Source organism: Saccostrea cucullata, unplaced genomic scaffold, assembly GCF_032062105.1.
Source record: "Saccostrea cucullata isolate Sc308-1 unplaced genomic scaffold, CSIRO_AGI_Scuc_v1 ctg317, whole genome shotgun sequence".
Lineage (NCBI taxonomy): Eukaryota > Metazoa > Mollusca > Bivalvia > Ostreida > Ostreidae > Saccostrea > Saccostrea cuccullata.
Window position 1 is genome coordinate 133848 of NW_026933753.1, and position 144179 is coordinate 278026.

The 144179-nt window shown below is 34.4% G+C and overlaps 5 protein-coding genes and 1 long non-coding RNA gene across 10 annotated transcripts in view; 3 read left to right on the forward strand and 3 right to left on the reverse strand.

The window, feature by feature from the left end:
• Positions 1–2618: 2618 nt before the first annotated feature.
• On the forward strand, positions 2619–7990 carry LOC134239281 (protein O-mannose kinase-like). Its single transcript, XM_062721460.1, has 3 exons — positions 2619–2643; positions 3487–3647; positions 7154–7990. Exons 1-3 carry the CDS (start codon positions 2619–2621, stop codon positions 7922–7924), a joined length of 957 nt encoding a protein of 318 aa, XP_062577444.1. The 3' UTR covers positions 7925–7990.
• A 4117-nt stretch (positions 7991–12107) lies between these two features.
• Positions 12108–13364, forward strand: LOC134239282 (protein O-mannose kinase-like). Its single transcript, XM_062721462.1, has 2 exons — positions 12108–12467; positions 12576–13364. Exons 1-2 carry the CDS (start codon positions 12108–12110, stop codon positions 13362–13364), a joined length of 1149 nt encoding a protein of 382 aa, XP_062577446.1.
• Positions 13365–13944: 580 nt separating this feature from the next.
• On the reverse strand, positions 13945–53313 carry LOC134239283 (histone deacetylase 4-like). Its single transcript, XM_062721463.1, has 23 exons — positions 53225–53313; positions 40245–40419; positions 34760–34877; positions 33818–33923; positions 32961–33052; positions 31598–31723; positions 30725–30816; positions 26949–27062; positions 24534–24633; positions 24019–24193; positions 23363–23624; positions 22735–22960; positions 21664–21797; positions 21068–21173; positions 20631–20725; positions 20432–20485; positions 20172–20227; positions 19576–19881; positions 17729–17847; positions 17430–17563; positions 16908–16992; positions 16011–16146; positions 13945–15408 (listed from the first exon to the last, which is right to left on the reverse strand). The coding sequence occupies exons 1-23, from the start codon at positions 53311–53313 to the stop codon at positions 15360–15362; spliced, it is 2949 nt and encodes a 982-aa protein (XP_062577447.1). The 3' UTR covers positions 13945–15359.
• Positions 53314–56238: 2925 nt separating this feature from the next.
• On the reverse strand, positions 56239–88845 carry LOC134239251 (uncharacterized). Its single transcript, XR_009986190.1, has 4 exons — positions 88728–88845; positions 77254–77311; positions 75064–75126; positions 56239–56309 (listed from the first exon to the last, which is right to left on the reverse strand). It is a non-coding gene; the product is annotated as an uncharacterized LOC134239251 (long non-coding RNA).
• A 9469-nt stretch (positions 88846–98314) lies between these two features.
• Positions 98315–138012, forward strand: LOC134239252 (coiled-coil domain-containing protein AGAP005037-like). Of its 5 annotated transcripts, none has more exons than XM_062721417.1 (18): positions 98315–98511; positions 107424–107593; positions 117570–117677; positions 121537–121729; positions 125053–125251; positions 125594–125735; positions 126011–126178; positions 126585–126876; positions 127037–127199; positions 127640–127782; positions 128626–128658; positions 131535–131716; positions 132210–132328; positions 133172–133302; positions 133747–133822; positions 134790–134873; positions 135433–135580; positions 136197–138012. In XM_062721417.1, the coding sequence occupies exons 1-18, from the start codon at positions 98364–98366 to the stop codon at positions 137520–137522; spliced, it is 3825 nt and encodes a 1274-aa protein (XP_062577401.1). In that variant the 5' UTR covers positions 98315–98363; the 3' UTR covers positions 137523–138012. The 5 variants fall into 5 exon arrangements, with proteins under 5 accessions (XP_062577401.1, XP_062577400.1, XP_062577397.1 ...); XM_062721416.1 differs by lacking the exon at positions 98315–98511 and adding an exon at positions 103870–104690; XM_062721413.1 differs by lacking the exons at positions 98315–98511; positions 107424–107593 and adding an exon at positions 113916–115328.
• Positions 138013–138734: 722 nt separating this feature from the next.
• Positions 138735–144179, reverse strand: part of LOC134239255 (actin-related protein 2/3 complex subunit 2-like) — a 7932-nt gene continuing 2487 nt past the window's right edge. Inside the window, exons 6-11 of the mRNA XM_062721423.1 lie at positions 142382–142568; positions 141176–141269; positions 140635–140725; positions 140203–140303; positions 139665–139765; positions 138735–139431 (exon numbers count right to left, since the gene is read on the reverse strand). Coding sequence (XP_062577407.1) covers positions 139407–139431; positions 139665–139765; positions 140203–140303; positions 140635–140725; positions 141176–141269; positions 142382–142568 — 599 coding nt within the window. The 3' untranslated portion in view covers positions 138735–139406. The remainder of the gene's footprint in view (positions 139432–139664; positions 139766–140202; positions 140304–140634; positions 140726–141175; positions 141270–142381; positions 142569–144179) is intronic.

The window sequence follows — 144179 nt, forward strand, 5'->3', positions numbered from 1 at the left end:
CCTCTTTGGTCACTAAAAATACAGGGGCTCTCCAAGGACTATCGCTGGACTCTTCATTTTCAAGCATTTGTCGAACCCATGATCCTTATCCAACTGTCTCCCGCGTGGTTAGAGCGTCTGCTCTATAGTCGCAGAGTAAGGAGTCGATCCTTACGTTGCCGGTTCGAATCCCACTGTGGGACGTGGAGACCGGTCCTTCGGATGAGACCGTATACACTGCGGACCCATGTCACAGTATGTGCTGGCACGAAAAAGATCCCTTACTGCTCAATGGCCCTAAGTGCCGAGTATAGGACAAAATTTGCAGCTCTCCACCGGCAAGTGGTGGCGTCTCCATATGAGTGAAAAATTCTCTCGAAAGGGACGTTAAACAACATAAAATCAATCAATCATTATCAACTACATGTATTTCTCTTTGCTGTAGTGCCATTCGGCGCTGGGCTAGGCGGATTGAAGCATTTTCACCCGTGTCTATTTTAATGTGCGTTACTAGGTCAGTCTGACAAAAATATCTTGGAACTCCAGACACGAATAAGTTCAACAGGCCTTTTCTCTCTCTTTGTACTTTAAACTATCTGACATGTTTTCTATAAGCAAAAACAAATGTTCCGGTTATTTACCAGATTCAACTTCTTGCAATTGCAACGAATGATCATGAACAATTTCTGCAACGGGTCCGACTGTGGCTAGGACATCATCGCGCTTTAATTTTACTGGATTTTCAAAATTTATAATTGGAATACATGTAATTGATATTTGTTTTAATTTCTGTTTTAACAAATTAAATTGATTTGGCGACTAAGAGAACTTTAATTCTGACGCCTCGACTATGCCCTGTTGATCAGGACTATAACCCGCGATGTAACCCCCGACTGCCTTCTCAGAATTCCCAGGAATTGTAACATTTTAAACAGCCTGCTTATAATGGGGCACAATTAGTACCCATAGTAATTGTATTTAACGTTTTCGAATTGTAGTAAGGGTGAGTCTGGAAAAACAAGAATTCTTCTGATAACGTATATATAATATTGAAAAAAAAAACCCAGTATTTTCTTGATGAATATAAACATTACTTTAGTAAAGTTTCTGGCCGGTCAATCTCTTATAGATCAACGAATTAGCGTTTTAAATTACTATAGGCAAAATCGTTCTATACATGTATAATTCATATTGACTTAACACACCGTTTTGTTGTGTATCACGATATCTATGATTTAATTGACGATGTTTTTTGATATGGTGAAGTTCACTGTGTCTGTAATTGATAAACCCCAGCTGTCAGTGGTCTCCCCTTGTCTTCATCCTATTGGCCCTTCCGGTCAGTTACTCTGCCAATAAACATAAAGGAACATTGATACTAACGATACGAATTCATTAACATATGTCCACTGTAGAAATATTGCGTTCTTTTGGAACCCCCGGGTCTTTATGTTTTAGCAAGAAGAGAGAAGCCGTTTTGCATACCTGCGAGGTAACAAATTCCGCGACGTTATGTAGACCACTCAGATTTACATAAATATTATAATTTATATATTCAATATGCGCATATTGCATTTCTAGTCAAGTCAGTTTCTATATTTCCTTACATCTCTATTTATTTCCACCAAAATACACATTATTAATGTTATAAATGGATCCTGATTAAAAAATGGAACGTGCAAAAAATTTCAAAATTGCATAGGTCCAAATGGTGGAGAGGGGGAGGAGGGTCAAAAACCTTATGTGTAGAATCTTTACTCCTGTACATTTTCAGCTGGAATCAACTCGTCTATCAGATTATTAAAGATTGTTCCCTGTAAATATTAAGGACAGATGATATAAACAATAAAATGGATGCCTGGATTGGTATATTTATTTCTTGGCCTTTTTTTTTTTTTATCGCAAATGATACAACTAATAAATATTAGTTCTATGATGTTCAAAATTCTATCGTTCTGCAGTCATCCTTATAAATTTATAATATATATTTCACTTCAAATTTCATTTTGTGTAAATTTGATTGAAATTTTTTAAAAACTACGTGGTAAAACTTGTCCATTTTACTCAATGAAACATGACTAAGGTTGTTATTTCCATTTTTTTTTTTTGGACAAATTTAAAGTTTTATCATCTGTTCTTAAAAGAGGATTTCAGTATTTTTTTTAATTTTCAGCCTTGGCCATTCGGATGGAGGATTCGTGCAAGAACGATTTTTTTTGGCAAATCCAAAAGCTTTCCTCGCATTCTATGCAGTAGCCAAATCATATTTTGGAATATAATTGGGGAAGAACAGAGGAATTTACAAAAAAAAATGTTTTTTTTTAATTCAGGAGACCAATTGATGGGTTGAAAATTATAACTTAATACGACATTTCCTCATGCTTTTAAGCAAAAATTAAAAGTTTTAGTCTGATAATTTGATTATTAAGATAAAAGATCCATGGGCTATATAAGGTTCTCATAAGGTCTACAGCACCCACCAGGAGAGAGAATGGTACATGTAAATGTAGAGCATGCAAACCGACATATTTCTATATCTGTAATTATCAGGGTAAAGCAAAAAATCGGGCTTACATGTCACGAAATGAAAAATACCGGTGTATATATACGTTCACTGACAGTTTCATCCTTCATAGAATATGGGGAACTTCATATTACAACATAGTAAGTAAACTTTTTAATTTAAGGGATTCCCGTCCTCAGCTAGGAAGGATAACTTAAATATATAATTTAATTCAAAAAGTCAAAAAAAAAAATGAGGCTTGCTCGAAAATATATCTTTTCATGCAACCTCTCAAAGTGCTTTTCAATTAGTCAATACCTAGGATTGGACTACCTTAGATAGTTAATTAAAAAGAAACATCCATCATAATTTGCTTTCCCTTTGTTGTATATATTTGAAACGATGCATTTGAAATTTTACAAAACAAGCACTTTTAGATTTATATTCGTATGTCATCTTTGTGTGATTGTGTTAGCTATATATGAATTCTTTCTCTGCTTCATTGTAAACGTACGTGTTGTTGGTATGTTTTTCAATCTTTTCGCTGACACGATTTTTTGCAAATTGGCCACTGGATATTTTGATAAGATTAAAATTGGTTATTTTGATAAAATTAAAATTAGTGAGACGTTCTTATTTTAAAGTTAGTTTCATTTAATATGAGTAAATAATATGCAATTTTTGCCTGAAAGTCTGATACATGTATATGCTTTTCGTTATTATAATAATACATTCTGGGAATGACATTTTTTCTGTTCTTACACGTTATAGAGCTCGTAAATTTTCCGACGCTCGCTGCGCTCGCTATAATCATACAGACATTCTTTCCTTTACAGGCCCTGTAAATTTTTCAGCGTTGGTTTGGTTTCGTCGAACTTTTTGTACCTGCATTGCTATTGGTGCGTTCACTCTGTATCTTTTTACCGGTTCATACCAATCCCTACACCCCCTGCTGTATCACGTGACAAAGACTAATCCTGATTTTAAGTGTATTTGGAGTGTAGTGGACAATCGGACTAAGTGTAAACCAGTTTGTGGATACGGTTATTTTGGACTTTACGGAATGGAGGACTGCCATCTTTGGTTGGATTGCGAGGACATGAGAGATGTAGGCCTAGAGGGCGCTGAGAGAATACCGTCCGGCACTGCTGGCCTCGTAAAGGAAGTAAGATAGCAATCAAATTAAGGTAATTCCACCCTTCTATGATGTCATAGGTTTTTGCAGAAACTGTAATTAGTTTAAATTCATACCTTATAGAAAAATATCTCTTGGAAGAATGCTTTACAATAGGTGTAATGATAAATATTGTTTAGTGAAAGAATTTAAAAAATGCATATTTTCTATATTTAATCAATTATTCAATCTTTAAAAAATGTTGACAAGGGCAATAACTCCTTCTAAGGTCTCTTCATTCAGGCATTTGCTTTACTGTAAAATAGTTTACCTGATATTCACAATTCAAAAGTATCTTTTAAGTAGGAAGTATTTAGGAACACTCAGCATCAGAATTATGCATTTCAGCCAGTTTTTACATATTTTTCTCAATACTGTTTACAAAAAATGTACAATTTTTTTATGTTGACATACACTTCTGTTTATTTATGTTTCGCATCTTAAATAATATGGTGACCTATACATTTTTTGCAATAAATGGAAAGTTTAAAGTATATTGAAAGAAAATAAATGCAGTTTTTGTACTTTGAACCTATAAAATTGTGAGGGTGGAAATTCCTTAATGAATGATTTATAAAATGGAGTTTTCTTGTTATAAATTGCCCGCGTGGCGCAGTGGTTAGAGCGTCTGCTCTAGACTCGCCAAGTATGGAGTTGATCCCTACGTCACGGTTTCGAATCCCACTGTGGGACATGGAGACCGGTCCTTCGGATGAGACCGTAAAAAAGCGAGGTATCGTGTCGCAGTAGGTACTGGCACGAAAACGATCCCTCACTGCTCAATGGCCGTAAGTGCCAAGTATAGGAAAAAATTTGCAGCTCTCCACCGGCAAGTGGTTGTCTCCCCATATGCATGAGTGAAAAATTCTCGAAAGGGACGTTTAACAACAAACAATCAACAATCTTGTTATAAATTTGAACAAAGATTCCGTTTCTTTGGTTTAAATAGTCTTACTCATTGACCTTTGAAATTGATAATCCGAGAACTGCAGGAGATTTAATGAATACTTAAAATCATGTATTTTAAATTTGTAAACACCAAATAGGGAGAGAGAAAAATCCAATTTCGAAATTATTCCAAAAGTCTTCGATCCCCGAATTATCTTCAGGTTTGTCCTACAATTTTGCTCGTTTTACACTTCACATTTTTGCCTGACGTCACGGCGTCAGGCTGTATAAGGCTTGATATTTGCAAAATCCGAAACTAATAGATCATACCTAGAGAGCTAGATTTTGTGCAAGCTGATTTACATTGGAATTCTTTACCTGTATTTCAAAAGAAAGTTTTCAGAAAAAAAAAATAATATTACTGATGCAAAATACTGTAGTGTTTACTTCCTTTAATTTTTTTGCATGCAACGATTATTATCGGCAGCGGCCGATCTATTTGTGGTTGTGTTAGAAAGTACACATGGGGAAATGAGACGTTATTTTCTTTATTAGTTCAATAAAATAATTCTTTAAATGATAACAAGTAAAAAATAATGAGTAAAATGTTTAAGAAATTTGCTTTAAACTTAGTATTAATTGTTGTTATTATATTTCAATTTCATTATAATTTCTCATCAGATAATTGATAATTAAATGTTATATAAAAAGAGTTTACAAAAGATACTCCCTACCCTGGGAGTGTGTAAGATAGTATGAAAGGAAATCGTCAGAATTTTCCGGATAATAATGACGTGGTAAAAGTACATGGTGAATAAAAATTGAAAATTTTTTCAACTAATAAAAGTTGTTTTAAATATGCTCAAAGTTGTTTTAAATATGCTTAAATATGCTCTACAGCTGCAACTGACACAAATATATTTTTTCTACATTTTGCACTGCGCCTTGCAGCATAGCCTGTTCTGCATGCAGAAACCATAGGCATTATCACCAAATGACCAAGATCTAGGGTATCAGCACGTGTTTATCTTGGGAGACTTACATCTTCATTTTGATAACAATAAATTCTTATCATTCAACCATCAATGATGATTGGCTTTTTTCATCGATGAATCTATTTATGAGCAAATGCAGTAAAAGTCTACTTATTAAATTCTTAAAATTCAAATATTTATTTTGGTTTGAAGGCAGTCTAAAATAAAGATGGTTCAACTATTTCACCGTTGAATATCTTGACGTGCTTTCCTTGCATGAATGCTTTTAAAATTGTGAAAGAATTTTTTTGAATGCTAAATTTTTTTTGCGGCCGATTTGATGCTTTGCATCAATTTGATTTGTTCCATGTGATTCACCGTTTCAACATGTCCGTGCATCCTTTTTTCTGCATTTCTATACTACTGGACCAGTCCATTTATATTCTACGAAAGGGGTGAGTCGCTCTTTTCGCGCCAAATGTCACTGCTTTCTTCGCGCCTTTTCCTTGGATTGTTCTATTGTATGAATGGGTGTTCCAACTTCCATGGAATTAGAGTTTATCCTTTTAACCTCCTTCTAATGTTTCAGAAATTCTGTCTACAAATAGTTGTTTTATCTCATTCTTTGAAACAGCATATCGTATAATATATCAGTATACGGACATGGAACACTAAAAAAGAAGTGATTTTTTTTTTCTAATTTGTTTCCCGATCCCGCGGTTGTTTTATTCCATAAATGGATTAGTCCAATAATAATAAACAACGTATTTCAACAAAGTCTCCAGATGCATGAAAAATCATATGTCTCTGTTCAGATGCACACAATAAATAAGAAAGCAGTGAAAAACCTTGGATTTTTCTTTCCAAACAGGTCTTTAGAAGTGAATTTACTTATTTCATTCTCAATATAATACGACAGTGGGAACCCCTCTCCCTTTTTAAGAAAAAGAAATAATTAACACACATAACTAGTTTACTTCAGTGGAGAAAATACATCCAAAAAAATGAGTATTTAACTATATCCATGATATCCTTGATTTAGTGCATGATTTGGTAACAGATTTTATAATGAAGTTCGAAATCAATTTAGATCCAAGGGCAGATCACTCCACTTGCAGAAAACCCCCACAGAATACCATCTCTTTAGTATGCAATGTAGAGATGATTCTTCTAAAAGTTAAATAAATCAAAATTTCATTTACGCAAGGTTCTCAAAACAAAAGTATTGCTCAAAAGGTTTATCATCATTCCTCATGCAGATATTGATTGATTTAGTCAGGCAAGCTTTTTAAAAAGCTGTTACTTGTAGTTTCATTAAATCTTAATTATTGAATACCCATTTAAATAAAATGGTTGGATAAGTTTAAATACCGGTATTAAAATAGTTGAAATCATATATGAGTGAAAAAAATTGGTAAAGAATGTGTAATATTACTATCTCCTCTTCATAGAAAAAAAAATTAAATTTCCGGTTGCGAAGTGGTAGCAATGACACTGGTTATTTCATGCCTTTGTAGAGTGGTTATGGTTAAAAATAATGGCCTAATTCTAAATTATTTTTTAGCTTTGACCTATATTATAAACAATGATATATATAAAGAAAACGCAGGAGAGTATATGTGTAATGCTTTACAGGTTGGCATCGGTAAATGGAATGGTTATGATGTCGTAATCAAGAAAATGAGGCGCTACCACTACGGTCGGCTGTCACATAAAGAGTTCGAACACGGCGTACAAATCCTAAAAGACTTCTCCAGCCAATCAGAGATTCTACAGCTTGTTGGGAAATGCAATCAAACTATTGTAACAGAATACCATGCCTTGGCGGACGCTACGAACTTAGAAAAACACATGGAGCAGTATAAACTCTACGATAATATTTCGACGAGATTTCAGTTGTGCATTGACTTTGTACACATTATGACCATCTTTCATTCTGGTCAGGGTGGAAAGGTTTACGCTCACTGCGACGGGAACGAAGTACTTATTCTTCTTTGGCAGTTTCTCCTGACAGACGATTTTCGACTCGTGATCAGTGATGTGGACGCACTAGTGGACTTTGAAATACTGAATGGTGTTGCTAAGAAGAAGGTTTGTCCAGTAGAGAGTCGGAATTACTCGGTGCCATTCAACGCCCCAGAACAACATTGGCCGTACAAAGAGGAGCCCTTTAACATATCAAGGATGCCCCCTTATGACGAGAAAATTGACATCTGGAAAATCCCGCATGTTTGCAAGATATTTCTTCATCACGAGTATATTAAAGCAATAGTGTTGCCACATCTTTTGACTATTCACAATAAGTGCAAAAACAAAAACCCCAAAGACAGGCCAAAGGCAACGGAAATCCTGCAAGTTTACAACAACGTGTATCAACATTTGTTTAAAAACAAATCTATTGTTTGACAAATGTACAACATTTTATGTTCAATGTGCCATACTAAAGTATTGCAAAAGAAGAAAGTTACACACGGCGGGTTAACTTCTTCAGTATGTTTACATTGATCACATTGTTCAGTGCAACAGGCCCATAGGAACGACTTAAACAGTCAATACCCGCGAGCTTAAAAAGATTCATTTCAACATTATTTTACAATGATGCAGTTGGTTGAATAATAGTGTAAAAATGTCTTCAATGTACAATAATAGTTCCGAAAACAGAGAATGTATATCAAGAAATCAACCTAAATATTGCAATGCCCAGAATACCAAAGCCATGTCCATGAAGCAGAATTAGTTCAAAAGCGTCTTGATGAGAATAAAACATATGGAGATAACGAACTGTATTCAAGATCAAAAGTCCATAAAACAATACAAAATAGGAGCAAAGCAAACACGGACCTCCAAAATATCAGAGGTGGGATCAGGTGCCATGGAGGAGTGAGCATCCCCTGCAGAAGTCCCTGACTGGGCTTTCAATTCGACAATTGCCCAGGTTGATTTGATATATTCTGTGGATGTGACCGCAGTAGACAGGGATGCTTACTTCCCATGGCCCCTGATCCCACCACGTCAGAGGTTTGTGTTGACTGAACACGTGTCTATCCTCATCGTCGCAAACCACGGCCAAAATGTACGATCCTCTCCCCGTAGGAGAGAGCAATAAGCGGACTCCGAACCGTGGCTTGAGACGATGGTCTACCTATTGTTGCAAAATAGATAAACAAGTTAGAAACTGTAGTAGAAAATTTAAGGATTATGTATTTTTTCAAATACATGTATTGTAAATGCATGCATGAGGAGATATAACTCCTATATCTTGGTGTGGGGAAGAGTTTTTATATACTAGTACTAGTTTTCAGCCTTGGTGCCCTCTTGATGAATTACAGTCTTAAGGAACATTTGTTCACAAATTGATACAGCCACGTAGCATCGATTTTGAAAGTTGGGGGGGGAGGCAGCCAGAGAAATATTTTTTTTTTACTTACCTGAAAAAGTTGACAAGCCAAAAAAAAAAAGGAAAATAAGTTGCCCATAGTCGAAAATCCTATTGGGGGGGGAGGGGGGGGTAGAGGCCAACTTTTTTCCATACCAACTTCTTTCAGTACCAATTTTTTATACTACATTTTCCTTATATCACAAAAAGTGGGGGGGGGGGCAACCAGCCTTTCTATGAACATTTCCTATAGTACATGTATAAGTAAGGAAGGGAAAAAAAGTGGGAGGGGGGGGGGGCCCCCCCCCCCCTCCCTGTTGCTACGTGCCTGTGATAATACATGTGTCACTTATACATGTATCTTTTTATATAATTTCCTTTTAGCAATATGGTTTTAGCTATAGAAATGTTTTTGCTCACTTGAACCTTTTTCTAGTCCTTCTGTATGTCTTTTCCTATTTCTGTCTTTAATTTTGTCTCCTGTTAATTTTTCACATGTTTGACTTTTTAGCTCACCTGAGCCGAAGGCTCAAGTGAGCTTTTCTGTTAAAATCACATTTTGAAACTCTTTAAAAAATTTTTTTTCCAAGAACAACATGCAGGACCGAAAGAGTGAAACCGTCTGTCCGTCTGTCTGTCTGTAAACTTTTCACATTTTCGACTTCTTCTCAAGAACCCATGGCTAAAATAAATGAATTTCAACCAAACTTGCCACAAAGTATCCTTGGGTGAAGGGGATATCAAGTTTGTTCAAATGAAGGGCCACGCCCTCATTCAAGTGGAGATAATTGGGAATTAATGAAAATTTGGTGGCATATTTTAAAAATCTTCTTCTCAAGAACCACTGTGCCTGGAAAGATGAAACTTATGGGGAAACATCCTCAGGTAGTGTAGATTCAAGTTTGTTCAAATCATGATTCCCCCCGGGGGTAGGATTCAAAGCGGGGCCAAAATGGAAAAATCAACCTTGCATTTAGAATTAATATTTTTTTACCAAACTTTTACATAGAAATATATAGGAAAATTCTTTAAAAATCTTCTTCTCAAGAATGACAAAGCCATAATTCATCATATATATATATATATATGGAAGCATGCTCAGGTAGTGTAGTTAGTATAAAAAACCACATTCAAGTTTGATTGGCATTTTATGCATGCATGATCCCCCCCCCATAATTATAGTGCATGGGTAGGGCGGGGCCAAAATGTCTCTCCGACCAAACTTTTACATAGAAATATATAGAAAAATTCTTTAAAAATCTTCTTCTCAAGAATGACAAAGCCATAATTCATCATATTTATAAGGAAGCATGCTCAGGTAGTGTAGATTCAAGTTTGTTAAACACAAATTTAATTACCCCCGGGGGTAGGGCGGGGCCAAAATGGCTGACCAAAGTTTCACATAGAAATATAGAGGAAATATCTTTAAACATCTGCTTCTCAAGAATGACAAAGCCATAATTCATCATATTTATATGGAAGCATGCTCAAGTAGTGTAGATTCAAATTTGTTCAAATCATGACCCCCAGGGGTAGGGCAGGTCCAAAATGGCCGACCAAAGTTTTTAAAAATATATATAGGAAAATTCTTTAAAAATCATTTTCTAAAAATAGTAAATCCATGATTGGTCATGGGACTACTTTTGGATTTAAACTTTACAATAGAAAGCCATTTTCTACTTTTTCCTACCCTTAGTGCTCAGGTGAGCGATGTGGCCCATGGGCCTCTTGTTTAGCTAGCCATATGTAAAACAATTTTCAACCAAACATACTATTCTTGGATGAAAGGAATGGATTCAGATTTGCTAAAATGATCACCCTTTCTTGAAAGGAGTGATATCATGAAAAGGAAACTCTTAAAAAATTTTTTTTCCAAGAACAACAGGACCGAAAGAGTGAAACATATGTGCAAGATTTCTTATGTAATGAATATTCAATTCGTGGTCCCCCCGAGGGGAGGTGAGGCTAACATGAGAAACCAAATTTTACGTAGAAATGTATAGGTCAAATCTTCTTCTTAAGAATAGCATGGCTAATATAAATGATATTGATTTCATACAAACATCCACAGGCTATTTAGATTCCTAAAAGTCAGTCCAAATTTGGCATCTGGGTATTTGGTGGGAAACAAAGGAGGTTCAACGTTTAAATAGAAATATATGGGCAAAGGGATCTTTCAAATATTTATAATAAAAAGATATGCAGATATTGAGGATATATTGCTACATAAGTAAAGAAGGTTGACTATAGAATGAAAAGGGGAGAAATAAAGAACAATTAATCTGTAAACAATACAAACATGTGATAAGCGCATACTATACACGGGCCGCTGGAAATCCCAGAGATGGGATCAGGGGCCTGGGACAAGTTTTACCTGTTCATTTTTTTTCTGATCCCAAATCAATAAAAAAAAAACCCTGAAAGAATGCTGTATTTATATTTATCATGGTACTTTCGAGATGCACTGATCCATTGATGGGTGCAAAGCAGTAACATTCCTTTCTCAACATATACCCTTTTTTTTATTTTCTCTGGAATCAATGACGTTTCTAAAGGTGATAAATATTCTTGCATCACGGATAAGTTTATTCCCTTTCTATAGAAAGCAAGGCGATCTATTTTGGCGAAGATGTTTAGGATTTTTAGATCTGTCAGGTATACACTATAGTTGGATGTAAAGGTTGGAGAAAAATAAGGGTACATGCTTATGTAGATAAAATGATAATGTATGTAGATGAATCATCGTCCATTAGTCTGTTTCACAGTATATGTATATACTTTGTACATGTATATACTTTCGTATGTACATATTCATAAGGTGTGACATGAAAGTGCAATAAGAATACGTAGAAATGTAGAAGTACATGTAATGTAAACTATATAACCCACTGGACAGAATGAAGAGCTTTACATTCAGAAAGAGTGAGTACAAGAAAATTCAAATTGTTTTTGCTGGCACTGTTCCTATGAATGAGCTTTGCCTGATTATTATATACTATTGTATACCAATGTTCCTGTTTCCAATTAGAGGAACAGGTTTCCTTTACCCTAAAGGGATACGAAGTACAATAATGCTTTCCACATTCTAAATTATATAATAATGATAGATACTTTGATTCTTATACAGTTCCATGCCCAATTCCGTCAAAATAATTATAATTTTCTCTTTTTCTAATATTTTTGGAGAAGGGGGTTAGCTAGATTAATACAGAAATGTTACTTTCTTCAGACCATAATAATTTTGCAGATCCTCCAAACTTCCTGTACTGGTTTTGGTTCTTTGGATATTTGTGCGCATGCGTTATTTTGGCGGTTTTCAAGCTTTACCTCCTTCCCAGTAGTTATAAATCACGAAATTTTACTCACAATTCAACTGCAAGTACGCACGCGCCAAATTTTAAATGTATTTGGAGCGTGGTGGACAATCGAACAAAGTGTAAACCAGTATGTGGACACGGTTATTTCGGACTTTACGGAATGGAAGCTTGTCATCCATGGCTGGACTGTGATGAACTTAAGAGCATTAACGGCTCTGAGAAAATACCGTTAAGTACTCCCGGTTCTGTAAAACAGGTATTATATTTTAGTAGCAGTTTTATCAACTTTCATTATTCTGTCTTCTGTAAAAGAGGTACGATATTTTAGTAGCAGTTCTAACAATATCTGCACTCTCTTCTTTAGGTTCGAATATCTAAATGGGAAGGATACGATGTAGTCGTCAAAAAATTGAGAGATTACCACATTGGTAGAAGGGCCCATACAGAGTATAAACATGGTTTACAAATACTGAAAGACTTCTCAAACCATTCCGAAGTCCTACAGCTGGTGGGATTTTGCGACAGTGTTATGGTGACAGAATTCCACGCACTGGCTGACGCCAATAACCTCGAAAAACACTTGATGGTGTACAAAGACTTTGATAATGTTTCCACGAGATTTCAGTTGTGCCTCGACTTTTTATACATTATGACACTTCTCCATTCTGGTCAAGGCGGGAAAGTTTACGCTCACTGTGATGGTAACGCAGTAAGCATTCTTCTTTGGCAGTTTCTTCTGACAGACGACTTTCGACTCGTGATCAGTGATGTTGACGCACTAGTGGACCTTGAAATACTCAATGGTGTTACTCAGAAGAAGGTTTGTCCCGTAGAAAGTCGGAATTACTCGGTGCCATTCAACGCGCCAGAACAACATTGGCCGTACAAAGAGGAGCCCTTCAACATATCAAGGATGCCCCCTTATGACGAAAAAATTGACATTTGGAAGATCCCGGATGTTTGTAAAAGTTTTCTCCATTATATGCCTCTAAAAATTAAAATTTTGCCCCACCTAAGAGACATAAACAATCGGTGTAAAAGCAAAGACCCACAAACCCGCCCCAAAGCATCAGAAGTTTTGGCGGTATACCGTGACGTTCACAGACATTTGATTGGAAATGGTTCAACTATTTTAAGTTTACATCATACTTAATCATCAAATACATGTAAATATGCAATGAAATATATGTATATATATTTATAGAGAGAGAGAATGAGAACCTCATAGCTATGATTGCAAAACAGGAAAGATCTCCACTTTTACAACATGGAGCTCTTGAAAATCTTTTGGTTCAGTTTCAAAGAGAAAAGGTTATACAGTCAGACCTCATTATCTCAAACTCAATGGGACCAAGGAAACTTCAAGATATCCAAGGAATCATGATATCCAGGGTAAAATACTTAGAGAATAATGACTGAGACCTCCAAACCACTTTGAATATCCGAGGTATTTGATATACAGTGGACCTTCAGATATCCCTTTTTTTACAACATGGAGCTCTTGAAAATCCTTTTCATCTGAACAGAGAATTTTTAATGTTACATTGTCTTGTTTAATTGTTAATTCAGATAAGGGACGATAAAAAACCGGACAAATTGACAAGGAACCAAAAATACTAAAAGAAAATGAGGCTCCACTGTATCAGTGTTGGAGATACTGAAGTTTGACTGTATATGGTTATATGACTTTTGCTCCAATGAGAGCTATAATAGAGAGGAGAAAGATGTATCCATTGATTTGCTCATTTATTGTTGATAACAAGTACAGTAAAGCGTCATGACTACCATCTGACAGAACCAATAATATTGCTGCTCACAATAACAATAGTATGGAGTATCACAAGGCTTAACAACAAATACAAACATAAAACCAATTCTGATTGGTCAAAAAAAAAAATACTCCCAGCACTTGCTACACCAGATCTGATTGGTCAAATGATTACAAATGTCAAATACTTTTCTCAAAAATGGATGTGTTAGGTTGAAGTACATGAATCAGACTTCATAACAACAAAAATAGAGTTTTTTCATGACAACTACTATGAATCGATACATCGACGTTGTAAGAAATGTACAACTGTTTCTTTTTATATAGCCAATCAAACTCTAGTAGCACTGGGGATAAATTTTTACATTCCTTTCCAGTGTGATCAATTGAATGAACAGGACTGGACAAAGACCGTTTAAAAAAAAAATGTTGAAAATATCAAAATTTGATTGCTTTCAATGCCTCTGGCATTGGACAATTAAAAAGGTCAAAGTTCAACCTCCATGTTCCTCCAGATTTACTCTGTTGAAAAATATTTTGGACTTTAAGGGTCCAATTCCAAAAAAAAAGCCCCTGCTCTTTAAAAAAACATGCACAGGATAACAGTTTATAAAAAGATATGTCATGCTACATACAGATAAATTCTAAAATGAAGTAAAAATCAAGAAAAATTTGATACCATTGCAAAATATTTATCTTTATTCAAATACTTGACAGAAATAATTGACAACAAGTAAAAATATACATTCTGCTGCAAAAGACAAGACAAAAATAGTCAATGACTGACTATAGTATTTTTTTTACACCTGTATGATAACAAATATTTACCAACAATAAATACACCTGCTTTAAATCCCCACATGTTTCCATCATCAGTATATCACATAGCTTAACTTATTGACAGTAAGTCTATCTGCAAACATCTAGATCACAAAAAAAAGTTCTGAAACAATTTCTTAAATCCTATACACAGATATTTATAATATATAATCGTATATAAATATATTCATAAATAGTTCTCAACACTACAGAATTGTCAAAGGTAATTTTTCTTTTGTACAATCTCTCTATTTCTTTCTGAATTAAATAAAACCCAGGTATTCCTGACCGACTTCGGTCACCTGTACATCTATCTGATACATGTACATAATTAAGGCTCTGTACATCTTCTGGGTTCCAAACGTCCACTATCCTCGCGGCCTACGTGCCCTCTCATCTGGACCCAGGGCATCGGGAAACATCAAAACAGACAACCGACGCTGACTGGTCTGTTTACAGCGACAAGGAGAAGTTATGAATGAATTCACAACATAGCGGCAACAGTCTCTATCAGCCAAAAGCTTGACATGTGCTGGTTTCCATGGTGACTGTTTCTAAGGGTTAGGACTTATCCTCTTCCATTGGTTCGGATGACTCTTCAGACATATTGCTATAAATAAAACAAAAGTCTTATTCTGAATATCTTCTCTAAAGTAATATAATTTTTTTTTAAATTCAAAACATGCACATCCCCAGCATAAAGGACAAGATAGGCTACTGCTCCTTTTTGGCCCCTGGTTTGGAGAGTCTTTCGGGATGATACAACAGTTTATAAATTGAAAACCACTTGTCACCCCCTGCCACAAAATGAGTATTGGGATACACTAAGGTCACAGGAAGATCAGAAAATATGCCAATTTCTGAATTTTTCCATTTTTATTCAAATTTTCTTTGAGTCTATGGTACATTTTGCTTTGGAAAACATACAGCACAGGCTTACCTATCTACCAAATTTATATATTTCATACACTAGTATCAGATGCATTTCATGTATGAAAATCTCAGATAGGCAAGCTTGTGCTCTATGTTTTCCGAAGAGAAAAGTATCTCAAATATGACTAAATTCCACCAGAATTGAGGCACAATCACAACTTTAACAATTTTAACCGTTTGATTTTTACCTCAAATAGGGGACCAGAATCGGCAGTTACCATACCTTGTCCTTTACTCTATATACAGGTAACTTTATCCCCTCTTGTAGAGTTTACTTACCTTTGTTTGGCAGCCACCATAGATAAGGAGGCCAGGGCCGATACTGTGTCAGCTTCTTCCATTTCCCTCTTTTGTGCCTCCATCAGTGAATAATGAATGGTCCCTAGATACCTCTCAACACAGCGCCAGTGTTTAGCTGTTGTCCAAAAAAAAAAAAAAATTATCACTTCTGTTTCATATAATTACCAAAAAAACCCAAACAAATTGATTGTAGTCAATGTAGATAACTTTCACCATTGCTAAGTGTCAATGTGTGTTTACAAACTGTGAAAAAAAGGTCCATTCTCAAACTTAAAGGCACCCTGCTATATTAAATATAAACATGTAAAACTCGGTTATAACGAAGTCGCAGGGACCTATGAAATTACTATATCCGTAATTCGTCATATCCGTATAAGAAATTTGTTTAATCTATATAGCTGGGATTGAACACAACTTCGCTACCGTATACAGTGAACCTTCAGATATATAAGAAATTCATTTCGGAACAAAATTTTTAAATGTTATAACTGGTGATTCAGATAGACTTCACATATCCGGACAAAGTGAATGGGAACCAAAGCGTCCGGATAAATGAGGGTCCACTGTAATTGGAAATTTTAGCGAGATGCAAATTTAGCGATTTGTCAATAAAAACTGGTAATTTATTTTTAGCGAGATGTTATTTTAGCGATTTTAAAATGCACATTAAAGAAGCTATTACAAATTAAATGCAATTAATTTTTAGTGATATTCAATTTTAGCGATCTCGGCACCCTCACTAATAATGCCAAAATTAAATCCTCGCTAAAAATTCTACTTATACGGTATTATCCCTGAATTCGCAATATCCGTGTTCTTACTAAACAAGTGTTACTGTATAGTGATCAGGTAAAATTTGTGTGTTTCCTAGCTCACCCTGTATTTTAATAGTTTCTTCTAGCGTTTCCAGCCCAGGTTTACAGGGGGCGCGACACAGCTCTTCTTCTTTCACCGGTGGGAGCTGTAAACAAAAACAGAACAGAACTGGTCAGTTGATCAATCACTTTCTCTTTTAGAGAACATTTTGTTTTAACACAAAATACTGGACAGGTTCTCCCATAAAACTTAACCATGCATGTACAACAGCACAGTAATGAATTCTTTAAATTACTGTAAATCAACTTTTATTTGCGTACGAGAAATATCCATGAATTTCGAAACCTATTCAAACTCGCAAATATTGATTGCTGTGAAATAGTTTTGCTATGTATTTTTAGAGGACGTTTCCTATGTAGGGAAAATTAATCGTTCTGGATCGATTCTTATCTGACAAATCACAAATAAAGGATGACACTCATAATAGTTGGTTTACAGTATAAGTAAAAGAAATTTTTCTATAGTGCCCCCTTAGTCCAACTTTCAACCAACAGAAATATGTTTTAATGTTGGAATCTGTACCTCATCTCCTAGAAGAGCTTTGATACAAAGTTCTGTAGCATCACAAATAGCTGGCAGATGATAGCCGCCCTCTAGCGCTAGGACTAGCTTGCCGTCCGCCAATGACATCAGTTCACGAGTCATGTGACCAAAACCTGGGAAAAAAATCATCAATTGATTGACATTTTTATGAATGAATTTGGGCAACTTCTTGAAATCATAGTCTGAACCAACATACGATCAATCAATCTAGGTAACTTACAATAAATCTTGAATGGGACATAAAGCAACATATGATTAGTCAATCTATAAACACTTACAGGCTGCGGAGACATTGTAGCCTCCCAAGGGTGGGGGATGTCCTACAGCGGCATCAAATCCCGCAGATATTAACACAATGTCTGGACTAAATTCCTTGGCAATGGGCATTAGAATAGTTCTGTAAAAGATAGAAATTAATTTAGGAAAATCCACATCATTTTCCAATAACATTAAAAGATCCATACCAGCCATACTAAAAAGAAACAAGAGGCCCAGGGGCCACAGCGCTCACCTGAGCACATCAGGCTTGAATTTACTCCCACCCCCACACCCCCTCCAGGCGTTCATCATTTGAACAAACTAGAATCTACACTACCTGAGGATGATTCCGTATAAATATCACTAATCATAGCTTTGAAGTACTTGTAAAGAAGATTTTAAAAGGTTTCCCTATATATCCCTATGTAAAACTTGGGTCGGCCATTTTGGCCCCACCCTAGCCCCGGGGGTCATGATTTGAAGAAACTTAAATCTGCTCTACCTGAGGATGATTTCACATGAGTTTTATCTTTCCTGGCCCAGTGGTTCTGGAGAAGAAGATTTTTAAAGATTTTTCCTATATATTCCTATGTAAAACTTGGGTCGGCCATTTTGGCCCCACCCTTGCCCCGGGGGTCATGATTTGAACAAACTTGAATCTTCACTACCTGAGGTTGCTTCCACATGAGTTTCATCTTTCCTGGCCCAGCGGTTCTGGAGAAGAAGATTTTTAAAGATTTTTCCTATATATTCCTATGTAAAACTAGGGTCGGCCATTTTGGTCCCACCCTTGCCCCGGGGGTCATGATTTGAACAAACTTGAATCTTCACTACCTGAGGATGATTCCACCTGAGTTTCATTTTTCCTGGCCCAGTGGTTCTTGAGAAGAAGATTTTTAAAGATTTTTCCTATATATTCCTATGTAAAACTTGGGTCGGCCATTTTGGCCCCACCTTTGCCCCGGGGGTCATGATTTGAACAAACTTAAATCTCCTCTACCTGAGGATGATTCCACATGAGTTTCATCTTTCCTGGCCCAGTGGTTCTGGAGAAGAAGATATTTAAAGATTTATCCTATATATTCCTATGTAAAACTTGGGTCGGCCATTTTGGCCCCACCCTAGCCCCGGGGGTCATGATTTGAACAAACTTAAATCTCCTCTACTTGAGGATGATTCCACATGAGTTTCATCTTTCCTGGCCCAGTTGTTGTGGAGAAGAAGATTTTTAAAGATTTTTCCTATATATTCCTATGTAAAACTTGGGTCGGCCATTTTGGCCCCACCCTTGCCCCGGGGGTCATGATTTGAACAAACTTGAATCTTCACTACCTGAGGTTGCTTCCACATGAGTTTCATCTTTCCTGGCCCAGCGGTTCTGGAGAAGAAGATTTTTTAAAAATGCCATTAATTTTTAACAAATTCATGATTATCTCCCCTTGGAAAAGGGCGTGGCCCTTCATTTGAACAAACTTGAATCCCCTTCACCCAAGGATACTTTGTGCCAAGTTTGGTTGAAATTGGCCCAGTGGTTCTTGAGAAGAAGATGAAAATGTGAAAAGTTTACGACGACAACAACGACAACAACGACAACGACAACGACGACAGACAACGGACAAATTTTGATCAGAAAAGCTCACTTGAGCCTTCGGCTCAGGTGAGCTAAAAACAGAATTTCCAAAACCAAAAGTCTCATTCATTGCTTAAATACTGAAGAAAAATGAAAATTATTGTTTTATCAAAAGTGTGAAGAATTCACTTCAGGTTTTCATATCTTATATTACTTTGTATTTGTAATTTTTATTCCCTAATTGCTTATGTTCTTAATTCCTCTTTATATATTATCATCTCAAAAAACAAAACTTACCTAAAGGCTGCCAGGTATTCGGCATCTCCCATGGGCGGTGACAGGGAACCACTAAACCCAATGTTGACATTGAACCCCAGCCCCTCATTGGCGCCACAATCCGTGGGGGACCCAGTCCCTGGGAAAAAGTTCCCATTGTCATGACGATGTATAGATATGTACAACACATTAGGGTCATTGTAAAAGTTTTGCTGGGTGGAGTTTCCGTGGTGAACGTCCCAATCCACAATGAGAATTTTGTTCACTTTTGATTTCTCCCTCAACTGTTTTGCTGCTATGGCAACAGAGTTGAAATAACAAAATCCCCTGCAAAAAAAAGAACAACCTCTTAATAACAAGTACAAGTTCCTCTCATATGCTTATTAACCTTTACAACTTGTATGCAAGACATAAGAAGAAAAAAATCCATTTCAGGTTTGAATGGACCCAATTTAAGCCCAGCATTTGCAATGGACAATACAGAAATACAAACATTCCTTGGTGTACACCACATTTGGCTATAAAAAAGAAGGCGAAAAGAGCACCTAACCTCCTTAAAGAACTAAATGAAGAGTTATTTCTCTTTGCTCATATAAATAATCCAAACTCAAACTTACATAGGTTGGTTATGTTCCGCATGGTGACCTGGAGGCCTCACGATCGCAAAACCATTCTGTAACAACAAAATATATCATTGTTAGTACAAAACTGTTCTGTAAAACCCAGATATATCACTGTTAGTACAATCCAACAACATTAAAGGCAAAGGAGAGAATTGAGTGACCAAAAATTAGATCTAATGCATGCAGAAAAATAAACTTTAGATCTATAAACACTGATAACAATCGGATGAGCTGTATTACGCAATCTGTATTACCTTCAATTCCTTGTTGGCAACTCTTGTTGCTAATTCTGTAACACACCCTGCAGCCTAAAAAATCAAGATGATAACACCACGTTAGCAGGGAATCCCTGGCAGATATCAATACTCGTCTGAACCAAATAAATTTGATGCAACCTTTATCTACTCAGTGAACATGATCTTAAGTGTGTATGTGATCGCTGTAAGAGTTTACCATTCTTGATGCCGTGTACGTGTGCATTTCATTCCAGACTGTGTCCGAGTCGACGCCTATACCTCCACACGGTAGCATACAGAACTGAATGTGGTCTGTAAAGAAATCAGCCAGAAAGACATCACAATATTGTATAGATACTTTATGTGTACTTTAAAAACATGGGCTTCATATTTTAGTGGCTTTGGTGCTGACAACAATACACTAATTTATGTATACCGTTAAAAAGTATTTTTGAAAATAAAATAATATGCAGATGTGATCACACTTATTTATAGTTACGTCAAACACTCAATATAAAAGTTGTTGCACAAAATTTGAATCTGTCAATTTATGTAAATGCACTGTATACAGTTGACTGCAACTGAATACCCTTCATAACTGAAAATTGAGAAAACAAAAAGAAGTTTTAATTGTGAAATATTTGTATAGCCTACCAAGTAATCGGTGTCGATGCATGGGGTTTGTGCCGTATAGTAATGTGTGAAGTTCTGAGTGACAACTTTGAAGTTCTTCAATCGTCGCACGGCGACTTTTGATTTTCTGAAAGAAAAAAGTTCTTTTTTTAAATACTAAATCCTAAAAAAAAAATTTAATGAGGCAATGGATCTTTTTTTTTTCGATTAGTGAAATAGGTTTCAACTGAATGATTTCAATGTAGGATAAATTTCTTAGAATACAGACACTTGTTCAGGGGATATCTATTTTACAGTACAGTAAAACTTGTCTCATCTAGATGTTGTTTAATCCAAAATCTTGACTAATACAGTGTAAACTTCAGTTCTAGATTTATTCACTTCAACAAACATACGGTGATTTTGCAGGCGACGATTTGATTGGTTGATAGAATTTGACCTCTGATGTGACCCTCTTTGGGATGTTGTTAGATGTTAGTGTAGTGAGTATGCAAGCAGATCTAACATCTAATTTTAATTAGATTGATGTTGTTTAATTTAGAATGTTGTTCATTCCAGCCAATTTCTTAAGAACAAGCAGTGTGGGGATAGGACAATTTTTAAGTAATGATACACACCTCACACCGGTTGATGAGCCCTGTTTCTTGCACGCGTGACCAGATACTCTGTAATCGACCAGCATTTTCTGGATGGTTAGCGTTATTTCCACACATACACTGATGTTTCTGCATGATTGAATCATATGCAATACCTACAAAATAAGCACAATTGTAAGTTTTAGATATCACCACAACACTAAGTCTTGCTATACACAGATAAACGTGCAATGCGCTTTCATTAAGATATAGATTATTGATACTTTAAAACCTTCAAAAATATTCTTCAATTGAATGTCTAAAAAATCTTCATTTAAATCACACAAAAAAGAAGCAGTATTCCAAATCTCTGATGAAAGTTACAGTGCAGGTAACTCCTTGTGTTCTACCTGTGTCCCTGTTACTTTGGGTGTACAACCTTAAGGTGCTCTTCCTGTGTCCCTATTACTCCACATACATGTCCTTAAGGTACCCTACCTTTGTCCCAGTTATAATGAGTTGGAAATCTTTAGGTGCCCTATCTGTGTCCCTGTAACTCTGTGTACATGACCTTAAGGTGCCCTTCCTGTGTCCCTGTTACTCAGGGTAGACAACCTTAAGGTGCCCTTCCTGTATCCCTGATACTCTGGGTAGAACAACCTTAAGGTGCCCTTCCTGTGTCCCTGTTACTCAGGGTAGACAACCTTAAGGTGCCCTGTGTTCCTGTTACTCTGGGTAGACAACCTTAAGGTGCCCTTTCCTGTGTTTCTGATATTATGAGTAGGAGATCATTATGTACCCTACTTGTGTCTCTGATAATATGAGTAGGTGATCTTTAGATGCCCTACCTGTGTCTCTGATCTCTTGGTAGACAACATTAAGGTGCCCTTTCCTGTGTTTCTGATATTATGAGTAGGAGATCATTATGTACCCTACTTATGTCTCTGATAATATAAGTAGGTGATATTCAGGTGCCCTACCTGTGTCTCTGATACTCTTGCTAGATAACCTTAAGGTGTCCTTCCTGTGTTCCTGTTACTCAGGGTAGACAACCTTAAGGTGCCCTATCTGTGTCCCTGTGTCTTTAGGTAGGAAACGTTAAGGTGCCCCTACCTGTGGTATATCTGTATGAGATGGGTTGTGCTTCCTGTGGTTCTGGGGGTGGGATGGACAATACTAATGGACTAGACTGTGTGCGGGCCAGCGGCCGGTGGTGGGAGGGGCCTTTGTGACGGGGTTTCATGGACAGCTGCATATCTTTCTCCTCCATATACGATTCGTCCATTTTTTCTCGTTCTCGCATTTCCTCATTCATCTGCTCTCGAGACTCACGCATCTCCTGCAAAAGATAAATAAAAGATGGGTTTGTTTTTAGCATGAGCAGAATAATCTGGGCACACAAAATGCATACTAGTAGGTATGTCTCGCACTTTCTGTAGAACTATATATATTTTCACCAAATGCTTTTGTCCGTCAAGAAATCCTTTCAGTTACAACTAAATCCAAAAAGAATCATCAACGTTTATAATTGTTCTCTTATTTAATTCTCATTCCCCCTGTGACCTCAATCACATAATTAAAATCCTTCAATTTTCCTTTACCTGTTTTAATTCTACCCATATCGTACATATTCTAACTTTCCATTTACCTGTGCTAGCCTGGCCTCCATATTCTATTTATATCCCTTTATAACATTCTGTATACCTGTGCTAGCCTTTACATCTCTATATGTTTTGTTTACCTGAGCTAGTCTGGCCTCCGTTTCCTCGTCCACGTTCTCCATGTGAGACTTACTCCCGACCCTCTGTAACACTGCCTGTCTAATGTGCTGCTTAACAAACATTTTATCCTTCATCAGTTGCTCTGAAGACAGGTTGCCGTGGTCCCCTGTTGCTGCCGCTGCTGCTGCGGCCTGCTGGTGCATCTGTAGATAGGTTTGTTGTAGGAAGGGGTGACCGATGGGCAGGGGGGCTGAGTGGGTTCTGTTCAGGGGCTTGTGACGCCTAGAATAAAGCAGGTGGGGGGTCAGTTTTTCCTCCATAAAGCCTGACAGGCCAAGTTTTGATCATTATATACAGTCTAAATATTGATATGGGGAGATACATCCAAACAGCATTGAATTCCTTTACTATAATTCACTTTTTTTTGTTGTTAGAATACTATTTTCTCCTAATTACCGGTGCTGCTCACAAAAAATTTTCTTTCTTGTATATATATTTTTGCACTAAAATTGAATACTACAATAAACATTGCAGAACTTATAAAAAAAAATTTGCTGTGACATATAAATTCGAAATATCTTGAAAAAAATAAGATGCCCAGAAAACTTCAGGGATCTTACATTATTTGTTTATTACTTCTGAATTCTTTTACCAAGGGCATTGATTAAAATCTTACCCTGAGTGAATCCTGGCATGCCTTGCCTCTGAGGCCGCGCTGCCTGGCATGGCCTGTAGGGAGGAGTAGGGGAGGGACTGACCCAGTTTGGCTTGGTTACGGGCCTCCTCTAGGGCCTTTATCTGGGCCGAGAGGAGGGCCGGATTGGAGGGGTGGTTGAGATCAGCTTCATGCCCTGTAAAGGCAAATGTTTTGTGCATTGTGGCTATTTTCTTCACAGGAAGAGTAATATAGAAAGATAATAGAATAGGGAAATCACAGCAAAACACATATGTAAGTAAACCTACACATGTTCAACTTAACTTACAAACTATAGCATTAATTTGTGTAACAATTTTTAAACAACAAAATTTTAATACTTGTTGACGAAGCATGAATTCATTGCATTTCATAATAATGTTTATCATAAGTTACTGTACTAGTATTTTCTGTGAAGAAAGCAATTTTTTCTGCTGACTGTAACTGAATTTTAATGTGGAACAATCTAGAAGCTCAATATATAAAAACGTAGATACCTGTCATTGGGTAAAGTGGGTAGCCAGCCAGGTGAGCTGGCAGCCCGTGCCCGGAGTGACTAAGACTTCGCAGGTCTGCCTCGGGGGAACTAGAATTACCCTGCGCAAAAAGGAAAGAAATTACGTAGTAATATACACTTTAATAGTACAAAAAAGGATACATATCAAACATAGGTAATCAGAGATTACAGAGCTCACCTCAACGAATGTTGTCTTTAAGTAAGGCAAAGTCACACAATTCACCAACAAACAGTGTACATTCCAAAAATGAAAATATTTAAGCAATTTTGATCTGATACTTTGAAATAGACCTACATAAAAAATTTAAACTAGTTCTTCTTCATGAAAATCTAATCAAAATCCAGCATCTGAAGCAAATTTGAGAGTTTTCATCTCTTGATGCAACATTTGTGCAAGTTTGGTTTATACAATGTTATATAAGCCTTTATAGTTATAGTTTTTTGGAAATAGACCTGCAACCATAACTTTTACCTGGTCTATTATCTGAAAAATGTATGTCGAATTCAGCATCCAAAGCATCCATTAGTGTGTATCCTAAGATGTATCATCCATGCAAGTTTGCTCATTATAGGGCTCATAGTTAATTGGAAATGAAACATGCATCAAAAACTAACATTTTCACTCATCCACAAAAAGGACGTCAGATTCAGCATCCGAAGCAAGCCTGGTAGTATGCATCCTTAGATGTATCATCCATGCAAGTTTGGTCATTAAAGAACTCATAGTTACTTGAAAATGAAACCTGCACCAAAATCTTTTACCTGTTCACTCAACCAGAAAATGTAGGTCAGATTCAGCATCCGAAGCAAGCCCGGTAGTGTGCATTCTTAGATGTATCATCCATGCAAGTTTGGTCAACATAGGGCTTAAACTTACTTGCAAATGAAACCTGCACAAAAAAATTTAACCTGTTCACTCAACCGGAAAATGTAGGTCAGATTCAGCATCCGAAGCAAGCCCGGTAGTATGCATCCTTAGATGTATCATCCATGCAAGTTTGGTCAACATAGGGCTTATAGTTACTTGGAAATAAAACCTGCACCAAAAACTTTAACCTGTTCACTCAACCAGAAAATGTAGGTCAGATTCAGCATCCGAAGCAAACCTGGTAGTATGTATCCTTAGATGTATCATCCATGCAAGTTTGGTCAACATAGGGCTTATAGTTACTTGGAAATGAAACCTGCACCAAAATCTTTTACCTGTTCACTCAACCGGAAAATGTAGGTCAGATTCAGCATCCGAAGCAAGCCTGGTAGTATCAATCCTTAGATGTATCAATCATGCAAGTTTGGTCAACATAGGACTTATAGTTACTTGGAAATGAAACCTGCACCAAAATCTTTGCCTGTTCACTCAACCGGAAAATGTAGGTCAGATTCAGCATCCGAAGCAAGCCTGGTAGTATGCATCCTTAGATGTATCATCCATGCAAGTTTGGTCAACATAAGACTTTTAGTTAATTGGAAATGAAACCTGCACCAAAAACTTTAACCTGTTCACTCAACCGGAAAATGTAGGTCAGATTCAGCATCCGAAGCAAGCCCGGTAGTATGCATCCTTAGATGTATCATCCATGCAAGTTTGGTCAACATAGGGCTTATAGTTACTTGGAAATGAAACCTACACCAAAAACTGCACCAAAAATGTTAACCTGCTCCAAAAAACATTAATCTGGTCATTTCTTTGTTTAAACCGCAGCATCTGAATCTTGGACTGGTACAATGAAAGACACTAGAAGCATCTTCCATGCATGTCTAATCAATATAGGACATAGAAGTACTTAAAAAGAAAACTGCCCCAAAAAACTTAACCTTAACCTGGGACGCCGACGCCGACGCCGACGCTGAGGGTATCACATAAGCTCCCCCCAACTTCGTTGAGGTGAGCTAAAAAGTAGCGGTTAGATTTTTTTCTGTTTGCTAGGGTTTCTCACACTGAGCAAACTGATTTTTCAACAAGAAATAACTTATTATACATACTATCAACAATGTCATTGAAATACATAATAAATAACAGAAACTGACCCCAAATGCAAATGTCTTGTGGCATGATTTTTATAGGATATATTCTAAATTCAAAAAATCACTTGAACATCAGGGATAGTTCATAGAAAAGTATTTTTTACATTACCCCCAAAACAATCTGGAACCCTGTAAAACAGGGGGCGGGGGAGTTACTTGGCCCTAAACAAACTGAACTCCCTGTAAAACATGAGGGGGAGGGGTTGTTATTGGACCCTAAACAAACTGGACTCCCTGTAAAACCTGAAAGGGGGGGGGGGGTACTGGACCCTAAACAAACTGGATACCTCTAAAACATGGGGGAGGGGGGGGGGTAAGTGGACCCCAAACACACTGGACTCGATCCCATAAAACAGAAGAGAAGACTTACAGATGAAGAGGCTGGTCGTCCTAGGGAGATGTTAGGCATGGAGGGTGATGGGTAGAGATCGTTGGCATGGTAACCCATGGAGCGGTACAGTAAGAAGGGGTAGGAGCCTCCATCCTGAAATCAAACAAAGCATGTGTTAATACTTCACTAAATCAAGATCAATTTTAATTCTCTTGATTAAAATATACATCACCAAATCAAGATATACCTTATGAAATAAAGTAAAAAAAAATTCAAAAAATCAGATAAAAACATCAATGTGATAATTAAAATTTCATGAAATCAGATAAAACTTTTATTAATTAAAATTTCATCAAATCAGGCAAAATTTGTGTAAATTAAAATTTTATGGAATTAGACACTTGTTTTCACATAAAATTTTCAAATCATCAGAAATTGTATAGTTTACATGTTTCTTATGTAATCTAGACATATGTACTCCAAGAGTAGACAAAAAAAATCAAATCCATTTCACCTATTTGGAGTTCGCTTATATCTAAATCATACTCAGAGATTACATTTCCCATTTCTCATGTTTCTAGTGTTAGGCATTTAGGAGGTTTGGCAAACATCCTTTCTCTCGGTATAGGCCACTTTTTTGGGGGGAGGGGACACTTTCGCCATAATTACACATGAAAGTACAAAATATCAACAATCTGGTGTTTTGAACTATTGAATAGTTCTTGGCAAATAGTGATTCACATAACTACATCAAGTAATTTCTCTATTTAATGTGTTGTTTATTAAAACCACACTGCCCTGTTTTATTCTGGCCGACAAACTTTTCATAAGATCTGATCTTTTGAAAGTTTATTCAACAGCCAAATTCCAGTTTACAAGATAACTTGTATCCTTTTTTTTCTTCTTGCTGCCAAAATTGTTAGCAATCAATAACATTAGAAACCATTTTTTTTTTTTATCAAGCTTAAAAAACTATTTTTCCTGCCTCTACGGCCTTGTTATCTTGGTGAATGTACATTTCTAAAATAGACAGCCATAGAACAAGAAAGAATCTATCAAACGCACAGCGGTTCTATGGCCCCATCTAATAATAAAATTCTTTTTTGAGATTTACACCCCTCCTGATAGTTATCTGAAGGGAAAACATTTCTGTAATTATATCAGCGAATTCTGAGAAACCTCTCTTGCCAAACAGAGAATCTATTTAGGGCCGCATTCAGCAGTAAGCACCACCGACATTTGCAAAACAGACTTTATCCTAGCACAGTAATTAAAAAATTCCGCTCAACAAATGCCAAAAAAATACTCCGTCTTGCCATGGAATGCCTGATATTTGGTATAAACACCCTGTAAATTGCATCTTCATTTCCAGCAATAGTAATGACAAAACATTAATAGAAAGGCATCAACAGGCAAGGGCAGAGAAGCGCACTTTTACTCCTTCCTAAAGTCAAACCTCGTTAGCTAGACACAAGTACCTTAACCTGTACTAATGGTACAATGTTAACTCTCTCTCAAAACTTAAAGAAAAGGCAAGCTATAATACATTCACAGTCATAGGCTTTTAATTACACTGAAAACAAACTTGAGATGTACAGCTCTTAATTAAGTGTTCTCTTTGGGTAAACTTCTATATCTATCAATTTCAATATAGTATAATCACCCTCACAGTGTGTTGGGGGGATTTTGAGAAATTCTTAGACAAGAATTCTAAAAACCTGCAAAACAAAATATCACTTAGTGTAAAATTCTTCATGTCTCACTTGAATAATGACCATTTTCTGGAATTTTTAGGGTATCAATTTGATCAAAAACTTATTATTCTCAGTACAGTACAACAAGGGCACATAGCTCTGGAATTTGAAGTTCTACGTAACTGCACAATAACAAGATTTCAATAAGACGTCAAATTGTCAGTATTTTGAGTTATCACATAAAAACTATTTTTGATAAACCCAAGATTTTACAAGTGTTAATGGGACTGTTTCATGTTACATTCTGCTAGTGTCACATGAAATTGCCTTATTTCCATTAATCTTTTCATTTTTGGGGGGAGTAAAAACAAATGCAGAGAGCTACATGGCATGCCAACACTACTATTTATACAGATCCTACTTATTTATATAAACACCGGGTTTGTATTGGGAGGGTACCAACAGGACGTACTTTTAGTGTAATTCGTGAACTCTTGTGTACTAATAAATTATAGATTCAGCGAAATAGTATCCTATAGAGTGTTGACCAACAAAGACTTCAAGGTCACCACTTCAAGGTCCTGATCTGAGACAGGAATTCCAGAGCCCTCAACCACAAAATCCGTGATCAGCGGCCATCACAATGTCAGGTCAGGAAACTCACGAGGAGGATAAACTTCCTGTGTAACGTATTTTTCTAACTCTATCATATCTCGTGATTCAATCCATTTGATCAATCAGAAAAAGGTTTTTTTTTGGGGGGGGGGGATGGGGGCCTCTTCAAAGTTGGATTTTTTTTTTCAAAATCTGTTTTGAAGGAAAACTCTTGAAACAAAATGCAAGGAATGTGATGATATCTTTCTCTGTATCCAGTAATGTAGCAAGTGTTTATCACTTGATAATGCTTGCGAAATTCCTTTCCATTACTTGTTATAAACACAGATTAATTGTTCTGCAGACTTGTTTTTCTTCCTTGTTCAAGAAACCAAATTTTTTTTTCTTATCCATCTTAAACACCAGTCACCTGTACATTGTAAAGATGTTGACAATCAAAGTCATGGATTTTAAAATCAAAACTGTCAGCATGCATATTTTTTTTTGGGGGGGGGGGGGGGGGGGGGGCATTCCTTTTAAGAAAATTTTTTAAAAATGGTTTCATCTCTTTAATATGCATATAGCATGCAAACTCATTGCTATTTGTTTCTTATTTGCCTTTAAAGCTCTTTTACATCTGTAATCCATGTAATTCTTTCCCTCAATGGCAAGAATCTGATTATAAAACATTCCCTAACTAATGTAAAAGTATGAGCTCATCGATCATAAGGATTTAAACCGTTAACCTATATATAAATGTGACTCTACTGCTTAACTGACTGCCACAAGAAAACCTTCTTAAGTAACAAATTTAGTACACAGCTCAAAACAGACATCTTTAAGTGAGTTTGACGTCCATATTATACTTTATGCATTTTAACCTTAATATCTTGAATCCTTGGCTATCTCGGTGTATTTCTTGGACCAATCAAATTTGCGGTAACAAGCTTTGTCTATATCTATGTAAATACAGTAAGTTTGCCCGATTCAGACACCACGGGATCCCAATACTGTAAACCAACTTTTATTTGTGTGTGAGAAACTTTCATGAGGTTCAAGAGAGCCTCTTCATCCAAATACTTCTCACTGTGAACTGGCCCTTAAAGTCTCTGTGTCTCTTTAGTCATCCAACAAAAGGCTTGATCGCGAAATTTAATCTTCACAAAGTAGTTGACCCCTGATGAATCGTGAAATAAAGTTGTCGCCAAAAACAGTTGGTTTACAGTAAATTGCCCTGATTAAAAACAATTTTACACAATTGAATTGAAGTGACATAAAGTTTAGGTCGTATTTGGGAAGATTTCGAATTTCACAACATCCAAGTTTCACTGTACAGTAAAACTTGGTAAAACAAAGTCAACAGCACCTGTGAAATTACTTTGCTATATCCATAATTCGTTATATCCCATGTAAGAAATTCGTTAAATTTAAATAGCTGGGGATTCAAGATAGCTTTGCTATATCTGTAAATTCGCAATATCCATATTTGTATTAAATGAGTTTTACTGTATATAAATGTATCTATACCTCTTTGGAGGTCATGCTGCCATTGACCATTGAAGCGTGGAGACCAGCGGGCGGGGAGTTTGGTCCGGAGTCTGAGTTACTGCTACAGTCCACTAAACAAAACAAATAGACATTATAAATACGCATATAAACAACAGGGAGGAGGGTATAAAGACAGAAAAAAGGCAGGAATTCCAACATAAAAAGCATAGACAGAGAAATATTCACCAACATCATTTTCCCCCCACAAATAAGAGTGTAAAAAATGAAAATCTCTTAAACGTTAAAGGAATATGTCAAACAGTCTGACACTTAAAGAAATAAATAAGACCATTAGTACTGGAAAATTATGTGAAATTGATTGTTACAAACTAAATTTATCATTTACAAAATTCACAAAAACATTCCAAAACAAACAGTTGGCATGCAGCCACAGACAATGTGGGATAGTGGTTGTAATGAGTTTCTGCCTGCTTTCAAATTGAAGCTGATAAAAAGTCACTTCTGAATTTTCAACAGATATTTTATTCTTTGCCATGTAAAAAAAAAAAGTGTTGAAAAATCTAACATACAAGTAACATAGAAATAACATATAACTTGGTATGCACAGTATATCAATAAATATGTGAAATAATTAAGAAATAAAGAAAACCAAGAAAAGAGAAATGAAAGAGTCCTAATTAAATACTAAAATTCTTTTTTTTTAAAGTTAATTTTAGAAATGAAAAAAAATATCCAGAAAAACCAAATCACTACAAAAAAAAATTATAGTTTTAACCCCTGTTCTTTTCACTACTCAAACAAAAGTTGGTGTTTATTTTACAATTCATGAAGAGTTTCAAACACATGCCACAATGCGTAAACAGAGACATGCGATGACCTGGAGATACCTACGTGAGAGCTGTGGCTTTCGTTTGACAAACTTGTTCTTTCGGGGTAAGATCGGACTATGGTTTATCCTCCGCTGACTTTCTAGTTTTTGTTTTAGCGCAGATCTCACCTTCAAGTTGGGCTCCGAGGCTGAAAATCAAAACAACAATTCAGTTCACACGCACACGCAATCAAAAAAAGCTGTAGAGCTACATCAAGAGCAGTGCATATATAACATATCATTGTCCCTAGTCCTTTTTTTGTCACGTATACGTACAGTAAACCAATAATAACTTTTACACAATTTTTTTTATCTGGAAAAAAATTACTGTTTGCTATGTATTAATATATCTTTTTTTCTTAATAATCACAGTTCTGGCATCAAACATAAATAGACAGGTCAATGGACTGGCTACATAAAATTTTTGCAATTACAAAAGGACAACAAACTGACAACTGGTTTGCAGTATCAGATAGGCAATTTCTCCTTAGCTACATGTACCCGGTACTTGAAAATGCTTTGATTGAATCTAATACATGTACTTAAAATGATCTGAGTTATGCATGTACTTGAATCTAATACTTTGTTGTAATACTTTATTTGGGTTTATGTGATCTCACAAGACTTAACATTTCATTACTTAGTAGCTGTTTTATATATATATTATTATATACGAGCATATATAGATATTGTTTAGGCGGATTTAGCTACAAAGGATCAAGATAACAGATATACATATATATTTCTATCTTAGTGTCTTTTCAATCATAATATACAACTTATGATGCTTGTAGCTACAGAAAAGTGACCAAAATCAAATTAATTTGACCTTTTGACCTTGACCTTTGACCAAACAACTAATTCTATTGGTCAAGACTTTCATCAACTTCTGCTTATATGCAAGTCTGTGAGATCGTTAAATTGAAAATCACTCCTGTTACCGAGCAGGAAGCATACTGTTCCTAATGGAAAGTCAGTAGATTTTCTCATACATCTTATAAAAGCAAGATTCTGAAGCAGTTGTATTGAGACTGGGGGTAGATAGAGACTTGAGACAAGTTTTATGGGGGTTAGTAAAACATTTCGACTGCTATACATGCAGCATCATCACATTATATCCCAAGTCTACACAGAAAACAAGAACTGCAACTTTTACTTGTCACTCAAACTGAAAGCTTGCAATTATCTGCTAGTTAAAAACACCATAAATCGCTTTTTTAACATATTTTCTCTGCTACCATTTTCAAACACCTCCTTTTTAACCCCCTCCCCCCCCCCCCAATCTTAATTTCAGTAGTAACTTTCACCCTTTGGTACATGAATTACACAGTTTGAGTCACATTACAAGATGCACAAGAAACAGACAGTTTACAAGAAGCGGGGTACCTGTTTTCCTCAGGGGGAAGTCTTCGTATTTGCCCAGGAGGTGTGAGGCATAGGGCGGTGAAATCCCCTGGGGTGGGGAACTCTGATCCACACTACAACCGAAAATACACAGGTCAATAAATACAGGAAAAATTAGCTGCTGTCAATTACTTTTTATTTGAGAAAACTTCATTTTTTTTGCATAATTAAGCAAAACGGCATACTTTTAAATTTTAATCTCGTGTATATATAATCAACAACTATAAACAATTACAAAGCAATATTGTCTAAAATTCATGAAAATTTCAATTTCACTTATCTACTATCAACAATTATAAAGCAATGAATAAAATTCATGGAAATTTTGTTTTGCTTATGAATATCAAACAACAACCTTATGAATATAACTAGTTCTCACAAAAATTTATTCATCTATAGTATCCATGCATTTTCTCAAAATACTATAAAATATTCCTTTCCCCCATAATTTGAATGATTTTGTGTAGCATGCACCCAACAGTGCTAGTGTACATGGATCTTTACTCAATCTAATTAAAATTAGATGATAGATTCGCTCGCATACTCGCTACACTAACATCTAACAACATCCCATTGAGGGTCACGTCAGAGGTCAAATTCTATCAACCAATCAAATCGTCGCCTGCAAAAACATCGTATATTAAGTGAATAAGTCTAGAGCTGTTCAGAATTTGACCTCTGACATGACCCTTTATGGGATATTGTTAGATGTTAGTGTAGCGAGTATGAGAGTGAATTTATCATCTAATTTTAATTAGATTGATCTTTACTATTCTTTATACAGAGTAATAAACTGAGGAGGTTGCTGCCTGGGGCTGTACCCGTTATTTTATACCTACCCCCATCGTAAGGCCGGAGGTGAATTCCTGGCCGCAGCCTCTCGCTGTTTCTTAGTAAGAACAAATTCCTGTAGCCGGGCCTTTACTTCTGACGATGCTATAGCACCTACAAACAAAGATTTTCTCATCTGAATTACAATAATATATAATCCACACAGCTTAATGCTCTGTAGTTATATACCACGGCAGGTAAAACATGCTTATAACACAGATCTAAGAACGAACATTCTTGTTTGTTAAAACGCAATTTTTTATCTCCATCAAGTTTCCAATATATTTTAAAGCCATGGGGAATGAAAATCATTTTGCTATGAGTAATACTTCATTAAAACAGTGTATGCAATAAGCATGTTCTGCTCTAAATGTTTGCAGTTTGAACTTTTACGATGAATTTGCGTATTTTCTCCACATAGTGTAACAGATATAAATGTAACTGCCTGTCTGGACACACTCAGTCAGGGAGGTCCCTCTTGTCAGATTCCACACTGGGGGGTCTAACAACAGGTTCTACATTAAAGCACAACCAAGTGTAATTAATTCTTTTAATTGCTGTGTAAGAAATGGGTTTTCCTAACTTTTCTTTTTAACTTTTCAATTTAAAATCTTTCTAAGAATCCCATTCTTCAAAAAAAAGGTATGTTTGATCTTTTTACTCTAGTAACCTTTGCCATATGAGTAGTTAGTGATGATGCAATAGAAAATGTTTGAACAGCACATGCTCTTTGTAATGTGGACCTTTGACCTTTGTAATGCTGACCTTTGAGCTTTGTAATATGGACCTTTGACTTTTGTAATGCAGACCTTTGTATCATGGACCTTTGACCTGTATAATGTGTACCATTGACCTTTGTAATGTGGACCTTTGACCTGTATAATTTATACCTTTGACCTTTGTAATGCAGACCTTTGTGACCTTTGTAAAATGGACCTTTGGTGACTTACTTTGTTCGCCGTCCTTTTTGTTTTTTATCTGTTCTAGTCGTTCGTTCTCCATTAGCTCCTTCTCCATGCGATGTTGCTCCTGTAGCTTCTTCTGCTGTTCCAGCATTTCTTGCTGCTTCTGCATAAAGACTAATTGCTGTGGAAGAAAAAGAAAACACAATTCTTATCTAGATCTCAAAGACTCATTTCCCTTTTTAATTTATTTGTCTTATAGTTAATTGAACCATTTTGTCTTCATTAGGGAAGCTTTCATTTATCTAGATCTTAGGAAAAATAGAACAGGATCTTAAACAAACGTGTTAAATAAACATCAATTATATTCTCATTAGCATTAGAATGTATTTTTCAAAAATTTGTTTTAAAAAATTAACAACAGGAAAAACTCCTTTCAAAATCGTGAAACAATTATTCATACTTTTAAAACCACATTAATCTTGCTAATAATATATATTTTACTATGGAATGAGTTTTATTGTTATTCCAAATTCCCCCAGCAATAATGCAATGGTCTGTTTCAATGCTAGATTAAAATATCTACCTCGAAATGCTCATATAACATGTATACACATTGTCCAGATTTAAATAGTAAAACAGTTTACATCCTGCAAAGCTATAAGAGTCTGTAGAATCTACATTCAATTCCTGTGCCAATTTAATTTACAGGGTTCTTCAATTTTCAAAGTCTGAATACAAATTGACTTCACATTAACTGGAAATCTAATTGATAAGTTTGATAATTAAGTTGGCCTCCAAAGACTCACAAAGAAAATCAAAATTAAAGGAAGTTTGAGTGACACATGCCTTTGTGATTTTTTGCTCTTCATGGCCATCAGAGTAAAAATGTTGTCCTAAAACTAGATCGATATAACTCGATTTTACTTGCCCTAAATAGCTTGAAAAGGAATAACCCCTTTTTTGTCTAGTAAGCAAAGTTGATTTTTTAACCAATCTAATAAAGTTGATTTTTCACCACTCTGATAATAAGTGACAACAAATCATTTTTTTTTATAACAAGAGGCCAATGGCCCACAAAGCTCACCTGAGTTACAATGACCCTGATGTTCTTCAACAAATGTTATTTCCTGTCGTATGCATTGTGGTCCCACTCTACCCCTGGGGTCATGATTTGAACAATATAGAATTGACCCTTCCCCAAGATGATTCGACAAAAGTTTTGGCAGTTCTTGAGAAAATTTTTTAAAGACCCACCCTATTTTTGTCTTCTCTTGATTATCTCCCCTTGTAAAGGAACTTGGCCCTTCATTTTTAAAAATTAAACTCCTCTTTACATATTTATGCTTTGCACCAAGTTTGGTTGAATTTGGCCCAGTGGTTCTTGAGAAGAAGTTGAAAATGTGAAATGTTTACAGACAGACGACGGACAACAGATGATCAGAAAATCTCACTTGAGTTTTCAGCTCAAATTTGAGCTAAAAAAGTAAAATATTTTTTCTTTGCTCTCCCACCCTTCCCACACATACCCCTGCTATTTTCTCTTTCCTTGGGTACATTATCAGAAAAAATTTGCACTTAGTGCCTCAGACCCATAGCATGACAAAGAATTCCAAATGTGCTAAAGGTCGGTTTTTCTTTAGTGTATCTATAAACAAGTCCATTAGAGGACTGATACACCTTTCCTGACTACATCTGCCAGTTGCCTTTTTTGTTTTTCACCCTAAAGGATTCCCTTTCCTTAGTTCCTTCACTTTGATATTGGAATGAGATAAGGCTCAGCAGGTGGTCGGGACCATTCTTACCTCTCTGCAGGAGAGCTCTGTTTCCTGTTCTGCATCTTTGTTTGCTCTTTCAGTGTAACAATTACCAAGTTACAGATCAATGATTTGTAATTACTCTTCAGCTTTGGGGGAAAAAAATCAAAGATCCTGACATTCTATGTAATAGGGATCAATACTGCTAGCGATTCCATAAATAGCTTGGATAGTTAAGGATGATGATATTTTTAGTTTCGTTTCTCAGCCGTCAATCATTGCTTCTGCCCATTAGGGCTTTTAAGAGATCAGTGAAGAAACTATAGCAACGCTTCAAAGGAAGCTAATTTTGTCAGGCTCGGTCCTGAAATAGCAAGGATGATGTTTTATTGGAGTTTACAAGGAAATCAATTTGCCACAATGCAAAACAAAAACAGGCTCTGTTTTTCAAGATCCTGAGGGGTATTTTGGGAAAAACAATTTGTATTTTTGGTCTGAGTGTGCTAAGTTTGGTTCTCTTGATTAAGAATACATGGTAGGAAGTAAAAGGCAAATATATGTCTAGGTTGACACCAGATTTTTTTCTACAAATAGTGCTCATATAAATACCACCAAAATCTCGTGCTGCGATTGGTGCACCAAAGCATATATAATCTTCATATACCCATATAAAGCCCAGGTTGACAAGGTGGAATTATTATGGAACAATGAAGGCATGAATATATAATAGAGGCGACCCAGGCTTTTGGCACACTACTTGAGCTACTCTTACAATTTGATGTCCCAGAATAGATAAATCAATATCGCTGTGTTGATCTATAGCTTTTTGGAGGGTCTATGTCATTGTTTAGAGTAAATATAACACCTACGGCTATATTAAGACGGGGTAGTGTACACTTATTTTAAACTTTTTGCCCTTTAATTAAATGTTGCATACTCTTTTGTTTAAAAATTTTCAATAAGTATAAATTATACCAATATAGTGTGTATTGACCTTGACCTTGTTGCAGGTAGGGGGCTTAGAAAGTATTTACCTGCTGTCAAATTTCAAATTTCACTTTTTGTGAAAAAAAATTTGTAAAAATTATTAAAAAAAATTAAATAGATTTTTTCTTTCCGAATTTTTGTTGACAACACATTTTGTTGACAATTCTTAAGGGAAAACGTCTTCAAATGTCTTATCATCTGTAAATGGAAATCGGAACTAGTTTTCATCATTAAATGATGCACCATATATGAACAAAAATCTGCATACCTGACAACTGCTCTCTGCTAAATGTTAAAAGTCCCTAAACATTCCAACATTCATTGATCAACGTGACCCTTTCACTAAAGTTACAAGTAGCACAAAAGTGAAAACAAGACCATGTTTTCAATGACATGCCGACATATCACGAAATAGGACAATATGTTTAAGGGAATCATTTACTAAATGGGAAATCCGACAAAAAACACATATCTGATTATTTAAATGTCACTAAAATCAGGGCCATATAGCTGATCTAAAAATATTTATACAATGCCGGCAATATATATTCCTCCCTTTGATATGTGATATATGGGTTGAATTTAATGATTTCATGGAAAACTATTCTACATGATAGTGTATAGTACATGATTGTACTAAAACAACTATGTATCTAAAGGTGTAACAGTGTATGACCATAACTTTTATATCAGTCAGTAGAGCACTCAACATTCAGGTCAGTATAACCTTGACCCCTTCCAATGTAACCTTGACCATGAGCATCAGATAATATACTGTTTGTAAACAGCAAGCATGCTCATCATTACATATCCCAAGATTATAAAATCACGGGTATGTTAAGTCTACACATACATATTTTAATTATCTATTCAAGATGACGTCATAGTACTAGGCTATATGATGTGAACTTTAAGAGATAACAATTTATGAAAATCTATACTTAAAGATTGATTTGAGGTCATAGACATTAATTGAAACATGCTAATCTTAATATAAACAAAATCTTGTTGTTTCTTTGTGGTATAAATAGCTATGTATTTATCACGGAGCTAATACAAATCAAACCCATGACATCATAACTATTGATCAATACTTGCAGAGTGAAAATAAAACGTAACAAAAATTAATGTCAACAAACATAGGAAATTCTAGTTTTAATGCATTAGACATGAATATCACATTGCATTTCATGTAGAATTAAAGCTTTTTATCAAAATTATGTGAAAATTCGCCAAATTCTGATCTGTGTACTACCTTAACATACCTGCGATTTCCCCCACTTTCATACACATGCAAGCTTTGCTTCACCCTGTTAATTCTAAGCTTCCTAATCAGATATGCCAAACAATTGTACTATTCTAAAATTTACAGCTTTTTAAAACAAAAAGCTTCCTATTATATCTATTTTTTTCTGTCCTATTAAGGCATTTTTAGGATGATTCTACAAATAACCTCTTCCTATCTTAATGCAGCTGCTATATTTGACTATGCTATTTTTGTTTGCTTTCTGCAACAAGGAGATATGCCTCTATGACATTTATTCCATGTCTTTATGTGTTATAAAAATATTTATTTTTTAACTTTAGCTTTAATCCATCTGCTATAAAGGCTTTTATAATGAAAAAGTTCATTAAAAAGTTCATTAACTTAAAATTTTGATTTTTTTCTACTTCTGGGTTTAATCTATTTTCCTGTCATGGCCTGTTTCTACTGATTCTGTTCTATATAGCTATAGCTAATATTTGCTAATGTTTTTATGCTTTAAACATTTCTTGAGCCCAAGAATGCTAGCTTTAGCTAACATCTGCTATTTACTTTCCAGAGATGCTATGTGCTTTAGGCCTTTCTTGTGCCCTATATTGCTAGCTACAATAGCTAGCTACAACTGATCTCTGCTATATGCCTGATATGGTTATTCAATGCTTCTCATTTCCAGTGCTAGCTACAGCTTGTCTGTGTGCTTTCTTAATGTGCCTCTATTGGTGCTTCTTCTGCTCCTATGCTACTTACACCATATCTCTGCTATTTATACAAGATACAGCTAATTTCTATGCTATTTACCTTGATATGATTCTCTAGGTGTTCTTCGTGCTCCTGTGCTAGCGACAGATAATCTCTGTGCTCTTTACCTTGACTTGATTGTCTAGCTGTTTTTCGTGCTCCTGTGCTAGCTACAGCTTATCTCTGTGCTATATACTTCAATTCTCTAGCTGTTTTTTTGTGCTCATGTGCTAGCTACAGCTAATCTCTGTGCTATTTACCTTGATATGATTCTCTAGCTGTTTTTTGTGCTCCTGTGCTAGCTACAGCTAATCTCTGTGCTATTTAACTTGATATGATTCTCTAGCTGTTTTTTGTGCTCATGTGCTAGCTACAGCTAATCTCTGTGTTATTTACCTTGATATGTTTCTCTAGCTGTTTTTTGTGCTCCTGTGCTAGCTACAGCTTATCTCTGTGCTATTTAACTTGATATGATTCTCTAGCTGTTTTTTTGTGCTCATGTGCTAGCTACAGCTTATCTCTGTGCTATTTAACTTGATATGATTCTCTAGCTGTTTTTTTGTGCTCATGTGCTAGCTACAGCTTATCTCTGTGCTATTTAACTTGATATGATTCTCTAGCTGTTTTTTGTGCTCATGTGCTAGCTACAGCTAATCTCTGTGCTATTTACCTTGTCTTGATTGTCTAGCTGGTTCTTGTGCTCTTGTGCTAGCTACAGCTTATCTCTGTGCTGTTTACTTTAACATTTGCTCCTGTGCTAGCTACAGCTAATCTCTGTGCTATTTACCTTGATATGATTCTCTAGCTGTTTTTCGTGCTCCTGTGCTAGCTGCTGCTGCTGCTGTCGGTAGTGCTGGATTAGCAGCTGGTGCTGAAGCTCCTGTTCATGCTTGATTTTGGCCAGACCCTGCTGCAGGTGGGGGTCATTGAAGACATTGACGTTTGTATATAAAATGTCATCTCTGTAATTTAACAGAAACAGATTCTATAAATAATGATCAACGGAAACTATACTGAAGAATCATTATATACCTCTTGTATTTTGTGTGTATAGCATACCAATTAATGAAGAAGCACATTTTTGTTATATGTATATAGTCCACCTATAAATGAAATTTACTGCTACATTAGCTATGCAACACTGCACTAAAGTTAAAACGTAAATAATGTAATTTTACAAAACATCTCAATAAAATTGTGCTCAGACAAAAATTTATAAGATGGAAACTAATCTATATCCACCTTGTGCATCAAAGTCTATTTACAGTAGTTACATTAATAGATTTGTAATTAATTGACCAATTTCAATCTTAGGCATATTAGGAGGCGTATAGATGAAAAATCTTTTTGACAAGTTGGGTGAGGGGATGGGGTATAGAAGAATTAAATGAGGTAGGAATGATTTCATTCATTTATTAGCACGCAAGAATCATATTTTTACAGCAGAAAACATTATGTGCAAATTATGGAATTTGTTCCCCTTTCCGTAGGTAATCCCATGTGGGTTCTATTGTTAAACATTGCATAGGGATCTTATATCTAAAGCCTCAACCTCAGTTTATCCAATAATTTGCCTACATGTACGCTGACTGAAATGTAGCTCTTATAATCGTCAAGATCGTATTACCGGTATGTATAAACAAGGATCACAGCTATTACATTACATTCTTATCTATTAACAGCAATCTAATCTCCTCAATTAAACGTGCTGACGTCATTCCTTTGTTCTAAAAGATGACAATTTTCACCTGACAGCTTACTCGCAGTAAGACACACATATATATAGTGCTAATTTGGTGTGAAAATAGGACAGCATGCATGCACTGCTAGATTAACATGATGAGGCCTATAACGGGGTTTTTCCTTACATATACAGTTGAACTTCAGTATCTCAAACTCTGATATCTCGAATACCATGGATATGTCAAAGTGATTTGGAAGTCCCAACCACATTTTCTTTAAGTATTTTACCTTCGATATCTTGAATCCTCGGATATCTCGAAGTTTTTTCTCGGTCCCACCAGGTTCGAGATAACGAAGTTTAACTGTACTTGAGAGGTTCAGATTTAAGAGACACTGCATCCTCCACAATATGATTCAGGGGCACTTCAAGTAAATACCAACTCCTCTCGCATGTCAAGTGAGGATATAGAGTTTCTTAGTACTCTTTTTCAGTTACTTGTAATGGTACAGTAAAACGAAATGCCATTACAAGTGTAAAAGGCTTAATCGTCTTACTCAACATTCATTACAATTTCATGGAAGTGTACCTTGATCCTTTTAATGTTACATCCAGACTTATTTTGGTCTACTTAAGAAACCTCTCTCTACAACTCAGATGATAAAAAAAAGTTTTCAATTTCATTTTTAAGTAATACATTTAGTGAATGGTCAGAGGGTAATAATAATAGACCTAGAAGGCCACTTAGGCCAGTCTCTACTGTTTTGTTGAACTGAGGTACCAGTATTAAATAGATACCAAGTAAAAGCAAGTACTGATGTGTATTCACATGCAGCTGCCAGCTGAAAATAAATGCATGGATTCCAATTCCTTTCCTGTTCCTCAATGTCAACTACCATTATACTAACTCTATATGACCTTTCTTTGAATAATGTTTCAAGTTTTAAAAGGTTTTTTTTTTGCATTATTTATCAAAAGGTGAAACCCCAGTAATTTTACGAGGGTTATTACTTTAAGTTTATGTATATATATATACACACACTGTTTCATGTATACCCTCATGGTTTAAGTATGACGCATTATCTGACATCATTTGTTAGAAAAAAAAGAAGAGTTAATTGCCAGTTAGTATTTAAATTCACTGAAATGAAGCAGGTCACATCAGTATTATAAAGTAGCATGATATTTTATTCTGTTTAGGGTGAATACCAGTACGCAATATTATTACCATTTAGTCTAAGAACCGTTTCAAAATTATTGAATATAATATGCACAATTGTTTATTACCCCAGTTCATATAACTGATCTTTTTTTTATTACTACTGAATATTCCTGTGAATATTAAAACATGTTCCAAAAAAAATTAAATCCATCATTTGAAAAATTATCCATACAATAGAGCATAAAGCTCTTATTTCAATTAATCTTGCCAATGGACTGTGTCATTTTCTCTCAAGTGACATTTCATATACGTCATATGAAAACAGACAAATCTTAGGCATAAACAACAAATTAAAATGTCTCACTTAAATTTTATACATCAACTTTTCCCTAATTTGGCTTAATATAAAACACATGGCAACCTTTCAATCAATTTAATTTGTTTGTTTCACTTTCATTCATGCAAAAAAAATAAAATAAAACAATAATAATCAGTCCGTCCTAAGAGTAAGACCAGTATATTAAGACTTTTTTTTCTATGTTTTCCCCATTTTTTCTGAATTAATCCATCTTGATCAAAAGTAAAATTAAGGTGGATGGCCCTATAAATCTGTGATCCAGTGTAATTTAAGGTGGTCTATCCCCTGGTGACATTGACATTTTTTTTTTTTACAGAGGACTCTTATCATAGAGTCAACAGGATTTTTTTTAATTTCTGCATATTATCACCAATGCCAGCGCAAGCATAAGGAAATGTCGCAAAACCTCATAGATATTAATTGACGAGCTTGACACGTGTAAAGACACAGGCCAACATAAGTCGCTTGTCCTATGTGTGTCACACCTGCCAAATGAGCTGGTTTAAGGCATTACCACCATTGAATCAAAAATAACAAATCAGATAGTCACTTTGAATTTATACATCTCTTATTAAAAAATACACAAATCAAATTATTTTCTTTGAAAAACACAGGTAAAAACTCGTGATGATTTAATTAATAATCTATTCTTTTTTTTGGACTTTTATTGGCAAATGCTTGCAGACAATAAAATCTTTAAAATATCATATTTTTTTCCTCGGATCATGACTCCATGTGCATATGCACAGATACTGACTTGTTTTCTCAATGTACAGAATTAAGGACCCCCCCCTTTACATTTTTTGCCAATTCTTGTGTATTTCTCTATCCAGAAAAGAGACCAATATTTCTAGGACTTGCCTTAAAGTTGTACAAAAGAGTATAAATGAATGGACCAAAATCTAACTTCAAAAACGTCCTGACTTATAGGCGAGTATATGTTGTATAAAGAAATGTTTTTTTTTTAAATGGCCGTGACGACCCCTGGTTGCAGAAGAAACATCTAAGTGCAGTCGATGTTGACACGAAGTAAACTCGGAGATTATGAGGACAATGTCGGGTCTTTAACGCTAATCTCCTGACTTTCCGGGTGCAAAGGAAAACACTCAGTGAATGGTAAACATTGATAAATCATGAAGGCCTCTACGCGTAGGTCAGCCGGTCCAGTACAACAGAACCGAAATCAATACCCCAATTCTTAAACAATAATAAGCTCCAGAGGAAGTCACGTTTTTGCCTCCCACCTTCCCTCGCATTCTTATTATTAACAATGCTATTAACAAACACTAAAACACTCGAGTGACTGAATATTTATATTCCAACAGTGGCATTTTCAAAGTAGCCTTTAATTGGCATGCTGAGTGAATAAATTGTACCAATTCTGTCAGACTTGTTTTTTTGTTATTTCATGTCCCTTTTTTATGGAGGATAAACTTTTTAGCCTTTATGCTTTATTTGATACGAGAGTAAATTGATTATGATAATACTATAAAAAGAAATGAATATTTGCAACCATGAATAATCAAATTAAACATTTGTATCATAATGTTGCAATTTTTACAAGAAATAGACAAAAATCGATCCTATCTGGTCTGATCTTAGCATTACATCATAAATAATGAAAATATCAAAATGGAATTTCACGAATTAAAGCAGTCATAAAAATGACTTCATGTCTTATCACTCTTAAATCATCTGGAATTTTTCCTCCAAAATCTGTTCTTGTACAAAAACAGCCACAAACTTGCACAAATAATTTACAAATTAATAATAATTAACATAATCAGTTGTCAATGTCTATACAATGTTTCCCATTAATGAGGCTATTGGATATTAATTAACATATATAACGTATCAACCACAAAAAATGTACTAAATCCATGCTGTTTCTTGTGTACTTTTAGTATTATAAGGAAATGATGCTAAACAGAACAACTGGATTACAAAAACAAGACTGCATGATTTAACCAAGTTGTGCCCCCCCCCCCCAAAAAAAAAAAAAAACAACAAAAAAAACAAACTTCCACAAGAATTTCCATTTATTGAAAAAAAGTCTTTTTTTTTTCAAATCAATTTCAGATTTTTAAAAAAAGTAACCATTGTTGTTCTACATACAGTTAAACTGAGAATATATTTTGCTGATCTAAATTTGGTATAACAATTCTAGACTATTATATAACTAAAACTGTTGTCACCAAAGAAGCTGGCTTAATTTTCCAGTCCACAACAATGCCTTACCTTGTACACAAAAACTTTAAAGTCCAGTGCAGATGTGGTCATGCTTTGCCGTGCATTGCATGTAATTTACATACTATTTACTTTCTGTGGAAACAAGTGACATCTCAAAATTGGCACTCTCCTTTATTTTTCATGGCCCCTTGATGATTTACGAGGCCTACCGAAATATATGTTCATGGGGTTTAATCACCTTTAGTATCAACCTGCATGCAAAGTAGAATTTGAAAGCATTTATTTAGCATATTAATCGGTCTTCAATGTATAATCTTGAGAGCTTTGTTTGAACAAATACATATTTCAAGCCATAAGAATGTGTCTGAAAATGTTTTCGGAAAATTGAACCAGCTTTAGTTTACGACAATCAATCAACAAGGGAGAATCAATCCAAATTCTCCTACGATTATTTTAAGTGCAAGAACTTAAAAAAAAAAAAAACAAACAAATCGGCTAAAAACGTTTCTTCAAAAGGTGCAAAAAAAAGAATCACGTACAAATACATCATTTATGAGCAACCTTGGGACTAAAACTATACTAACAATTATAATCAAAGAACTAAAAATGCAGTGACAAATAACTCTTCGAAAAAATTACAATTTTATACTAAAAGTAATTTGTGTCAAGTCTAAATATTATAAAGAAAATTGGTCAACTTTACAATCAGAAGTCTTGTATTTTAATAATTAAATAACCTGCATGTCTAAATAAGTATGGATCAATCTTAATCTAGTATAGACATTATGGTGAATATACATAGATTAACAGTTGGTAATCTGTAGAAGTTTATGTCATCAGGAGAAATTTATATTCATACAAGTGCTTTGAAGTATGTATGATAAAATATCACGTTCATAATCAAATGCATTATTATTTTCAACATCTGACTCAGACTAAGTGGTATCCATAAATTATACAACGCTACTCTTTCTACTTTGGTGATATAATGTGTACAATTAACCATCTATTTAAATCAGGGATGTATAAAGAATATTATTGAGTGAAACCTGACTAAAAATCTGACTGTCCTAATAATTAAAACATTTATTGACATTTTTGACACATGCTAAGCACAGAAAAGGACATATGTATATTAGACTTGACAAGAAAAGGACATAAGAACCAAATGTGGCTAATTATTTTTTCCTAAAATCTTATATGTATCAGATGGTAGACTCCCGAAAACTGCAGTATTGATATCATAAATACAAATCTATGTCTTAATGTATCACAATTAATAAACAAATATGGTTTATTACTCAATACATACTGATTTGACTTTTACAGGTCATATTTTACTTTTGGTGTCAGGGCTGCATAGGGTGACATATTAAAATTTTTTTGTTCAAAGTAATCAGAATTGACACTTTTTCTGTGAAATTTATTGCAGTGTGAACTTTGATAAGGAACTTTTTTTTTTTATAGGAATTAAAGCATCAAATATCTCCAAGCTCAATATTTGATGATTAATTGGTCTATAAACAATAAAACTGAGGGCCATTTTATGCATAATGTGAACCTATCACTTTTGAATTTACACATCGAAATGTCAATCGTAAGTTTCAAACTTCATGCATATTATTGTAAAACAACCAGTTACAATATGTTGAATAATATTGAGAGAAAAAAAAAATTACTTAATGCCTTATTAGGTTAAAGTACATATAAATATTGAACATACATTTGTATTTACTTCAACCAAACTACGGTCAGCCTTCGCTATTATAAGAAGATTAAAAGGTTCTCAAAGACAAACATATAAGACACAAGAGCATAAAAGGCTGGTTTTTATATGTAGATATTGACCGTAGCACAGGGAAACATCACAGATGACCTTTTAATTAATATACAATGAATTTTACGAGGTTTAAAGTTAACACTCTTTAACGCTCTACAATTGTTTCCCATTGTTTAGACTGTGTGATTGTGTGACTGAATTAATACTCTTTGGTTATTATTATATATACCTATCGTCATTGTGTACTAAATTTAAATTAAATAGTTCATTCACAGTGCATTCAAAACAAAACTTTAATGTGCAATTTATAAACCATATCATACAAATTCACTACAGTCTCTAAATACTTTTGAAACAAATCCTCTAACAAATAAAATCCCCACCCTAATCCCCCCGCCTTCTTGCCTTCCACCCCTCCCTCACAAAAAAAATCAAGAACTTATGAAAAATGTGGAAGTATGCTAAAAAAAAATCACCATATCTTTTTTTTTCTGGAGACCTTGCCAGGTTAAATGGCATATCACGTAAAAGGTCACACATTAAATACTGGATATATATATACAAATATATAAAATACATTAAAAAAAGTCACCCTTACAAAAAGCAGAAAGATTTATAAAAATTTAAACCAATTAAGTTCAAAAAAAGTATAACAGGTTATAGACAGGAATTTGGAAGCATTATGCTTTACAAACAAATCCTCATCAACTTGTTTACAATTTTTTGTTCAGTTATGGTGACGCAGCAACTTGTGAGAGATTTTCATTAAAAAACTATATATAAACAAAACATGTCAAGAAAATTAAAAATTTTTAAGTAAGAAACTTGATTAAGTGACACTACTTAATTGCTTGCTTTATACCTGTATTTTTCAATGGCAGAATTTAAACATGACAGATTAAACATGCCCATAAAAAAAGAAAAACTTACCAAAGAAAAGCCGGGGGTTAAAGTGCAACATGCTGTTAATCCTTCAATCCTAAGTCTCACAAAAAGCACCCCCCAAAAAAAACTCCACTTGTCTCCCAAGCAAGGGAAATCACAAAAGTCTACTATCTCCCCTCTACATGAACTTTATCAAAGCTCCAACGACTGTCACAGATAATTCTAATGCAAAGAAGTACAAAAAGTTAAAAATTCTGCAAAATGTCAAGCCGCTGAAATTTTTTCTTTCCCTATTTCCCTCCTCTGATGTTTGTAGGCCTGCCGTCAGATGAACTATTGAGTATAACGTGCTTGATTGGCGATTACAAGAGTGTGTTGTTTCTTACGTAAATGCATGCTCCAGTTCTCATCAGTGGAGTGTATATACATATCATTATAAATGCACGATGTGGTATTTAAACGGAGCAGCATTAAAAACTCGGTCATGCTCGCTGACCCGTGACCGCAGAACTTGTAAATAGTGAGGGGAATTTTCATTCGGCAGACAGCTGTATAGAATTAAACAGTGGCGGATATTTCACAACAAGAACACAGCTAGGCCATTAAAAACTTCAAGGCCATGGCATCAATTAATAACAAGAGACATTTCAAACAATATCATGTTATGTTATATCAAGTTATTTATAATATCTTATATCAGTAAAATGACTACCCACTAAATGATAAAGATATTTCATTATTTCATAAATGAGGTTGAGTTAGGGGTGTTAATTGTTATTAGAATTTAATTCATTAACACAGTAAGCTCTCATGAAATGATGTGAAATTACAGGAGGGAGAAAGTAATTGATGAACACTATGTTTTTTATTTGTTGTTTAACGTCCCTTTCAAGAATTTTTCACTCAATTGGAGACACCACCACTTGCCGGTGGAGGGCTGCAAATTTAGACCCTATACTCAGCACCCAGGGCTTTTGAGCAGTGAGGGATATTTTTCGTGCCTGCACCTACTGCGACACGTGACTTCAGTTTATACGGTATCATCCAAAGGACCGGTCTCCATGTCCACAGTGGGATTCAAACCCGCAACATGAGGATCAACTCCTTATTCTGCGACTCTAGAGCAGACGCTCTAAACATAGCCCTACGCAGGAGATGAACAAGACGTCATTCAATTATTAATCTTTAAAGGTTGTAAAAAACAGAAAGAATAAGACAGTTCTTCATTTCACTTTGAGCTTTTAAAGGGTGATAATTTTAATGTACCATAACATTTAAAAAAAATAAAACTTTGACATAAAGACATTTTAATAAACAAGTGCTTACATATTTGATATTTTGTTGAGAAATAAAAAATCGAAGTTTTGAATCCCTCTTTCAAATAAAATGGCAAATAACTTCAATGCAGGTATATGGGAAAAAATAGTTTCAGTTTAACAAAATAATTTTATAGCTTCATGAGTATTTTATGGATGAACAGAACACTGTGTCATAGTGAAAGTAATCACTCAAAAGTTCTAGCTGCATATCCTAGTGAAAAGAAAATTTATTTTAAAAACACAAACTTTGGTCTACCATTTTTGAAAAATTCACAATCAAGGTAGTAAGCCATATATATAGAAATAAAATGTAATTCTTTAATGTTATTTTCTGACTTTCCCTATTGATAAACTTGTATTTAAATTGGAATGTGTGAGTCCTTGACAAATATTCAAAACAAGCTCTCATTTCAAGGGGGGTCGTTCTCTTGACGTCAGCGGTATGAAGAACAAGGTTTCCGGGTTGACAAATTTTCTCTAAGTTTGGGGTTTTATACCACTAGCCATATCCTCCTCTGATCTTGAAATATAATTTTCGTCACCATCCATCAAGACGTGTGTGTGTGGTTTAAGTTTTCTCTGTCACCATCAGACACAATCATTGAGAGCTAGTGGTCTAATTTCTGAGTTGTGATTGAACAAACTAGTGATTTTAATTAATCCTGTACTTGAAATACGACACTCACCAGTAACAGTCAACACAGTCAGATCTTGCATAAAAACAAAATACATAAAATAAATGTATCTTAAGCCTTTAATGTCCACATAAAGAAAATGGACATAATCTAAAACCTACTTGATTCAATTTTTCCCCAAAAAAATTTCAATGTGACAACGATCAAGCAAGTCAAAGAGCACGTGTCAAAATCAGGCCAAAATAAAATTATAGTTTGTTTGGAATTGCCTCCCGCCTCATTGAAATACCCCCCTCCTGAAAAAATTTTAATGACCAAAAGTAGGAAGATTTTTTTTTATTTAATCAATTTTTTGCCTATTACATGTATCACATACAAAACACTGAAATATAGTGTCAGATCTATGTAAAATTAGGTTTTTAATTAAAAAAAAAAAATTTCCCTCCCTCCCTCCTGTGTCTGAAACCCTTCAGGCGGCAATTCCAAACAAACAATTTGTTAAGGATGGCCTCACACAGAGCATCTCAGCTCTAAATTCGCTGGAATCAACATGTACCGATATATCTTATTTTAATTATCTAAACACATAGAAGGAACAATTTTTTTTTCTTTTTTAGAAAACATTTCCCTACTTAGAAGATTACGCCACTTCCCTTTATAGAATTAAAAGAATTCAACAAATAAGTCCAAATAATTAAGTCTTTAAAGTTTAGGAGAAGATGAGATTATGAATTTTGAATTAGAGATGTTTTTTCTCATTTCTTTTTTCTTTGATTTCATCCTTTTTAGTGGAAAAGAAAAATAAAATAACATTTAAAATAAAACTTATTTAATAACAAATCTTCCCAGTGATTAAATAAATGCCTACACGAATAAGTCTAAAATTTACACCCTAACCTTCAAACCACTATACTCTGAACACCCCCACCCACCCTCTTCTTTATGTAGGGCCTAAGGGGTCCACATCAAATGATCTCCGAGATAGCTAATTAGCCCGCAGCAGAATAATTAGCACTTTAGACTGAGGTATTCTTATAGCTCTTTTTTATGATAGGGTATATGTTAAATTCATTTTCACCATCTGAAATTTATGGGGAAAAATAATTGACCATTGTATACAATCATGCACCCTTTTATTTTGCACTAAAAATAAACAATTCAATCTTTCTTTCTATCCTGTTTTGTTTTCAAAATGATTTAAATTACATTTCCCTGTGTGTCCTTGTAATTTTTCGATGACTATATATGCCTCCTTACATAGGAGATAAGATAAGAGAGCGGGACAAGTGTATGCTGGGAGATAACGGGCTCCTAAGTGATTCATGTCAATCAACACATTACCAAAAGCACTCTTCCCTTCAAAAAACGTCACTGGCCCCCCTCTCAAGCACGTAAGTGATCGCAAGGCTATAACAACACAAATTCCCAAAACTCTTTGACTATAAGGAACTATGGGAGAGCTATCATCGGCAGTAAACACTTCATCTCGCTAATTGTTCTATTTAAAAAATATATATTTCTATGACGTACGTTTCAGTATTTACAGACCTTGCATTGTTAAACATAGTTTACTCTGCTGAAATGTCATTTTTGATAACAATAACTTTTTCTACAACAGAAAAGGCTTAATGTAAATAAACAAGGGACCTCTTAGTCAATTGGCCTTCACGGCCTCTATTTAAATAAAACATTTCTTTTATTTAACACATATTTGTTTACATATCCTATTGTAGTTGGTACAGAAAACTTTTTTTCCTAGAATTTACATAAAGCCCAACAAAAAATAAGGCTTAATATTGTTTTTTAGTATTTGTTACTCCTACATGTACGTACATAAAACAATACCAGATTATCGAACTTCAAATCATTTTGATTCCTAATATAAGATTTATAAGTCTTGATATGCCTTTTCCTTAATTTCTTATTAGTATATCTTCATAATTATCATTATTCAATTAAAGATTATGCAATTAAATCAGTTTCTCCCATATCTAATGAACGTCGATGCACTAAAATAACCAAAAAAACTCTGCATGCAATAAAAATTACACATATACTATTGAAATCAAATTATAATTAATACGCGTACATTAATTTTCTGTAAGTCATCATACGTTTGAGGAAATGATTACTGTCCATCAGTATAAATAATGTTTGGTAACATGAGAAATGAATATTTAATGGGACTCTTATGTCCAAGTTCCTGTCCAAGAACAATTACATCACCCCTCATTTACACTGGTACAACCTGAATCATTGAATACTAATTACTTCTTCGACTATAAATTAGTAATTATAGACAATTTTGACCACCAGCTGTCAGATGTGAATTTTAGACCTCAATTTACACATGTATAGAACTTAAATTTCACCAAAATTACAGGCCGGACTGTTCCTGCTACAATGTTTACAACAGAACATAAAAGAATGCCTTTTCCACTTAAGTCAGATATAGCTACGAGGTACCCTTGCTAGCTATGTTTTGGTTATAGCGGCTAAGTCTGATATGACCTGCTTCTGTACTCTAATGGAGTAAGAAATACAGCCGAACTTCGATATCTCAAACACGGCTATCTTGAATACCACAGATAAGTCAAAGTCATTTTTAGGGCTGGGCAATAATATCGATATTTCAATATATTGCAATACAATGACAAAATATATCGTATCGCAATACGATTTTGTAATATCGATATATTGGCAATATGCTTAGATTAAGGAATTTTGTCATTAAATATCAAAATGGACTAATGAAAGTTTGTTATTAAGCCGAACAGTACAACAGAAGTTGTTTTGTGGGAACATTTCAGAGCATAACTTTAATGAAATCAACAATTTTTTTGTCAGTGTTGGTTACTTATCATAGATATGTACATTCTGTGTGTAAATTAAAGCAAATTTAGGAAGAAAATGCCATTTAAATTACACTGAAAATATTGCAATACATATCGCAATACAGTTACAAATATCGCAATATATCGCAATACAAAATCTCGGGCCAATACCCAGCCCTAGTCATTTTGATGTCCCAATTACTTTTATCCTTGATATCTTGAATCCTTGGTTATCTCTCATTTTTTCTCAGCCCCTTTGAGTTCAAGATAGCAATGTTGGACTGTACTTGCTTCACTTTTATTGCAATTATACCTAACACTTTTGTGAAAGCGCTGCTGTAATATTTGCTTTAATTATTGGGCCTACACCCAACCCTTATATGTGTATTGTATCTATGCATCACATAGCTGCTTTGTATACTGTACCTTTGCCTTATATACCAGCTTTGCATATTGTACCTGTGCATAACAATCAGTCTTCACGAAAACTTTTCAAACTAACTGGCCAGCCGGACCAGTGAACTTTCAAAATTTACTGGCCCACCAAAATTTTTACTGGCCCCTTAATTAAAAAAAAAATAAAATAAATAAATTTTCATAACTGTAAATTTATACATGTTTACGTACTTCAACTTTTGAAATGCCGCCATTTTTTATCCTTTGTCGCGTTTTGGTAAGTTGTTCGTTGGAACTACGCACATTTTACGTACTAGTTAATAGTTACTAGCTAGTTCCGGTTGTTACGTAATACATCCATGTTATAACAGGTTTATAATAATACAATTCAACAACATGTGCTTGTTCTTTTTATTTTATATATTAATGAAATTTACGCAAGTAAGACAGTTAAAAAATATATTGAGTGTGTATAATTTTTATAATCAACAAGCCATCGGACTTCTTGAATTTTGATTTTCACTGACCCGACATCAAAATTCACTAGCCTCGGTCTTCGGACCAGTGAGTTTTCGTGAAGACTGAACAATACCAGTTCTTTGCCTAGTGTGGCCATGACTAACCTGTTTTGCATAATGTACTATGTACTGATGCATGTTACATACTTTCTTAGAATGTTGTGACTATGTTTGACTTTCTCTGCGTATTGTGACTTTGTATGACTAACTTGCTTTGTGTATAGTACTGATGCATATGTTATATATGTATGACTAACTTGCTTTGTGTATAGTACTGATGCATATGTTATATATGTATGACTAACTTGCTTTGTGTATAGTACTGATGTATATGTTATATATGTATGACTAACCTGCTTTGTGTATAGTACTGATGCATATGTTATATATGTATGACTAACCTGCATTGTGTATAGTACTGATGCATATGTTATATATGTATGACTAACCTGCTTTGTGTATAGTACTGATGCATATGTTATATATGTATGACTAACCTGCTTTGTGTATAGTACTGATGCATATGTTATATATGTATGACTAACCTGCTTTGTGTATAGTACTGATGCATATGTTATATATGTATGACTAACCTGCTTTGTGTATAGTACTGATGCATATGTTATATATGTATGACTAACTTGCTTTGTGTATAGTACTGATGCATATGTTATATATGTATGATTAACCTGCTTTGTGTATAGTACTGATGCATATGTTATATATGTATGATTAACCTGCTTTGTGTATAGTACTGATGCATATGTTATATATGTATGATTAACCTGCTTTGTGTATAGTACTGATGTATATGTTATATATGTATGACTAACTTGCTTTGTGTATAGTACTGATGTATATGTTATATATGTATGACTAACCTGCTTTGTGTATAGTACTGATGCATATGTTATATATGTATGACTAACCTGCTTTGTGTATAGTACTGATGCATATGTTATATATGTATGACTAACCTGCTTTGTGTATAGTACTGATGTATATGTTATATATGTATGACTAACCTGCTTTGTGTATAGTACTGATGTATATGTTATATATGTATGACTAACCTGCTTTGTGTATAGTACTGATGTATATGTTATATATGTATGACTAACCTGCTTTGTGTATAGTACTGATGTATATGTTATATATGTATGACTAACCTGCTTTGTGTATAGTACTGATGTATATGTTATATATGTATGACTAACCTGCTTTGTGTATAGTACTGATGCATATGTTATATATGTATGACTAACCTGCATTGTGTATAGTACTGATGCATATGTTATATATGTATGACTAACCTGCTTTGTGTATAGTACTGATGCATATGTTATATATGTATGACTAACCTGCTTTGTGTATAGTACTGATGCATATGTTATATATGTATGACTAACCTGCTTTGTGTATAGTACTGATGCATATGTTATATATGTATGACTAACCTGCTTTGTGTATAGTACTGATGCATATGTTATATATGTATGACTAACCTGCTTTGTGTATAGTACTGATGCATATGTTATATATGTATGACTAACTTGCTTTGTGTATAGTACTGATGCATATGTTATATATGTATGATTAACCTGCTTTGTGTATAGTACTGATGCATATGTTATATATGTATGATTAACCTGCTTTGTGTATAGTACTGATGCATATGTTATATATGTATGATTAACCTGCTTTGTGTATAGTACTGATGTATATGTTATATATGTATGACTAACTTGCTTTGTGTATAGTACTGATGTATATGTTATATATGTATGACTAACCTGCTTTGTGTATAGTACTGATGCATATGTTATATATGTATGACTAACCTGCTTTGTGTATAGTACTGATGCATATGTTATATATGTATACTAACCTGCTTTGTGTATAGTACTGATGTATATGTTATATATGTATGACTAACCTGCTTTGTGTATAGTACTGATGAATATGTTATATATGTATGACTAACCTGCTTTGTGTATAGTACTGATGTATATGTTATATATGTATGACTAACCTGCTTTGTGTATAGTACTGATGTATATGTTATATATGTATGACTAACCTGCTTTGTGTATAGTACTGATGTATATGTTATATATGTATGACTAACCTGCTTTGTGTATAGTACTGATGCATATGTTATATATGTATGACTAACCTGCATTGTGTATAGTACTGATGCATATGTTATATATGTATGACTAACCTGCTTTGTGTATAGTACTGATGCATATGTTATATATGTATGACTAACCTGCTTTGTGTATAGTACTGATGCATATGTTATATATGTATGACTAACCTGCTTTGTGTATAGTACTGATGCATATGTTATATATGTATGACTAACCTGCTTTGTGTATAGTACTGATGCATATGTTATATATGTATGACTAACCTGCTTTGTGTATAGTACTGATGCATATGTTATATATGTATGACTAACCTGCTTTGTGTATAGTACTGATGCATATGTTATATATGTATGACTAACCTGCTTTGCATGTTGTGAAAATACATGTCTAACCTACTTTGTGTATTGTACTGTTTCAGATGTGTATGTTACATACTTTTTCTGTGTATTGTGACTATGCATGTTTAACCTACTTTGTGTGTTGTGACTCTGCATGTCTAACCTACTTTGTGTATTGTGACTATGTTTGTCTAACCTACTTTGTGTGTTGTGACTTTGTATGTCTAACCTACTTTGTGTATTGCTACTATGTTTGCCTAACCTACTTTGTGTATTGTGACTATGTTTGTCTAACCTACTTTGTGTGTTGTGACTTTGCATGCCTAACCTACTTTGTGTATTGTGACTTTGTATGTCTAACCTACTTTGTGTATTGTGACTATGTTTGTCTAACCTACTTTGTGTATTGTGACTCTGCATGTCTAACCTACTTTGTGTATTGTGACTATGCATGTCTAACCTACTTTGTGTATTGCGACTCTGCATGTCTAATCTACTTTGAACTTGTGTACTGTTTCAGATGCATATGTTACATACCTGCTTTGCGTATTGGTGTAAAATGACTATTGATGTCCATCCGACTATCACTTGGCCCCAGTGGATCTGAAAAATAAAACAAGTTTTTATAAGTATTGCTGAAGATCAAGGAAATACTGCATGCAGATATTATTCTGCAATAAATTGCTCCTTTCATCATCATAAGATTAGATAGAAACACATATAAAACTTAACAGGTGAAATAAGTATACCATTTATATGGGGTTTTTTCTGCAATGATCTATTTTCGCTTTTTCTGCAATATCATTTTTAATTCGCAAAAAATGAAACATGCAGAAATTATGTCAGCTATATTGTGACATACAAAAAAACAGTACCTTTTCTTGAAAAAAAAATCTTAAATTGTAAAAAATTAATTACGCAAAATAAAAACTGTACAAATTTGCCCCTTTTTCGCAAAATTTTCAACATGCGAAAAAAAAACAAACGGATGTACAGTATGACTTTAGAATGTAATGCTCATTCAGACAAGATAAACTAGTGCCAATGGCTTAGTTAAATAAGATATGAGCCCATCAAAATGGATTTCAAAACTCAGTAGTGATTCTTTTTGAATGTTAAATCAGAAAAATGTCTATGTCATGATAGTAAATAAACTTGTCATCATATAACCATAAATTTTCCCACTTACATAAATACCTGTGAGAATTTTCCTTTTCACAAAAATGATTTCTGAGAATTCACATAATATTCCAAACCCTGAGAAACTGTTAAACATCAATTTTTCTACATCCTTTTCCAAATTCTGAATTAAGCACAATAACAAATCCAGTTTTCAGCCATTTTCAGAGTAGATTCCTTCTCAGGTGACCACTCAATGCAGCAGGAGCAAAGTGAAGATTGACCAATTACAGAACATTTATACGCAATTATTCCCAAGTTGTTGATTGTGGTCAACTGATAAAGACCTAATATAAGGCCTTGTTAAAAGCTCTAAATGCTGTGTTTCAAAACATATGCATGTAGTACATTAATACTGCAATATACTGTATACAGGGAAATTTTTGCCCCCATTTTATTTTGGCCCCTTTCAGCTTGCTTTCTTTGGGTGAATTTAAAAGAGGATGAATTCAAAGAATACAGTATAATTTCTTAAACATAACTAGGACCGGCCGAATTTAAAATGGGGCAAAATTGTTTCCAAGTGTGAAAGGGCAAAAATAACACACTAGGGTGAAAATAACCATGTATACAGTATAGAGGAATATGTAATAATTTGTATACAACATAAGTACTGGTTGGTTTTACAAATGCACTTGCAAGTTTTTGCATTTGTACAGCCAACTCCTGCCAATATTCACCAATATAAGTTTGATAACCCTATAATAGGTACTTTATGAAGATACAGGAAACACGTATCTATTATACTTACTTTACAGTCATGAATAATCCAAACAGCGAAAAGACAAATATCCTAATCAAACCGTCATCAATATTAATATCTCTCTATTAATTAAAGCCTACTATTATTAACACAAAAGGATAAATTAACACAATTCTCTAAAACCCACACATCGTATTGGAAAACACCAGCACATAAAAAAATATACCAATCCTAGCTACGCTGTACCCAAACAGACTGATAAATACTTTGGAAATCAACACACATTCTATTTATGACACACCGGTTATTGGTTGTGCATGTATAACAACCGATCAATTTTGCTATCTTTAGAAAATTTCTCTTTTTCAATCATGGTCAATATTCCAGCATCAAAGAATGAAAAGCCACGATCTTGGTAAATAGCTGAGTTTTATCCGTTTATTCTGGGTGTGTGATATCTTGGTCCATAATCGTATAAGAACGAAATGAAATCATACGATGCTCTATGCCTTGATTGTTTAAAATTAGGTGTTATATATAGACTTTATTGAAGATTACTTCTTAAATTGACATTTAAAATTAATTCAATATACTTCAACTATGTAAGGTTAAGAACTTTTTCATTTAATAAGCTTATTTCAATAAGTCCGGCAGATCATATTTCAATTTGACCACCCTCAGAAATTTTGAGAGCATATTTCATTTTATATCAATACATTAATGGTACAAATTCAATCAGATCCCTGTAGCATAATCTATCCATCTACACAGTGTCATCAAATGTTAAGGTAAATCCCTCCTTGGATAAGAGAGATAACTCTCTCAATAATAAATGACTATTAACTGATTCTTTCATTTTCAAGACAAAAAGACATTTTACTGCCAACTTACGCCTCTATCAGAGGGTTACTTGCTCAGATTGTTTGTTATTTCTTTTGAAAAATTGCTAGTGTGTAACATTCCAAAAATTTTATGCATGAACAGAGGGAGGGCAACCTTAGATCACTCCTCTAAAATCATGTGACCCTCATCTTACCAGTATTTGATACTTAAAACGTTAGTTCACCACTGAACTACCTGTATCGTCCCTCATGGTGATTTTGATTTGTGTAAAAATGAAATGTGAAGATCTATCTATCATCTTTCCTAACAGTCCTGGATTATATACAAGTGGAACTCAACATAAGTTGAAATAAAGACTTTTCAAATTCACAATGCATTTGCTCCATCATATCACGATATATCAGACTTATAGTTCTCTGCATTTTTCATGAAATAAATTGCTCCAAAAATTAATTTCACTAAAAGTTACCTTTTTATTGCTAAGTTAGTGCTTTGCTTTTAAAAAGAAAAAAAGCAATATGGTATATAATTTTTTTTTTTACACACTGTCGACAGAAACCTTGCTTGAACTCTGTAGCCCATTATGTCGACAGCGGTTTCTAATTATCCTACTTTATCCTTCCAATGTCAGGCTAATAATATTCAAAGAACAGAGACCATTGTACTGAGTGTTTATTTCATGACTCCTCTTTGAAAATATGAGACAAATATGACATCATCGTTAATTGTTAGTGACAAAGTGCGAATCACACGATGACAATGTTCCTCACGTCAGCACGAAATAGATCCGCGTTTTTCTAGTAAACAGTCTTTTGATGCAGCAACATTATGATCAAGCTTTCCGTCAAATTTTTTATCCAAGATCGGCATTTTAAATCAAGATGTTTTCTTTTTTTTTTCTTTGACAAATAAATTCTAAAAACAATCTTGCATGTCATCAGGTGTATTTGAGGTACAAAACTGTAAAAATTTCTGATCTTAGCTTATTACCTGCACTAAATTATAAGAATATCGACATTACAGGTATGATAAATATTGTAAATATTTCCAGACCTGCACTTGCTTAGTAATCTATCTAAATTAAAAATCTATTAAAAGTACATACAGCTTATTTCATGTAAATTTTTATGATTTTTTTTTGTATGCAAACAATTGTAAATATATGGTCAAATCTCCAACTCTGATAATTACATTAGATACAAATCAAAATACCTAATATATACATAAACAGTGAAATCACTAATTTTTGCGGGGTTTCAATTTTCGTTGTTTTCAAGGATAAATGGAGAGACCCTCGAATTAATGACCACCACAAAATGTTAAATTTCAAATGCATAACTACTCAAAAGCATGAAATCAAATTGCTACAAACCCATATTTCTCTCTCTCAAACCTAGATGATCTGACCCCACGAAAATGTGTGATTTTACAGTATATGGATTTTAAGGACACCACTATTTTTACTACATAGGTACATATAGCTTTCTTTAAAGTATACTTGACCCCTAGTCCCCCAAACCTGTCAATGTGATGACTGATGTTTTATATTCAGACCACTCGTACAGAAATTGACAACACACTCATAAGAGGCTTATCATGAAGGCTGAGTAACCAGGCAGTGGCAGGACTCCAACCTTGTTATATTTATAGAGGCCACTGATGAAGCATTATGTAAACCCAATACTTTCATGTGATGTATTTACGGAGACATGCACTTATTCGGGGCCCCCAAAATATCTTGATTTTTTTTTTCTTTAATGACTTTCAGATGGAAATCTAATGTATGTATATACATAAACAACCCTTCTACATGTTGCAATATATATTCTGAAGCTTAAGATATTAATCTGAATTTCTTATGATCGAGATACAATTTGCAGCAAATAGTATAAATTATTTTTGCTTAGTTGTTATGTAAATAGGCAAGCAACTCATAGTGTTTCCCTAAAAAAAATAATGTATGGATTGGCACATATACTTTGTTACATATGTCAATTAATAATAATTTTCTTTACAAAACTATTTTTAAAAAAAATATCAATCAGAGTTTCAACAAACTGCACATTCTAAAATATGCAAAATTAAGGGTATATATATCCCCTTCCACATTAGTCACTGGTATGGCACATTGGTTAAAGCATCTGAGTCACGTACAGCTTGAGTAAAGACTGATTTTTCACATTACAGGTTTGAATCCCACTACAAAACCTGGAGACCATTTCTTTAGATGAGACTGTATGCTGGCACAAAAAAAGATCTCTCACTGCCCAAAGGCCATATTAGTGCCGAGTACAGCTCTTAATTTGCAGCCTTCCACCGACAAGAGCAAAAAATTCTTCAAGGGACTTTATACAAACAAACAAACAAACCTTCCTGAACATTGTGACTTATTACAGACAATGAAGTTGAAGTTTGTTCGAAATATCAAGTAACTGCATAAATAGTAACTGATTGTTTTCCTGCACTACAAAACAGCTAGTATTAGTGGTAAATAGATATACTGACCTTGTTAATTGTTTAAAAATTTGATCAAATACGTCAATCTCACATTCTCAATAAATATTTATTTTTGTAGCTTTCCACGAAAATCTTACCTCTGACATTTTGCGTCAGTATCAATTAGTCATAAGAAACTCTACACGAACTGTGTACAAATAGTACAAAAAGAAATTACGTTGGTTCAATCTATAGATATATTTACAGCTTTGTTGACCAATACAATCTGATAACTAAGATATATATGAAGTCTGGATAAATTGCCAATTAACTACGGCATTTCTCCCACTCACAGATATCTAAACCCAGCATGGTGTTAGGGACTTCGCTATAATCTCAGACAAAAATAGCATTAATAGACCTATTTCAGTCAAGGAATACACATACACAAGAAGTAATGTTTGAACAACCAAAGGACATTGTTTACCATTAGTTTAGCAAAGATCTGGATGAAAGGTTACAGGGCAAACACCCCCAATCATGGACCAAAAAAGCTTCAATACCAAAATAGTTACATGTACTTGTATAATTCTGTTCAGTATCTAACGGATAACTAAATAAAAGGTACACAAGATTTACAAACCTGATAAGATCTTTGTATTTAACCTTAAATTTGCTTATACAATTTACTGATGAAAGTTTCCTATGATTCTTAACAGTGCCAAATATTTTTAATTATCAAAATTTTTATATGTAGATCAAACTCCCAAGGTCAAGGCTAGGGGTAAAAAATCAAGGTTCATGTATTTTTGGAGATGGCCTTCTCACGGGTAATACACACGTCATTATGAACATCCTCTCGTCTCTCAATTAAATTTATCACCAATAATAAAATTTTAATAAGTATGGTAGGTCAAACTTCAAGATCAAGGTCACAAGTAAAAAATTATAGTACATACTAAAGATCTTATAACAGGTTATATAAATATGAAATATGATTTATAAACCTGATTTACAAGAGAAAGAAACACTGACAGACAAATGAAACTCAATGTCTCCTCTCTTTCACAAAAGAGACAGACAGAAATATATAATTATTTATAATATCAATCATAGTATCACTCTTTTGTTTGTATCATATCATCTGTCCTTAAAGATACATCTACTTAAAATAAGAGTAACTTTGTGTTTCCCTAATGAGCCTCTTTCATTAAAAATTCTAACGTAATGGCGGCTGCCCACAAGGCATATTATTTATAATATATATCTGTCTTCTGAAATTTATTTTTATTTCAGAAATTACGAAGATTAGGTTGATAAATAGGAATATTTTCTTTCTCTTAATTATTCTGTCCAACTTTCCATACTTGAACCAATTTATAGTTATCATAAACTTACATGACATTTCTAATTTTACAAGATAAAGCTAAACAGCAGCACATTAAAAATTTCATTCGACACATCTTCAATATTATAGACTTCTTACAATCAATTATTAATATTTGATTACAACCCCCCTATCCCACGTACCCCTCGTAGAATGAAATTTTACTACTATTTTGACTTTATGTTTTTCACTGATTTGAGACAGCGCCCATTGTTTACCTATTTCACAGCATTTCTCTGAATCTTCTGTCTTGGGTAGTCCCCCTTGTTTGAAGCCGTCAGCCCTAAATTCCTCCTGTATCGTGGGCAACACTTTGGCCAACATGGCGAAAATTTCCGTTATTTTTCACATTCACAAAGAAATTGAAATTATTTCCTTTTTCTCACATATAAATATTTCAAAATTTATACTCCTAATCCAGTATACGCACAAGAAAAATTCGTTATAGACCTATCTAGAAATATTCAGTGAATTCTCATCATAAATCACACTTCAATAATAATCCTCTTGATATTAGGACTATGTAGGTCAACTATTTTTTTCCTCCCTGTTTCTATTTTTAGTGACTGGTAGAAGAGCTCAATTATGCTACATTAAGTGTGTTGCTCTCCATCAGAAATCTATTTGTCTGCCTCCCCAAATAAACATGCCCTGGCTGTTTAATTACACGGGCTCATCATTTCCTCAGTATTAACGACACAGATTCCTGTATAAATAGATACAACTCCGCTATCCAGCTTATTCACTTTTCAATACTCCTTTAACATTGACACCAAGTTAAAAATACACACATCAGCTCCTCTGGCCAAATCACTTTTAACGTTGCATGTACTTATATATAAAGCCAAGCCTTCTAAACACAGAGATCAGCAAGTCTCACAGTCCTGACTGTACATAGCAAGAGAAATGTAAATTTGTAACAAAAGTCATAACTTATACTTTTGTCACACCAATAGTCTATATGATATTTTCACTGAAAAATTAATCATTTTAGTAATACTAGAAAAAAGCACATTCATATATCACTTTGACACACAAACTGCAGCTAAAATCCACTAAGGAAATATAACACAATCCACAGGCTTCGTACAAAACACAATTAACATATAATTTCTACATGCAGAGAGAATAAGATTTTTTTTTGCTGGTATAAGCCGAGTTATTTTTAAATATTCTCCATTGTTCTCCATGCTCGATTGTCAGGTTTTCATACGACCTGAGAGACTTTCCAAAAATAGCTTCCGTTTTACAGGTGTTAGTAGCCCGCGATATTAAAAAGAACTTAATATTATAAGTATTTAGGGATGAAAGTTACTTAATATGCATAGAACTACTCGCACAATCAAGTGACTACATATTAAACTCCTCAGAACTTTATAGATAGATATTAATTAGCATTCATTTACATGTCCTACCTACACAAGTAGACATTTTCACTGTATTTAGCATTATATTTTTTTCCAGTAAAGATGACTATAAATCTGATATTCATATATCTAAACAAATGTACGTCAAAATCCAAGGCAGAAAAAAATTAAGAAGATTAAGGAATAATAATGTAGGACGGTATTAAATTTATAGGTGTTTGTTCAGAACTTCTATTTTTACCAAGTCAATGGATTTTTTTTTTTTTGTCTTTTCTCTATCCAAATAAATTTGATTATCTTAAGTCCCTAATTTTAAGTTCAAATTAAAGGTTGAAAAGTTCATCATTTCCTGGTTTTCTTATATTCTTATTTAGAAAACTGTTCCTCTCCTTGACTTGCGAACCAAAGGGTTAACGTCTCTTTCTGAACTACATAATAGTTTACAAATTTTATAAATGCTTGTAAAAACACACCATACAAAATAAGTCTCGTTCAGTCTTGAATTGAATTCAACAATCCCTTAATTATTCAATTTTTAATATCTAATGTAAATGTTTTTTCTTTGACTTATTAATAAGACCTTTCTCCACTTTTAATTTATAGCCTGATCATAGGAATATGGAACATAAATAGTTAATTATGATTCTAAAGTTGTCAAAGTCCTCTGTAAGCAGGTAATTTGACGCCAAAGATTTTGTACTAAAAACATTCATATAATAATAATCGTTGATCTGCCAACTTAACAACTTATCCTTTGCAGGAATTACGGAACAACAAATACCTGACAAAATTCCATTTTCATTTTTTTGTAATTTGCAATATTCCCTGTATTCTAACACACAATGATTAATAACTGTTTCTTCTGCATATGTCAATCAAGACTATAGATTCATTAAATTTCTGCATATTGAGTGTGTACTTACAAATGCATCATATGGAATCAATAAAAATTATTTTTTGACACTACATCTGATGGATGTATAGAATCCTTAGACGTCAGATTTTCTAATGTTGCACATTGTAAGAGTATTCGTAACCTTTTACTGTTTACGAGTTTGAAACTCTTAGGTGGAAAAACAAAAAAATAAGAGGATATGGTATCACATTCTGTCAATTTTTTCACCTACTCAGTAAGCCAAATACTCAAGGCCATAAGTTTTTTTTATGTTTATTAATATATACTAAGGAATTGAATATGGCTACCTGCATGAGCAAATACACGTACCAATAATTCCTGACTAATTTACTCTATCAGGGAATTTAGGTAATTCAAAATTTGGGTTATGTGAACTATAAAAAAAATAGGTGTAATATCACAGGTACTGTAATTTTTTTTAAAGTGTTTATTATATATTTGTTATATAGTACAGGATTTTGCATCCCTGATATGAACACAGGCACGCGCCCCATATTACACACCCTTTATTTCACCCTTTATTACACCTTTCCGGAACATCTCTGTACTTTTCATTTAAGAAATCAATTTAATTTTTGAAGATTCATGAGGTTATGATCTACGACGCTTCATGCTGGCATATTTCATGAAGCTCGTTAACATTTCATGATAAATATGCCGGCGTGAAGCGTTGTAGTTCATATACCTCATGAATCTTCAAAAATTAAATTCATTTCTTCTATTTACATTATTTTCTGATGAGTAGCCACAAATTTATCCCATTCAACTGTCATTTTTAAAGCAAAACAGTTTGCACTATAGTTTTACGTCAAGTACGGTATTATGACGTGACAATGGAGATATTCATGCGCATGCATGGTAGTTCATAAGAAAATGAACAATGCTCCTATCTGCAAAGAATCTTAAGGAAAAATATTTGGAAATGTAAATATATGGAGTTAGACGACATCACAAAGTAAACTTTTTTCAAATATATAATAAAAACCTCTGGCCTTTGGCTCTCAGTCTGATATTAGATTCTCGTGTTGATATGGGATGTGATACAGATTTTGCCCTGACTATTACTCTCTATTTATGTATGCGTCCTCAAGGCACGGAGAGGATAAGTAAGTAAGTCCAAGTAGTGTTATATGGATCCGCAGAATCTGAATCAGCCCTGCCAGCTAATATGGCTATAACTTTGTGACGTCTTGGCATATTTAAAAAAAAAAAAAAAACTGTATTAAATTACAAAGTAAGTATAAGTAAAATAAAGATCCACACAGCTTTTTTTTTATCATTTAAAAAACCTGGTTATGAGAGATATATTTGATGAGAAAATATAAGGGTAGGTGTGAACATCAGTTAACCAGATATTGTAAACTGAAGCCGACAGACAAAGGAATTTTAACAATTCAGAATTTCAGCATTGGACATTTTTTATACCTGCTTAATTTTCAAGTATTTCAAAAAGAGATTTTCAATAAAATTACTGATTTTCCACCCTACAGTCTAATTAAAATAAGCCCCTATGCTTTATTAATTATGCTGTAGCATCTAAGTTAACATAATCCCATTTGATGTCACAGCAGAATGAATGGGATATACGAAATAATAAAATGCTGGGCCTAATTGTTTTAGCTGGGCCGGATTTTCTCAAAATTCATTTAAAACAGAGTTACAGTGAGCATCACTGAGCATTACAAAAGTCATAAAAAAGTTCTTCATATTTTCGGAATTCTTCTCAAATAGAATAAACGGAATAAAAAAATTTACCAGGTAATTCAAAACTGCATTGCATATTGTCCTTAAATGGGCAAGCAACTGATTTAATGGCCCCCAAATCATAACTTTCAAGATGATTTCCAAAACTTCACGTAAAAAATTTTATTAATAGGTTTAGAAAACAACATTCCTTTGAACAAAATAATAATTAATCATCTGATATTTATTTTACATGTTAGACAGCTGTTTATAAAATGATTAAGAACCCAGCAGATCAAGACTTTTCATCGTAACTCATTTTCCCATTACGTATTATAGCGTGCATGTCAAGTAAACGGATATGGACCTCATGAGATATATAACATGAAATATATATATCAACTTATAGTGTTGACACATACAAAGCCTTCCCCCTAAAAGAAAAGCATAAAAATAGCAGAAATATTAAGGGTCCAGACATGAAATTTGAAATAGGGATGGGTCAGCTAAAAACAGTCTTTCTGGCAAAGTGAGGATCCAAACTTGAAATTCTAATAGCAAAGGGCCAGCTAAAAACTATCTGGCAAACTTGGTTCCATTTTAGCTACTACAGTGAGTTTCATTGTCTGGAAGCTCTAGTCCACAGAGATATCATCAGGAAATCAGAAGTACACCATAATTCATTGTGCGACTGACCAAGTTGTCGGAGATGTGGGTTGCGATGATACAAAAATAATCGTCAGGCTTCTTCAACATCATATGAAACCAAACTCACCAAGCCCAGCAGCTATATAGGGTAAATATCAAATTTTGACTTACATCAGTGACAGAAATCAGAGCCAGTAGTAATGATACTGCTCCGGATGAGAAAAATTGGCAACTTAAACAACACTAAAGATCCACAAGATGTAAAAAATGCAAGTTATAAACTTGACACTAAATAAAATAATTCCCTAACATATTCTTGAATCAATATTGTTGGGTAATTGATTGAATCCACACCAAAGTTAATGACCTTGATGTTTGAGGTCAGTCCTGGGTCAAAGATAAAATATAATGGCAATTTACCCTCCTCCTATCTCACCCCACCCCCCACCCCACTCCCCATGCGTAAATTTCCATTCAAATGAGTAAATGTACAGGGATTTTTAAAAAAATTGCGTTTTTAATCTTCTTATCAAATGTAGGAAATAAACATGTACAAAAAAAATTTAGAAACCATCAATTTTAACGTGTTTAAGCAGATTTCCTTGTTCACAAATTATAAAAAAAATTATAAATAAATTTATACATGTAATTGTATTTAATTAATATCATTTATTCACTGTAAATATAAATAGACTCATTTAAATTACATTTCCTTCCTTTTTACTCCATCTATATTAGGTACTCAATATAATTTTTGAGGAAACAAAACCGTCACTGCCAACTAGGTTATGCTATAAATAGAAGTTTGATCTCTTTTAAAACCAATATTTCCCAGTCTGCTCGACTACCATTCCGCTACATCACAACAAAATCAGAGACAAACTCAATTGCGCTTCAAGAGTGGTTCCAAAATAGCAAAACAAAATTTTTTCCCCCAAAAAAAATTCTTAAGAAATTTTATCTTATATAATTATCTTAGTTCACCTGTTGCAATTTATTTTCTTCCCAAAATTTACTAGAAATAATAATATCTGCTACACATGTAGTTTATCCGAATCTGGCTGTTGATGGTCAGTTCCTGCTATTGAACACTAAGATTCAAAGGACAAATCAGGGGGCTTAATTGAGGATGGGATACAATGATTCCAAAATTAGCCCTGTCAACTAGAGCTGAGGCATCAAGGAAGAAGTTTTCCGAGTGAATCTCTTCAGTTTCACCAATTAGGTCTTAATTTTTAGCTCCCATCTCAAACAGGAGTGACAATATTCACAGAACTGAGAATTCATCCTTGTTTCCATTGACAGAGAGAAGACAGAGATGGAAGATGGAAGAGAATTCCACAATAAGTTGTTCCTACCAGAAAAACACAGCGAGGGGCAGAATTAAAGTATACACCTCACAATATCCAAACATGCATTAAGCATGTTAAGACTAGATTGGAATAAGCCTGCAAGCAATGTTTAAGCTATAAGCTCCACCCAAATTGATCCAGTTCACCATTATTATAAAACCCCTCCAAACCCCCACTTCTGTGGAAAAAAAATGACTTGTGCCTCGAACACTCAGATGAACTGAAAAAAGGTTCATCTAATGACAACTGTACAAATTACAACTTTAGAAAGAAGATTTCAATCTCTATTCAAATGCTTCAGCTTAAGATAAGCAGAAACAAGAAATATTTGTAAAAATCATTATTTCTTACGTAAAAATTACCTTACCCATTAATTAATCCTGAAGCTCTAAGGAAATCTGTAATCTTCCCATCAATCATGGGTATTACCTGTACCCAATGTGTGGGCTGCCACAAGGGCATCTGCACTGACAGACATATAGACATGAGTTCTTACTTGCCCCCTGTTAAGCTAGTGCAAAAAAACTTTTTGTTCAGTAAGTCGTCCCTTTTAAGACAAGGCCATTACGTGGGTAGGTTCTATATGCACCTACATCTGTAGCCAGAAAACTTTTAAACATTTCACTAACTATCAGCACTGTTCAAAAATTCGACTTATCAATTTCACAAAAGAGAACACAGCAGTTCCTTTATTTTCGAAACACTTGGTAGACGGGAGAATTTCTGGACAGAATTTTTACGTCAGCGGTGTCTGATAAAGTCTCGGTAACTACGTAATCGCTCCGTCTTCAAGAAGAAAGGGAAGTTGTTCTCCTGATCTTAGAGCCCTAATTTCCCCTCCCTCTCCAGCCATAAATTGTGATCAACTTTCACATTCCTCTTGTTATATTTTCATTAAACTTTCCTGATTGACGCAACTTAGGCATAAGAAGATGTTATTCAGATCATCATTTTTTTTATTCGGAGATTGTGTCTGTCATATTTGATAAGAGATTACAGTGGCAACAGGAGCAAAGCATGTATAAAGCCTTGTTGTTTTCATTTCTGGTGAAAAAGAAAAACTTTTAATCTCCCATATAACAGGGTATCCTATTTGATTGTGTACTTCTTCAATTAAATTCTTGGTCCAGTCGTGGTTCACACTTGGTTGTAGTGTTAATTTTTAATTTGTTGATCTGGGGAAAAAGACAATTACACCAAAAAAAAAAAGAAAAGATTTTATTAAAAAGAAAACTGAAAAATTGAATTACTGTAAATCACTTTTTATTGAAAAATTGAATTAGCATAGTATTCCTTAAGATTATATAAAGCAATAACCAAAATGAAAATTTTTCTCGCTAATTTGTCGCGAAAATAAGGAAAATTTAGTGATCTACAGTAGCATTACTGATATTTCTTTTTGTTAGGATTGCATCTACAATCTTTAGTTTGATCAGATATGTCACTAAGCAGTGCAAAGAGTTCAATGCAGGCCAGACTTCTTTGAGCATGTTGAGTGTACTGGTCCTTGAGAATTACGATTTGTCTATGATTCATTATGAATTCTCTTTCTTCTATCAACCTCTTGACAAATGTTTTAACAGTAAGGAATAACCTTGAATCAAAATGCCTTGATGCAAACAAACAGACTGTAACAAGCTTCAGAGCCTACAATTACGTCAATACGCACATTCACTAGTGCATATACAATGTGGGCCACTAATAGGGTTTTTCCAGTCCACAGCTGAATGGACCTGAATATAAACTAAATAATTCAAATTGATTTTACATGTATTTGTTGATATGGCAAATCTCCCACTGAGGGGGATCAGAAGCTGGTCATTTAAGTGCAAGGTCAGATAAGTATATAGACGTAACTAGTACAAATTGGATACTTACATAGTAAATATTCCTCAGACATCCTGCGTGCCAGCGTGTAATAAACACTCCCTCGAAAAAAAAAAAAAACCTAAACTCCCATCATTCCCTCACGAAAAAAATTATTTTGTTTCAGCAGGTGTAGATCCTTAGAAGATTCAAAACTTTTCATCGGCAAAATTCCAAGAAATTCCAAAAAAAAAAATCTGGAGAGCCTTTCTTCTTTTTCCTCCCTGCCTTCCCTTGCCCCTCTAGATGAGGATTTTATCAGAAGAAGACACAGTTTGAAAGAGATCCAAGCACAGATTCAGCCCTAAAACGAAAAATTTGAGTTCTCCCCCAACAAGATAATCAGTGATCCCCTCCCCATAAGATGAATTTAGTTAGCTGATCTTCTACCAAAAGCTTTTGCCGACTTAATCTTGCCTGGGTCTTGGCACACTCTACCAGCTAATAACCTTAAAATAGACACACAGCTATCAGCCTCATGTAAACAAGCTAGGCTTTCTACTTCATTTAAAAATTTCACCGTGTATACAATTCCATTACAGTGTTTGTATTGTGAGGGGCCACAGTCTAAATTCTACCTGGAAATGCCTCTTCCAAAACACTGACCCTGTTAATCCTTTGTGTATATAAATATCAAACTTTTACTTCATATACATACAGAGCTATTGTGCTTTTGATAAAAAAATTTTCTTTAATTCATTTAGGCTAGGGACTTAAGACTCCACGATTAATCTTGGAACATTTTCCATAATCACAAAAATAAATTCAAATGTATATATCTCTTGCCAAACTTTTTTTCTCCAATGTTAGAAACTGGACAGTAATTCTTTACATAACTATTTCATGAATAATGTTTAATTTATTATTTCGAATTTTATTAAAATGATGACCAAGATATGCTACTACTGCCTTTTCAATTTTTACAATGATCGAGGTGTGAATTAGGAAAAGCAGAGTCTTGTCTCTCTACGTCACCCAACTTCTGAATCCGTTCAGGTGACTGAATCCAAACAGGTGAGTTTACTGGGGCAGAACAAGTACAATAATTTTTACTCATCAACATATGAGAAATGAAATTGCACTTTTCCTTTCATGGGCTCCACCGCAAAGGTTTTTCCCTTCGTCTGTCTATCCCCCAAACATTTAAACAGCTTCTTGCCATAATTAATGAAGTGTGTTCAATCAAATTAAATATATTGCTCATATAGGCATTGAGTAAAAATGAACTGTTTTTTACCCAAGTACCATTTACCTTTAAATCAATCCCTTTACGACTTCAGTTCCTTTTATCTTACCTCTCTGAAGGTGTTAGATAATTTGACTTTCAATCCCAGCTGACAGTTTTCACTCACTAGTCCTTCAAATCTTGGAAGGGGTCCGAATTTCAACTAAAAACTGACTTTCACATACAATCCAATATTTATCAGTTTCTTTTTAAATACATCAAAATCTTTTGCAATTCACATCAACCAAAACTTTGTTCAATACAGAAATAGGCTACATAATTCGCGGAGTCAATATTGATATAAACAGGGTAATCATGAATATTATCAGAAAATCTGGGTCAACTTTGAGCCAAAAATAAAACTCTATATACATAACCCCTGGTCAAGAGGCTGCAGTGTAGATACATGCAACTTGTATTTTGTTAATCTTCACACTTGGAGGTGGATGTGGAGGGGGGGGGGATGGAAGGAAATATGCATTTTGAAAGGGGGAGGGCATGCAAATTTAAATACCATAAGATTTTAACAGTGTTTTACACAACATACTGGAAGGTAACAAATTGCCATTTTATCTTTTTTCTTTTCTTTTTAATAATCCTATCTGCTTAAACACATACACTGTAGATTCCTTATTTCTGGCGAGTACGTATTATCGTGAAATAACCCTTCAACGTCATTTAGTGAGAATAATACTTCGCGAATGGATGTTTGATCAGATTTTACATAGACTTCAGCACCATAAAAATAAAAGAGAGTAATTTTAATTCACTTGTGGTGCTTCTCGCGAAATTACGCGTATTTAATTCCACGTGTATATTTAAGGAATCTACAGTAATAAAAGTGGAAATTTTAAAAAATCAAATGAGATTTAAATAAAATCGGCTTGCATATTAGTAAATACAATTATTTAAATTTTATGCTATTAACAAATATGATACAGAAAAGACAAGGATTCTCTCAAAAAATCAAAGTGACTGATCGCTGTAAGTTTTAAATAATGATATTCATTTATGTCTACAAAATCGAATGCAGTCGAAGGTATTGAGGCCGTTTCTTTAAAACTGAGGCTGTGTGTTTGAAACTGTTTCTATATTTCTATAACTGCTACCTGTACCCATTATTTATCTAACGATATTGAGATGTCTTCAGAATAATAGCCCTTTCACGATAACTGCAATGCTCCTCTTTTGGAGGGCAAAATGGTATGTTTTGGCGAAATATGACGTAAAACAAGTGTTTAATACACGTCATTTAATTTTCTATGAACAAAAACTTCGCCAAAAGATATAAATTTGATCTGCAAATGAGTAGTACTGCAGTTATAATGAAGGGGCTAATAGAAAAACCTTAAATATTAAGCTTTATGGATCTATTGATAAATATTTATGCCTGATTTTACGAGACTCAACATGCAAATAATAACACTCTAACTTAATACATTATGCAGAGTTTCAACAAAAACAAAATGCTGTTTAGATAGTCCTGGATGTTAATTGTTTTTGTGACTAATAAATTCATTAAGCACTTTAGCTGCCTCCCACTCTCTATTGTGGTTTGCTGCTAATTTTTTTTTTAAAAAGAAACACCTTTACTGTGTAAAAACAACATGTATTCAAACCGGATGTTGTTAATACTTAATTTCGTCATCATTTATTCTATATAAACAAAACTAAAAAAAATTTGTGTAAATTACCGATTAATTTTAAAAAAAAGCATGAGACAAACATTTGTTCCTCAGCATGTATATTAATGACTTTTTTGCAACATGTGTCCAATCTAAATATCACCTTACATCATGATTTTTCCACATGACCGATTTCATTTTCATTTTTTCACAGTAATGATCACAAAACTGGTTTTCAAGAATTTTAATGATTTGCCTCCTAAAGAAGATAAACAACCCCTTTGTCAAAGACTCCATTTTTTCTTTAAAAAGATTAAATATTAAATCATATTTCTTCCTTTCTTCTTTACATTTTCTCCTAAAAAAAAAAATCAACACTGGCAGACAACCACTGAGTTAGACTGGTTCTTATATTAAACGGTGCATGTTGCTCCTGTATATGCATTCATTGCGTCATCACTTAGATAAAATGTTAACCAATAGATAGTAGCAGCCATAGGTTTTGTAGTCAGCATCAAATTTATAACTGAAATTAAGTTATATTTCTTGGTTTTGAAAAATGCCAGACACACCTAAAAGACCTGCAATATTTTTTGGTTGAAATTCTTCTTCTTTTTTTGGTTTAGATTCCCCCAATGCACTTTAACATTATGATCAATCCCCTACACTCTAAAACCACAACCCAAAACCATGAGCATGAATTTCACTTTTTTACTAAGAATCCTTGTTCATCATTTCTATGCACTTAAATTTATATGCTAAATATAAAGGGGAGAGAAATGTAGCTTTTCAAAGAATTTATACATGCTTCAGTACATGAACAATAGAGCCCCACCCAAACACCAGATTCCATGACCCAGGGACCACAAATGTGAGACGGCTCATTCCTTATTACAATCACTTGCTACCAGTACCAGGGTACTGTATGATTGCATAATCTCTAGGTTTTGGAAGATTGCATTCTAATGATTTTATCCCAACCTCTCTGGCCCTTGGGGGACAGGGACCATGAAATTCACATAGACAGAAACAGATTGCAAAATAGTACCCAAGTGATTTAAGTATCTTTAAAAAAAACAACAGATGTTTGCCTTCACTAGAATTTTTTTTACAAACTTGACGACATTTAGAACTGTCTTTTGACCAGTAAATGAACTAATATATCCTGTAAAATTGGACCATTTTAAGTGCTAAGGTAATTTGGAAATCTCTTCTTTTTGAATAAACTGAATCCAAACATTATTATTTTTTTTTTTACATCTTCCTAATAACTCAATAATATAATCAGTAAAAAGCTTAGGTTTTCTATGGCAAAGAGAGATAACTCTTGCTCTTTTTTTCAAAATGATCATTATGCATCAGACAAGGAGAGAAATACCAATCTATTTATGCTCAGACAATTTTCATGTCCCTATACAAAGTATTACCTCAGATATAATGTGAAATAGGAATCTGGTTAATTTTTTCAGTGACCTAATTTTTATATTGTAATGCAAGATGGTCCATGATCTTGCATTATGAATATCTCTGCTTTTAATTTCTTAATTACTTATGATTGCAAGATGGTCTATATAATCTTGCATTTTTTTGACTATGTGATTAAAAGGAAATATGAAACAAAAGTGATTGATTTTTGTTTATCTATAAATATGTCCATATGGCATAAATGTTCCACCCAAGGTTCATTTGTATTCACTTGAAATTGGCCCAGTGGTTCTTGAGTAGATGAAATTTTTAAATGTGAAAAGTTTACAATGACGACAACAGACAACAAATTTTGATCAGAAAAATTCACTTAACCTTCAGTTCAGGTGAGCTAAAAATGGTCTTTTTGAGACAATAGGAAGTTATTGTATAAATTTTCAATGCAATAGATCAATGGCTCCTTGAGGTAGTGTCTGGAAACATAAGCAATACACACAAGGTCACAGACAGACAGACAAACCCAAATCAATATCCACCCACTTTTAGTGAAAGCTAGGGACAAACAGAACTGAAGCCGTAATTCTCAAATAAAACAGCAATGTTAAGTCCACTGGCTTTGTGATACTGATAACCATGCATGCTTCATGTAAATTTTCTTGAGTCCACCTCCCTAGGATGAAAATTGTATGATCCTCCACTTACCTATAGGCTCATGGAATCCAGAGTCCACACTTTCCTTGTACAACAGCTTCCGGTTGACAATATCTTCAAAGACAGAAAATTATTAATACATTGTTACAATTTTTGCAGAGAACGCATTCCTGGGTTATAAAAATTTTTTTATATTACCTTTGGCCAAAGTTCTATGATTTACACCATTCTAGTAATATTTATGCAAATCATCAGAATCTGCGTTGAAAACAACATGCTATGTCTGAAAGCATTCTCTTATAAAGTTTGAAGTAGGTCAAAATGTTCTAATTTCTTTTCATAAAAAGATATGCGTATACAGTGGAGCCTCATTTATCCGGACGCTTTGGTTCCTAGACAATTTCATCCGGATATGTGAAGCGTCTGGATACCAAAAGCAGTTCAAGACAAAGTAACATTTAAAAATTCTGTTCCAAAGTGATCTAATTTCTCTTCAGAAAAAGATACGTGTATATACTTCTTTTTGCTTAAAAAGTAGAAAGAGCCAATTCTCCAAAGCAATTTTCTAGAGCTGATTGACAGACGATGAAATTTCAAGTGGAGAAATATTGAGAATACTGTTAGTATGCACATAACAAAATCAAACTACATGTATCATACTTTGCTGAAATTAAGATTACCTTTTCAGTAACAGACCTATAATTGAACACTGTAAACCATCACTCTACTGCATCATTGCAGTTCTTTGCTATTACCTTGGCAACAGATACAGTTAACAGTTGATATCAGAGTGTAACACCAATATCTAGAAAACCATGGATTTGTCTGAGTGATTCGTAAGTCCCAACCCCTCTTTATTTCAATATATTAACCTTGATATCTTGAGTCCTTCGATATCTCAGTTTTATCTTGGTCTCACTGAGTTTGAGATATATAAAATACATGGTTATTGTCTAGAAATATAAGCCATATTTGGGCGATGGTAAGAAAATGTGATAGAGGGCGAGGCCTGCTGAGCCCTCCATCACGTTTTCGACCCCAGCCCTAATATTGCTTATATTTCAGGACAATGACCATGTATTTTGTTTATCCTGCAAAATATAATATCTGACCTCCAAAATGAACTATTTTTTAACATGATTTAGACACATCTCGATCTGCAGTGGAACCTAAGACGCCATAGCGTATAAACATTGCAATATACGTGATATCACAATGCTTTTAGAACATCAGAATACATGCATGAGGTTTTTGGACACTGACCGAATAAATCTTTAGTTCACTGGGTTAACCTTTATTTGGCCAATGCAAGGGGTAGTTGCAGGATAAAACAAGGTTTGAGTATGTACTTTAGGAACTGACCAGTTCAACCTTTATATACTGTAAATCACTTCATATAGACAGGTCTTAATAGTATTCCTTAGGATAATATACCACAATTCGTGAAAATTTTGTCTCGCTTATAACAATGCACTTGAAAAAACAGTGATCTACAGTAGACAGGTCTCTGTTCTAACAGTAACAAACTGCACTTAAACATGTTCAAGCTGTCTGAAAATGCATCCGTAATTCTATATACAAGTACGACGTAACTATATAATGGTACAAAGAGGTGAAATTAAAAATAGAATTTATACACGATTCTGAGCCTCTACCTCGAATGCGCTCAAAATTTTCTGTTGATTTGCTGAAACTAAATACCAGGTAGGTGTGAAAATTTGGTTTGGTTGGTATTTAGGAATGGTTCATCATTTGAAAATCCCTACGGCTTATTACACATGGCTATTTCCTTATTTTATTCCCCTCTGCAAGTATCACACCTGCAGATCAAAAAACATAGCTATATATAGGTAAAAGAAAATCATAAACCTTTCTGTGAAAAATTTCGATTAACTTCTCACTTCTTCATAAAAGTGCATGACACCATGTAGTACTCAAAAACGTAAGAAAGATTTAATTCAGTTTAGTTCAGATAGGTAAATAGATATTATTTTCTCTTTTTTTTTTCAAAGGATGACAGGTAAGGAGGCTGGGGAATCAACAAATTAACAATAAGATATTACTTTCAAAATTTTTAAGATATGATATCCTAAAATCTTAACTTAAGTATTTGGCAAAGAAAAATTTCATACATTGTAGTTTTAAAATTTGATCATTTTTGTATATCTTCTTCTAAATGAAATCAGTATAGTCTGAAAATGGCCATGACCACCCAGCCCTCTTAATTTAAAAGTGACTTACATGGGTAGTTATTGGAAGACATCGCCTCTGTTCAATTCTCGCTCTTTACCATGTCAGTCTGAAGAGAAAAAAAATATATATGCATACAAACACATTAGTAAAATGTCATCAAATTAATGCACAGCTTTTATGTCTTTATTTGCAATGCACATCAAATTCATACTAATAGAAAATCAGGTGAAGATATAAAAAAAATAAAGATAATGGAAATCAATGTTGTAAATTGTGTAACTAGCACAGATCCCTGGAGATATCAGGGGTGGGATCAGGTGCCTTGGAGGAGTCAGCGTCCCCTATCAACTGGTCAAACACCACCACTACCCTAACATTTAAACTGTTCATCCTCAAATGTAGAAAACTCCAAAAAGGGAGACCAATTCTTGTTAAATGTATCATTAAAATATTAAATGTCATACTTTAACTTCAAAAAATTTTCCAAAAAAATAAATTCTCTAAAAAGAATCACTAAAATAATGCCCATAACTTCTTGCCCAGTGAAATTAAGATGTGTCCCAAATTATGCTAATTGATATATTTTCCATCGAGAAATTGGATAATAAACAAGTTTAATTTCACTTTCTTAAAATTTTGGCAGAGTTTTGATATGATTCTTTAATTCTAATCACTGTACAGGGGGCCCTTACTTCCTGACAATTGAAAAAGACCTAAGGTGGCGCTTATAGGGGCAGGGGCGGGAAAGGATACCCTTATTATCCTCATCCTGTGGCGAAATTTGACAATTTGTGTTAAATGTATTGATTCACTCAATCTACTGCATTAACAAATTATCCACTAAATTATAAAGTCTCTAAAAACAAGTCAATTGTGCTTGCCCATGAACTTGATTGGTGCCCAGTAAAAGTAAGATGTGTCTTTAGTCATGTTAGTCATGAAAGATAGCCAAGTTAAAGTTAGAAAAAAACGTATATCTTAACAATAAAATAATCATCATATCCCGAAAATATCATTTTCTTTCCACTTTAATCGTATAATATAAGATGGAAGAAAAGGCATCCATTATAAATCTAGTACACTGGAAATCTGATGCATCTAAGACAAAGCAGTCCGGTGGTTTATGCTCATTCTGGGAAAGGATACCCTTATCTACCCATCCTGTGTCCGAAATTTGACAATTTGTGACAAAAAGATCATACATGTTATAAAATTTTTTGCATGGCAAGAAATAAATTTACGCCAAAAAAAATCTGTCAGCTTTTTAAAGCAAAACAGTGTGCACTAGCATGTGTCATGACTACCTGCGGCATATGATTTGCAATGAAGATATTCATGCTTATTCGATGTTACATTGTGATGCACTTCTTTAAGAAAATGAACTGCATGATTATTGCAGAGATTAAAGAATTATAGGGGAAATTTATTGGAAATGTAAATATTCTCCAATAAATCACGAACGTCATCAAAAAATTATCAGATCAGAAAAACATATCAAACTTGTGCAGTTGAAATGTATATTTGACTTAAGAATGAAATACATACTTAGACCACATCTATTTGTTGTCTTTTGCAACTTAAAAACTGTTTATTGCAGAAAGTAGCTGATGAATGTAGGCTTCAAAAGCTAAGCGGGGCTGTTTCATGGACCTCCCTACACCATATTTAAACTCTGTGATTTTAGTGATAAAGCGGTGGAAAAGGAAACTTCTTTTATTATTGTATACTCCAATTGATTAATCTATATATTAAGCTACAAACATATTTATAATTGATAAAAGGCTAATTTTAATGCGGTGAAAGCACAAATCGTCTGCATTCTATTCACAGGTAAACAAACAATTTACACTCGGGTGGTAAATGGAACAGCGTTATTGCAGCATGGTGACCCAATTTGTTTCTCTATAGAGAAATGATCAGCCGTATTTTACTTCTACATAGTAGAATAGAAATAAAGTCCTTGTTGTCATGAATGATGCAGAATAATCTCCTCAGTCTCAAAATGTTGTTTGAAATATAAAAGCCTCGGCTTTTATCTTTCAAACAACATTTTGAGACTGAGGAGGTTATTCTGCAACATTCACAAAAACGCGGACTTTATTTCTTAAATAAACATTGAAACCTTGTTTTATTTCTTTTTTGGAAGTTATTTGATTAGTTCGCAAACTTTTTGATCACCCCTCATAATCTTGTATATCATTTCTAAATACAAAAAAAAACAAGATAAAAATGTTTTATCTTTCAAAACATTTCAAAAATCATAAAATTGTGAAACTTTGCCCTGTCTACTCTCAGTCTATGGTCTTGCTGCCTTAGTATTTCTATACCTTGAGTATCCCTTGAAATTTTGCTTCCTATTTCAATCTATACCTTGCGTATACCTTGAATTTTGCCTTGTCTATTTCTATACCTTGAGTATACCTTGAAATTTTGCCTTGCTATTTCTAACCTTGAGTATACAACTGTACCTTGAAATTTTGTCTTGTCTATTCTTCGAGTCTATGGTCTTGAGGCCTTCTATTTCTATACCTTGAGTATACCTTGAAATTTTGTCTTGTCTATTCTTCGAGTCTATGGTCTTGAGGCCTTACTATTTCTATACCTTGAGTATACCTTGAAATTTTGTCTTGTCTATTTTAAGTCTATGGTCTTCAGGCCTTACTATTTCTATACCTTGAGTAACATACAGCAAATCTAAGCATCCTGTCATTACAGGCTAAGATTAATATGATCATTACGGACAGGGAATTAAATGATATTGCCCATTAGAGACTTGCGTGGGCTACCCGGGAAGGTGTTAAACATAGTATGACCATAATTAAAGCAGTCAGACTCAGCGATAATTTACTTGTGATTCGTAAGTCATAAAATTACTAAGGTCAAGTTGTGCCTCCCATTCACATACAAATTTACAACTTTTTCCGCAAGGAAAAATTTTTTTAATTATAAATTTCAAATTCATAATTTTACATTGGATGCATTGTCTTTCAGAAGATTTTACAAATTTACAACTTTTTCCGGAAGGAAAAATTTTTTAATATAAATTTCAAATTCATAATTTTACATTGGATGCATTGTCTTTCAGAAGAAAGTCGTGAAAGTAAATATTTTGATTCTCCGGACCTGCTAATCTTAAAATACTGTAAAAGCAGAAATATTCATTGGGGATTTAATTTCATTTATTTTGTTAATAACCATTAGCGACAGAATTTAAAATCCCACTCAAAATATTTATAGGCCTATTTATCAAATGGGGTTACTTTCAAAACAATGGAATTAAATGGCCATGAAACCTTCTTAGATGACAAATCAAAGAAATTTTATCACAACGAAAATTTTTTACATCTACAGTAATCAGTATCAAGAGGAAATAACAATACCTCAGAAGTTATAAAATGATCAAATCAATTTTCCTATAAATATTCTTTATTTTAAAGGCATTTCAAGGCATACTGTAGATCACTAAATTTTCGTGACATCTTATTTTCGCGAGATAGTCATTGACACTTGATTAGCGAGATAAAATTTTCACGAATTGTGGTTATTGCTCTATATAATCTTAAGGAATACTATTTTTAAATTTTTTAGCACACTGTCTTGCGGATTAAAATAATTGCGAATAAAAAGTGATTTCTACTTATGAGTGAAAAGAAAATAGGAGCTATTCATTCAAAAGGAAATCAAAATGATCAGTTTTATTTTTATTATCTCTGGGATTTAAATAATTGCTGTCTCTTCGGTCAAATTTCTCCATTATCCATCGCTATCAATTTACAGGAATGATGCAGCATTTTCCTCACTGAAGTTCAAAGTACTTCTTCAGGTAAAATATGTACTCTTTCCTAATTACCGTTCCATTTATATGAGGTAATCTACATTATCCATATTTTTCCAATTCCAATATGCCATAAGAATCCTAAAACAAAATTGCTTCTCTCCAATTCTAGAATTATTTCAAATCTATTTTCCTCATCTCTTCCTTGCTCCTTAAAAATGGAGGGGGAAAAAAAATAGAAGTCCCCCCCCCCTCCAATCTCTTGGATGGGCTTTCTTACCTTTTTAAAATTAATCCCAAAAATCCTCGTGCCTCAAAAATTACAGGATAACAAACCAGCAAGAGAATAAATCTGGTGGTGAATCAGTACCTAAGCTTGGTGCTGCGGCCAGAGGCTTTTAATTGAAGCCGACTATTGATCAGTTTTCTCTCTTGTATCATCATTGTTAAAGATGTCTATATATAGACCCAATGCTGCACTGTACAGGTTTCTTATTCAAGGGCTAAGATTGATCATCTAATTCTAAATATAGCCGCAGCGCTCCGAGCTCTATGGAATTAACCAGGAGAAGCGGCGTAAATTGCGGATACTGTGCACAATTTAATATCAGTCACATACATCTTTGGTCGCCGGAATCGCTTTTTTTAAATTCTAGGGATTCTATGGGAAAAGATAAATAATTGCTTTGACTTCTATCCTGCTTTATTTTAGTCCTCATTATGAAATCCTCTTCAGATATCAAGGAAAAAAGAGCTAGGAAGTGGCTTTGGTTTTCGGATATATATTGATGGCGAAATGGAAAAAAAAATGGCAGTCCGTACAAGATTATGGTATTGATTTTACTTTTAATGCCATGTCAATTTATTAGGTTTACATCAAACCCCGTAAATAATCAGAAAAAAATCCAGAGAAAATAAGGTAATTAACAAGCTTAAGGATTATATTGGTACTGGGCAGTGATTTTTCTCCATGGAAACTCTGGTACAGACACTATTAATGGCTAAATTCTCACATTACAACACAGCCAGTTGGTTATTGCATACAAGAAGCTTTTTTTAAAGACTTTGATCAGCATTCCTTTAAATGTCTTGCATCTACTTCCTTATGAAGGCGACCTTTAATTACGGGGTATCGGCATGAGCAATAACGGGTTTTAATGATGTGTCGTCCAACTTTTATTGGAATAATTCACTTTTATGCTTACCTCAGTGAAAATAAAACTTCAAAGGAAACTGCACAGGTTCAAACTTTGTCATCGTTTATTTTATTTTTTTTATTTTTAATGACACTGAATTTCAAAATAAAAATTTTACATAGATATCTTTGATTTCTGATATAATCAGGAAGTGGTCTGTCACTGGATTCTGATGTCTTGTATTTATTTAAATACATGTACTAACTACCTTAATGCTAGTCATGCACAGTCAAGTTAAATTGAAATAAAAATGACTGTATTGTTGCAGCTGAATCAATTCTACCACGACCACTTCTTAAAAATTTTTAGTTTATAATTAAAATTTGCATGAATTAAAATTTGCATGAAATTCAATTGAAAAGAACTTGTTAACTGATGACCAGGCAACCATGACCATCAACAAATCATGGCAAATGGGAACAAATTTCTGAATAACAACCCTTTGACCTCAGTTGTTAAGAAATCATCAATATTTTAGGTCTTCATATTTTCAGATTTTTTTAAACATGATTCCATAACTTCTAAATTTTTCATGAATTTTTTAAGGTTCAATGACCCTTTAAAAAGAGAGATAACTCACTTTGAACAGAGGGGAACGATGAACCTTAAAAATAATAAATTATAGGCTAATAAGCTGCCGTCTAAAGTATATAAAACTAATATATAAATAACTTTATCCTCTAATTGTGATATGAAGTGTGAATGACGAAAGCCTGGCGCTAACCATTCTTGGATATTTTTTATACTACCATAACATATAAACAGCATCGAAGACTTTTTTTTACAATTTTGTTAACATCATGATTATGATACCTAAGAATGTGTGAACTGTAATGATACTTCAATGGACAAGAATTCCAAAATACCACATTTATGAAAGATTTCTTTGTTACAACTAAAACTCACACCTCTTCTACATATGTTCTAGAAATAATTAAAACTTTTTTTTTAATATTGGATATAAAATTTCACCATCCCCATGATTTAGCCCACTTCTTTGATATACAAGTATACTTATATACGTAGTCCATATAATTTTTTTTAAATTGAAAACTCTTACAATCTGAGGTCTTAATAGCCATTGCACACAGCAGCCATTAAGCCATTCTTTAAGTTTGGGGAATTTTCTGAGATAATAGTGTCTACATGCATTTACAGAGTTTTCTGAGAGCCTCCATTCATTATAACAGATTATGCCTCGGGAGAGAGAATTTTGCAGCCGATTCAAAGAGTTTCAAAAGCAGCCAATTCATGCACCATGCCCACCAGCAGAAACACTTGAGAATTCGCAGAAAAAAAAAATTATTCAAATAAAATGTTAGCAGCATTACAGCCATTTCCGCTCGGCAAATATTGCTGCACAGAATATTTATGTAATATCGTAAACGCAGATTGCATTGGGTAAAAAAAGAGTAAAACGGTGTTCTCGTGTTTAAATTTGAACCAGATATCTTTTTAAGAATGTTACAATTATATAAATTGTACATTCCTACATGATAGACTGTAACTAAAAGACCCTTGGGTTTCCCTCTCTTTATCTTGGGTCAACAGACTATTGGCCAGTCATACACACTGCAGACAAACTTGGAGAGAGAGAGAAAGAGAGAGATAGAGAGATCACCTTAAGTCTCAGAGTAATGTTTGAGGCAAGATTTATTGATTTCATCACCTGAAAATGTCAGGCCCCATTCTACAAAAGAACTTATGAATATTAAAGATCACATTTCAAGGAAGCTTTCAAATAAATTTCATCCTATCTGACCCCAAAAGTTCTTAAATAATGATAAGATTTTTAAATAAGCCTACTCAATTTTCACTACTTCTTTATTATCTCCCCTTGGAAGAGGAGTATAGCCTTAGTTCATTCCTTTATCCCAAGGATACTCTGCGTTAAGTTTGGTGAGATTGACTTAATGGTTTCACAAAAAATGAAAATGTCAAAAGTTTATTTTTAAAAAAAAATGCTGTATTGAGGAAAACTGAAAATCGACAAATTTTGATCATAATAGCTCACTTGAGCCTTCAATACGTAATATCGCAAGTACCTCTTGGTACCCCGCAGTATATAACTTACTACCGCTCTTTTGCGAGGGAGTCAAGAAAGCTGTAGATTTCTGGGGCACATGACTTTGTTTACAGTAGGTAGTGACAATTGAATGATTCGAACAATTTTATGCCGAAAGTAAAATTTATTGCCAAGGATTGAACTACAAATAGTAGACTGTCAAAAAAGGAAAGTTTAGAATATTTAATCAGCCTTCAGTTAAAATGTGACGATTTTCAATGAAAATTCAATGAGAAGAGTCCACTTAGTTAAAAATATCGTTAAAAATGTAACATTTTTAGGATGAGCTCCAGTCAAAAATTGATTAGGCTGGTTCAGCGATTGTATAGCAAGGTGTTCCACCAGGATTGTTTACTTCTCTGTCCTTATAAATTCTATAATGATCCACCTTGCATTGTATTAAATAGCACATTTATCCTCATCCAACAGACGTTTCCTACCTCCATCACGAAAGAGTTCCACAAAGTTAAGTAATCGCAATATCAAGTATTCAGATGAGATAAAAAGTGTTTATTCTCAAGAGTGAGCTGATCAGAAATATTTTTGAATACACTGTCAAGAAATATTTCTAATTTTATGGCAAGCTACTCAGACAACTCAAAGACAGATACTTTTCTTGTGGTGGGTCCTTCTTTTCTTGAGAGGAATTTTTTTTTGTGGTGATCATCTTCTACTTTTGTGATGGATCCTTCTTTTCTTGATATGGATGCTTTTTTTCTTGTGGTGGATCTTCTATTCTTTTGGTGGATCCTTCTTCTCTTAAGACAGATTATTCTTTTCTTGTAACAGATCATTTTCTTCTAGTGGCCGATCCATTTTTTTTTGTGGCGGATACTTCTTTTCTTCTGCAGATCTTCTTTTCTTGGTATGGAGATTTTTTTTTGTGTCTGATCCTTTTCTTCTTGTGGTGAATCCTTCTTTTCTTGAGGCTGATCCTACTTTTCTTTTGGTGAATCTTCTATTCATGTGGTGGGTCCTACTTTTCCAGTGGAGGATATGCTGATCTTGACACTATGGAATTAGTTGTCAAGGAAGCCTACCACATTTGTCTCAGTTGGAACCAATTATTCTATGGCTTTACGGAGATATTATTTTCATCCAATATGTTACAAATCAATGAATACTCAGAATAGTGTCAATTCTAAAACAAATATCATTGAAACAACATCTGAGGTGTTAAATTATAAAACTGTAAAAGTCTCCATCGCAGTCATCAAATGAAAACCTTGCTCAGGTGAGCTTCACATGAACCAATTCCTCCTCGAGTCAATCAGGTAAGCTTAACATTCCAATTCTGCCTCAATCAACCTCATGTGAGCTATAAATGTACCAAATCCACCTAGTACTCTTAGGTGAGCTACCGATTTTATCTCGAGCCATCACTTAATTAAAAGTACACTACATCTTCTGCAAAAATGTGTGCATTTCAGAAACTAGGTCAAGTAAGGTGAAATTTCTATCCCATAATGCAGTATCCATTACATTTCCAGTCAAGCGTGTATATTAATTGCTCTTTAAATAACTTTTATTTCTTTCTAAATTAACATATAAAGTTGAAAGCTTTTATTGTAAACCAGACATTAAAATTACAACTGCTTTCAGTAAGGGGTTATTTATAAATTTAATGACAGCCCCATGTAGTTCAAAAACCTGCACACTTAATATGAAATACATTAAAACAGTTAAATCCAAAAATGATTTCAGATTTCTTTTTTTCCCCTTTTAATGTAACAAAAGCTTCCATGGACTATTTGTCTGAATTTAGCATATTTCTCAAAAAAATCTATAAATGAATATTTAACAAAATAGATCTCTTACAAAATTTACTGTAAGATTTTTATGAAAATGTTCAACTTGAATGCTGAAAGGATACTGTGTACAGGGGAATTTTCGCCCCCGTTTTATTTTCGCCCCTTTCGCCCTCTCCTTGATTGGGCGGATTTAAAACAGGGCGAATTAATTACACCTCATAATTTCTTAAACAGAGCTTTGACTGGGCGAATTTAAAATGGAGCAAAATTGTTCACAAGTTCAAAAGGGCAAAAATAATACGGGGCGAAAATAACCCTGTATACAGTACATGAATACAGTGTATAAATTAACCATACAACATACTGATTTCATACAATTGTGTGCATGTATACTGTATGTTTACTTGCTACAGTTGGCTTCATATTTTAGTGGCTTTCCCATGAACAATGATGTGCTTATTCAAGAATATTGCTAAGAATTGATTAATAATTTCTGAATGTGCTTTTTTTATGATTACAATGTATATATAAAAAGAGATGTAGGGGGTATACTTGATTTAGTGGGAGATTCTTCTTCAAAAGGTGCTAAATAGAATACACAGCCAAATGTAATACGTTTACAGTATGCTAAAACAATTTTATTGTAGTACATTGTATATACATAAGGAAGGGGATCCATCTTTTTCAAATGGAAAATATCAAATGAAAAATATTTTATACTGTGTTTACATCACGGAGGATTGTGGACAGGGCCTCCCTCACCTCCCCAGTATATGTCCTGGATCTAAAAGATATCATGGCCTTCTTTTATAAATTAATCTTCCAGCATATTTTTGTAAGAATCCAAAGTCCCGGGTGACGCCAAAGTCTGATGGTCTCGCAAAACCCCTATGGTCTGATGGCAGTACGGACGCCAAGGCCCGATGGTCTCACAAAACCCCTATGGTCTGATGGCAGTACGGACGCCAAGGCCCGATGGCCTCACCAAAGCCCATTGGCTTGTTTCCTGTGAGACAAGCTTCACTATAGTGTGATGGTCTGATATGCCAAAATCTCAGGGTGCAGAGAAACATTCAATGTTTTCTGACGTCAAAATATTCTGCTGCTATTGTCTTGCATTCAAAAGCCATCAATTTGGTATTCGTTCTGGCATATTATTTCACTGTTTTTACTCCTTGCTTGTACGAATGATATATTAGGGTTATTCCTCGAACATCACTTGACTGAAAACGGTTAGTCTTCGCACATTATTGAACTGATTTTAGGAGAGCACTGACCCAAAAGATTTAAGAGTCCTCTCAACTATTCGACTAATTAGTTTATAGTCTCACATTCATCCAAGATAGCTAGGTTTTGTAGTTGCTACATATTTTTTAGGCTGAGCAGGGTTAGTTTCTCACCCATCCAAGAGATTAAGGATATCCTTGCATTTTAAAATATTAATTTGCATTCATTTAAAATCATTGGTTCTTTGCGTGACATTGCATTGCAATTTGGGGCAGTAGTACTATAACGTCATAAACATTAACTATTTTTCCACGCAATTGTCATGTCAAACCATCAGGGTTTGGTACAGACCATCCAACTTTGGAGTCCCATCACACTATGAAGCCTGACATATTAACCAAGTATTCCATTGTGCGACTAAGATCATCTGAGCTTTTATGGTCCTAGAACCTGGTATTGGGCTGCTTCCCAAATCCCAAGGGCAATAGAAGGGGTTCAGAAAGACACGGAGTTCAACCTGCAACTTCCAATTCCCCTTGAATTGCTCTATTTTTAACTGAGCCACTGAGTCAATGTATCGAATCCAGTATACAATTATGGATAATTTCCATCCTAACTCAAAAGCAACTGCATGTGTAATAACTCCAATGACTTGTAACATTCTGTCAAATTCAAATGCTTTTCTTTTTTTTGTTGTCGCTTTGACAATATCTCACTCATATTAAGACCCACAGATCCACATGGGAATCAAAATTAAATTGTTATGGATGTAACTTGAAACATAAAAAAATTTTGTTTTCAAACATATGATAAGCAGATGGATTTGTATATATAAAATATTTACCTGCATAGTAAGTGGAGAAATATTAGAATTATATATGATCAAGTACTGTTAAATTCAATATTGTTCTTGGTGAATAAAAATACATGGAAATACTTTTGACACCCAAAAAGCAAACTAAGGAAACAACTGGGCAGACCACTTTGAGAGGGGCGGGTGGGGATAAGAATCTAAAGACTAAAGATAAATTTTATCTGGCCAGATGGTCACCTTGTGGAATCATTTTTTTCCAGTCGCCATTATATTAAAAAAAACACGGGTATTTACTTATTGCTCGTAAAGGTCATTATAATCGTTCGGGATATTCTATCCCAGTTGATATCCTATCCCAGTTTGGGAGATTGGTCCCAACCTGTCTGGCATGTTAAATGTAAACAACAACAAATGACAGGGCCTATGTTTACCCAAACCAGCCTGTCTAAAATCGAATAAGCAAAAGTCAGGAGGCGATGGATACTTTTAAGTCTATTACTTCTAAAAACACACAATTTACCTGTGACAGAGTATCATTCAGAACTAGTGGGACAGACATTAGACAGTCCGACTAGAAGTTCACAACAAGCATGAACATAAACAACACCTCGCTTCTACACCGGCTTGACATTTAATGTCCCGCCATCTGCGCACGACGGATTGAAAAAATGCATTAACCATTTCTCTTACTTACAGAAAATCCTGTCGATTGCCAGAACAGTTCTGCTTTTTTGCTTCTATTTTTCAATGCTCTATATTTTATTAGGTTCTTCTATGGTCGCCATTAAATTCGAGATCACGTGACCATAATTCACCAACCAAATGATTGAATAATACCCACCCAAAAATAGATTGCGTGTTATTGAAAAAATGTGTAAAAATAGGAATTTGGCCTACATTCCGTTTGGCTAGGTAAAGGTCGTTGACAGGTAATAGATGGGCGGATCGAATGAAATACTCATAAATTAATGTAGAATTTTAAGCACAATTTGCCAAATGTCACTTAAACAAATTTAAAAAAAGAAATATTTCTCTTACTTTGAATAAAATATTAATGAATCCAATATGTCTCACAGCATGCACAGTGGCGGATCCAAGGGGTGGGAGGTTACGGGGTAGTACCCCCCTTGGATTTGGTAAAAAGAGAGAGAAAGAAGAGAGTCCCAATTTTTTATTGTATTACTACAGAAAATGTTTAGTGAAAGGCTAATGTAGTAATGTGTGAAGAAGTTCGGTTGTGAAAACAATTAAAATGGCTCCCTACCCCCCCCCCCCTTTAAGATTTTCGGGTTAGGAGATTTATTTTCCTTTCTTTGTGAAAAACGTTCAGGTTATCCATTATTTTCCACAGGCTTACTCTATGGCCTCCGACTTTGGAGACCCAAATTACTATGTGTCAGATAAAAAGTATAATATATAGGAGGTGCACAATAGCATTACGTACTAAAGAATCTGTGAAAACTTGTACATTTGTATAATTAAATTTTATTCAGTGGTATAGGAGGAGTTGCGGATAAAAGATGGGTATCCTTCAATACAATGTATTATAAAAAGAATGACAGTATCAATGTTTTACTATGAGAAAGCCGAAATATGTGTCCGATCAAAAATTAAGTAATAAGCAAAGAATTGCCCCCCCACCCCCGCTTTCATTGTCTTTGTGGGTGAGGTGTCATTAACAAAGATTCTAGCTGTGAAAGTCTCAATGATTAATTATTGACTATACTAACAGAGCTAGTCATGGTAACTTAAAAGGAACAATTTTTTCACGAATCGAGTGTTGGTCATTTCTCAATCAAATAAAAGATAATCCCGAATCTTTGATTACAGGGGCATAAAAAATTCAACTTCTTTATACCTGTATTTCACATTAATTTTAAGCAAGGACTTATGTGTTAAACTATTATAATGATAGTCATACAGTGTGTACATATGTGATTGATTGATCACAATTAGCTTCTGTTTTTTTTATGCCCCGTAATTGAAGATTCGGGGATATATAGTTTTTGCCCTGTCCGTCCGTCTGTCTGTCTGTGTGTCTGTTTGTCGGCAAAATCTTTAACCTTGCTCATAACTTTTGATTCGGTGGGGCTTTGATTTCATATTTCACAGGTGTATTCCTTGTAAAAAAAAAAAAGTTCTTAGGGTACCACCAAATTTGACCTTGACCTTGGAGTTTGACCCACTTTTACCAAAAAAATTACACTTAAATCTTGGTCATAACTTGTGACTTTTAAACAGCTGATTTTAAGACGCTAGGGCTTTCATACTTCACATGTGTCATTCTGGCAAGACCTTTCAGTGGTTATAGATATTTTTGACCTTTAGACCTTGACCTTAGAGTTTGAACCACTTCAAACTTTAAACTTGTCCATAACTTTTGAACAGTTGAACTAGGGCTTTCATATTTCCCAGGTGTTCCTTGTAACAAGACATTCGTTTAATTAACAACAATTTGTCCTTTTGACCTTGACCTTTGGAGTCTGACACGCATTTTGAGAAAACCGGGGTATAAGTGTTTGACAAACGCGCCTAGTTAACTTCTTTTTCAGGGAGGACTCTATTTATAGGAATTTAATTTTGGAAACGTCCACCAGCCTCCTTGCCTTTGTGGACGAGTAATTTATGAGCGATGGTATCGATCTGTCTTTAAACTGTTACATACATGTATATAGACTAATACAGTTTCCCGGGCGACAGTTGAATGCTCTGGCGTTTTCATAAGCCCAATAACAAATTAATGCTGTAGTCAATGAACAATATTGACAATAGACAATATACATGGTGTCTGTTAAGAATCTTCTTCTAAAGGACAACTGGACCCCCCCCCCCCCAAAAAAAAAAAAAAAAAGAGACATGTGAAACTTTTTTGCATAGCGTATATTCATATTTGTTCAAGTCAAGACCACTGCAGGGGTTTAATTTTTGTGTTGAATTGTGAATGTTGTCTTTTACAGAATAGATTGTAAAATATGAAGTGCCATTCAATTTCATAAATCTTTTGTGCATTTTGAAACTGTTGTATACATGTATAATTGTATAAAAACATATGTGCACGAAGCACAGGAACACCGTGATTTTATAATCATTTATTGCAAATTGACCAATAAAATCGCTTTGCATAAAAGTGGGGAGACTAAGTCTGTATAAGAAAGTGCCGTGCACGTCTACAAGTTTGACAAATTTCTCTCCAAAAATATAATTTGCATATATCCCTTGTTTTACTCTGTTTTGATAAATTGTCGATCTTTATATAAGAGCATTTTTTTTTAATTGAAGAGAAAAGTCTCAAGAACATTATAACAACAAATATTCAGACTGATAATCAAGCTTCATAATCTAGGTTGATTCAAATTAATTCAAATGGCTCAAAGTCTGTTGGGGAGGGGCGCATGCAGCTGGGGTTTCAACGTTTTTAGAATGGGGAATTATCTATCGTTTGCAAGAATAATTATATTAACCATTCCTCACGATAAATTAAAGTCCAGGCTTTTTTATATCATTGACATCTGCTTTTTCAATAAAAATGGAATTCGTAAATTTACTTACCTGGTCATTGGTCATTTGCAAAATTATTTTGTTTATAAATTAATAAATTTTGCAAATAAACTCCGAAACGGCTGCACTAGAGTTCTTGCTTACTCTTCTAGGAATACACTAGGTATAAGACGAGATTTCACTTGCATAGTAATTATCGTAAATTTAATTAAAAGTTTACTTTCATTTCGGTAAACAACCTCAAAATAGCACGAAAGAGAGTACGGTGGCGTTTCCACTTGGCGGATCTAAGATATTTGAATTGTTTAATGAAACTGACAACAAGCAAGAGTTTAATTATTTCATGAAACGTCATAAATAAATAAGTCAATCAAAACTTGATTAAAGTGATATTAAAGAAATAAGCCGCGATTGATTATTAAAAAACAAAATGTGCAAATCCTTTCCCTTTATGTCCGATTTCACTCTTTATTGAAAGTTCTAGAACGTCTAGTCAGGTCTCCTGTCTCATCCTTGTCAAGGCAGGAGTGACGCGGAGTATAAGAATAAGAAGCATAACAGGGACAGGGAAACAGACTATAGAACGTCAGACACTGCAGCTTCTCGAGCCTTTCCGACTAGGGGAAAAACAACCTCGAATGAACTACGCAGACGCCATGACACCCCCCCTTTTCACAAACTTTGAAATAAATGTTGGAGGACCTCTTATCTGTGGAGTATGGAGTTTAACTTTATTAATTGTAATGCTGCTACTTAAAATATACTAATCATAGGCGTCGGATCCGGGGGACTTTTTTTCCAAACATATAGACTTAGTATATATAGTCTTTAAACATTGCAGTGTAGGTTTGCCCCCCCCCCCCACTTTCCACAGATACGATGCAGTGTAGGTAAAAAATAAGGAAAGTGGTGGTGTTTGGTAAAAAAAAATTGGTTCTGAAAGAAGTCCGAACCCCCCCCCCCCCCCCCCACGAAATAGGATTTTCATGTTTGGGCAATGGACATACCCCCCCTTTTTTTGCTTGTCAGTTTATTTTGCAATTTTGAAGGTTTAAAAAAAATTTCTTACACTTAGCCCCCCCCCCCCTCACTTTAATTTGCTTCCGACGCCAATGCTAATAGAAGTATCCTATATACGAATAAACAGGAAGATGTATAAATTATGTTAATACACATTCAAGGTTGTTTTTCCGACCACTGACGGAAAGATCCGAGATGATGCGATTGAAATGTCAGATAGTATCGAACCAGATTTAAAAAGAAAATCATAGAGATCATTATGAATGGGCATGGAAATAAGTAACACAATGAGTTCATATATCTATATATTGAAAGTAAATGACAATAAAATTTACAAATTAATGTCGATTAATGACTATGCTTACTGGTATTATGGAACGCCATCACTGCCTTATAGCATAAAACTATGCATTCATTATGTCAATCTATCATTACGTTATGTGAACATATCTTTACGTTATGTAAATTTTTTATGGGGTGATGTAAAAATATCTTTACATCATGTCAATGCTGCATTACATGAAATAAACACATTCTTCCATTATGTCGGCACTTTATAACTTGGAGACCAAAGTTCATTATGTGAAGTGAAAATATGTTTACATTGTGTTAAAACTTTATTACGTGAAATGAATGTTTCTTTATATTATTTCATTTCTTTAATATGTGAGGTCAAAATTGCATTACGTCAAGTTAATTTCGTTTTACATGTGTTCTATAATTAAATTTATCATTACATTAAGTCAAAGTTCATTCCCTATTGTGAGTGTATATTTCTATTATAACAAAGCATTATTACATGATGTTAATATATCTTTATTTTACGCCGAGGTCATCACAATGTGAGGTGAGTACATCTTACCCCTATGTCAGTGCTTTATTACGTGATGTAAAAAGGGTTTAACATAATGTGAACATATATTATGGAGACAGTCCCGGCGTTCCATATTATATCAACACTTTATTACATTATGTCAAAACTACATTCCTTTATGTGGACATTTACTAAGAATATGTTAACTCTTTCTTATGTGATTTAAAACTATCTTTAAATTGTGTTCATTCTTTATTATGTTGATTACAAATGTTCATTACGTGCTGTAAAATACATTTACATTATGTCAAAGTTGATAACCGTGTTTTCACGACTGGGAAGGAAGGGGGGGGGGGTCCTGATAATTAGGACGAATTACAGACATATTACAGAGGGGGGGGGGGGGGGGCTGACTTCCTCTTATTTCCGACATAACTTTATCGTAGAAAATGGTCATTGAAATTCAGCCCCACTTTTTGCTGAAGTATAAGGGTATAATGTAGTATATTTGGAAATTTTTTTTAGGACTGATCGAAGTTGCCACCCCCCCCCCCTTTCAACCGAAATAGGATTTTCGAGTTTGGATTTTTTTCTTTTTCTTTTTTTTTTTTTTTTTTTTGCTTTTTTTTTGTAAGTTAATTTTTTTATGGGTGACAAACCATCCCCAACATTAAAAAACGATGCAACGTCACTGGAATTAGTCATTTTTCAACCATTCCAGGACCAGAATTCTGTTACAAAAATCTACCAGTCCCTCACTTAAATCAATTGACCATGCCTTAGTAAACATGGGCTCATATCAGTGGCGATCTTGGGTTCTTGAAAAGAGTAGCTATAGGGGGACGATATGGTGTCTAAGTTGGGGATCAGGGGGTGAAAGTCCGGAAGCTCTCAGGCTTTAGATTTTTTTTTATAAAACGTTTCAACTTATTTCACTTATACTTTATGTAAAACTAATGCAATGTCCTACAAAGTAAAATCAATTGATTAATTTCATGCATATTTTGGTCACTAAAGATGGGAGGGCGGGATCCCCCTCTCCCCACCGACCTACCAGTACACGTATGAAATACTATGTGTTTACACTTTAAAAAAAAAAAGGAAAAAAAAGGAGGGTTAAAGACTGATAAAAAGCTTAGGACAGTGTTTTATAGTTAGATCAGAAGTTTCGGACTTTAATAATTAATTCAAAATAAAAAGAAAAATATTGCTGTATGACACATACTATTTGATTTGCGGTAATTATGAGATTAAACGACCATTGAATTTCGACGTTAAAAAAAATCGTCAATAAAGAATCCATGGGAACATGATCCTATTTATAAATTTAACCTGATATTTATTTAAGGAATAATTAATTCTTGTGTATAATTTAATATTTGATATGTTTAATTTAAATTATTTGCATGTTTAGTATATGTGCATGTAATATTGAAAACACAAAACGAACTTTTAGGCATAACCTAAACCTTACGTCACACAATAAAGAGTTGAAATATTCTAAGATATACTGACAAGAGGCTAACCATTTTAGACACAATGTAAAGGTACAATGGCATAACATAATAATAATTTGTCAAAAGGTAAGGGAAAATTGACATCAATAGATTCCCGTCGTCATGTAGTATATTGATAACACAATATAGTAAAGAATTGGCTACATGTGACAATTTTGTTCACATCATGTAATGAAATTCTGACATCGTGTTATAGCGACTTGATATTGAATTAAAGATAAATTCACATCATATAATGAACTACTTAGACCAAATAGTGGAGAGTGCACATAATGTAATAATGAGTTGAAATTATATAAAAACATCTTTACACCACGTAAAATTGTTTTGAATTAATGTCACAAAGAGCTGATATAATGCAATGGAAGATTGATGCAATGCAATTGAAGTGTGAGTTAATTCCATAAAGACTTAACATAATGTAACGGAAAGTTAACATAACGCAATAGTAGTGTGTGTAAATGTCATAAAGACTTAACATAATGTAATGGAAAGTTGACATAACGCAATAGTAGTGTGTGTAAATGTCATAAAGACTTAACATAATGTAATGGAAAGTTGATACAATGCAATTGTAGTGTTCTGCTATAAGGCAGTGACGGCGTTCCATAATATGGTATTTGTTTTCCAAATAGATCAAGTCAGAGTGGTGCAGTTAAATTTTCATATTTTACTAAAACTATTTAAAAGAATATCTCCTTTGGTCAATACATTTCAGTGATTTTTGTACATACAGTCTTTTGTGTACCTATAGATACCTATAAGTTCTGTATATACATATTTTAGTGAATATTGGCCAAATTTTATTATTTTTTTAATGCTGACAAATGAACATTATGTGCACGTTTGCTTCGTCTCAATGAACACTAGTTCCTTGGGTACCGGGTACCTCCAAGTTCGACCTCTTGACCCACTATTACAAAAAATTACTAAACTTTAACCTTGGCCATATATCTTTTGAACCGTAAGACTTTCATATTTCAGAAGTTTATTCATTGTGAAAAGACAATTGATACCAACAAGTTTGACCTTTTGACCTTGGAGTTAGACTGCATTTGAGAAACTTTGACCTTTGTTATAAGCTGACATATGCGGGTAGCTGCAGAACTGTAGCTCTCCGAAAAATATATATTGACAGACTGAAGAGGTGTCAATATGTATATTTCGGAGAGTTACAGTTCTGCAACTGACATACGGGGGCATCTGACTTACATTTGAGAAACTTCATCCCTTGCCATAAGCTGCCACAAGGGGACCTCAGTGTTTCACAAGCGCATTTTCTTTTGGCTTGGCAAGTGTTTTCAGGTAATCTGATGTTTTTCTCTGGCTGCCCCCTTTCAAAATCGATGCTACGTCTGTGCCAAATTATCACATTGACCTTAAAAAACAGCAATAATGGTACATCATTACATGTGATTTATATTACATGTAGTTTTGGTTGGGATTTCCTTGAAATTGTTTTAAAAGAATACAGCTTCAGATTCTTTTAAATACTAGTATCTTTAATAATCTTTTTAATATGGGACCTTTTGAAAATACAAGGATCTTCGTTTTGTTTCGACAATCACTCCAACTTCCATTGTGAACAAAAAGAACCAACAGTTTAAAATACATTTTAGTTATTCATTATCAGTGGCTCTTGAAATACTTTGTAAGCCTGCAACTTTCTTGTTCCGTAAAAAATCTTCAATATCATTGATATACATTGAAAATAAGAATGTTGAAAGATTTTCACCCTGCCTTACTCCCACATTACAGCTAAAAAATTCTGTGCTGATTGCACTTGAAGGAATGTGAAATGGATTTTAAACACTGCATCTAATTGAATACAAAGTCAGATGTACATCTGAACTCCTTTATCTTAAACACTGATATCTCGAATACTGGTCATGAATATGTCGAAGAATTTGGAAGTCCCAGCTACTAATTTCTTTTTAAGTATATTTTCTCTATTTTATTAACTCCTCGGGTATTCTGATTCGAAGTATTTTCTCGATCCCATCAAGTTTCATATAACAAGTTTTGACATATATTATTTATATCAAATATGTTGATACCCAAAGGAAGGAATTGTCACAAGGAAAGTCATAGCTCCAACAAATCAAAGGTTTTTGACAGATAGACTGACGGACGGACAGGGCAAAAAAGGGTAGGTCAACATTACCGCTGCATTGCGTAAATAAACCCGCATTCAAGAATTTTGCTTTTGAAATAATGCTTGACATATTTATAGAACCATCGAATCGGTTCCTTATTCAGAGGTCAAACGACAATAGGATATGTTAACTTTTTTTCCAAACGAAAGAAAGCTGTGTGGCAACGCACTTTGAAAAAATTACGCACTTTGAAAAAAAATAATTTCAAAGTGCGTTAAAATTGGGACAAAATCAACGCACTTTGAAGTTTTTTTTCATAGTGCGTCAAGTTTGGGACACACTCAACGCACTTTGAAATTTTTTTTTCAAAGTGCGTTAAGAATGTACATAAACATTTTTACCACGGGACATTTTACGCACCTTGAAAAAAAATGTATAAAACAAAAAATTCTAGACTTAGATTTTAGTAATTGAGAGAATCAATTTGTAATAATTATATCTTTCGAAAAGCTTTTTAATTTACATGTACTCATTTAACCTCAATGAGAACAAGGGGAAGACGAGTAGATTAAGAAGGTCTCTCAGCTTAACTCTTTTTTTCTTATACGTTGTACATAGTTGTCGGTAGCAAATTGAAAGTGGACACCCCCACCCCAAGGTAAGCCCAATTTTCAATGTCTTTATTATGTATATCTGCAAAACATTTGTGTGTCTAAGACACCTCCCCTTCCGGTACCGATGCCTATGTTACACCCAAATATATGTATTTGCATAACTGGTATGACGTTGAAAACTAGCAATAAATTTTAGTTTACATAAAATGGATGTAATCTGAAAAAAAATAATTAAAGTAAAACATATAAGGGAGAAAGAATTTTCATAGCATAGAAAAATTGAAATCGCTCACTTTCACATCCTGAAGTGACCTCATCACCGCTGAGTTATCAAACAGGTTCAATTATTTATCATACCTAAGATTTGCAAGAAAATTGACCAAGCCATGCACATTTTTTCAAAGTGCGTTAACATGGTAGATATTAACGCACTTTGAAAAGAAATTTTATTTTTTCAAAGTGCGTTGATTTTTAATACTAGTACATAATTATCTTTCCTAACACTTCTATATGATAGTTTGTAAAAATTGAGAAATTTTCTTCCGAAAAGATTTTTTTCTTAGCTGAGTAAATGAATAGAAAAGAAAAAAAAATATTGCTACTTAGTTACACAACGCACTACCATTCGAACATGCCAATCCGGGATTTCGGAGTCCTAACGTACTTGCGAAAATTAGGACATAAGAGGGTATTTCCGGTTTACGGCTCCAGAGGAGGGAAATTTTATGAAACATGAATTTCCTCCTTTGCGTTTGATCTCTTTTTGCCGAAATGCAAAGCACTGGCGAAAGAGAGAGCAGAAGAGACCGTTATAGGCGCATTCGATCCCGTGCAACACAGCAAATTAACTATGGCGTAGATCATATCAGGGGGCTAGTCCCTCCAGCGGCCAAGGGGGCAAACCATCATCCAAGAAAAGGTAACTCTTACTTTAAATTGATGTGGACAATTCAGTGCCTTTGCTTTCTTAATTAATATGTTGACGGTGCGACCATTAGGGTGAGTGCAGAATTTCTATGGTTTCATATAGATTGGGCTCATCAAACTGCATGTGACATTTGGTGTGTCTATAGACTCTGACGTCACATAACGTCGTGTATAAATTGTAAATATCAAAATAGGAGCCTGATCAGTGCTGAAAGTTAATGACAATGTTACTTCAAAATATTTACATTTGCAAATGTTTTCCTTTATATAACACTACTGAAAGCAAGCGTTTTTATAACTGTATAAATACAGGTACGGGGTCAAGAGGTCATAGATGTGTGTTTGGATAAACGTTCGACGTAATCTCTGTGTGACGTCATAAAGGGTCGACGCGCGTTTAGTGGATTACATACATGCCGTTGGGTTTGAAAAATAAGGCATTTCGCACGTTAAAAGTAACAATCAGGCAAATTTAAAGTATGAATAAGTCACAAATGTAAATATAAGTAATAAGGTATCATTTTTTGAGTTTTATTGGGACGTAAAACGGGTTGGCACAGGATCAAATCTTCCATAAAGCCCTTCATGAGATTTGATCACGTGACCAACCCGTTTTACATCTCAATAAAACTCAAAAAAATGATACCTTATTTCTTGAATATACCCATTAAATCATGGCAAGTTAATTTTTTATTGAACTTTTGCCATTATTCTTGCGAGAACGTAGTATTAATAAGGGATTGATTGTTGGTCCAGAGTAACTGCAGAAAAAAAAAAATTGTTCGGATCAAAGTGCAAAGTTCAAATTTTCTCTTCGCCCAGGCATTGCTTTAAGAGCTCGCAGTGACAAGCGGCACTTAATGCTCGCTATAAGTGTTTGTTTTTTTTATTTAAAAAGTTTTTTTATACTGCAGAAAGATGCTTTTAACTAAAGGAACAACCTTTGATATGCAAGTTTTTCTAGATCAGTATAGTTTAGGCCACTAGTCTGACCAGGGGACCTATATAAATATACTACACTTAGTAAATTAATCTGGCATATTAATATTTTTTATATTAAACGTTCTTTATTAAAATAAGCACTATCCAGAATTAGATCTGGAAATCCAACTTACATACGACAGCATGTGACGTCAGAGTCTAGACATACTAAACTAAATGTCACATGTGGCTTGAAGAGACAAATCTATAAAAAATTAAAAAATTTAACCCTTATGCCTAGAAAGGGCGAAATGATTGCACGTGTAAACGGCGGACGTTTTGATTAAATGCTCTAAACGTTTACAAATTGAGTAAACGTTTACACAAAGGTTAATATCAATGTCTATCAGAAAAAAACCTTTCATCCAAACAAGTTGTTTTATTTCATATTTACCAAAGAAAACACACTCTCTTGTGTCTGTTACAGACATTTTTTTTTCTGTTATAATCGATACCGGAAACTAATATTAAACAAAACTATCTAGAAACCAATATGGTCTAACATTTTTAATTCCGATTTCCGAGTAGTGAAAATTAGCGATGTATTATTTTATTTTTCCAAATATATGTTCTAAAATAAATATTCTTTGTTGTTGCTTTTTATTGCTAAGAAAATAAAAAGTATCATGCTTATAATGGTATAATGTTGAATATAGAGCTTTGAAAAATTGAATGTAAACTGGAACCATCAATGTTATCGTATTATATTTTTATATTACTATCTCGTTTCAGTTTTTGACACTTCCTACCCTTTCGTCATAAAAACCAACAAATAAACGGTAATGACAACTCATACTTACATTATAGTGAAAGAGTGGTTTATTAAATTAGTTTTTCATGAGTAAGTAGCCATAAAAATTCAACACATAAAATTCTCCCGTTTTGTTTACTGCTGTTCGTTTAAAAGTTTCACCCTTAATGCCTAGGTCACATTTAAGCCGATGGTCGGGCGACTAAATTTTTCTGGTCTTGTCTGCTGAAAGAACATGATCGGGCGACATGGAGAAGTCACATTAATTCCTAGGAACACCGATGACTTAGATAAAGAACACAAAAAATCTTTTTTCTTTAGAAATCAGCAAAATTTTTTCATAGATCTATATTCAGATTGGTGAAGTGAGTAATATGTTTGCAAGGCAAAGTGGCAGAATTTGGTAAAATTCTGACTAAATGTTGAAAATGTGTGCAAAATTTTGTAAAGAATTGCATAAAAACGACAAACGGCGCATATCTAAGCAGCAAAAAATAATTAAGATTTCATTAACATATCTTACGGATTAATAATTTTGGTTAATTCCATTCAAAAAATATATATCAATCCATGCATCAAAATTTTGTTTGTGTTATGTATCCTTCATAGGTTTAATATTCACAAGTCGGCCAATCATCGCCCGATCATCGAGCCCTGAGCTACAGTTTGATTTTAACCATCTACCGAAAGTTTGGACACACTTATTGTTGAACGACGGACGACCGACTTAATAAACTGACCGCCGATGGTCGGACGATCGAAGGTTGGTCGACGGATAACTTAATTTGAAGAAATCAGCCACCAACGCAGAAAAAATTATAACTTGGACCGATGGACACAAAATTGGTCGTCTGACCAAAAAAAGAAATCAAAATCGGGCAAGACAACAGCCTATGAACTGCCGACTGTCACCCGAAGAATCCCATTTTTGCTTCAAAAACCGTCGGCCACTGATCATTTTGGGAAATGTGATTGGGGTTTTATGATCACACCATCAACATGAATATTTAGTGTTGATACGATAGTCACCGACTATCAAAAAATCCTTGCTGAGGACAGAATGTCCGCGACAATCTTCCCACAAATGAAAATTTTACACTGGGGTAGAAGATTTTTAAAATCGATCAAGTCACTAATTCACATGCATATCAGGCTTTAAGTTTGTAGCTCCGAACCTATCGCTTGGCGAAATTTACATACTGGTAGAATGATAAGATTAATCACAGAGGAAACAAATAAAAAATGGAAATATATTAAAATATCTGCATTTCAAAGCATATCTGAAAATTTCATGGTTAACTTTCTTTAAAATAAAGCTCAAATTATCGATCATATAATCGATTGCATGTTAATGATTCAATTTGATAATTGATTGTAAATTTTGCCTGATTTTGCAACACTATGAATATCCCAAATAGGAAACTAGTGGTACTGTGAGCACTGAGCTCACTAAATGATACCCCGTCTCTGATATGATTATTATGACAAAGTTACACGTTTTGCTCTGTGAGACCCAAAGTAAGTGTCAGATCAAAAAGTAAAACGGGAGATGCACACAATGGCATAATGTTATAAAGAATCTGTGAAACTATCATTAAATTTTATTCAGTTGTAGATGAGAGATGGGTAATTGATCGATTTGCTGGACATGAGGAAAGAAAGATAACTCATATTTTACTAATTTCTTTGAAGCAAAAAAAAAAATTAAAAAAAAGAAATGAAACCGTAAATAAATAGATAAATAAATACCTGTAAATACAGAGAAATTTTATAGGACGGTCTATTCATCAAAGATTATAAACATATCTTTTGTTTATTGTGAATTTTTTGGGCCTTAATTAAATGTATAACAAGCAGAAATTAACCTGCTGCCATTGATATTCAGTTACTCACTAATTGTCACTATATGTGATTTTATTTATTTTGTTTCTATTTGAGAAGCAAATCATTTTTGAATTTAATGTTTTTTCATCACATTAAAACAATTTTTTTATTAAACCTTTTTTTAATGTTTGCTAATATCTGATACAAAATTTAATGAAATCAAGCAAGTCATTGACCTCCTGTTAACATTCAGAATTCCTTTGTTTCACAAATTTCCAAGCCTGAGTGACCAGCTTTCAGAGTCAGACTGTGATATCAGCTAAAAGTATTGATTGATTTTATTAACACTTGTATTAAAAACGATCAACTACCCATAGAGAAAATATTGATGTTTCAGAGTGGATGCATCCCAAGTATAAGCAAAGTGTGTGTAAACTTCGATTCATGTCCGAAAGAGAGAAATTTTTTATTGATTGGACCTCTTAGTTGTAGACGCTGGAGAACTATCCCAACTCAGAAAATGTTATAAGCAGTGTTAAAAATGGAAATTGATCGAGATATAAAACCATTGTATATGTGTGGTAAAAATTATATTTCTTGATACATTTGATAGAGATGGGGTAATATCAGTTACCTAATTTTTGGTCATTTCAATCATGGAAATGCTGAGAGAAATAATTTTTTAGCAACATATATTTCATTCTCAGGAGTTTTAAGTAGAGGTCTGTAAGGAATTCTTTGTTTGGGTTTGTATGAGTGGGATCTTCATATTGTTATTGTTATTGAGACACATGTTTTCTTTATATCCAGGATTCAAGTTTTTTTCCTCCCTTCTTCATCTCGTTATTAAACCCTTTGTTGTCCATGTGGATCAGAGGAAAAATAGCACTGAAATGATCCTACAAGAGAAAGCTTTGTTGATATAAGCCGCATTTGAAGTCATAATAATCATATTTATCATGAGGGTTTGCTTTTTGTGCATGAAAAACTTTCAAACGGAATCATTCCCCTGTTACTATTTGCACTGGTAGAATGATTTCAAGGCTAGATTAATATTGGACATTTCCCTGAATTCTTCTGCACTAGGACACGCATCAGCAGAGTTTAGTTCCTCCCAAGACAGCAGTTTACAGCTATTGATTGTAAACACTAGGTCAGTCCTGGGTCAATATCAAATGTGTGTTGCTGTGTCACCCGAAAAGTCACGGAAGAACCTTCACTAAGGAGACCAACGTTAGGAATCATTTGGAGGAGATCCCACTTGGATTGACTCAAGTAACTGTTAATGTGCTGTAAAGTTTGACATCAGTGATTGATATTGATAAGTCAGTGTAGGAGGAGATGAGCAGGGGGCAGGTATTCTGTTGGGACATGAGAAAAAAAATGGAGGATTTAGGAAGAAAAATTTGATTATGTGCATGGTATACAGGTGTGAATATTTCATGGATCTAGCAAACATCTGATGGGAAGATTTTCTCTGTTAATTCCACTGGGACGTCATTTTTCCGTGGTATTGTCTGTTGGTAGACTCTGGGAGATATTAATGGTTTTTTGATTTTGGTTCCAAGAAATTGGATATATATATTGTCATGGTGATATAAAAAGAGAAATTGAGGAGAGAGACTTAGTATCTTCAGCAACTGGAAGCAATAGAACAGCTTACAGTAAATTGCCATTAATGGTTATTTTTTTCTTCTGATTGTTACGAATTTATGACACTGTGCCAATATAATTGTGTAACAGTATATTAACATAAATGTCAGTGATAAACTGTCCTTCACAAACCTTGATCAGTTCTCTCGAATTACTTTCTCTGGTATATAGCATATACCGATAAATACTATCAGAAATCTTGATACATGCTGCAATGGTAATAAGCAGAAAATTAATAATTAATGACTTGGAAAAGCGTAACTTGAGAACAGCGATAAAACAAAAAGTGCATAAACAAGGGACCGATTTTAATGAAATTTCTCAGTAAGTGACACCCAAGTTCTGGTTTTTGTGAGCCTTGTTACATGCATGTGGGATTTTCTTTTTGGATTTTAAAACTACATGAATCAAGATACAGAAGTAGAGCTGCTACAAAGTTCCAATGAGAGTGAATCATGGATGTTAAAAAAAAAATATATACCTCCCGGTACGCGTCCGTCATTGCAAAGGGTTTACGTGATATTGCAGTCGTTAAAGTGATCAGAAGAAGCCGTGAAAGTTAAAGGGGTGATAATTGGACAAGTTGTTTGTGTCTTAAAGAAACAATGTGTTGGAATGCTGGAAAAGTTTCGACTGGCTGAGCATGGCGGGTTCTCACTCACCTGAGTCCTTTAGAGAACACCAGGGGGTAGATGGGGGACCGCGCTCAACTCAGAAGAGTAAACTCATAGAGATGTTCACGTCCAAAAAACCTCCCAGGCGGACCCAGACTAATAATGGCCGACAGTGTCATAATGATATCTATGGACTTCTAGATGATAGTGTAATTAGGGGCTCGGTCAGGTCCCCCAAGGACTGGACTCAGAAAGTGAGGGGGGAGTGGGGCCAGCGGAGCACCAGCCTCTCCCCAAACCTGGTCAGGCACCCCAAGGTCACCTCTGCCCCCACCTCACCACTGACTAGTAAGTAAACTGCATGTTTAGCCCTGTCTGTCTGTTTGTCTGTCTGTCTTGTGTAGTAATAAAGCTCCTGTAATATTTGTGTTACATTTGTCATAAATATCAGTGAGGAAAATTCAGAAAAGTTTAAATATAAATAAACTAAGATTTTAAATTTTTTCTCATTGTGTAGACAGTACTTAATGGAAAATCTAGTCAAAAAATGTAATTATTAACTTGACTATATTAAATAGAGATGAAGTTTTCAGATATGCATGAATATGAAAAATGGCCATCTTTCCTGATTTTATTACATGTCATTTTATTTTTTTTTTTGCATTTTAAATTTGTTTGCAGACAAATGCTCTTTTCTTTTCCTCGAAATAAAAAAAAGTGGTGCTGCCTGATAAATAAGTAACCGTGTAGCAATGATTCATAGAAATTTATATCCCCTTCGTTTTTAGCAGGGTTTTGCTGGCTTAATGGAAGTGGTTATGTTCAGAGCCATGCATCAAAATAGAATCAGTTTCAGAAAAAAAAAATAGTCTTAGAAATGCTTATTTTAATTGCTTTTAAAGCATAGGAATTTGTTTGGTTTATATTTTAATCTTAACAATTTAACAATTGATTAATAGATTCACTCTTACTTTTTCCTCAACCTTTTTTAGAATACATGGGGCTCACTCCCTCCCCCTCTCTCTCCCCTCTCTATATCTCCCTCTCTCCTCTTCTCTCTCTCCTCCCCCTCTCTCTCCCTCCATCTATCTCTCTCTTTCCATCTCTCTCTCTCATCTCTCCCTTCTCTCTCTCTCTCATCTGACTTCAAATCAAAAGGGAGAGAATTCTTAGGATCAGCTGATGAACATGTAATCTTAATTTGTTTTTCTGCAGGCAGATACATTAACATGTCAGCCATTGTCAGGATTTTATTGACTTGTATGCATCATTTACATAGCTCCACTGTACGTTAAACTTTCCAGACTCTCCCTAGCTTGGCATCCATTCAATGTGTCCCAGTTATATATTTTATTACATTTAATATGTGCATAATCGATGGGTTATAGACTTGCATGGGGATAGGATACGTGGAAGTTTGATGGATGTGATATTGAGCCATCCAGTCTTGATAAGAGTTATTTCCCTTTATGGCACACTTCCTCTGAGAGAGAGAGAGAGAGAGAGAGAGAGATCAAACAACTTATTAATTACCTTCTTAATTTAATAATTCTTATCTTTTTCTGAATTGCTAGACACTCAAATCATTTCTACACACAATTTAAGGATTTTAATGTTTACAAAGATAATAAACAAACATCGTAAATCTCTTTGATGTCATGGTGGGGATGTGTAAAGGAAGAGAGCAAAATATTGACACCTCTCCTCACACATTAGATTAATTACCCCCGATAAGGATGTCCCAGCTATTTATAGGTCAGGTGAAAATCCAGGTGATTCAGGTAGATCGTTAATTTTAGGCTGGAGGGCTTGAAAGGACATCTATTGGTGCAGTGTTTGATTCCACGCTGATGTGATATCGATTGAGCCCATAATAAGCTTGTTAAAAGTGTGCGTTGCTTTTTCGTATTTGTTAAATATGCATGAATTGTTTGTAACTGTGTCCAGGTATGTGTTTTTAACGCTTAAGTAAATAATTTGTTTGAACATGGTAGATAGGAGCAGAATTTTATTTTTATTCTGAATAGGTATACATTTATTTGATGCCCTTCATTGTTAGAAAGCCTGCAACATTTTGTGTTTTTTTTTGACACCATCATGTGTATTAAGTTGAGGATGATTTGCAAGGTCTCACATTAAGTTTCAAGTAATCTGCTTGTTGTGTCATATGCATATGATTAACAGGTTTGCACAATGTTACATGCTCATATTATAAATATTATATATATGAAGTTGAATGTGTACAACATCATTCATATGCGTTATTAGTGGAAAATTGTATATGAGTGTAAGTGATGGTAATCGTTATATGTAATATGTTAAGTTTACGGATCACTGGAGTTCATAATCAATAATTGGTTTTCTGCTACAAACTAATTAGGAAATTGTAATCAGAAAGCAGAAAGTTACACATGCTAAACAACTGAAAGAGAGTAAATACAAATAAAAATATAACCCTTAAATCTTATTTTCAGCAAAAAATGATTTTTTCATTGTCCTTTTTGTTTAAAAAAAATGTGCTTGTATACACTTTTAGTCCTCATAAATCGGTAACTAAAAAGAAATAACTTGATGTACATAATTTAAAAAAATACTTTACATGTCTTGATACTTTGTACACATTTGAAGGAACTTTTGATGTGAACTGGCTGACGAAAAGCATCTAATTGTATGTTTTCTGTCTCAAGTGAATGTGTATGTAAGGGGGATAACTCTAATTGGAGATCTATCAGTATTGCAGTAGTGAGTGCCTCTGTGTCATAATTCACACTTAACATCAGAACAATTAACTCTATAGCTATCTCTGGTGAGTTGTAAGCCACTTATCAGGGTAAATAGGTATACGTACAAATCTGTTGATGAAGGAATGTGTTTGTACACTGAGTCTGAGCAATGCTGGTTTATTGAATGAAGTGTTTTATTGCAGGAAAGAAATGGATATTTATTATGTAAGAAAGTAAAATTATCACCTTGGACAATCATGATAAAATGTGACACTGTTTTTCTAAAAACCAATATGGTTAATTGAAAACCTGTTAATTCACTCTATTACTTAGTAACCATTTTCTGATTTTCTTTTAGCACATAAAAGGCATGGCAGTGCTACAGAGTTGGACGATCGACTAAGTGATTTCGGTGACACAAATAGTGATGACCTTCACAGGATGTCAAGGAGACAAGCACCACGGCGACACACTGTAGGGGGGAACAATCTCCTGGGTGAAGGAGGAGGCGGGGACAATAATGAAGACGTAAGTACTTATCTATGTCACAGAGGTCAAGTACAGTCAAACCTCATTATCTCATTCTCAAACTCAGTGGAACTGAAAAAAAAAGTTTGAGATATCAGAGTATTCAAAATGTCAAGGGTTAAATACTTGAATTTTACTTCAACATAAATGTATCCATGGTATTCAAGAAATCTGAGTTTAAGAAAATGAAGTTCAACTGTATTATTAGCTCACCTGAGCCGAAGGCTCAAGTGAGCTTTTCTGATCAAAATTTGTCCGTCGTCTGTCGTTGTCGTCGTCGTTGTTGTTGTCGTTGTTGTCGTAAACTTTTCACATTTTCATCTTCTTCTCGAGAACCACTGGGCCGATTTCAACCAAACTTGGCACAAAGTATCCTTGAGTGAAGGGGATTCAAGTTTATTCAAATGAAGGGCCACGCCCTTTTCCAAGGGGAGATAATCATGAATTTGTTAAAAATTAATGGCATTTTTAAAAAATCTTCTTCTCCAGAACCGATGGGTCAGGAAAGATGAAACTCATGTGGAAGCATCCTCAGGTAGTGTACATTCAAGTTTGTTCAAATCATGACCCCCGGGGCAAGGGTGGGGCCAAAATGGCCGACCCAAGTTTAACATAGGAATATATAGGAAAAATCTTTAAAAAATCTTCTTCTCCAGAACCACTGGGCCAGGAAAAATGAAACTCATGTGGAATCATCCTCAGGTAGTGTAGTTTCAGGTTTGTTCAAATCATGACCCCCGGGGCAAGGGTGGGGCCAAAATAACCGACCTTAGTTTTACATAGGAATATATAGGAAAAATTTTATTAAAAATCTTCTTCTCAAGAACCACTAGGACAGGAAAGATGAAACTCATGTGGAATCATCCTCAGGTAGTGTACATTCAAGTTTGTTCAAATCATGACCCCTGGGGCAAGGGTGGGGCCAAAATGGCCGACCCAAGTTTTACATAGGAATATATAGGAAAAATCTTTAAAAATCTTCTTCTCCAGAACCACTGGGCCAGGAAAGATGAAACTCATGTGGAATCGTCCTCAGGTAGTGTAGATGCAAGTATGTCCAAATCATGACCCCCGGGGCAAGGGTGGGGCCAAAATGGTGATCAAATTTTACATAGGAATATATAGGAAAAATCTTTAAAAATCTTCTTCTCCAGAACCACTGGGCCAGGAAAAATGAAACTCAAGTGGAATCATCCTCAGGTAGTGTAGATTCAAGTTTGTTCAAATCATGACCGCCGGGCCAAGGATGGGGCCAAAATGGCCCCACCCAAGTTTTACATAGGAATATACAGGAAAAATCTTTAAAAATCTTCTTCTCCAGAACCGCTGGGCCAGGAAAGATGAAACTCATGTGGAATCATCCTCAGGTAGTGTAGATTCAAGTTTTTGCAAATCATGACCCCCGGGGCAAGGGTGGGGCCAAAATGGCCGACCCAAGTTTTACATAGGAATATATAGGAAATATCTTTAAAAATCCTTCTGAAGGTCCACAGGGCCAGGAAAGATGAAACTCATGTGGAATCATCCTCAGGTAGTGTAGATTCAAGTTTGTTGAAATCATGACCCCCGTGGCTAGGGTGGGGCCAAAATGGCCGACCCAAGTTTTACATAGGGATATATAGGGAAACCTTTTAAAATCTTCTTTTCAAGTACTTCAAAGCTATGATTAGTGATATTTATATGGAATCATCCTCAGGTAGTGTAGATTCTAGTTTGTTCAAATGATGAACGCCTGGAGGGGGGGAGTAAATTCAAGCCCGATGTTCTCAGGTGAGCGCTGTGGCCCCTGGGCCTCTTGTTATACATGCATTCTCCACTGATCTTTTTTTCCCTCAGCTTTTCTTGTCAGAGACAGGAACAGCTTATGCTTTACTAAAGTGTCCATGTTAGTCCATCTGTCTTTCTGTCCATTTCTATAAACACTTGACAAGGAGCACACGACGAGTGTGACAAGTCAGCAGGGAATGCTCACTCCTCCAAGGCACCTGATCCCACTTCTGATGTTTTGGAGGTCTGTGTTTTCTCTGCTCCTATTTTGTATTGTTTAATGGACTTTAATAGTGTTCGTTATCTCCATATATTTCATTTTAACAAAAATATAAAATTTCATTTCTCTAATCACATCCTTCATAAATAGAATTACTGAAAAATATTGGGGGTGGGGATATTATTAGCCTCAATGTATATTTAAAAAACTAGCATACAACCTTATACTTATTCACAAAAACGGGTCAATTTCTAAAGAAAGACAAAGCCAATTAGCAATATTTATATTGTACAAGCTTTCCAATAAAGCTGTACAAATCCTAATTAGTGCTTCACTTTGAACTAGGCCAATACACAAAGGATTCCAAGCTCTATAACTTTATAGATGCCCGCTGTCAGCTCTCCTAAGACCACTGTTTGACTAATGATTCCTGAAACCTCACGAAAAAAGGTGCTACAGTGTTGGTGAAGAAGGTTCAATACAAGAATGGCTGGGAGCCCTATTGATTTTACATAGTAAGGGATACAGACCAGAGTGGTAGGAAGAGAAAGCCAGCGTCTTAGGAAAGAGATTCAACAGGGAAGAAAAGGATCAAGGAATCGCTGATAAAGTTCTTCTGGTCCGGTCTTCTGCTCTAGCTGTGTTGCTTTATAATCTAGGACTCTTAGTCCAGATAGATCAGGCTTTCCATCTTGTCATGTTGATATATCCAGGAACTAATATCCTAGATTTGTATCTTCTATCTATTATCTGGCTGAGATGGCCCTCCATTATTTACATTAAGTAAATTTTCTGTCTCCTATGAAGACAAGTTGGCTTGGGTGAAAATTGAATTTCCCTGCTGTGATAGGATGAAAATGATTTTAGATTTTGTTTCTCAAGTGGTTATTATCTTCCCAGAGAGGAAAAAATACGTATTGATTGAATAAAGAAGAAAATCCTGAATGATTGTCGTGTCCTTGGGTTTTGTGTCTTCTGTGAGGAAGAGGTTGTAGCCCCCCAATTGTTTGTTTGCTTGTGTCAACGGAACAAGGTTGAGGCATTGATATGTAATGAGGAAAGATGTTTGCCAAGATGCTTGTTCGTAGAGAGAGAGAGAAAAAAAAACTTTACAGGAAGGATAAATTGTTTACTCTTTTAAGTGTAGCAGGTTTATGTGCAATTCTTGACATTGATATGAAAATGTATGAGGAAAATATGTATTTCTGCCATAATATCGGAGTCTGTTTTTTCTCTGATCTTGGTCCAAGGCAAGCTTACAAATTAACGTTTATTAGTTGAATATGTGGATTTTTTAAAGATAGATAATGTGTTAGCAATAGAAATGAATAAATTGTTGGTTTTGGGGGGCGCCACATTTGAAGGAATGTGAGATTTGACAAGAAAGCTTTTTGGTGATGACTAAGGAGAGGAAATCTTCATCATCTGAATGTTTGTATTGATTGGGCACTCAAGGCCCTTAATTGGGTGGCTTTGAACTGTTCGCTTAATTACTAGAATAACTTAATTTCCACTAACCGACTGCCCCACGTATTGATCGGGAATGATCCGGAAATTCTTGTCGTGGGAGAAATATTATAAAAAAAAATTCTGCATCCTGTACATAGGCCTGTGGTCATTTGTCATGCAGACATTTGGATATCCGCAGCTGAGGAGTATTTTATCTGTAAATCTTGAAGGATTTATACTTATCATATCAGTTCTGTAAAAAATCAGTTTGGATTCCAAAGATACATTTTGGATGTTATTGTTGTTAAAACAAGTTTCTGTATTTGGGATTTAAAAATATCAAGATGTGCTATTGTATGAGGCTCTAATGAACTAGGTTTGCTTTGTGAGTTGCATTGTTTTTATTTTGAATTTAAGGAAAGATGAAAATAAGGTGTTGCAAAAATTACTGATCTATATGATCTATATAAGTAAATGGACTAGCAATTACTACACTGTAGGGTGGTCTAAGCATGATATTATTCAGTTCTAAGGTCAATTTGTTTGTTTATTGGTTATACATAATTATTACAGCCTTCCAACCATGTATCATATAGAGTTTAGATGAGTTTTCATTCTATGTACTTGCTGTCTCTGATCATTAGGGGGGATGCTAATGAGAAAAATAACTGTTTAGACTTTATACAGGGGACACATTATAGATCAAAACCAATAACTTGTGTTTGACACCTATTGGCATTTTTATACTGTTGGGCAGCTATATCTCAGATGTATCTCACCAATAAAGGCTAGCGAGAGGCATCTGCAGGGGATGATGCTGGCCTAGCATTAGCACCAGGCTCATTTCATTGTTGCTGGTTTTATTTTATGGTCAGATTAATCTTTCAGATGAGGAAACGTCTCCCATGTTAAGTAAATTGGAAAAAATGAAGGCAGAATTCTGCATTCATTCATTGTGTATGGATTATTTTGAGGGGTCTTATTTGTAGTAGTCCGCAGGGAAAATGTATTTATTTCAGAATGGAGATAGCCTTCCATTTATATAATGTGTGCATGTGATTCCTGGAGTTTTTTCTTGGATATGATTTTGTGCAGTCTGACATTTCTTTAAGGTTTAATTTGTTTTGTTATGGTGAAAATCATTATTAACTTGTGTGTATTAATTCTTTTACCAGTATAGTCCCAATCAATTTTTAAAAGTGCTGTTTAAACTGTTATACCATATATTATTATATTAGAACTTGCAACCTAAATAGGAGCTATATATAGATCATTTCTACTAATATTGATTGATTTGAACTGAACTGAAAGAGTTTTGGTGATAATTGTGTTTTGTTTGCAAATTGTTAAATTAATGGTGGTGGAATATACATCTATAGTATAGAAATGATGAAAATTAAAGCTAATGAATGAAAAAAAAAATCATTGATTTTGTGAGATGTAACTAGGATCATGTGACATAATGGAGATGAGTAGTTGATGATAAAATAGGCTGACATTAGTCAAATATAAAGCCCTTGGGGCATCGGAGTATGTCATTTCTTCAGCAAGAGTTCATGTATAGTGTGACTTAAAAGTTTTTGTGATGTAATGATAGTAAAGTTTCTTGTCTATAAATAATTCATCAGTGACATGGGAATCCAATTGTGTACCAGTCAGATGTTAAATCTCTTTGAACAGAGCGGGCAGTTATAGCTTTATACTGGTCTGATCTTTATGGCACGGACTTGATTTAAAGAATTCTGGGCCGCTGTAGATGACAGTTATAATTTTCTGTGGTGCCCATTAGGTCCCAGCAGGTGGGGGTGTGGGTATTGAAGTGTTTGTGGTCTCTCTCCTGGTGTGGGGACATTAACATAACCCCAGGGGTGGTTTATTTGTATCCAGCACTTTGTTATTAAAACACAGAGGGTAATTTTACATCAGCAATCACTCTGTGTTATTTAAGCTTAATGGGATAATTCGAAGAGCCAGTCACTGAAATAATAAAAATTAAGGAATAGAATGTAGATTTATGCATTTGTATTTATCCACAACAGAATTTTAAATTTGATTAATCAGGGATGAGGAAAATATTTGTACATGTAATTGCTCATCTCATGGGGCAAAGAGAAATGGATGTGTTATGTAAACTTAGAGCCCTTATTTTAAGTAAATTAGGGGGTCACCAGGGATAAGACATTGTTGACCAAGGAATGGGGGCATTTATACTATTTATAGCTCCCCAGGGGTCCCCCCATGCCTCTCACCTGTGCAATAATGGCCATGCTAACACATTTAGAATGAGGACCAGCTGTATTTGACAGCAGGATCACAGAGGTTAATACAAGCCCAGCGTGGTCACAGTTTGAATTCAGACATTTGATTAAGTGACCACAAATTTCTGTATTGGAGATTATATAGTGGATTTTGTTGTTGCTTGAATGTGTGTATATGGATGTAAGAATGGGCCCATATGTGTTTCAGTGTGCATAAATTTGAAGATTGCAATTATTTTGTGATTAATGCTAATAAGAAAACCTATTATTAGTATATTTTACTGAATTGAAATCATAATTCTGCAATACAGGATTTTTTTCATGGAATTTTATTTTATTGATGAATATCATGGTATATACTGTGGACAGTAACTGTGGGCAATCATTTCATCTAATAGCCTTGAAGTTGAAGAGCATTTAATTAAAGGAATGTGAGTTTAGAGGGATAATTACTTCTAGTATCTTCTTGAAAAAATTGTGTTATTTTTAGCTGAGCTGAGAGAAATATTGTTTGCAACCGATTTCTAAAGGATTTAGGGGTGTTACCTAGAAAAATTGTCTATAATCTATGCACAATTAACTTCGGGTTCAATTGTTTACGCAATGCATTTACAGGTTTATAGGATAAGATAGTTTGTGTTTCACGCAATAACAATTAGAAGGGGGAGATTGTACACACACCTGAGGGAGAAATTGAAGACCTACATTCCAGTGTGTGCTGAGGACTATAGATTCCTGAGAGAAAAAGACCGGTTCATCAAAATATCTGACCTTCGCATCCGTCGCTAGAAAAATCAATTTTTGTTCACAAACCAAGAGAGTTAAAGCTAGTAGTGGTCTTGACAAGTTTCATTGAGGAATTTACAATTATAAGCATTGCTTGTTTCCATGACAATCTGTTTCCCTGCCTCCTTGTGGGGAGTTGATGAATGCCTGCTATAGGACTGTGCTGATGACAAGTAATAAATTTGGCTTCCATCAAAACAGGGGAAAGGATGATACAGGAATGGAAAAGGAGGTCCATCATTAATCAGGAAAAAAAATTACGAAAGGCTTTAACACAGTGATGTAGCCTCAGGATCTGTAACATGTTAAATTCTTTGAGGCCACGGAATCGCGGGAGAAGGAATTAGGCAACTGATGAGGAATTTCTCTCGTTAGTCGATATTGTGACAGGGACTAAAGCGTTGATGAATTTAGAAGGATTTTGACGGTAATGGAATGCCATGTCGTCGAGTTTTTGGTGCTTGCATGTGCAAATTGTGAACTGTTTTTTGTCATGATAGTTTCTATTACTGGTTGAGGGATGATATAAATGACATTAATCAATGAAGGATTTCCATTTTGAGCTGTTTCTATTACATGGCCGATGTTTAAGACTATGAAGGATTCCGTTCTGAGCTGCCTGTTTGGGGGATTCTCGGGTCATTCTCAATGTGGACAGGAAGCCACTGTCCCTCGGGATCGCAGCCCTCACCAACGGCAACCCACAGCAGCCACGGACTGGAATGTAGGTCAGGGGAACACCAGGAAGGGGCCAACGAAAAAACCAAGCAGGGGGTCAAGTCCTAGGCAGCCAGACACTATACCACTGATGGTCTCAACCAGTCAACCTCAAAAACAGAGACCGCAGTACTTACTGGACCTTAAGAGTGACACTCCTTATTTAGAATCCGACCTTGTGATATCTAGGTCAAGGACACCTGCCTCAGAGATTAGCCATCAACTTCAGCCTCAGGTGCTGAGAGCAGAAGCAGATGTCCATCAAAGTTACCATGACAACCATCACTATGACGACCTCCCTGTCAGGGGAATTCTGAAGAAGAAGAACCACTCTTACATGATTTCACCAAGTTCTGTGTCCAGGACCACTTATGAAAATGCTAGATCCCCAGAGAGTCCTGTGTACTTGTCCCTTCAATCAAGGTCAGGGGTCACAGGTCATGACCTCCCGGCAGCAGACAGGTCCAGTAGACCTGGGGAGTTGTCTCAAGAGTCGATTGACTTCTGGAACTTCCTGTTGAGGGAATTCAGGAAGGAGGTAAATTACTTGATTTAGTGTGACACTTTTGAGAAATTGTAATTAAGCGGAGTGTATCGACCAAAGATCATATTATTTAAGCCAGAAACTTTGGAGGTTAAATAATCTCATTAAAATCAATCTCCAGCAAGAATTACTTGTGTAATTTGTGGTACAAGATATTTTAGTCCTCTAGAGATATTTAAAAGTTGCTCCAAGAAACAGCTGATTAATTGACTATTTGACATTTTTCAAAAGTATATCCGAACCCAAATTCCTGCTAATTCTGGGATTCTGGAAAAGAAGCACCAATCTATAGATGCCAAAATAGATAAAAGTTACGTAAGAAAAAAAAAAGTGTTATCTTAAATGAGCTTCATTGGTAACACCTGCACATGAGTTTTGTCTTCTGCATGGATTATTACAAAGGAATTATGTAACTATATTTGTTACAGTTAATTATTCATTCACCTCATAATGATCTTGTTGATTTTACATCATTCAGTATTCTTATCTCCAAATCACCAATACATGTACAGCTGTAGCACTTTTAAAAATGTTAAAGAGCTTGATGAATTTTCAGCATTAACTTGTTTAAGTTTTCCATTCTTAAGTTTGTTCTTGTATGCAAATTTTCATTGAAAAATATCACAAATTTCCACCAGAATCAAGGAAATTTGGGAGAATGTCCTACTTCGACACCTCTTGTGCCCTCCTTGTAGGCTTTGAATCATTAGTGCCCAGGTTTTAAAACAAGCATCATTTTAACTTCTTAAGGCTGTTCAAAGTTAATTCTACGTTTAACGTCACATCTAAAGTTCTAAACCTACAAGGGAGGGAGGAAAAAATAAACAAAAATTTCAAACAATTGTGAATTTATTCAAATAAACCATTTCAGTACATTAACTAGAATTGAGTAATAAGAGTATTGGATGTGACACCTAAGTTTAATTTCCCTAGCAGAGTTTTTCCTTAGAATGTTAATTGGTTTGAGTCCTGTTGCGAGCAAACAATGTAGACTGAATGTGCAGGAAAATTGCTTGTCCTTTGGATTTATATTGTCTCACATCCATGGTACCCTGTAAGGAAATGCTTCTTCTTGTGGGAATAGTTGATCAATATCTACAATAAAGATTATGATGACAATATTTAATACATTCTTATATTGAAATATCTTGAAATTGAATTATGTTGTATTTTTTTCTCACAGTACTAGATCTATTAGAATTTAGATTTGAAAGTGTATTACATGTAGTTTATTCTAAATACCTTCAATTCCACACACAGGACGTGGTTCTTCACTTCTTAAAATATCCAACCACTTTCCTTACTCTCCTTCACTTGAAAGGCTTATCTTCTGTAAGCTTCTCCCTGCTCAAATGGCAAAGACTAGTATTGTCTTTCCAAAAACATGTAGGTATTTATACTAGGTACGTACTTGAATTATGAAGAAATCAATCTTACTCATTACTGTTCCTTTAAATTTTCACAAATATTTAATATGAAAGTATTTGATAAAATTTAAATGATGCATCTCACTGTATATAATTTTTTTTTACACATCTTGCACTCAGTTAAAAGCTCTGCGATTCTCTCGAAAATACGATGAAAAGTTCAGCCAAAATAATCACGAACTGAGTCTGTCATTGTCACAGTCTGTACACATGGTACATATGATTCGAAGACTGACAAAAAAAAATCAACAAACTAGACTTTGTCATTAACTTCAATCATAAAAACATCAATTTTTTTTACTTACATTTATGATCCCATACTGTTTAATTCACTCCTTTTCAGTTAATAAACACAAACACCATCTATTGAGGTATCAAAGCACATTTTCTGTCACTACGGGATGCAGAATTGAGTCGCTAAATGTAGAACCAAACCGGAACGGAAATACGGAATTCCGAATTGTTTGTTTTTTTCAAAGACGATTTTCTCCAAAACCTATGCGCGCGGGTGACGTTAAACATAGAATTAATCTTAAACAGCCTAACTACAAACTATCACAATTTTAATTGTGTTCTAAATTTTACATCAAATAAGAGGCCAGATTCGGCCTTTACCATACCTTGTCCTTTATCTGACATAAACTGTAAATTCATTCCCAATTATTCTGTGCTCTGTGCAATCCAACACACAGTCTGTCATTGTTTCAGACATTATAGACAGGTATTACTGTACTGGGGTACATCGAGTTAACATGTTAGTATGTTAATTAATTAATAAATGAAATATAATCTGTGAACATCTTTGTAGGAAAGTGCTAAGAAGAGGGAAGCCTTTCTGACCATGCTGTCCAAGCGATACCCCCAGTATGCTGAGAGGATCCACCGCCCCTCTAGTGAAAGTGGCTACCCCGTCCAGGTAAATAGCAAAGAACAAGGGTCACTAAGGGTCTCTTTGGCCCTCCAGTGAAAGTAGCTACCCTGTCCAGGTAAGCAGCAAAGAACAAGGTTCATTAGGGGTCTCTTTGGCCCTCCAGTGAAAGTGGCTACCCCGTCCAGGTAAATAGCAAAGACCAAGGTTCAGTTAGGGCCTTTTTGGCCCTGTGAATTTGTAAAAAAAAATCTGAAATGCTTGGTTTTATTTATTTTTAGAAAACACATTAAATTTCACATAGACCCTTGGTGACTGCATATCTATTAAAAATGACAGAATTTTCTTGCTAGTTCAGGCATTTTTTTCTGAGTCAATAAGTATGAATTTATTGTTACCCATCATCCCTCTCTTAAAAAAAGAAATTAAGCTAATGAAAAGATCTTTTACATTTATAAAAGTTTGACTGATAAACAGCTCTAGACTCTTTCAATTTTCTGTAAGAATAGGTCATTTTGAAAAAAATTGGACTGTAAGATATAAACCTGATAAAATATCTGTTAGAAATAGGAAGAAAAGAATGCAGTTCTGGTACATGATTGAACGTAGAAATGTAGGTTTTGCTTTGAGGTTTTGTTTGTTTAGACACAGATTTTTTTCAGTGCATACCTTAATAAAGTTTTTTACCTGAAGAAAAAATAGCTGACACACGACAGAGATCATGTTGGATTTTCTTGTATAAACCAAACATTTATGACCCATGATGCAACAACTCATTTAATAGGCAATTTATCAATGGATCATCGACAAGGCAAACATACCTAGTATTTAATTTCAGGGAGAAAAGTTATTGTTGATGTCTTTTCTCTCACAATTTATGACTTGTTCTTTGTCTGATAAGACAGAATCTTTTATGGCTTTTTGTATTATTTGTTTTTTATACATTAATTTTTTCCCCATTGTTTTGACATCCAGGAATAAAAAAAAAGTTTCTTACAAGCAGTTTGTACAGGTGGAAATAATTCTAAGGCACCAATGTTACTTTTCATTTTTGCACAGTATTTAATGCAGTATACTTTGGTGGGGATTCCATCATTAAGTTGATTAATTTTGGGGGGCTGTAGCAGATCGGAGGCCTGTTTTATGTTTTCTGATGTTACGATGTATTGATCCTTCAGATCGAGTGACATAGATTGACATTGAATCCCGTACATCAAAAAAAATCCAGGAATGACAAGTAAACATGAGATGAACTAGAAGTAAAACCTGTTTCCACAGCAATCACCCATCAACACTGAACTGTGTGTACCTTTGTTTTTTAATCTTTTGACAAGGGGAGCTTCTGAAGTCTTATCAGCTCCAATCCTTGAGGGAAAGTCAGAGAAGGGAGGGAAATAAATTGGAGACAAAAAGCCAGATTGTTTGTTTTTGGGTGGAAGAGGAGAAAATTTATCCTCTCTCTTGAAGTTTCTCAAGTTGAGGTTGGATCAAATTCTTTCATCCTGGAAATTGCAGTAACCCAGACTGTTCCAAGACTAAATGGTTTTGTGGAGTTTATCAATATGAAACAGCTAAAAGTCATCCAGTGACAACAAACACTGAAGTTGTTTTAATGCAATATCATTGAGTGCAATGATTAATATATATACTGCTTTTGTCTGACTTCTAGGTGCTGCAATCAACAGATTTCAGACTTGAAAAGTTGTCAAGCTTTGTTTAAAGTTAAACAGATCATCTTTTGAAGATTTCAACTCTCCATTAAATGTGAAAACTGAAACAGACAAGATGAGAGTAGTTAATGGGGAAAAGAGGTTACCTTCAAATTAAAGCTAATTTGGAAATATGGACAGATTTTCGGGCTAATGGAGAAAATGAATTTGTGGTTGTCAGGCAGATATAGAGACATTATTATATAATTCTCAACAGGAAGTGCAGCGGCACTCTTAATGGGAATTCAGTCTTAGTCTGTCGGTATTTGTTGAAAGGAGGACTGACTGAATGTATAACAGGTGTGTCTCCCCGTGCTGAATGGACTTAATTCTACGGGCAGAGTAGTGTGAAGAGGGGAGAGGATCGTAAAGTCATTACGTAACCTCACATTGATTTCATTTGTCTAGAGATCACTGGAGATTCACACATTTATCACAATCTGTGGCAATTTTCCCTGTGATTTACTGAGTTTTGTTGAAATTTCATGTTGGTGTAACTTGATTTTCGTGATTTCTTACTCCTCTGGTCAAATATGAATTCAACAGAGAAAGTGATTTGGAACTTACATAATATGGTGAGAGAAATTATCTTAATTCTATAATAAATTACCCGCTACATGTTTTTGTTGCAGAAAGATTTGTTTATATAATTTTTTTTTTCACTATTAAACCATGCAATTTGTCAGATTTTATATTAGTGTAACATTTATATCAAGAACATGAAATATCAGATAATATACAAATTTCACATAACATACAATAAAGACAAGTATCAAAATGATCAAAGCAGAGCTCTACGTCACTCAAACGTATGGCCTGATATTTTATCACATTTTAATTTCCAGCAGAAAACATTTATTTTAAGTATAAGCTATAAATCATAATCACCATGCCTGCATGCATGTGACGAAAAAAAAAATTAAAATATTTTTTCACGCATTATCTTGACATGGACTAGCTTGTTCCTTCTCTTTTTCTGTATCTCTTTAAAACTTTTGCATCATGATGTTCAGGTCTGTTTTTGTACACATCTAAGATGCTTGATTTTCTCTTTTAGCTGACATGGGTACCATTTTCTTCTGTAAAAATCAAACATTGCCGTGACAGCTAAGCTAGACAGAGAGCAAAGAATTCCTGTAACCATTAAATGTGTACTAGATGTTCTGTGATCAACGTAGAGATATTAAGGCTTCTTCATGTCATTTTATCTGATTATTTGGGGAAAATTATATTAAAGTGTTTGCTCAACTTTTCTTTAGCTCCCCCATAGATTTCAAACCATGAGTCATAGCTTTTTTTTGTAGAGAGTCTTGTATTGAGTTCAGGTATGTTGCCGTATTTGAAAAAAAAAAGTGATATTGATTTATTGTTTGCTTTCTCCGGTGAATTTAAGTGTGTGCATGTTGCATTAAGATAAGACAAGACAAATGTTTTAGGTTTTTGAAATGCATGCAAGGTTACACGGTGAGATTATGTCAAATTTATCTCACATGACTTTCAGAAAATTTCAAAAAAATGACGAAATACATGCATATTTTTTTTTTAAACATTAATTAAGGCTGTAGCTTGCTTTTTGAAAAATAAGCATTTTTTTTTACATACTCAAGTAACAGAGATAGCTTTATGATGTACATTTGAATATTCTCTTTCGATACTGAATCAAAAACAGAGAGAGAGAGAGAGAGAGAGAGAGAGAGAGTGTTTTAAAATCTTAACCTTTTGTTTAAGAAAAGACCATAACAATCTTAGGAATCTTTGACAAAACTTTTTGCTGTTGACCTCAATATACTGGTCGGTATATGCAAAGCATGAGATAGAAATTTCACTTTGTTAATTCCAAAATAAGGTCATTGTGACCTATTTTTTGAACAACTTTCTTTTTGATATTGAAATTACATATCTACCAGACAAATACTAAAAGGAAACACCACCCCAGTAAAAAGCCACTTCTGAAACTGTATTTTATTATAAAAGAATTTTATTACTTATGAATATTTTTAATGACAGTAAACTCCAGTTTTATCTAAAAACTGATTCAGGAAAAACTGTGTTTGGAATAATGAATGATACTGAAGCCAAAGATTCTTATTTTGGGAGGATGGAGGATTTTATATTGGCCACTTATAAAGGTAGACACAGGCATTACATGGTTACCAGATATTGAGCCATCCTTGACATTGATTTATTTTTGGTTACAGAATCGCCGCCCCAGAGACCAACATCGGCGAGCGACCACGGTGGTGACCTATAACCCCGGTTGTGAGCAGGACTATGACAATCGGTCTGACACGATGTCCAGCTCTGAGGGACCCACACTGAGGAGAGGGGGGTGGATGAGGAACAGCATGCCAGTGATGAAGTCCCCACCTAATATGTACGACAAAATGACAGGTAAGTCATCTATAATATCATGTGTACAAAGTCAAGGCAGGTTTGTAGCTATCCATACTGTCCTGTTTACAAAGCCAAGACAAAATATCAGGTCAATCGTCATCTACAGTTAAAATCTGGTATCTCAAACACTGATATCTTGAATATCATGGATATTTTGAAGTGATTTTGAAGCCAGAAGGATTATTTGTCTGAATTTTTTTTTACCCTGGATATCTCAAGTACTTGGATATCTTGAAGTCTTTTGTTGGTTCCTTCAGTTTGAGATAACAAGATTTGACTGTATGCTGTCGTTTTTCCAAAAATTCAAAGCAAGAACCGAGAAGCTCAACTGTGCGAGGCTCCTATACAAACTCTGACAATAGAAATTGTAGAAGAAAATATGTCCATAGCTGGAAAATTTTGTGTAATGTACTTCACAGGCCTTTGGATCGCTTAAAAAAAATTTGTGTGTAAAAAAAAATTAAAGGTTTGGAACTCTTACACTGGGTACCCAATTTCGCTTTTAAAATATTTTTTATTCTAATTCTCTAAAATTCTACTTTCTGATGAAATCTGTTCAGTCCGAAATTCATATTGAGATATTCTGAAATCGATTTCAAAAATGACCTACTTTCTCTTACTCGATATTAGCTTTTGCCCCTGGTCATTCGTATGTAAACAGACGGTGTTGAAGTGCAGCGAAGAGTTGCATAGTATTTGCAAAATCTTTCAACAATTTAAAGTTGATTTCTTACTCCAGATAGTAACGTTAAGTCCATAATAATTCCTTTCGCAAAAAATGAATTTGAAAATGTCCACAACAAAACTACACCACCATATTGATTATGAATGTAAAAGAAGCTATGGTAGAATGAATTTTTCCTGGAATACGTTATATATCTTTCGATTTTCAAAACAATTAGACCGCTAAAATGTTGTTTGTGACTTAATTTTGTAAGATTATATGATCAAATTAAAGAAAAACCTTGTAAAGCTCGAATGCAAGTGAGCAAATATCATTGAGTTTAGAATAAATTCTGGGGAAAATTTATCCCATTTCCCGCTTTACAATTAGTGAAGGGCCAAGCTGATGTTGAATAAAAAAATTAAGGTCAATTTGGGAATTGATTTCAGAATATCTCAAGAAGTATAAGGAATTACGGAATGAACTTTGGTAGTAATGAAGATTATTTATATTTGAATAGATATGGATAGAAAGTAAAATTGTAAAGCATTTGATTTAAAAGAATTTTATTGGCGAAAGTAGGTACCCTATGAAAAGAGTTCAATACCTTTATTTTTTTTGCAACACCTCAATTTTTTCCTAAGCGATCTGAAGGCCTGTGATGTAATTCAGTAAAGTGGTCTTCAAAAGTTAAACATGGGTAGTATCATATTTAGGCTGCCAAATATTTGTATGGCAAAGTAACAAGGGATAGAAAGCCATAGACATACTGTGAAACTATAATCATTTATTACATAGGTATAATCTATTAGAAGCATATGGTGTATGTGCTTTTTTAACAGAAAGAGTCTATAAACTAATAAAAAAATGACCAGGTCCTAGGAGTTTGTTTAAAAAATGTTTCCCAATCAGAGGAATAGTCAAGACATTAGGATTTACCAGAGAAAGAGATAATCTGTGTATAATGAAAAGTGATCATGAAGTGAGCTATAAAAAGAAACTGAGCAGTCATTATATGTGAGGGCTGGCTCTTCTCAGAATCTCTGGTGGGCAATTTATCAGCCGTTAAATTCCTACTGAGCCCCAGAGAGATATCCCTGAGGGGTGGCAGTGATACTGGGGGGATTTAGTTCTGAAGTTGATGAGGCACTGGTGGGGGGTTGTCACGTGTCACAGGAGGTACTTATAGGGGGAGGCAGACAAGATGAAATATAGGAGACATTAGGAGTTAGAGGAATAAGGGCTGTCAGGAATTTCTGAAGACTTGGAAAGGGAATGTAATCTGCAACAGCTTCATAAGTATATAGCTGATAATAATTGTAGTTATCATATTGTGTGGTATGTTGATATAAAGTAGATACAAATTGTATCTAAAAGTGGAATGTCCATGCTGAAAAGACACAACATTCCACAAATTCCATATTAAGCTTTTATTTTACCGGTATACATTATTGTCTCTCTGATACACGAAAGATTTGTACAATTAATTATTATAACTTTATGAACTCAAAACAATGATTATGCAACCCAAAGAATGTAGGACAGTATCTATTTAAGCTAGAAGATAACTGCCCTATAGATATTATTAGTTACATAGTCTTTTAGTGACAGGGTATGGGATGATACCTGGTTAGTAAATTTCATACCTGGCGAGGCGAAGCCGATTCAGGTATGAAATTTACTAATCAGGTATCATCCAATACCCTGTCACTAAAAGACTATGTAACGAATTTACCCCACCGATGAAACATTTACGTTTTATCTGTAGTTTATAAATGGTTTTCTCTGCTAAATGCTTCATCAGTCTTATACTGTGCCTATTATGACGTCATGTTTGTGTTTGTGACGTAATACATCGACCGGGTATAGATTTACAACTGACCAGGTATAAGTAATCCACTGCCTGCACATGACATACTTCAACCAATCGTAAGCCAGGATTTCACGGAAAAATCGACAGAGGTGGGGTAAATAACTTTACTAACATCAGTATAGGTCTCTTATTCTCTACACATCTTCATACATTTTTCCACAGATTCTATGTTCAATACTGTAACAATGACCTTGTTAACAAATCAGTTAAGTCTAATGTTGATTGATTCTTTCATAAACATTATTAGGTCATTGTTTTCTCAGCAATTTTATCAATGGAATTTTTCTGTTTGCCCAATTATGACAGGGAAAACACAGTGGGTGAGACTGGTTGACAGGGGATGCTTACTCCTCCATGGCACCTGATCCCACCTCTTGATATTATAAGAGAGCTCTTGCTCAGCTCCAGTTTGCATTGTTCAGATGGGCTTTTGACCTTGATTACTGTTTGTTATGCCCCCCCCCCCACCCCCCATGTTTGAAGAAAGGAGGGCATATTGATTTGCTGCTGTCTGTTGGTCTGTCGGTCCACCATCAGTTAATCTGTTCATTTTCTTTGCAGAGGTTGCACATATTGACATGAAATTTGGTATACAGATTAATCATAAGAATATCTAGGTCAAGTACTGTTTTGGGTTTGACCATGCCATTTTGGACAGAGTTATGCCCCTTGGAAAATTCCAAATAATTCAGAATTCTGTATATTTAATCTGTGCAGTTTAGCTGTTTGTTATGTAGATGTTGTATTTTTGGTGGTTAATTGATTTTGCTGTTTGTCGTGTAGGTGTCGTATTTTTGGTGGTTGGGGACCAGACAAAGAAGGCGGAGCTTCCCAATGAGATCACACACCTGGACACCGTGAGGGCGCTGTTTGTCCGATCCTTCCCTAAAAAACTGACCATGGAGTTCCTGGCCTCCCCCAAACAGAAGATCTACATCCTGGACACAATGACAAATATATACTACCAACTGGAGGATCTACAGTAAGTCTTGTGGGGGATCAAGGATTCTGAGGGGTGTTAATTTATTGTTTGAAGCAAAAAAACCTATGAAATTAAAAAGAAACTCTTCTATAATTATGTTGTATTAAAATGATATACTGTTTATGTATACAAGAAAATTTTTGCCTGTTTTAATTTTGACCCATTTGCCCTAGACATAACTGGGTGAATTTAAAAGGGGACAAATTCAAAGAAACTAGTACAATTCCTTATAAAACAGGGCAAAAGTGTTTGCAAGTGTGGAAGGTCAAAATTAACATGATGCAAAAATAACCATGTATACAGTAGTTTTTGGACATGAATTATGCTGTTTTTATCTTTCAGGGACATCAAGAATCGTACTGTGTTACGACTGTACAGCTCTGACAGTGAGGACCCCCAGAAAGTCCGAGAACCACCCCCAGAGGTACGGGGAAAACAAATGCAGGTCTCCAGGGAACCCACACCTCCCAGAATTCCAGAACAAGTATGGCTGTTAGCAACAATGAATCTATAAATAAAATTTGTCTCTGATAATGGGACTGCCAAGTGTTTGTTAAAGTGTTAAGGCCAAAACTGCTTTAAATTATCTTTCTTTTTATGGATCAGTGTTTTGAAGCTCAAATTTGTATTTTTATGTTTTTTATTCAGCCAAATTATCTGCTACTATGAAAACATTTTCAGCAAAATATTTTTTTTTTGACAATGATAAACAAGAAGGTCACCAAACAATAATAAATACATTGATTTTTTTCTTCTCAGGGTAGAAGATCACAGACTCTCCCTACAGGAATGACCCACTCCTACCCCCCTTATACAGAAAACCAAGTGCCACATGGGACAAAGTCAACAGACAGGTCAAGGTCACTGCCTAGAGGTCAAGGGCCGGACTATGGATACATTACATATCATTCCACAGACAGAATGCAGGTAACCATGAGCTATTAAATTATGACTATTTTGGAAGGTTTGATTTTTACTGAAGAACTTTTTTCTTGTAAAATTTTTGTGTTTTAGATTATACTGTATACAGGGTTATTTTCGCCCAGTGTTATTTTCGCCCTTTTGCACTTGCGAACAATTTTGCCCCGTTTTAAATTCGCCCATTCATAGTTCTGTTTAAGAAATTATGCTGTGTAATTTGAATTCGCCCCGTTTGAAATTCGCCCAATCAAGAATAGGGCGAAAGGGGCGAAAATAAAACAAGGGCGAAAATTTCCCTGTATACAGTATTTTCCAAATAGGAGATAAAAGTTCTATTAATTTTTCAAAACTGAAGTATGGCTGATTTACTTTCCTACATGTAAATGTACCTTTTTCATGTTGTTTTTCGCAGAATTCAGTTGACAGTCATCATTACCCCTCCACATCTCCCGATCGTCCAAATCTTCGCCCCATTCCAGAACATCGTCACTACCTGAACGGACATTCCCAGGGTCACGAGGTCAGGAGGTCCCCACCCACGAACAGGAGCCGGTCAGCTGATCCTTACTACAGGGACCTGTCCCCCCCAGCTCATGCTATCACTGCCCCCGGGGCACCCCCACAGACGTACATAGCTACAGGAGTCAGGGCTAACACCATGGTTTCCCCCCTCAGAGCGACGGGCCCCTCTGGTCAGGATTCAAGTGAGGGAACCTTAATGTCTTATTCTGAAACATCTGAACATTTCAGTAAATTACATTGACATTTATGTTAAGTGCATGATGTTAAGTTCCTAAGTTACAATAAGACCTTACAGTGTATCTCATACAAATATAAATATTTGTGATTTTTTTCCATTCTAAGGAAACATGAATCGTCACACTTTGGCTTTCACACCAATGGGAGAGCCCACGAATGGAACCATGAGATCTCAGAGTTATCGCGTACCCTCAGAATCCAGCCAGCATATCCCCCCGCGGCCAAGGAGTGTCACCCCACAACCCTACCCCCCGGAGGAGGCCACACAGTAAGATTAACTATCAATACCTTTGGCTCTTACACCTTAAACTGGGATTAGGTGAAGGCCCTTAAAAGAAAAAATATTAAAAACTTTGAACATCAGAATCAGAAAATTTTAATTAAATGCAGATTTTTACAACAAGTAACATAAGCTCTGAAGAGCTTTTGACCGACATATTTTTTTTTTTAATTTTTTTTTTCAGAATCAGAAAATATGATATGAACATGATCAGTATTAGTGTGTGGAAATGAAATATTGTAAAGGGAAATAAATGAATGTGGAAAAACTTACAAACTTTGATATTAAAAATTGATTTAATTGGGTTTTATATAAGCTTATTAATTAATGAAAGTTGAACTCTCTATTGTTTTCCTGAATTCTTTGTGCTGTAGGTTTATTTATTACATTTTCACTTACTATTATTATTATACTGTACTCTACTGTAGATTTCGTATGGACAAGATGGAGGAACAGATAGCTAGCCTGGCAGCCTGGGTTCAGACCGCTGTGTCCAGTACAAGTCGTACGACCAGTGTCCATAGCAGTAATACCACCACTCCATCAGAACCACCTAGCTCAGCTACTAGTAGTAAGTCATCTCACATAGCAGTAATACCACCACACCATCAGAACCACCTAGCTCAGCTACTAGTAGTAAGTCACATAGCAGTAATACCACCACTCCATCAGAACCACCTAGCTCAGCTACTAGTAGTAAGTCATCTCACATAGCAGTAATACCACCACTCCATCAGAACCACCTAGCTCAGCTACTAGTAGTAAGTCATCTCACATAGCAGTAATACCACCACTCCATCAGAACCACCTAGCTCAGCTACTAGTAGTAAGTCATCTCACATAGCAGTAATACCACCACTCCATCAGAACCACCTAGCTCAGCTACTAGTAGTAAGTCACATAGCAGTAATACCACCACTCCATCAGAACCACCTAGCTCAGCTACTAGTAGTAAGTCATCTCACATAGCAGTAATACCACCACTCCATCAGAACCACCTAGCTCAGCTACTAGTAGTAAGTAACCTCACATAGCAGTAATACCACCACACAGAACCACCTAGCTCAGCTTAGTAGTAAGTCATCTCACATAGCATTAATACCACCACTCCATCAGTACCACCTAGCTCAGCTACTAGTAGTAAGTCATCTCACATAGCAGTAATACCACCAATCCATCACAACCATAGCACAGCTACTAGTAGTAAGATAACCTAAGCACTGAAAAACATTTCTGAAATGTACATACATGTATGTCAAGTTTCATTAACTCTATATATTACTTGAACATACTTTCTGATGATGACAATACCATTATAAACTATTCCTATTTATGCACATGCAGTAATACCACCACTCCATAGAACCCCTCCTTTCAATATTCACATAGCCAGTAATACCACTTCTTGCTTTAGTTGAGGAAGCCAATGTTTTACCAGCCAGTAGAGGTATATCAACCACTTGTTGTGTTCTGCATGAACTTGGAGTTTCTAATTTTTATTGTTTGAGCTTTTTTGAGATGCAGTGAAACTTTCCTTTCAAGTCCAGGCTTCTTTTGCACAAAAATACATTAAAACGTTTGCAATACCAAAGTTCCAGTTTTATTTAATGATTTTTTTTTAAATATTATTTTTATGAGTTATTTTGTTATTGTACATGTATGTCATTGTTGTATTTGTTTAATTATTCGTGATTATTATGTATGCAGCACATGAAAAAGTCTCCCTCGTTCAAAATTATTAATAAAAGTAATTGACAGTTTTCAAACTGTTTAATTACATTAAGTCACTTAGCAGTAATACCACTACTCCATCAGAACCACCTAGCTCAGCTGCTAGTAGTAAGTTCACTTAGCAGCAATACCACCACTCCATCAGAACCACCTAGCTCAGCTACTAGTAGTAAGTCACATAGCAGTAATACCACCACTCCATCAGAACCACCTAGTTTTTTCCTAGTAACTTTTCACATAGCAGTTGTCCAATTCCATTCAAATTTGTAAGTCACATGGTAATACTTAAGTAGGCAAAAAGACATATTTTGATGCTAAGTTTGTTTCTCTATGTCCTCTGGTTTGGAGCTGGGGTGGTGGGGTAGATTCCTTAACTTTATATAAGAATGAATTGGCAAAGAGAGATAACTTCTGAAAATGTTCCCATTGTAAACTGAATACTGCAATGAATGAGTCCCATGGGAACCATCTAGCTTTCAGCTACTAGAAGAAAATCCAAAGCATTATCTTTATCTGTCACATTGAGATTAATTACCACCACTGTCTACAAATGAAGTTTGTTTTGAAGTTAATTAAGTCCATTTAAGTGGAATTGAAGTATAAATGTTTTTACTTTATTTTTGTTGAAATACCCTACACAATGAGTTCTGATTTCATTGAATTCTTAAAACAAGAAATAGATTAAAGAAGATATATATTTTTACCACTTTTTCAGAACCACCTAGCTTCATGTAAATTCAAGTAATATTATTGATTTTTCAGAACCAAGGTAGTAGGATAAAAACCTCACATAGCAGTAATCATTACTGAAAAAGTTCTTATTATAAATTAAGAGGAAAATGATGAGAGAGAAGTCAGCTAATTAATCCCTTGGAATTAACTATCTAGTCTGCTGCAGAAAATTTAGAAGGCTTATCTTTATCTGTCACTTTAAGATTACATGAAAACCTTTGTCTGCAACTGCTGTTTGTTTTGAAGTTAAGTAATACCAAGCCTTCATGATATTTATTTGCATTCATTGAAGGCTGGCATTTTAAATAATTTATATAACACAAGCTTCATTATTGTTCAGATATACATTCAGTAACCATTGTTCTTTACTGCCTTATGTAAATATAAGGATATTATTAACAGGTTTTTGGATATTTAGGAAGTCATCTTGAAATTTTAAGAATACAGTTGCTGTTTCTTATTTGTCATATATTTTTAAGTCACATAATAATACCACCACTCCATCAGCCCTTGCTCAGCTACTGGTCAGTTTTCTAGTTATTTATTGTTTTGAATTGATTTTCATCTTGTGATTTTCGAAAAAAAAAAAAAAAAAGGTGTGATTTTTTTTTAAAGTGTGTGATCCTACTGCAACTTGATCTATGCACCGTTACACAGAGTTTTAGGCAATGATAAAATACCAACAGCAATTTTCAAAATATCAAAATTCATCTATTCAGATTAGTCTTTCCTGCATAAAATGGAAGAACTGTAAATGTTAGAAATGATTATAGTGCTATGACAAAATGTGGAAGTTTTGTTGTAAAGGAATGAAGTATTTGATTTTAAGGAGACTGGGGGTCCAACAAATTATCCATCAGATATAATTTAATTTTTAAGATATGATATCTTTAGCTGTCAACCATCACTTGGCAAAAGAAAATTTCATATATTTTAGTTTTATAAAATTTCATCACTGTTGTATATCTTTATATGGAGCTCTTCTTCTATAGGAGATCAATTTAGTCTAAAAATGGCCACAACCACCCAGCCCTCTGAAGATAGTTCCTTTCACATAATATATCTAGTATATGTTTCCAATTTAAGGCCTTTCTGATATTCTGGGAATCACATACTTTATTGATAATTGAAGGCCTTTCTGATATTTCGGGAGTCACATTATAAATCTATACTTTGTTTTTATTTCAGGCCTTTCTGATATTTCGGGAGTCACATTATAAATCTATACTTGATTCTAATTTCAGGCCTTTCTGATATTTCGGGAGTCATATTATAAATCTATACTTGATTCTAATTTCAGGCCTTTCTGATATTTCAGGAGTCACATTATAAATCTATACTTGATTCTAATTTCAGGCCTTTCTGATATTTCAGGAGTCACATTATAAATCTATACTTGATTCTAATTTCAGGCCTTTCTGATATTTCAGGAGTCACATTATAAATCTATACTTTGTTTTAATTTCAGGCCTTTCTGATATTTCGGAAGTCACATTATAAATCTATACTTTGTTCTAATTTCAGGCCTTTCTGATATTTCAGGAGTCACATTATAAATCTATACTTTGTTCTAATTTCAGGCCTTTCTGATATTTCAGGAGTCACATTATAAATCTATACTTGATTCTAATTTCAGGCCTTTCTGATATTTCGGGAGTCACATTATAAATCTATACTTGATTCTAATTTCAGGCCTTTCTGATATTTCAGGAGTCACATTATAAATCTATACTTTGTTCTAATTTCAGGCCTTTCTGATATTTCAGGAGTCACATTATAAATCTATACTTGATTTTAATTTCAGGCCTTTCTGATATTTTGGGAGTCACATTATAAATCTATACTTGATTCTAATTTCAGGCCTTTCTGATATTTCGGGAGTCACTCAGAAGGCGATGACAAAGAACCTTAAGGATGGGATTCTGACGATAAAGAAACAGGCGTCGCATCTTAAGGGGGATCTACGACAGATCAGGCGCCTTCATCAGCTCAACAAAGAGAGCCTGCAGGAGTCCATACATGATACCATGAAAAAAATAGCAGTAGGTTCTCACAGTCACAATCAGATAAAACTAAAATTGATAAATAGTCCATAAACGACACCGTGAAGAAAATAGCAGTAGGCTCCCACAGTCATGATTGATCACATAAAACTAAAAATGATAAGTAGTCGATATACCACACCTTGAAAATATTAGCAATAGGTACCATCAGTCTTGTTCATAAAAACTCCAATGTTATATATAATGTTACAAACTGGAATGAGAAAATTTGCCATATACTGTACCCATTTGATTCAATGTGTAGACTGCAAAACAAAACAAAACCAGAAGCACAAGCCTTTAATCATAGAATAATTCATAATTCTTATGATTATATAGAGTAATGACCACAATACGTGAAAATTTTGTGTCGCTAATAAAAAGTCAATGACTATCTCGCGAAAATAAGGTGTTGTGAAAATTAAGTGATCTACAGTAGTTAGAGTGACACTTGAGTTTGAATAGTTTTAAAAATCTGTGATCATCGTTGCAGACAGCCTTGCGGAGCGTACCTGGTGCAGAACATCAGTTGCTACGACAACACCGAGTGGAAGCAGACACGGCAACTCAGAAATACCTGGAGAAGAAATGTCAGGCCAGTAAAGAACTCAGGTAAGCGGTGCTCTATATTAGATTTACAGTATTTCAGTTTTGTGTGCTATAGCTTAGTTTTACAGTATTACAGTTTTTGTTTTGTTTCTTGTACATGTAGCTTGGATTTACAATATTACAGTTTTTGCATATAGCTCAGTTTTATAATATAACAGTTTTAGTGTTTTGTGGCTGAATTTTACAGTATTACAGTTTTGTGTGTTGTTGCTAAGTTTTACAATATTACAGTTTTGTATGTTGTTGCTAAGTTTTACAATATTACAGTTTTGTATGTTGTTGCTAAGTTTTACAATATTACAGTTTTGTGGCTAGGGGTGTACTTTATTGTAAGTTTACAGTATTACAGCTTTGTGCCTATACATCAGTTTTACAGTATTACAGTTTGGTGTTGTGATTCAGTATTACAGTTAAATGTACTGTGTTGTAGTGTTGTAGGTTAGTATTACAGTTGCGTGTACTGTGTTATAGTTGTATTTTAGTTTTAAAGTTCTGCAGTTTGGTGTGTACAGTGGGTGTACTGTATTGTAATTTTACAGTATTACAGCTTTGTGCTTATACATCAATTTTACAGTATAACAGCTTTGTGCCTATACATCAGTTTTACAGTATTACAGTTTGGTGTTGTGATTCAGTATTACGGTTAAATGTACTGTGTTGTAGTGTTGTACGTTAGTATTACAGTTGTGTGTACTGTATTATAGTTGTATTTTAGTTTTAAAGTATTGCAGTTTGGTGTGTACATGTACTTTGTTATAGTGATCTGGAGGGAGCTGTAGAAGAGCTGAAAGTTTTGTGTCTATAGGTCAGTTTTACAGATGTACAGTTTATTATACTGTATTGTAGTGATCTGGAGGGAGCTGTAGAGGAGCTGAGAGAGGATGTGATTTCACGTCAATGTCACGTCAACATGTCTGACGTAGAGGGAATGGCCCTAATGCTGAGTACAGTCACCAAGACATTCGGGGAACTCAAAGGTTTGTCCTTAAATAATGATGATATATTTGATCCCATATCAAGCACATCTTAAGTGTATCAGCTCCCATAACAAGCACATCTTAAGTGCATCAGCTCCCATATCAAGCACATCTTAAGTGTATCAGATCCCATATCAAGCACATCTTAAGTGTATCAGATCCCATATCAAGCACAACTTAAGTGTGTCAGATCCCATATCAAGCACAACTTAAGTGTATCAGCTCCCATATCAAGCACATCTTAAGTGTATCAGATCCCATATCAAGGAAATCTCTTAAAATATCAGATTCCAACTCAAGTATTATCCTATATCAAACATATCTCATAATGTATCAGATCCTATTTCAAGGACATCTTAAATAATCAGATCCATTTCAAGCACTTCTCATAATGTACTAGATCCCATTTCAAGTACATCTCATTATCTTTTCCAATCTTTGTAGCTTCTTTCCCAGAAATGCAGAAGGATCTGAAGAGAGTGATGGCCGGAGAAATGGAGATTGTTGTCACTGAAGAAAAGTCAGTATCTGGAGAAATCTGAATCAGAAAATGGAGTAACTCCATCTCAATATTAAAACCTATGAGGGATACGATTACTGAGAAATCACTTATTTTCTTGGGGGTAGGGTAATATTTCTTTTGAGGTATGAAGAGACCCATGAATTCATGTCCACCACGAAATGTTATTGTCATACACATTACTACTCAACAAATCTTCATCAGTGAAATTAAATCCCTTTGCATCCATACTTTTCCCTCAAACCATGAAAAGAGCAAGAGCCAGCTTATGCATAAAATGGCCCTGTACTTATATTAATTAATTAACTATCATCCTCTTTCCAATTTCATTTGTCAAAATAAAGTAGATACTGTGCTTTCATTTTCTATAATAAAATTTCGTTTTGAGAATAAAGATATTGGAAAGCAGGTTTGAGAAATTGCAATGTTCTTGAAATTTGCAGAAAACATCCGTAGTTGACTACGTTTAGCAAAGAATTAAAATATGAGCACAGCTCACGATCCAAAAAAAAAAAACATTTTTAGATCTTCAGAAATAGAGCTTTCTTTATGTATTTGCATATTTTGGATCGGAAGTTGTGCTCTATATGAAATATTGAAAAAATGCTTCAACTTTAGGTCATTTTCAAAGGAATTTACAGGATATGAGGAAAATGACGCATTTTAACGTCATGATGGGAAAATACGTCACAATTTGGTCACCAACACTCCAAGTGATAAATAAAATATGAGTGGTTTAGATTTTTCGGAAATTTTCAGGGCCAAATAAGGCCAAACATGGCTCTTGCTCTTTGCCACCATGAAAATATGTGATTTTACAGTAATAACTTTTTTTCTCCCAAAATATCAGAGAAAAATTATGTTCCTACAGAGTAGATTTAAATTATTTTACACATATTTCAGATAAAATATATAGATTAAAGGACCTGCTTTTAGACAACTCGGTATTTATTTTGGTTGTTGACAGATTTTTGAAGGAGGAGCCTGAAACGATAGAAGAAGCGTTAAAGCGATGTAAACGTTTGACTGGTACCCTGTTTACTCTCAAAAGGTCAGTAGGTCATACTGTATAAATCAAGCAAATAATTTTAAGTGTAAATAATTCAGATGGATTCTATCAAAGTATTCTCCAAAACTTCTTGCTTGTAAAAGATTAAAAGATTTAAGGAAAATTATCTCATTTATGTATAAAACATTTAAATTTCCTCAAAACATGACAGAAGAGCTATTGAGAATCACAGAGGGGATTCTGAGATTGGAAAAAATTATAAAATATTAAATGTATTAATAATTTCAGAAAAGAATTCTATTGGAAAATGTTTTCAGTTTACAATATACATAAAATGAAAATCACTTCGTTATAAGCATCAGTTCATTATAAGCATGTACAATAACAGTGTGTGTTACTGTATATATTATTTAAAATAAATAAAGTAAGCCTTGTTTATCCAGTATCTTGGGTTTTTAAGCAATGAAGCATTAGGAACTGAAATTCCTTGGTACATCCTTTAAATTGTACCATACATGTTACACAATCAGGAGGTAAAGGATATGGTTTATTGGCATCGGGATTAAGGAAGCTCCACTCAAATTTGATAATTTTTATTCAGGTTAGCATCTGTTCAGGAACACAGAGCCCCCCAGGTTCCCACGAAGCGTGTCGGAGGGAAGATTCCTTCAGAAGAGGACAAGAAAGCTCTGTTGGAGAACATCAGGGCCATGGTCCCAGACCATCAAACCAGGCTCTTAAAACTAAAAGTAGGTAACATGCTAAAAAATAAAATCTCTAGACCATCAGACCAGGGTCGTTAAATAAGAAGTTGGTAACAGGTCCTGATAACATGACAATTTAATAAAGAAATAATAGTTATTTATCCAAGTGATGAGAGTTATCTCCCTTATCAGAGGGTTGTTGAACCTTAAATTTCTTGAGAGCTATTTCTAAAGTATAGAACATGCTAAAAAAATAAAAGCCCTGGAGGCATCTTTGAAAGTTATAAATGAGACAACATTAAAATACATACTTCTTTCAGTTCAATGTGTAGATTTTTATTTGATATTCATCAATTATAAAATTTTAACATTAAGGTCAATTATCTGTTTGCTCACTCATATAAAATTATTTCTTAATAAGATGTTAAAAAAAAAAAATCTAAAATACAGTTAAAATCCACACAATTTCAGCATTCCTTACAGGGCAAATGAAAATGCCTTGACAACTTGACAATTTAGTAAAGAATTAATGATTATTTATCCCAGTGATGAGTTATCTTTCTTTTCAGAGGGTATTTGAACCTTAAATTATGCGAGAGCTATTTCTGTTTAACTTTTGTCCTCATATGCAGACTCTTCATTAGATAATCTCTGTTTACAGGCAGCTGATGCATCCAGGCAACGAAAGAAAAACATCATCACACAACAAGAGGCCCTCAAATTTGGAAAGTCTTTAGAAATAGCCACACGTCTACTTCGACCCAGCACTAAGGAGTCGGTGTCGTCTGCTGAAGATGGAGGCACCAAGTCGTCTGTTTCTGTTCCTGTCAGTCAGTCTTCCTCCACAGCTACCTCAGTCAGTGTCAAACCTCTCACAGTGTCGTCATCAATTCCTTCCTCGACCGCAACCGGTAAATCCAACTCCCCATCAGAACCAACTGCTGTCACTTCAGGTAGGGCGCCATCTTCTCGAGAAGTTTCGGAAAAACACAGAGAGGAGATTGTAAATCAAGAAGATGACCCCTGCCTACAAGCAGCACTTCTGGCTAAGAAAAATGACATTGCTAGGGCAGCATTTTTCAGTTCAATGACTACTCCCCCTACCTCGCCTTCGCCATCAGACGAATTGGGATCTTTCTCACCCCCTAGACCATTAATGGATTACACAGTTCATATATCACAAGTGAAAGATTCTAGTACGGGTGAGACTCAGTACACAGTTACAGATGGACGATTTTCACAGGCTTCTCATTCAACCGCGACCGCTCAACTGGTGACGTCCACTACTACTGCCACAAACACAGGAAGTAACGCCATTTCACTGGCAACCCGACTAAGTCCAACAAACATTCCAAGAATCTCTTCAGTAGTAAAGTCAACAGAGACAGTAGAATCATCCAAAATCACTAGAAAAATAAGGACCTCTACACCTATCGCTAGTAAAGATAGTGAAAAAACAGTTTCGAAAATTCCAAGCCTTAGGAAGGATGGACAGAGTGAGAGTAGTAGCGGACCAGATGTACGGCCTAAAAAAATACCTCCTCCTCCACCCCCCAGGAAAAGTAGTCGTTTACCAAGTCCTGGGATCAAAATGGACACTGAAGTTTCTCAAAATGGAAGTGTGTCTATAGTTTCCTCCAAGCCAAAAATTCCCCCAAAAGACATAACAATTCTGGGAGGGCACCAAATGCAGGTGAAAGATTCCGGAATAGGTACCTCCACTCCAAAGTCTAGCGTTCTCCCAAAACCTTCAAGTAAATTTGAGAAAGGGATTATTGAAGCTATAGCTGTCCAGAATAAAGAAAATTTTAAGGACAGTGGAACAAAAATGGAGTCGCATGAACAAACATTGTCAGAACAAGAAGCACAAGGGGCCAGGGCTAAAATGCCCCCTCCTGGCAAAAAACCCAAACCTCCCCCTCCCCAGAGGAAATCTAGTCTCTCCCATCCCGAAGAAAAGTCACAGAAAACAAAAGAGGATTCATAGAAATAGTAAACAGAAGAAATATAGTCTCTCCCATCCCAAAGGAAAGTCACAGACTCAAAAACTAAAGAGGATTCACAGAAAAAACAGAAAATTCAAACGTAACTCATGGTGCTGAAAACAATTAACCTCATTCTACAAAACTAGGTCTCTATGATCTACGACAATGTTTGACGTAGTCAAAATAACATGTTTATACAAATTTGTTAATTGATAGCTTTATTCTAAGACTGAATGTTGTTCACATGGACTCTTATTATGTGTTTATACATGTTTACATCGACATAATTTTTTCCCACATCTACCTCTGAACAGACAATTGACCATTTCTAGTCAGTTTCATGCAAAATGGATAAAATGGTGTCCAAACTTAAAATGGTTGTGTTTTTTGCATGCTTACTAATGAATTAATGATGTCATGAGACATTGAAACTTAGATGAGCTTGAACTTTTTTTTTCATACAATGAAAAAATAAAAGAAATTGAAATTTTCTGTGCTTTTATTTATTCAAAGGATTTTCATAGCTTCGCGTACAATTGAACACAATTCTAGGAAGGCTAATTGTTCCATTTTCTGTCTATATTCAAATTGATAAGTAAATAAATTAGTGAATGCATCAAATTTGAGTCTTATTTATAAACTATAGCAATAATTTTCACCATTTATGATGCATTAAGATACAAATTGAATGATCTGCCTTTCATAAATGGAGGCTATGAAGAAAAAAACAGTGTATCAGGAAAGTAGAAAACATATGGCTAGGTTAGGAATAGAACCCAGGATCCCTGCATCACTAGTGTAACAGGAAAGGAGAATATGTATGGCTGGACAGGGAATCAAACCCGGGACCCCTGATCACTAGTCAGGTGATCTACTGACTGAGTTATCCAGGCCGATATCCACAGCACAAACCATTACATTCCACCCTCCTTAAATGGTCTTCCTTCTCAAAGACAAAGCTTTATTAGAACCTTACAGAATTTTCACCTACAATATGGGGGTTGGTCAACAGCAGCCAAATCTGCAACAGGAGATTGAAAATGTATAATAAATAGACTGGGAATCGAACCAGAGACCCTTGCAGTCAGGTGATCTACCCACCAAGCTACACAGGTAGATATCCATGGCTCAAATCATTACATGTGTATATATGCCTTTGCCACCTCAACTGACCTTGACATCTATAACCTTGTATCGCCAAAAAAAAAGATAACTTGTTATTTAAAAAAATTTATTAACAATTTTAATTATGTAAATTGTTCATATACGTATTTCATTTATATATACCTCTCAATACAGTTTTTTATAATATGTCAATATGATTGCATCATCTCACAGTCTCACACACATCACTTAAATACGTTAAATAGGAAATAAAGTATACCGACATATTGGCTCTTCTGTCAAGGAAGCTCAGCGGTCAACTGTTTTCCTTCACAAACAATAGTTCTTACATTTTATAATATCATGTTGCAGAAAATCTGGATTGTATCACATATTCAATATGTATTTATTAACATACATGTACATCCAGTACATGTTGCACACAATTATTTCAACATGATTATTTTAAGAATGTTCACAAAAAATTTTTTGTTCAAAAATCTAAAGAAACTGATATCGACTAGTTGTATTTAGTGTAAAAAAAATAATTAAATTGTTCAATTAAAAATTTATTAATTAATTTTCATACCCTAAATAGAAACAAAAGTAAAAAAAAAAAGTCAGGTTTTTGGTTTTGCCTCCAAAAGTAGCTCTCTTGAGACAGAATATTTGCACTATAGTGGAATTTTTTTTCCTTTCCTGCAGCAGTCTCCTGACTTGATATACGAATACTCATTAATTCCTTTAAAATTTCTAGATTAATGTTCTTTCCTTCAACTGTATCACTGCTGTTGGAATGTTTTCCCACTGCAAGTAAAACAAAACCATTAAAAAAGACCTTCACTTTTTTGTTCATTCTACACAGTCATTTAAATAAATTCACATCTTCAAATTGCTAGGATAAAAAAACAACAACAGATAAACACTGTCATTCTGTCCATTTCTGAACAATGGTGAACATGTTTTTTGAAGCATGGTAAAGGTAGATATATATGTATTTTGACATGGAGCCTCTTTCTGATAATGGGTGACCTACTGACCTTATTGTCTTCTTCTCTTTGCTTTTGACTTCTGGCCGTGCTCTGTTCAGTACTTTTAAGAATTCTGAGGTTTTGGATCTCATACGGGAATGGATGTATGCCTGGAAAAAAAAATCATGTTAAACAGTAGATGATCTCAGTTTTACAGCTAAGTTTGACAGATAATTACTTGATCTAACTGACATGTTCAGAACTGAGTCTTTCTCTTAAATCTTAATGAAAACAAAATGCTTAGGGCCAGCCTCATTTTGCTGTACAGTTTTATATTGTAGATCACTTTATTTTCGTGACACCTTATTTTTGCGAGATAGTCATTGACTCTTTATCAGCGAGACAAAATTTTCATGAATTGTGGTTATATATTGCTCTATATAATATTTAGGGATAATAATATACGCGAGAATGAAATTTTCTCGAGCGCACTGTTTGCGTAATTACTGTTATGCGAAATATAGAGTTCTTGTGAATAAAAAGTGATTTACAGTATTATAAAAGACAGATATCATTAGAACACATTACGGATCATCCTTCTTCATACCTTAGAACACTTGATGTGGTAGTGAAGATAGTCCCGGAGTGTATGTATGAGGTTAATGGTGTTCTCTCGAGCAGCCTTGCTAGTGTGCCGAGGAAATAATACTGAAAAATAAACATAAATCATTTCAATTTAAAGTATCCAGAAAAACAATCAAGTTTCTAAAGTCAAGCAGTGATGAAACAAGTGAAAAATTAAATGCAAATCTTTAATCTTACTCAAATTCACTTTACTTTGCTTCAAATAATCATGAATAATATAAAACATTTCACACAAAATTAATTTTCAAAATTTCATTGCTCTATCAACTTAATAAATTTTATGTAGCCTGTGTTGTCCCTTGCTAACAAACCAAATATAATGTGACATCTTACCAAATGTAATGTGACCTCTTACCAAATGTAATGTACTTTATGTTGTCTCCTGGCAACTTACCAAATGTAATGTAACCTATGTTGTTTATGAGGGTGTGAGAGAACAGGACCTGGGGGGCCTGCTGGAACTTTCTACGCCCCTCCTTAAACTCCTACAACACAATTAAATTTTTTTTACTAAATTAGGAACACTGTTATATTAAATACTCTATTAAATGCATATTTTTTTTTCCAAATATTTGTATTATTTTAAGCTGGAACAGTATGTAAATAATATGTACACAGTTAGGGGGTTGTCATCTTTTTGAAATATTATACTGATAAATAATACTTGATTGTGAATCTTTATTTTTCATTATAATTTTATTGATTATATCATGTACAAGTATTATTATTTAATATCTGTAACTTGACCTATTATACAAGGAGAGGGTGTACATAGGCCTTGCCTGTTGCCCAATCCTTATTGAATTATTCAATAAAAATATGTTTAAAGTTAATTTTTTTTATTTGCCAAGATTAATTTTCAATTAGCAATTATGACTTTATAAGAAAAAATATGAAACTGAAATGTTTGTTTTAATGTGTCACTCTGTTCATACCTGCATAAAAACTTTTCCTATTACCACATCGTCATCATCCCTAAATATTGTGCTAAAAATAACGGTCACTCGGTCCTTCTGAGCATCTACGTACCTATAAAACAGAGTCATGAATGGTGAACACTCAAACAAGTAGATATGTGCAATGCATATGTAAATTAAATGCAACTTTTCAAAAAAAAATTTTTTTTGATAATAATAGACAAGAGGCCCAGGGGCCACAGTGCTCACCTGAGCACATTGGGCTTGAATTTACCCCCCCCCCCCCTTTCCAGGCGTTCATCATTTGAACAAACTAGAATCTACACTACCGGATGATTCCATATTAGTATCACTAATCATAGCTTTGAATTTTTAAGGTTAGCTATATATCCCTATGTAAAACTTGGGTCGGCCATTTTGGCCCCACCCTATCCCCAGGGCCGGGGGTCATGATTTGAAAAAAAATAAGTCTAAACCTGAAATGTTTGTTATAATGTTTCATCTTTCCTGGCCCAGTGGTAAAAACTTTTCCTATTACAGTGGTTCTGGAGAAGAAGATTTTTAAAGATTTTTGAAAAACTTATATACATGAAAAACTTGAATCTACACTCCTCATCATCCCTAAATATTGTGCTAAAAATTTTAACGGTCACTCGGCCCCTGGGGTCATGATTTGAACAAACTTGAATCTACGTACCTATAAAACATCTTTCCTGGCCCAGTCATGAATGAAGATTTTTAAAGATTTTTCCTATATACTCAAACAAGTAGATATGTGCAATGCATATGTAGATCTATTAAATGCAACATGCAATATATGCTTATTTTCCTATCATAAGATAATTAATTATCATTAAAATATGTCAGATTTTGACCTAAAATTAATTTAGAATGCCCTTTATGAAATCTCTTTTTTTTTTTAAAATAGGGGGAGGCTATGAGACACAATTTCTTTTGCAAAAATTTATTCAATGTTGTTCTTTATTTATAATGAATCAAATAGAAATTTTCTTTTAAAAAGACAATAATTATAATTGATCTTTGGGCAGCTTTATCATTTTCCTTCCCTTTCCCTGAAAAACATAACTGATTTTATCTCATGTCAAAATAACCTTATAGTTCAGACTTTTAGTGCTAAATACAATTATTTTAAACTTGAAATCAAGGACTAAATTTTGAGTACTTTGATTTATCAGAATGACTTATAAAGCAGTCCAGACGTACATTGTCTCATCATCTCTGTACTGGATTACTGCCCTTTTATTACCAGTGGCACCCTCTTCCTGAAACTGAAAGTACTTCTCAAACACTGAAGCAAAACAGTTCCGCTTGAGTAAGCCGACCTTTGTGACCCAGTCATCCCAATCTTTTGGCACTTTTTCAAGGTCAAACACCACTGACACGTTATAACCTGAAACACAATGAAATATACATCCTCAGGGTTTTCTTTTTTTCTCCTAATTGCAAATTCATTCCAGATATAATCAAATTAATGGTATTTTCTGTAGTACTGTAAATATTAAGATGGCAATGAGTTTCAATTTATTTCCGCAAAGGAAATAAGCAGTTACTACTTTGTTAAAACATGTTTTTTTTCTTCCAAAATTGTAATTAAATCTATGAAAAGTTTTGGTTGAAGGAGGAAGGAGGGGATATGCTGTAAAATAAATTGTTATTATTGGATGATTTTTAGGATATATATTTAAAAACAATTTAACTCTTGTTCAATGATGAACTCTTGATCACTTGATATTAATCCTTGATACTTTTCAAATATTGTATACATGGAAATAAGGACCCCATTTTCAGCCCATTTCACCCTTACCATGAGTGGATGCATTAAAGCCTGATTTATATATAACTTAAATTAAAACTGCATCTGAATGAATTGCCAATAGGTGAAAAACAAACAAAAGGAGAAGATAACCCTGTATACAATAAATGTTAGTCTCCTTTTAGTTAATTTTTTTTATTTCTATTGTGCTTGGTATATTATGCTGACCTTGTAAATTCAATATCATATTTAGTTTTTTTTTCTTTTTATCTATTTCCTGATTAAAAATTTGACTGTGATTACATAATTTCCCTTTAGGTGTAAATATGGGACAATGGGATCTTTTTTTGTGCTAAATACAGATATGAAATGGAGGGTTGGTTTGGTTTTTTTTAAAATTAAATATACCCTAAAATCTTGAAAATAAGACGGATTTAATAATAAGCCGGTTTTGAAAATAAGCCACCTATTTCTTGCATTAAATATTACTCGAAAATAAGCCAGTTTTGAAAATAAGCCGGTCATGACAATGCCATTTAGGAAAAATGTTAAACGATTGAAGATTTCCTCGTCTTAAAATTTGACGAGTGAAAACTTTGACGATTTTTTTTACTGTGCAAAATAAAAAGTTATCTTCCTTTAATTCATTTAACCTTTACCGATTTCTGCATACGACATAGTACGAGTAACGATGTCATAGTACGAATTAAGTCTGTAGCTACTACTGAACGTATGTAAAATTACTAATAAAGGGTTGTTTATAAAGTTAGTTTTTTTTTACCAGTAAGCATGCTACGCTAGCTAAAATAATTTCATTGTGGAACCAGCTAACATGGTGATTTTTTTTCATGAAATTGTCAGAACAATAATTATCTCATCTAAACCTGTACAAGCTAACGATGTGTTTAAAGTTGTTATAATTAGATAAGTAAATGGATAAAAGGAAGTTTTTGTTTGTAAAGCATTTAACTAACGGGTAATACTGCCTGAAAATAAACCTGTTATTAGGGCTTGGTAGTAATTACATTTCAATGTATATATCTTTAAATATGTGTTAACTTTGTTTGATTAATTTATCAAGTGATTCAATTGCAAGCGGATATCTTATATATTATTTTTACTTTTTTAAAACAAGTTTATATTTCATGTAAATTTATATGCTGTATACAATGAAATTAACTTTTCGGGATCGGCATTCTCAAAATATAAAGTAGACGATTGATTACACCGTAGACTTAAAGAACGTAC

Bases quoted from the DNA above. Each gene is read 5' to 3' on its own strand.
- LOC134239281 (XM_062721460.1), top strand. From the start codon at position 2,619: ATGGGGAACTTCATATTACAACATA. The intron at 2,644-3,486 runs GTAAGTAAACTT...TTTGGAGTGTAG, and splicing joins GAACTTCATATTACAACATA to TGGACAATCGGACTAAGTGT. The intron at 3,648-7,153 runs GTAAGATAGCAA...AATGCTTTACAG, and splicing joins CTGCTGGCCTCGTAAAGGAA to GTTGGCATCGGTAAATGGAA.
- LOC134239283 (XM_062721463.1), bottom strand. From the start codon at position 53,313: ATGGCCACACTAGGCAAAGAACTGGTATTGTTCAGTCTTCACGAAAAC. The intron at 27,063-30,724 runs GTATAGATACAT...GTTTGATTTCAG, and splicing joins GCAGCATGACCTCCAAAGAG to GATGGAGGCTCCTACCCCTT. The intron at 22,961-23,362 runs GTAAACAAAACA...TATCTTTTGCAG, and splicing joins CGGAGGCCAGACTAGCTCAG to GAGATGCGTGAGTCTCGAGA.
- LOC134239282 (XM_062721462.1), top strand. From the start codon at position 12,108: ATGTTACTTTCTTCAGACCATAATAATTTTGCAGATCCTCCAAACTTC. The intron at 12,468-12,575 runs GTATTATATTTT...TCTCTTCTTTAG, and splicing joins CTCCCGGTTCTGTAAAACAG to GTTCGAATATCTAAATGGGA.
- LOC134239252 (XM_062721413.1), top strand. From the start codon at position 114,657: ATGTTTAAGACTATGAAGGATTCCGTTCTGAGCTGCCTGTTTGGGGGA. The intron at 131,717-132,209 runs GTAGGTTCTCAC...TCATCGTTGCAG, and splicing joins ATACCATGAAAAAAATAGCA to ACAGCCTTGCGGAGCGTACC. The intron at 134,874-135,432 runs GTCAGTAGGTCA...ATTTTTATTCAG, and splicing joins ACCCTGTTTACTCTCAAAAG to GTTAGCATCTGTTCAGGAAC.